Source organism: Nelumbo lutea, chromosome 1, assembly GCF_056320005.1.
Source record: "Nelumbo lutea isolate HS-2025 chromosome 1, American lotus-T2T, whole genome shotgun sequence".
Lineage (NCBI taxonomy): Eukaryota > Viridiplantae > Streptophyta > Magnoliopsida > Proteales > Nelumbonaceae > Nelumbo > Nelumbo lutea.
Genome location: NC_142684.1, coordinates 32,286,616 through 32,430,794, shown reverse-complemented (window position 1 = coordinate 32,430,794; position 144,179 = coordinate 32,286,616). Strand labels below are relative to the sequence as shown.

Here is a 144,179-nt window from a genome sequence, read left to right as displayed (position 1 = left end):
AAAGAGTTTTGATCAAATAAATCTCAAATTTTAATAAATAACTCCACATTTACGATTAAGATTGATTAATCAGAAGTTTTTCAGATATGGTATCTTTCCCATATCATAGCCGAACCCTTTTTTGAGTCTTTGATGCTATTTTAAAGTGTGATGGGTGGTGGGTTGGGGGGTTCTTTGGACTTTTGGCGTTTGTATTTTTGATTCTCATAAATCTTTTTTATTGGTTGCAGGAGTCAAAAGAATCTTTGTAAAATTGGAGGCCTATTTTGACATTGTCAGATGTCTATTATGAATTTTTTGGAAACTGGTTCTTCTTCCCTTTCTTGGAAAAGCTTTTGTGTTATTGACTGTACTAAATCTCTTCTTCCTATCTCCTTTTTCTAAAGGTTTGGATTCAGAGTTTGTTTGCTAGACCAGCTGCCCTCTTTTTCTGAGTTCTTGTACCGTGAATCACAGCAAGTATACATGTGTAGGATATGCTCGTCAACATGTTACCACGCCTTTTGGTTGCAGCAGATACCTGTCTCCAAAATTCCGCCCCAAAACCCTGACTGAATCTGAGAAGGGTGCAGGGGTTGGTTTGGACCAGAGGAAAGAAAGTTGATTCATATAAAAACCTTTCAAAAGGAAAAAGAAGACGAAGAAAGTGGATAAGTAAAAAGACATCTCTCTCTCTCTCTCAACCGAGAAGGTTATAAATTGATTAAATTCTATTAATCAAACAATCAGTACAATCTATCAAGCAACACATCTTTGTTTAATAGCTCCAGATTTTGCCAATCGAGGATCAGAAAAAGTTAACAGTCCCGAAATCAGCAGCCTACACAAGATGATTGCATCACCGCCAAGAGGAAAAGGACAGTGAATTTGGAGCTACCTTGAAAGTTCTAGCTCCTGCAAATTCATATACACGAGGGGCCCTCTCTCATATATACCTACTTCCATGTAGGTGAAATTTTAACTTTCAGGAGTAAAAGCAATAATGGAGAGACGGTCATGTGCTAAATTAGTGAATAACAATAACAAAGAGTTCTAAACCACACAAGTGCTCAGCATATAAATTCCTCTCCAGTCTCCACCCCTCTTCAATTATGGAGGCCTTATCTCAAGCACTCATTGAATGAAACCAATGGATCATTTCCATCTTCTTAATTAGTTCTGAGTCAGTTTATGTTGCAACCCCATCAGACCTTTCAGCCTTTTTTACACCTCAGTACTGACAAGTCTGGACAATTTGGTGGGTTTTGTTTCCAACTTCCAAGTTGATGGAAGGAAGATTCACTGCTGCTCCATACAACCATAGCTTCAGTTCTGAGATGAAGGTGAGCTTCAACAGGAACCACCAGAACCATGGCAACTCTGAAACCCCACACGATGAAGACGACGATGCACCTCTTGATCTTCGCTACCTCTCAAAGATCATTCTTCCTCCATTGGGTGATTCAAGTTCTAATCCAAATCATATCAAGTCCAAAGGATGGATCATCTCACCCATGGATTCAAGATACAGGTCAGTTCAACTTAATTATCACCATTCTTATATAGTTTCTTCTTCAAATATTCCAGCTTTATCTGTTCCAGTATGTAAACAAATTCAGATCTGTATTGATGTCTTCCAAAGTCGCCCAAAGTGCAGACCACAAAACCAGTGGCTCATCTGTTCTTCAGCCAGGTCTCCATTAAGGATGATCAGGTTTTAATCCATCCAACACCCATGTCTGGCCTTGTATATGAATTCCCTCTTTCAAGAGTCAAGTTGTATCACTAGTGACCTCAAATCAATCAGAACAAGCTCACTGAATTATAAATTGTATGTGGGAGGTGAGTTTGGCAAATAATCTCCTGATAAACCAGGCAAGCATAGCCTTAATTGTTAATGAAAGTTTTGTTTTAAAAGATTAAGGGGGTGTTCCACAACATGAATGCCTTTGTTTTCATTTGTTTCTGAATTCTCTATATCAGAAAAGAAGAAAAAGAAAAACATGTTCTTGAACTCTGTTTTGGGAATCAAACTTTGAAACCATCAAAATAATGTTTTTAAAGCAAAAACTGTAGAAATTGTATGATTTATCCAGATGAAAACATGTTTTTGCTTTCATTTTTAGAAACAAAAAAAAAAAACACATACACAACCGGGAATATTTCTTCTGTATTTTTGTTTTGAGAAACAACCAGTTTTCAATCCAGATAGGTTTTGATTAGTTTTTGGAACCAGCAATAAGAAAAACTATTCACCCTGCAGAACACCTCCTAAGATACCCTATGTATTGGCCTTCAAAAATAGGGATTTCTTGTAAATCTCAGCAGGAATGTGCCCCCAGATCATAAAAAACGAAAATTTTCCAAACCAGTCAAGCTTGCGTTGGCTGCAACCATCTTTGTATAAATTCTTGCAACCACCCAGATGACTTCGTTTTTCGTTAGTTGCTAGTTGCTACGCTGTCTACGCTGTCTACATATTTTTCTAGGGCCATAATTAAAGTAGATTTGGACTCAAATCAGTCCCCTCAACAATATGGAGGGTGAATTGGACACATCCCACCTTTGGTACTCAGAATAGGGTAGAGCAAACTCATTTAAATTTTTTTCGGTAGGAAAAAAGAGAGGAACATCCCAAGGAAAGGTACTAAATGCTTTTTATCTTGCAAAAGTTATGATATGGTAAAAGCATATTTAATATGCATTCAATTTGTGTTATTATCATTGTAAATAAGGGATATGGTACCGAAAAGGTTTGGTACTCACAAATTAATTAATACTTCTCGGCACCATGAAAAGTACAATTTTTTTTTTTTTTTACTTTTCACAAGAGATGTGCCCCTTTTGCTAAAACTTGGGTGCCCAAATCAGACAATCAAAATGACCGATAACTAAGTATTCTGGTATAATTACATAACAAACAAGCCAGCAGTCAACACAGTGCTTAGGTTGGCGGTTTCTTTCAAATTTTGACTTGGTCAAATTTATTATATTAACTTCAAAAGTAATTTAGAACCTTCTTTTTTATTTATATATTTTTTATTAGAATGAGTAGAACAAACATGGTCGTTGTCTCACCATTTGACGCATGACTCCAATGTTGGTTTTGCCTCCATGTCAACAGCCCATCCTGTAATGTCATTATTACAAAATTTCGAAAAATTAGAAGAATACAGAAAGCCGATAACCTGTTGATCAATGGGTCAGATGGGTCAATGATTCGAACTTTATGACTCATTGGGTTATAGACTGAATCAATGGTTTTTCGTAATAAAACAGGTTAGAGGTTTACTTCTAGTAATGAGCTTTCTGTCATTCTGTGTAGTCTTCTACATATAATTATGTCATGAGCTAGGTTTGAGCACTCTTGTGAAATGTTGGTTTGTTACAGCTAGTTGGCAAGGTGAAGAAGGAAACCAGTGACTGGTTTTCTGAGTTATACACCATTCAGAAATTTGTGTTCTCTGTTTATACAAATTGATGCATGTTTTCTCTGACTCTTTCAGGTGTTGGGAGACTTTTATGGTGCTTTTGGTGGCTTATTCAGCATGGGTTTACCCATTTGAGGTTGCATTCTTGAAAGCCACTCCCACACGAGGACTCTACATAGCGGACACCATTGTTGACCTGTTCTTCGCCATTGACATTGTTCTAACATTCTTCCTGGCTTACATCGACCCGCGAACTCAGCTTCTAGTTCGGGATTCCAGAAAAATTGCCGTAAGGTTTGCTGCTTCCTCCACACTATTAGATAATTGCATACCATCTTCATCATAACATGACAAGTTCTGATTATAAGTAGTAGTTCATAACTATTAATTGATGGAAGTACAGAAAGATCAATCTTACAATTCACCTCAGAGTTTAAATGTTGCCAATACTCATTCATTGTTTCTGTGATTACTTTCAGCATAAACTGTGTATGAAGTTTAAATTGAGTGGCATTCCCAAAATGAGTAGGGTCAGTAACTCAGACCAGAAAATCTCTGCCAATTCTTGTCTAGGACATAGATGCTAGGCCCAGTACCAAGCCAACCACACCTAGGTCAACACTCTTTTATGGCCAAAGGAAGGAGTCTGTTCATGATTATGCACATTGATGATCAGTTTCCTAAATCATTAGAAAACTGTGAAGTTATATCCAGTCCTGACACACTTGGTCCATTGGTGCAATCCCTGAAGGCCCTTCAGGAGACCCCCAACCTGTTAAATCCCTCAATTCATTAAAAGTCTTGAATATGCATCCATTACAAGAATCCCCCATTTGAGTAGATGGGTATCATGTGAATGTTCATATAATATGTATAAACAACATTCAGCAATTCATAGAAAGCAAATGATATTAATCTGTCTTGCATTGTTTGTCAGGTACCTCTCAACATGGTTTATCATGGATGTGGCTTCCACTATCCCCTTTGAGGCTCTGGCATTCTTGTTTACAGGAAAATCCAAGGTGGGTCTTAGTTACTGCATTTTGGGCTTGCTCCGGTTTTGGAGGTTAAGAAGAGTCAAGCAATTCTTCACAAGGTAATTTAATTTCACCCTCTGCAAGCAAGTGAGGATTAGAGGATTACAGAGTTTATGCCCCCTAAAGCTTCTCTAACTCAAAACCTTTTCTCCTCTTTCACTTTAATGGCTTGCAGGCTTGAGAAGGATATCAGATTCAGCTATTTCTTGATAAGGTGTACTACACTTCTATCTGTAAGTAAAACTTGATTTGCATTTTGCTTCAAATGAATGTGCAGAACCATGACAGAAAACTGTAGTGCAGATCACATTGTTTCTGATTCATTGTGCTGGATGTCTCTATTACTTTATGGCGGACCATTACCCTCATCAAGGGAGGACATGGATTGGTTCAGTGATGCCAAATTTTAGTGACGCAAATGTTTGGACCAGATACATCACTGCCATTTACTGGTCCACCACCACCATGACCACTGTTGGCTATGGTGACCTACATGCTGTGAACTCTACAGAGATGATCTTCAACACATTCTACATGCTTTTCAACCTTGGCCTTACTGCTTACTTGATTGGAAACATGACCAATTTGGTCGTTGAAGGAACTCGTAGGACAATGGAATTTGTAAGTCTACTTCTATCATCAAATTTTGAATAGTTCTTGCATGATTTATAATTGCTTTTTTTTTTTTCTGCGCGCTAGGGTCAAACAGATTCCATCACTACTAAAGCAATCAAACCCTGTTACATAGGGTCTGGATCTGTATTTTGAGTCCCAATTATAATAGATAGGGTTGGGGTTGAATTTATGACCTTAAGACTATGTTTGGTTTGATAGAAAATAACAGAGAAACAGAAAGTTGATTAATTAAGAGAATGTTCTTTAGGCTCAGTTTTGAAGGAGTACAAATACAAATATGTACAGTGGAATTAATGAGTACAAAATAATATAAAATGCAAGGTTTTTCAGTGTACATATTTTGTATTTCTACTCTCTTCAAACTGAACCTGAGGATTTTTACAAAATTCTTTAGAACTTTATTTCTACTCTGCTGCAACCATGGTCACTGGTGTGTTTGTATTTCATTGGGGTGACATGCGAGCACAGTTTCAGCAGATATTTTCTCAAATTCTACCCAATAATTTTGAATCTGATTAATATTAATGAGGTAAGTTCTGGGTCTATAATTTAGAGAGAGACTCTATAGGGTCTGGGTTGAGATAGTGTCTTGGAGTTCTCGGACCGGGATCTACATGATCAGCCCCAGGTCTAACCCATTAACAACCCTAGTCATAGGCTGGTACCATATAGAATTCAGGACATTTCAACTGAATTTCATATTGAGATTTTACTGAATCATTGAGCCCATATTGTAGAGAAACAGCATACAAGCAGCTTCTAGCTTCGTGAGCCGGAATCATTTACCTCGAAGATTGAAGCATCATATATTGGCCTACATGTGCTTAAGGTTTAGAGCTGAGTGCTTGAACCAGCAACAACTAATAGAACAACTTCCGAAATCAATCTGTACAGGTATCTGCCAGCATCTATTCCTACCAACAGTGGAGAAAGTTTATCTCTTCAAAGGTGTATCAAGGGAAATCTTGTTGCTTTTGGTGAGTAGTGAGTACTGGTTTGAATTCTAGACCAATGTTGTCACACTCACATCAGACCAGACGGTCAGACAGGACCAGGAACCAGAAGCCAAAAGGCCCAAAACAGTCCTTTGCGTTTCCAATTCCTTAAAATGTTGACTTAGTCAAATATGAACCCAGATTTCCTAATTCACTTTCTCTACCTGCACCCTACCATGGTACACTGTAGTCATGTATCCCAGTACAAGGTTGGGATGTGCTGTGGGTCATTGTGGGACACCCCCTTTTGGGGCTCAGATGTAACTCCAATACAAGATGGCTACAATTCAAGTAAAGTGTAGGGTAATGAGAGGTGGGCAGAGAACCCAGTTTGGTCGCATGAGGTGAAAATTGGCTACGCTAATCACGTTCTTTGATGTATTCAGTGGCCCCACTTAAGGTGACTTCATCAATTCAAAATGGGGCCACAGCAATACATTAAAGGTCGTGATTTACGATTTTAGCCCAAGGCTATGGTCACAGTGAACTTTTTTTTTTTTTTTTTTTCAGTTTTTGGCGCTGCACTTGTGCACTACAATGAGACACTTGTTACGGATTGAATGAAAGTGCAGCGCAAAGACTGCAGCAAATCTTGTATATCCCAAGACAAATTTTGACTAAAAAGTGGACAAATTTGGTCAGGTTGCAAACATGAAGGCGGAGTACATCCCTCCTAGAGAGGATGTCATAATGCAAAATGAAGCGCCGGATGATGTTTATATAATCGTCTCCGGTGAAGTAGAGATCATCGACAGTGAAGCGGAGAAAGAACGAGTTATGGGCGTTTTGAAAACCGGCGACATATTTGGGGAAGTCGGTGCACTTTGCCTCAGACCTCAGAGCTTTACATTTCGAACGAAGACATTATCTCAGCTCCTGAGGTTGAAGAAAAGCGCTCTAATTGAAGCTATGCATGCCAAGACACATGACAATAAACTCATCCTCAGGAACTTCCTTGAGGTAAGTGGAAGACAACAAAGATTTCATTGGGTGGGCCTAAACCCACCTCACCCAAACCAACCCAAACTTTTGCACAGGTTGGGCTAGAGTTTGGGCTTCAGGTTGAGACCCATGTCAAAAAACTCTGGTTTCACTTAAATTCACGTTTGACTTTGGGTTTAGGGCATGAGGCCTCAGGTAGTCCAAATACGCCCTGATATTTTATGACATATACAAGTATATAATGTATAAATCAGATTCTCACAGCACTTTTCAGTCCTGCATTAAAAATATCTCCCATGAATAAACAGATACAAATATGAAGATGTTCTTAATGCACGACGAAAAATAGCAGTGAGAATGGTGCGAGGACAATTTTGTGTGGTCTGAATCCGCCCACATAATCATAATTTATATATTGTGCCATTTTATCTTGTGTACATGTATACATATTACATATTTATACTATCCCTAGAGTATATCATATGTAGATTTATATACAAAATACATATATACATTTATTAATAGTATTTATGTATACGGTTGATCTATTCTACTACTACATTAATAGTAGATGTGCAAAACATATTCTATAAACCTTCTAGCCTGCCTGATCAACCTGTCTGGGCCAAGATGATTTGTGTTGGATGTAAGTTCGGGATGGGCTTGAGTTGGTACACTCGGGCTGGGCCAAGCCCAATCCTGAGGCCTTAGCCCTTGGGTTGACCCTAAGTCCAACCCATCTGCCCAAGTTGTACCCTTTATTAGTGTGCATGGGGCCAGACCCAAGTCTAAGTCAGGCTACATGGGGCTAAATGGACCGATTATAACTAGATCCTAATTTGATTTACTTACATTTGGATTTGAATTGAATATTGTTCAATGGATTTAGATCAGATTTGAATTTAATTTTGATATTGGATATCATTAACAGATTAAACTAAAATATAAAAATATTATACATAATCAACAAAATAAATCAAAAATTGTATTGATAGTTGGGATAAGACATGATGATGATGATGAATAGAATGACTTAAAAATAATTTATATATTATAAAAAATAATAAGACATGATGTTTACACAGTTCCAATCTGATGCATTTCAGCACTTCAAGGAGCTTAGGGATCTCAGCATCCACGATATACTAACTGAGAATGGAGGTGATGGAGACCCCAACATGGCTGCCGATCTACTGACTGTAGCAAGTGGAGGTAACGCTGCTTTGCTAGATGAGCTTCTCAAGGCAAAATTGGATCCTGATATTGAGGACTCCAAAGGAAGAACCCCACTCGTAAGCTCCCAAACCTAACAACTAATCATATAAGTTGATCAAACAGCAAATGGGACCTACATCTCTATATTTGCGTAGCGGGTCGGGTTCGGGGTTGTACCAAACCCACCCGTTTACATCCCTAATATGGAAATGGAGAAAAAGCAGAGTTAGAGATGTGACTTGTGAGTGGATTGGGTCATGTGGTAAACCTGCACTCCATTGGGTTAGGGTCGGTTCAGTTTTAATTGGGTTTTGGATTGAGGCTTGCTTGAGTATATAGATGGGCCGGATTCAGTGGTCCCTGGGCAGCTTTGGATCGAGCCAAACCCGTAAATCCAACCCGTTTAGGTTTACCTATAACTAGGGCTCTAACCGGATCAGATGCAGCAAAATCTGCACCCAATCCGATTGCTGATAGCATACATCCAAATCCGATCGGATTTAAAGATTTGGATTCGAATCTTAATTCTAACCAATTTGGATTGAATTCGGATTTAATCCAACTCTATTTTATTATAATAGGAATCAAATTTTAATCGAATTGGATGGATTAAAATAATCCGATCAGATTATTAATCGGATATAGATTATAACATCCGAATCGATTACATATATACATCATCCGAATCCGAATAATGAGATCGGATGTCGGATCAGAACTCGGGTTTTCGGTATCATTGACAGTCCTCCCTGTAACCCATCAACTAAATAACTGTATATAGAGAAACAGAAATCTACTTCTGGGAGTATATTAATATTTACACTTCGCTATCTGATTCACTGATTATGGCATCACCAGCACATGGCCGCATCCAGAGGCCACGAAGAGTGTGTATTGGTCCTACTTAAGCATGGTTGCAAGATCAACACACAAGGTAAGCTCTATTTCTTCTTTCCAAAATCCCAATCATATCCCTGGGTTGAGGCTATCTATCATCTCCATCCATCAACTTGATCATGAACCATTGGTTGCAGATGTGGATGGAAATACTCCATTGTGGGATGCTGTTGCAGCAAATCACCATTCCATCTTCAGGATCTTGTACCACTTCTCCTCCATTTCTGATCCCTACACAGACGGGGATCTTCTCTGCACAGCAGCGAGAAGAAACGATCTTCAGACGATGAATAAACTCCTGAAACATGGATTGAACGTCAACTCGAAAAATCGCGACGGAGTCACTGCTCTGCAAATCGCCGTGGATGGGGACTACGTTGATATGGTGAACCTACTGCTGACGAACGGTGCCAAGGCTTATCAGGCCAATCAGAACGGACATTCAGATGAGATGATGCAGAAGCCGGAGGGGGGCTACCGTATTACGGCGAGTGAAGCAATACTGCCACATGATGCCTTAGTAGGACGGTTCAGGAAGATGCAAGAGGGAAAGGAGAGTCGGGAGAGAAGATCGAACGGTGGGAATTGTCTGAGGGTGAACATATACAAAGGTCATCCTACGGTGAGGAGGTATTCATTTGGAAGGGATGCTGGGAGGCTCATAAAGTTGCCGAACTCCATGGAAGAGCTCAAACGCATTGCAGGTGTGTTTCTTCATATCTTATCCCCATAGCAGTAGAGCTGTAACAGGGCGGTCCAACCTAAACTCGACCCGGTCGAATTCATATTCTCGGGTTGGCCTGACCTAGGCCAGAAATTTTGGGTGATGGGTATGGGTGCAACCAAAAAAAATCATATTCTCAATGTGCCTCTAGATCCCGTGGGTAAAACTTTTGCTTACAGGAAATCCCATCTCTGAGGCTTCAGATAGTGAGCCTGACCTAACTGAAGTCGGGCTGATATTACTAATGGCTTTCATACAGCGGCTTCTGGCATTTTGATTGAGGCCCACTTAATAAGCCTATAGTCCATCCATGTTTGATATAAACCTGGGAGAGCCTAAAGTGACTTTATCAAAAGTCAAAAGCATGGCTGAAGCTTCTTTTAGTTGCAGCTTTGTGAATGCAGCTAAGCCCACGCTTTAGCTATGTATATTTAGTTGCTTCTACCTCCTGGGTCATCTAGGTATCCATGACTTACAGTTTTCACTTGTTAACAGGTGAGAAATTTGGATTTGACCCAAAGGATGCAATTGTAACAAATGAAGAAGGTTCAATAATTGAGTCCATTGAAGTGATAAGAGATAATGAAAAGCTTTTCATAGCTGAAAATACCAACTGTACTAATTAACTTCTACATTCTGAGTCAACTGAAATCCCCAAATGAATATATATATATATATATGTCAGTAGCCTTCGACTTTTTTAACAAGGAAGGATGCTACATTTATCAGTTCACTTTGTTCTTAAAATCATGAGTATCAATTGTAATTATACTTTATTATAAATTCAATAAGAGCTAGATTTATACAGATTCCAAATTATGGCTGTGATTTTCTTGGACCGCATGAAGCACACATGAGCACCAAAGCACAAAAGAATATAAAGGAAAAACACTTTCAAGTGTCAGGCATTATTTTTTGGTCTTTAGGCTATGTTTGGTGAATAAGATGTTTAGAAAAGAAGTACTTGTTATACAATTATTACTTTTGTGTTTTTAATAGGGCCTGAAGGTTGTTTGGTGACTTACTTGCCAATCACTTGTGTTTTTTAAGCACTTATTGGGGCGGGATGTTTGGTGGCCTACTTTCCCCACATGCAAGTGCTTATATTGGTTTAAATGATACTTTTAGCCTTCACTCCACACATACTTATGAACAATTCTTTCCATACCTTTATAATATAAATTTCAATGAAAAATTGCCAGATCATTATATCATGACACGTGAATCCACGTGAGCCCATACATAGTGTCACATGGATAATAATAATAATAATAAATACTTCCAAAAAGCATTTTCAATAATCAATTTTCACCAAAGTACTTTTAGAAAGTACTTTCAAGGCACAATTTTCACAAAATACTTTCAGAAAGTGTTTTTATGGCATAGTCTTGACAAATTATTACAAAAAGCACTTTTAAGGATCAGTTTTCACAAAATACTTCTGGAAAGCGCTTTTAGAGAGAAACTTTCACAAATTACTTCTAGAAAGTGCTTTTAATGACCAGTTTTCATAAAATACTTCTAGAAAGTGCTTTTATGGAGCAGTTTTCACAACTACTTTCAGAAAGCACTTTCACAACTGAGTTTTCACAAATAGACTTCTAAAAAGCACTTTCAAGGTGCAGTTTTCGCAAAATATTTCTAGAAAGTGTTTTAAAATGTACTTTTCACAAAATACTTCCATGTCCATATTCATTTAATGTGCCCTAAAGTAACACCCTCATTTGGTGCTCTTAAAAAGTACTTTTCACAAAATACTTCCATGTCCACTTTCATTTAGTGCACCCTCATTTAGTGCCTAACTATCATAACTGTGAGCAACCATGCCACCAAATATGATGTCCAAATCTACTACATGGGGAAGATCCTTGTATCTAAACCATGCCGCATCAAGGTATGTCTATCACAGAAAGACATAATTATGTAAAATTCTACCTAACAAATTAATTAACCTACAAGTTTATTGTATTAACCTACATACCTTTAGATAGTCATCCCCAATAGTGAATGTTTCATTCACTGGATCCCAACCTGAACTATATAAGTTGATCATTTATGGAATATCTTCCATTCATTCTTCACCTAATCCTAGTGATTCTTCATTTGTTTTGGGGTGTAGTTTTTCCTCGTTATCCTATTGAACTCCTGAATCAAATTTGCCCACCCTTGTCTATCCAATGTAGTATTGGTTCGGTGACCAGCAATTACTTGTTGCAAGCATAGGTCCACCCAAATTTTGTGTAGTTCGGCAGTCCACGTAGCCTAGGAGCGCCCCCCCCCCCCCATTTTTCCCTTGACTACTAGCCATAACCTACAAGTTAGAAATAATAAATCAACAAATGAAAATTTTGATTATTCAAAAAAACATAGAAAAGATAACCAATACAAATGTGAAATTAAAAAAAAAATAAAGTAGGAAAAAATTTATTATACATATTAATATTTGGATTATTCAAAAAAATAAAATAGGATAATTTTAACTATACATATAAATCAATAATTGGAAATTCATATTATTCAAGAAAATAAAAAAAAAACACCACCAATTCATTATACATATTAATCTTTGAATTATTCAAAAAATAAATAAATCTACAAAAAAATAAAAATAGGATAATTTTAACTATACATATAAATCAATAATTGAAATTTTCAGATTATTCAACAAAACAAAAAAAAAAACACCATCACTATCAAATTTGCCCACCCTTGTCTATCCAATGTAGTATTGGTTCGGTGACCAGCAATTACTTGTTGCAAGCATAGGTCCACCCAAATTTTGTGTAGTTCGGCAGTCCACGTAGCCTAGGAGCCCCCCCCCCCCATTTTTCCCTTGACTACTAGCCATAACCTACAAGTTAGAAATAATAAATCAACAAATGAAAATTTTGATTATTCAAAAAAACATAGAAAAGATAACCAATACAAATGTGAAATTAAAAAAAAATAAAGTAGGAAAAAATTTATTATACATATTAATATTTGGATTATTCAAAAAAATAAAATAGGATAATTTTAACTATACATATAAATCAATAATTGGATATTCATATTATTCAAGAAAATAAAAAAAAAACACCACCAATTCATTATACATATTAATCTTTGAATTATTCAAAAAATAAATAAATCTACAAAAAAATAAAAATAGGATAATTTTAACTATACATATAAATCAATAATTGAAATTTTCAGATTATTCAACAAAACAAAAAAAAAACACCATCACTATCAAACTAAAAAAGTAAAATAGGATGACTAAATTCAAACTATTCAAAAAAAAAAGAAAATTTAGGTTATCAAAAAATATTAAAACATAATCAACAAAAATTCATGAAAAAAATCACAAATATTCACACTTCAAGAATATATTCATACAAATATTCATTCAACTTCAGCAAATATTCATCAAACTTCAGCAATTTTTTTGCATGATTTCTAACAAAAAATGCCTAAAATAATTTCAGATTTCTCATATGAATACAAAAAATATTGAATTAGAGAAATAATCATCCAAAAAACCAAAAAAAAAATTCAAACATGGAGGGGAGGAGTTTGGGCAAACTCACCTTCTAACCGACAACCGTTGGCGGCTGGACGGTGGGATATCGCTATTGAAGTCGCCCAAACACAAATCTGCGACCAAAGAGAAAGGGAGAGTTTTAGACATCAGAAAAACACAAAAAAATAGCCTCAAATTGGTGGAATACTACAGAAAAACAAGGATAAGAGCAAAACGATGGGTTCGCTGGCCAATTTTTGTTCACCATCGAATGTCGCTGGTGGACCTGCAACTGACGCCATCACTGCTTAGTATGTTGTAGGGTTTCGAATGGAAGAGGAGGATGACAACCTCGCGCATGGGTATTTTTTCATTAAAAAATAGGGATAGGTTCATCCCATTCGATTGAAGAAGCACTTCTTCAAAAAGTGTTGAAAAAAAAAAGCCACATTTAGGTCACTTTTTTAAGAAATGTTTCTTTCAGCAAGTCTTTCTTCTCCACTCTTTTACCAAACACCTATAAGTACTTAAAAACCACTTAATGTGTGGTCTCACGTCTTAAAAGAAGTACTTGTTAAAAGAATTACTTTATAAAAGTGAAATCAAACAGGGCCTTAAAAGCACAAACCCTGAACTTGAAACGTATCCAAATGTAAATGTCCCTATTTGGATAAGCTTTTAACTATGGGAAATAAAAATAAGTCAGAAAGTGTTTTGACCATTTGGCTATGGTTGCTTTTAAAAGGATAGCAATTTGAAGTCGAAAATCTTTTAAACTCCAACCATAATAAATCCCCTTTTTTTGGCAAATAGAAAGCTTAAAATTGGGACTTTGTGGTTTTGGGCTTTAAAGCACAAAACTTAAAGCTTATCCAAGCCACCTAGTAACTGGCATTTGTGAATGGGAGATCTATTACCTACTCCAGAATTAGGCTTTTAGGAAATCCTAGCTTCACTATGGAAGATCCCCATTTTAAAAACAAGCCATTAGATTTACGCTAGCGGAGTTGGAATAGAAACTGCAGTTAGTGGCTTGGTTTATCTTCTAGAAGATGTAATTAGGGGTGCAACTTGGATAGCCAATTTAAAATAGGGGTGCAACTTGGATGGCCAATTTAAAAAAGTATATACAACATTAGGCCCAAACCCAAGCAGGGCTTAATACCTATGCTTAGGGCTTTAATTTGGGCACAAGCCCAGGCCACCTGACACACACAAATAGATAGATAGATAGATAGAGAGAGAGAGAGAGAGAGAGAGAGAGAGAGAGAGAGAGAGATTTAAATGCATGTGATTTGAATATAAAAATGTAGATCTCTTAAAGTACCCTTAAGTTTTAGGAAATTGAGTTACTCTATCCTTATTGTTTAGAAATTGTCTTAAAGTACCCTCAAATGACACCATTTGAATCCGTTCACATGGTGTCACATGGTCACCTGACACACACATGACACCATGTGACAGGTGTCTATTTATGTTTATTGGTGAGGATATATGACACCATGTGACATATAGAATTTTTATGTTTATTACATATGACACCTGACATTACATATGTTTATTACATATGACACCTGACATTACATATGACAAAAACATGACAATATGTAATATGTTTATTACATATTACATATTTATGTTTATTGGTGAGGACATATGACACCTGACACACACACACACAGTGTCTATTTATGTTTATTACAATCCGTTCACATATGACACCGTGTGACATATGGAATTTTTAACAATACCTCTATTGATGTTTAACGTGCTCCCACCATCAAAAGTTGTAATTGCAAACTATGCTAAACCAAAACCAAACCACTACCTACAATGAACTCGTTATAGTGCCATAAGAAACAAGGGAAATTGATGGTGAAAATGCTTGACCTGATCCATTAACATGGTTCTATATCTTTCTGGGCTTGCAATTAACAATGTGTAGCTTTGGGTCACTGCTACCAAAATTGACGTTTTTTGTTTCGACCATGGTAGAATCTTGGTGAGGACAAAAGCAACGTCATTGGCAATGGGGAGTTCACACGGTTAGCCCTTCTATTACCATATTTGTATGGAGAGAAACACAATTGTAGCTAGTTTCAAAGTTTGGAGAGGTTAGAGAGACACAAAAAATAGAATTATCTTTTATTCAAATGTTTCATTTTGAAATTTTAAAGAATGATGTGTAAATAGTCTTTTCCATCTTTACATTCACATCTAACATTCCACCATCCATGAAATAAAATAAAATAATGAAAAACTAGGGTTTGATTTAATTTGGTCTAGAGAGAGTTTCCAACATTAACCTACATAATAAACTACAAATTGCTACAGTTGTGGCTATTTTGCTGAGATCATCATATGCATCATATATACATGATGATTTCAACTTTTTAGGATAGTGCAAAACTACTATGATAATTAGATTTAATCCATGAAAGTCTCTTATACCAATTGAAAGTGAAATTTCAATTAATAGAATGAATCGATAGTTAGCCCAAGATCTCCATAGGAATCTAAATGTTTTAATTTTTCCTTTCATACATACCCATATGTAATTGATCCTCACATTTTGGACTGAAGAAAAGTCTGAGTTTATCCTTTGGTTATAGTGATCCAATCAGCCTATAGGTTTTACAACTCTCACATTTAGATCTATTGACACCAATAGCAGTAATTCAATCTCCACTCTCTAGGGTTTTTTTTTCACTCTAGGGTTTTGACTAACAACTATTCTAGAGCTCTCTATATCTAATATAGAGAGGTAGGCATATTGGGGGTGTAAGATCCTCTAGGGTTTATAAAACTTAAAGAGTAAAAGGAAGAACAAGAAAAAGAAACTCCTCTTCCTCTCCACCTTGAGATAGGAATATTTATTCCTTATCTAATATGTATGGTTAAGATTAAAAAATCTTTTTAATATTACAGTCAAATCCAACAATTCCTCTACAATTTCTCTTAAGTCCCTGGTTATTGTCACATAGGCCCTCTCATGCAAAGATGATTTCAGTTTTCCCCCCTCCACGCAACAATGTCCTATTTTGGTTAGGGAAAACTACACATGTGATTGTCTGGACCAACCACCATTAATATGGGATTTATCCAAGAGTTCTACTAGACTAAGAAACCTCCTAAAGGTGTCAAACTTGCTTAGAATCACTTTTGAAGCAACTAATGACATATGATAACCAAAGTATATTAGGGATTCCCTAATCAATCAAAGCATTATAGGATCAGCCCTAGATTCTTTCTTGTGAGTTCTAATGCTAATAGGACACTTCCTATATTCATCCCAGGGTGATCTGAGACTAGAATATTAGTCTTATTGCAATTGGGATTTCTCCCCAAGAGTCCCATTTCAAGTAAAATTCCTTACAAAGTCATCTCAATGTTGCTTATAAACTTATACATAAATGAGTCCTACTCTCACTAGGATTTTACTATTAGAGTCCTATTTGAATTAGGACTTCTAGTCAGAGTCCTGATGCAAACCAACTTGTTGGTTGTAACACTCTCCCCTCTTTTGAGTGTGTATATTCCTTATTGACAATCCCTAGAAGTCTAGAACTACAATATCACTTTCAACCTCTTAAAATACAATATATATCCATCACAAACCAATAGTGACCTCACCCATAATATAATAAAGAGACTAATCACGATACCATAACCTTGATGATCCATTAAAGGGCAAAAATGTTTTTATACTTCAGTGATACTATTCACTAACAATGACTAATACATCCTATGATGGATAAAACTCAATTGGTTTAGTACCATTGTGTATAAGAAACACACCCACATGGCAACCTAAATCCTCATCTTAATAGTTAAGATATCATTATTCACTATTCATGTGCCAACCATAAAGTAAACTACCCAAGTCTATCTTTAGTTGGAATATCCTAAATTTACAAGGAACTGAGTCATTCAGATCTCCTATAAATGAATCCCATTCATCATTTGAATGCTCTTAAATATAGCCTTTCGACTAAATAATAAAGAATGCATACAAGCAATATCAACGATGTCTAAAAAAAGTTTCACTTTACGGATTAAAAAAACTGTCAAAATACAAATTGACTTTAAATGAGCACATGTAAATAATATTTCAAACAACAATATGCCTTTTCAAGTCAAAGAAATCCCCATTTTAATCTTAGATTCCCAAAAGTTGTTTTTGTTGTTTTTTTTTTTATACCTTTTCCTTTGACTACCTAAACCCATAGGTTGTTTGGTCATCTATTACCACTCAATCAATGGAGTCCAAGATGTTATCTAAATTTTCACTTATTGTTTGATAGTATATGCCCTTAGCTCCAATCAGATTAATGTACACAAACATTTATGAATAATATAATTACATTATTGTTTTATGATCACATTTGATATGTTTTTGTAAGTTATTCCTTAAACTAAACACTTATGAGATTCGTGCTACTTTAGAATGTTCTTAACCATTGAATAGACTTGGGAGTTCATCCTGGCAATGCTAACACTAATGTATTGTAGAATTAGTGAAGAAACTTGTCTTAGTTGCTAGGGTTAGACCCCAAGCACAACTAGTAAGTGTTTGGAAAAAGCACTAAAATCGGACTAATTTTCAATTGTGCCCTAGACCTTGGAGATTACCTGAGTTTGTGATCATAGTGATAAGATCAACACTTTTCTTAAACAAATTGAATATCAGGGTTTACACTCTTTGATGGAAACTTAAAATTGTTGGAAATAGACTTCAACTATATTTGAAATTTGATTTGCAAAATATATTTATATAATATATTACTACTTTATAAAAAATGTTTGTAAAATGTTTTAATCCTAGGATACATCTAAGTAGAGAATGTGACAATGCACTTTGAATCAGGTAAGAAGTTCTTCCCTCTGAGTAATGTTTTGATGATTATGGACCAAGATGTTAGGTGTAAGAGACCATTATAGGGCTGATTACCTAATGGGCTTCGTCTTACATTTGTTCATTGCCCTCGTGTCTTCATAGGGTGGCTAAACCTAAGGATCATTTACATATAAATGTTGGGCCCAATTGAGCCCAAGTTGATTGAGTGGGGGGTTTACTACTCTTGGGTAGTGAATTTAGCTTAACCTCTTCCAGAGGTGGGGATGGTCCCATGCCATACACTATTCAAGCGTGCATGGCCTTGTAACACATAGGAAAGTGAGTCATTAAACAAAATGGGCCTAAGGCCCATTACTAATATGATTAGTTAAGTAGGCAAATGACAACGTAACCCTAGTATGGGTTTATGGATATGGGTATGTAACACCAATCCTTCTAATAAGATAAAATTTATCCATAAGGATAAATCCTAATCTAAATCTGATATGAATTAAGCTTCTAATAGGATTAGGAGAGTGCTCCATATGAGCTCAGCTTCTGTCAGTGCAAGGGCCATTCGAACACTATTCGAATAGCCTTTACAGCCTTGCATCGAGAATATCTCCACACTTCTATGCTTTATTTCATGGGGAGATATTCCCAATGCAAGGGGGTGTTCAAATGGGCTTTGCACTGACTGAATCCGGTTTTGCTCTATATAGGGAAAGAGAAGGATGGGTAAACCATTCAATCCTAAGCTCTCTCCAGCTCTCTCTTTCTCTCACCTCCCTTGCTCTCATAAAACCCTAGTTCATTCCAGCCATTGTAGGGGATGCTTTTCCTTCAGTTCCTAACAGTCTTATTAGAGAAAAGCATCATTCTCAAGAAAGCTCACACTATTGCATCAATCCCAAGAAGACTGGAGGTCCAAAGTGCAATAACTTCACCACTGAGTCAACTTCACTTCACTACTACATCATCTTTAGTGGGAGGCCATTTCATGTCTAACATTGGGTGTGGACTACCACCTTGGGAGTTATATTTGTTGACTCCATATCAGGTATAATTAGAGATTAATTTGAGTTTCAAAATCATTGGGAAACCAATTCCTAGGTTGGATTAAAAAATTTTAAAAATTTATCCAGCCACTAGATCTAATTCGACCATGTCTAATCTGATTTCTAACTCATCCAACAATGGTATCTGAGCTAGGTTCAATTATTGGATTGAACCAAATCAGATTTGAAAGAAACATCAAGTCGACATGGACTAGTCTAACCAATTCAACCTAGTAAGCATATGAACCAACAATTCAGTTTCAATTTAGGGCCAATCATTTTAAATTTATTCTTTATATTTTCTTATATTATTTGGGATAATTATATGGTGAATTCTTGAATTTTTGGGCTGAAAGTGTGATGGATGTCGAATTCTGTATTGGTGGCCAATTTAATGCATAATATGTGATTTTGATATTCATGGTTTGTAATCATTTTTTTTTCTATACAAAATGTATAGCATGCTTTATATTTAAGCACTAGAAATTAGGGTTTTGTAAGATGGTTTACTCTAGAGAACAAGTTAGAGATCATAGAGGTTGGTGGAATACAAGTTCGATGAGAAGAATGGAGATTAATGCAATTTGTCCATACCATATTTGGACCATCACACTCTCAGCCTTTGTTGCTTTATTTTGTTGTTGATTATGTCTGATATACTGATTGATGATCATAGTTTAAAGTACTCCGATCATATATTTTGAATTGATGCATGTTTTGGGCACCCAACCCTAGGTTAATTTGACCTAGTTTTGGTCCACCATACATGGGCCAAACCTAGGGATCTTTAGGGACTATCAATAACTCCCTAGATCACTGATTAAGTGATCATTCTCTAACTAAGGCCAAGGGTTTGATGGGCCATTACATAAATCAAATCAGCCCACACTTATGGAATCTAGTTGGGTTTAGATTAAAGCAAGATAAGCCCATTTCAGCATAGAGCATTATATGGATCAAACTGCCTTTTGTAGTTGGACTCATATACCAAATTGAATTTTATTATATAAATGGATCCAATAATAGTATGATAATGTGTTAATCTAAATGGATCTGGGTTTTAAAGCTTTAAGTTGATTTCTGATCAATTATATGTGATGTGATGTGTCAATGTAATTCGTATATGGGCCATAAGTATTTGGCCCATGTGAAGATTTTATATGGCTTTCTATGGTCCCTTCTCTTATTTCCCCTCCAAAGAGGGAACCTCTCATGAACCCAAGCCCATTTAGGTCCATTTAAATTAAACTTTATGAAAGTCTGTAGTAGCCATTGTGGTAAGACCTAAATTGACCTAAGGACTGAAATAATTGTTCCTTCATCAATAATATAAGTGTTAGATGATAATCATAGAATGATTTCTCTAAAGTCCTTCCGTCATTATCATGAAAACGGCCTGAAGTAGTGGGTAGTGATGCACCATAAAATTAGGTTACTTGTTTCACTAAAATTGCCAGTTTAATTACTTCATGAGATGATAGGAGTGTCATAGACTAATGGAGTGTCTTATCCTAAAATTGAAGACTTCCGTAGTACCTTGGGGCAATCAACGGTACATATCATAAAAAAATAATTAGGTCAAGGACTAATTACTCATTCAATTTATTATAAATGGCACACAGACCGTTCACTAAGCTACTAAATAATAACAAAATCAAAGGACCCAACTATGCAGATTTGATTCACAACCTTAACCTAATGCTCACGTTAGAGAAATTGGACAAAATTTTCAATCAAAAGGCAATGGAACGTCCCAATGAAAGAGCTTCTGAGGCTAGAAGCAAGGAATATCAAGAATGGGAGGAGAAAAACTCTCTTGCCCATTGTTACATCATTGCTTCACTGGACAATTCTATCCAGAGACAATTTGACAAGATAACATCTTGCAAATAAATCTTAGATAGTCTTAAAGTTACACTTGAGACATATAAAGCTTGACTTATGGAGAAATTTTACATTCAAAAAGAATGAATCAATTATGAGGAAACCTTCTTATTTGTGGTCATGCTAAAATCCATTATACTATTGGCCATAGTTGCATATTACGCTTAGGAATGACAATGGGGTGGGAATCATATTCCCCATCCCCGCCCTCGAATTTTAAATTAACCCCCATCTATGTCCCTAATCCCCAACGGGGATAAAATTTTTCCTCCATCCCCAATCCCCGATGGGGATGGATTCCCTACGAGGACCTGAATCCCCAAATTTTTTTAGATAATAGTATTTTTTTGAAAATAAATTTACTTAAAATAAATAAAAATTATAAATTATAAATAATATTTTAAATATGATATATAATCGGGGTCGGGGTGGGGCGGGGTGGAGCAGGGACCCCAATCCCCATCCCCGACCTTGACCCCGATCGGGGATTCGTATTAATCCCTATCCCTGTCCCTACCTCATCAAAACAATCCCCATCCCCGATCCCTAACTACGATTATGAAATCTAGCAAATGGATGTCAAAACTATGTTCTTGAATGATGATCTTATTAAGAATATCTATATGCAACAACCAAAAGGCTTTATTACCATGGGTCAAGAACACTTGGTGTGTAAATTCAATAGATCCATATACAGATTAAAGAAAGATTCTAGAAGTTGGAATATATAGTTCGAATCAACTTTCAAACAATTTGATTTTGAGCAAAATCCGGATGACCCATATGTTTATAAAAAGACAATGAGAGATAGTTTTCTATTTTTAGTTTTATATGTAGATGGCATTATGCTCATTAGGAATGATGCAAGAATGTTAACAACAATGAAAGAATGGCTTTCACAATAGTTCTCCCTAAAAGATCTTAGAGAAGCTCCTTACATCTTAGGACTTCGACTTTATAGAGATATATCAATGTGGTTAATTGGATTATCCAAATCTACTTATATTGACAAAATAGTTAAAAGATTTAATGTAGGATTCCAATAAGGAATTTCTTCCTTTCAGGCATGGAATCAAAGGACCCCTGAATCTCTTTAAAGGAATGTCACTTAAGACCCCTGAATAGATAAAGGACATAAAAAAAAAACATTTATGCCTCTGTCATAAGGATCATCATGTATGCTATCTTATGCACTTGAGCTGACATTTCTCATACCGTTAGTGTTATGAGCCAATACCAATCCAACCCAAGATAAGAGCACTAGACAATAGTGAAAAATATATTGAAATACGTACAAGGAACTAAAGACTATTGTTTTGTCTCTGATGGTAGTTCACTATAAGTCATTAGTTACAATGATGTCAATTTCCAATTTGACCTAAATGATAGAAAGTCTACATCTAAACACATCTTCATGTTAGGATCTTGTGTTGTCAATTGGAGAAGTAGCAAACAAGGGTCCATAATAGACTCCACGATCGAGGCCGAGTACATTGTTACAAGTGAGGCTGCCAAGGAAGTAGTGTGATGAAGAAATTTGTCTAGGAATTAAAAGTTATACAATCTAACACATCACCCAATTATAAATCATGCCTGCAATAATTTGAATTAAAAGAAAAGAAAAATGGAGATTGAAGAAAAAGAAGTGATGGAAGAAGAAAATGAAGAAAAAGAAGAAAGAATAGTTCAGAAACCTCTCTTCAGCCCCCAATGATCTCTTTTATTCTTTTGTTGTAAAAAATAATGATAATTACATGAGTGCCCTTAGTAGGATGTCCATCATTAAAGACAATATTGAAAACAATAAAAAAAAAAGTGAAAACAATCCCATAACTAAGGCTCAATACCTACTAACACAAGTCATAAACATAACTTAATGAAAAGCAAAGAAACTAAGGCCTATTTGACCCATTATCTCTACACTACTCCTCAAGATGAACATAGATATCAATCATTCCTAGCTTACTTATATAGCATTGTAACTTTGTCTTGGATACACCCTTGGTTAGAACATTGCTAATTGTTGCTCTAAGTTAATAAAAGGAAGGCAAACTCTTATAAAAATGTCAATCAACTTTAATATGTTTTGTCATGTCATGTTGGGTTGATTTGTAAGCTATGTTGATCATAGCCTTGTTATCATAGTAAAGCATTATGGGCTTATCATGTATAATACCCATCTCCTCTAGAAGTGACTTGCTCCATAACAATTCTAAAATTCCATGTGTTATTACCCTATACTCTGCCATAGCCTCCACCTGGCTACTACTAACAGTTTCTTACTCCTTTAGGAGACAATGTTCCCTATAATCAAGGCACAATAACCTGATGTAGATCTTTGATCATCAATACTACCAACCCAATGGGCACCTATATAAGCTTTTAGTTTTATGTGTCCATAACTAAAGAAGAGGTTACCCTCTCTTGGATTTCCCTTCGAGTAAAACAAAACTTGTGTCTCTAGGGGCATGCAAAAACTGATTGATCACACTAACAACATATGAGATATCTGGTCATGTAATGCAAAGGTATAGCAACTTCCCCAAAAGTCTTTGGCACCAAGTTTCCCAGTCTTCGTGAGAGGATCTATCACATACTTCTATTGGGATATGAAGATGTCATCTTTAGATCTAGCAACTTCAATCCCTAGGAAATATCCCAATTCCTCTAAATCTTTAATTTCAAATTCTGAGTTAAGGAATGTCTTGAGTGCCTAAACTTCCTTTGTGTCACTCCTTGTAACAACTATATAATCAACATAAATAATAAGGAATGTAACCTCCTCTTTACAAACAAGGTATGGTTAGACTGTGTCTATGTATAGCCAAACTCAACAAGTGCAATTTTGAATCTATCAAACCAAGCTTGTGGGGATTGCTTGAGGCCATAAATTTCTTCAACTTGCATACGTTGCCCTACATTTCCTTACCATACATATCCAGTGGAAATGACATATAAACCACTTCAGTCAAGTTTCCATTTAAGAAAGCATTCTTCATATCAAATTGATCTAAGGGTTAGTCATAACTTACTACCAAGATAACATAACTCTCATTGTGGCCATTTTTGCAATTTGTCATAAAGTCTCCATATAATAAATTCTATATACCTGAATATAACCCTTGGCTACTAGCTGAACCTTATACCTCTCAAGGGTTCCATCAACATGATACTTGATGGTGAAGACCCACTTACATCCTACTAGTTCCTTCCCATGAGGCAAATCTACAATATCCCATGTATGATTTTTATGAAATGCTTCTATTTCAGTTCTCATAGCCTCCCTCCATTCTGGCTTAAACAATGCTTCTATAACTAATTTGGATATAGGTTGAGATGAAATGAAGACTAAAAAGAAAAATAAGATGGGAATAACATGTTCTAAAATAGGTGTTTGGAAATATAATATGTTGTACATTTCCTCTTACCTTTTCTCACAGCAATAGGTAGGTCCAAGTTTGGGAAGGGACGTTCTAGAGTAGGCAGAAAAAGACATGGTCCTCTCTTCAGGGGTTGAGAGTGTTTGAGGCTCAATGATAGATGCGGGAACACCTTGATCATATTGTAACCTTTGTCTCTAGTACCACCTCTGAACAATATGATGAATAATGAAAACTGGAGGACTAGTAGGAGGAAGAGGAGCAGTAAGAATGGTAGAATTGGGAGACAAAGGCTCTCTCGTTGGAATAGAAAGAACCATAGGTGACTCAACCTCAAGATCCAAAGGAGAAGGTAGAGGAAGTGGCGAAGAAAACAGTTTAATGGAATGCTCCCCCTTAGAAGAATTACCATTGATGCGGCATGATCCGGGCACTCCTAACTGGTTGCTTCGAAGCTTAAGTCAGAATGTTGGGGAAGGAGAAAAAAGATAGTGCGGAATCTAAGAGTGTAGGTCGCGCTTTATCACTATGCTCAAGAGGTTAGCTCGCGAGCAAGTAAAGACTCTGGTGGAAGATATGAGAGTGTGGAAGTATACAAATGTCTGAGAGAGCTCTTCTCCTTTGCCTCAGGGGCTTTTATAGGGGAGCTACTATCAAATCGGGTGTAACCTCTATTGGGCCCTTTCCGCAACCGTTACCTGCCAGGGTTGCGCAGGTGATCGTTGTAACATCCCTCTTGCTTGGATGAGTGACACGTCTTAAAAGGAGTAGGCACGCCTCCGCCTGCTGAAAGACGTGGGTTCAGACTGTCAAAAAGACAGGGACTACGCCGTCAGTCAAGAGACATGGCACAGATTGATCGGTATGGTTTGTCAGGTAGAAGCTTCCTAAGAAACATCTGCGCCGCTCACTCATGAGCTACTTTGTCGCGAGCTTTGGGAATACTTCGAGGTTATCCTTACTAAGGTTGTTCTCTGGGGTGACTTATCTGCTCGGGAGCTGGAGCGAACTGGTTTCCCTAGCACGCGAGCTGAAGCAGCCTTGGAGTATTCCCTTCTAGGTAGCTCGGGGGACCCAGAGTTCGTGTTGTAGCGAACTCCTCCTACAGCGAACTATGATATAGCGAGCTGCTTTATGGACTCATTACTTAGTTAGGATCAGGCTATGATGCTGAGCTGTTACCCGTGCTGAGTCAGGTCCACGTGTCATCATTTCATAGGTCGGGTCAAATCATCCTCCATTAATTTCCCCCCACTCCTTGAGCTAAGAGTGTTGCCTTAGCGCAAGGAGTTCATGAAGTATGATGGACTGATTTGACCAAAATTCAAACTTGATTGATTGCTCACATTAAATGCATTTGCGGGAATCGGGAGATTTTCTGATCTTTCGTATTCCAAAAAACGTGTGGAGGTGGCTCTTAACTCTGGATGTCGTGCAGTCGTCGTTACCTCAATCATGAGAAACATGCAGCCAATTGCTTTTTGGTTTCAGAATGTGTGCGGAGGCGCGGAGTCTATAAATAGGAGGGCCCTCTAGGTCTCACTTTCTCTCATGCCATCTTGTTGTCTTCAGATTCTGAGGTCGCGTATCTGTCAAGTCTACTCGAGTTCCTCACTTTACTTCGTCCCATCCTTTTCGGTGAGTCTCAATCACTATCAGTCATGTCTGGATACCCATACCATAGTCACCACCGGGGCGGCGGTCAGGATGATGATGCTCCCTCGAGTTCGGGGGAGCTTGGGAACAGGCCCCGGGGGCCCGAGAGACCTACGACGATGGAGCCTCCACTTCTCGAGGAAGGGAGCCCGATACTTTTGGCCCTTCCTCTATGACAAAGGGGAGACTTAGGTCTTTAATCATCTATTTCCATCTCCCTAGGGACCTTGTTTACTGCCTTCCCACCGGTAACTTTTCGTGGGAGCATGGTCCCAACGAGATAGTTATCTATCAGGAGCAACTCAAGGCTGGCCTGTGTCTCCCCCTGCACCCATTGATAGTGGAAGTGCTAAACCACTTTAACGTCACTATCGATCAGCTTAATCCCAATGCCATTCGGAACATGGTTGGGACTATATCCTTGTGCTGTGAATACTGTCTTCCTTTGAACCTCGACATTTTTTCTGCTATCCTCTGTTTAAAAAATGCCACTCCCAGGGCTCCACCGGAGAGGCGTCTCTACTACTTCTCTCCCCGTCGTGGCTACAAGCTCTTATACGAGCTTCAGAATAAAATTCCCACCTGGAAGCGGGATTATTTTTTGGTCCGCTACCCTGAAGGGTGGCCTTTCCCTACTTCTTGGAGGGGTGCGATCCAGAACTCCGAGGTCGAGCTGGACCCTGATACTCAAAAAATGATGTTGTCCTAGGCATCAATTGGCTTCCTCTGTTCAGATTACTTGACCGAGGAGAAGCTCGTGCAGGCCGGCCTGAGCCCAGGTAGGTTGCCTCTTTAGGTCGCGTAGTACCTAGTCACAATGTTGTGTATATACATATACTTTGTACTTATTGAACTAATACCTTATGGTTTCTTCTTGGCAGCATCATGTCTGGTGTTGATTTGTGCCATCTTCTTTCAAGCAACCAAAGGTGCAAAGTGAAGAGGCCATGCCTCAACCAGACTTCCCCCTCTAGGGGCACTGAGTTCGGGTCTATTGAGTTGGGCTTCACCTCTCCGCTGCCCGAAGTTCCGCCACCCCCATTCGAAGGAGGTGCCGGCGGGGTCAGCCTCAAGGAGGGCGAGCTCCCACAGCAAGAGGTATTCCTCCCGGGTCCTTCTCGGTCATTTCCCTATCCGTGGCTCCCAGTGGGGAACTGGGAGGGCGTAAACGACTTCGTTGTGGCTCGTCAGAGGAGTCGGAGGGCGATCTGCAATGAGGAGGTTGCTAAGTGGGGAGCGATGGAGCCTGGGGATTTTTCCACGCTTTCCGCCTCTCACTATATGGTTGTAAGTGGTCTTTCTTTCCTCCCTCGTCCTTCCTTCCTTTTTTGTTGTCCTTTGACTCCAGTCTCTTGTTGGTAGGTAAACACCGCCATACACGTCATGGCCCTCCAGACACATGTCCACTCCTGCGACGCTCATAACCAGAAGGTCAACATTCAGAAGCTTCAGGGTGAGCTCGACCAGACTCGGGGCGAGCTCCTTCACACTCGCAAGGGGAGCGAGTCCCAGGAGCTGCTTGTCCGAGACCAGGAGGCACAGATTTCCAGGATTACTGAAGAGAGTGCGCGCTATAGGGAGGAGTCGTCAAGGGTGGTAGCGGAGAGGGAGCTCATTCGCCAACAGGTTCGGGACTTGGAGTCCACTCTTCTAGACCAAACTCGGAACTTTGACAACATGGTGAAGGCCGAGCGAGAGAAGGCGGTCTGGGACGTCAAAGATTCCTAGGAATATCATGACCTCCAGGTAGAGTATGGCTCAAGTTCGTACTGCTTTGGGTTCAAGCTTTGCCGGTGGTTGGTCCGGAAGAAATTCTTTGGGCTCACCCTCGATGGCATCACTATGAAGGGCTTGTCTCCCGAGATGGTGGACCAGGCGGAAGAAGAAGAGCCTGACTCTCCAGAGGATGAGAACGAGGAGACGGATCCCTGAGGCTTCGGCAGCGTTTGATCATCTGCGCTTTTACTTCTAGTGGCTCTTGGGTGCCATAAACTTGGTCTTGACAGGATCTTTTGCTAAGCGGTTGTGCTCTTTTACTTTCTGCCAGACTTTTTGAGCTTTTTAGCTCGATTGCTGCTTTGTTCCTTTTTTTTTTTTTGAGATAGTAATGAAATTTCCCTTTTCTTCCAAGTAATGTGTGCTCTTTTTATTTTTTCTAAAGCGATCTCATCACTTCGAGCTGTTAGGGCTATATGCCTAAAATAAAACCTTTCGACAATTATGTTTAAGGCATCTTTATAGTATACCACGGAGTGGTCACAATGTATGCCCAAACTACAAGGGGTTTAAACCCGAGCTGACTACGCTTCTGATATTCCACACTTTGCCTTAAAGTGGCTAAGTCTTTCCTGATGCCGAGGTCTTTGTTAGCTTGATGCTTTAGCCCTTAGGCTGAGGGGGTGACAGTCTGTCCCTGAAGTTTGCCCATGCCGTGGAGGCGATTGGGTCTTATTGGGCCGAGGTCATGTTAGCTCGGCATTTTGGCCCTTAGGGTCCGGGAGTGACTCATGGTCTACTCAGTAGTTCACTCGTGCCAAAGAGGCAATTGGGTCTCATCGCGCTGAGGTCGTGTTAGCTCGGCTTTTAAGGCCCTTAGGCTTTGGGAGTGATTCATGGTCTACTCAGTAGTTATAGGTAATATCGCCTTAAGTTGACAATATTCCATGCCCGAGGTACTTGTTTCCCTCGAGGGTCTTAAGCTCGTATGCTCCTTCCATGAGAACTCATTTCACTCGGTAAGGTCCTTCCCAATTCGGTCCGAGCTTGCCAACGCCGGGCTTAGGTACCATAACTTTCTGAAGGACCAGGTCGCTGATGTGGAGGTTCCGCTTCTTGACCCTGGCGTTATAGTACCGGGCTACTCTTTGTTGGTAAGCTGCAGTCCTAATATATGCGAGCTCCCTTACTTTGTCGAGTAGATTGAGGTTAGTACGTAGCTCGTCTTCATTTGCCTTAACGTCGTAGGCTTCTAGTCATAACGAGGGAATCTCAATTTCAACTGGGATGACTGCTTCGGTGCTATAGGTTAGGTTGAAGGGAGTTTCTCCTGTGGTGGTCTTCACTGTGGTTCCGTAGGCCCATAAAACGCTGGGTATCTCATCTGCCCATAGTCCTTTAGCTCGGTCTAGGCATGCTTTCAGTCCACAGAGAATAGCTCTATTCATAACCACTGCAGACCGTTCGCTTGAGGGTGTGCAACTGAAGTGAAGTTTTGTCGTATCCCCATGTCTTGGCACTAGTTTTAGAATTTTATGTCCTCGAACTACTTGTCGTTGTTAGAGATTAGCTCCCGAGGTAAACCAAAGCGGCACACTATATTCTTCCAGAAGAAGTTCTGGACGTTTTGGGCTGTGATTGTTACAAGAGGTTCAACTTCTACCCACTTTGTGAAGTAATCCATTTCTACCACTAGGAACTTCCTCTGGCCTCTCGCTTGTGGGAATAACCTAAGTATGTTGATACCCCATTGTGCAAAAGGCCACGGGCTTGTGAGGTATTTGAGGTCGGCAGTGGGTTGATGATGGATGTTGGCGTGCTTCTGGCACTTGTCGCATTTCCTGATGAGTTCGGTGGCGTCTGCTTTCAATGTTGGCCAGTAGTACCCTTGTCGTAGTGCTTTTTGGGCAAGGGCCCTGCCCCCCAAGTGTTCGCTACACAGACCTTCATGATTGTCGCGGAGTACAAGCTCAGCTTCGAAAGGTCGCAAGCAGCGCAGGTAGGGGAGCGTGTAGGATCTTCGGTACAGTCGTTCGTCTATTATGACGTATTTGGCCGCTTGACGCTCTACCCTTATGGCAGCATTGCAGTCTGTAGGGAGGGTCCCGTGTAGCAGGAAGCGCGCGGGCAGATCGATCCAGCTCGGCTCTGCTTGAACGACAGGAGCAACCTCCTCTGCCCCCCCCCCCCCCCCCGAGAATGCTAGGCCGAGGCAGGTCTTCTATGTATACGGTCCTCATAGTGTTATCACTGGTGCTAGCCAACCGGGACAGTGCGTCGGCCTCAACGTTCTCCGACCTTGGGATTTGCCTGATGAAGTATGAATGGAAGTTGAGCAGGGCCTCCTGTACTTTGGCTAAGTAAGCAATCATGGTCAGTTCGCGAGCTTTGTATTCCCTTGTGACCTGATTGACCACGAGCTAGGAGTCACTGCAGATGATAATGCACTTGTCTTTCATTTCTTTGCCTAGAACTAGCCCGACTATCAACGCTTCGTACTCTGCTTCATTGTTGGATGTCGCGAACTCGAAGCGTAGTGCGTTCTCCAACTTTGTGCCGCTTGGGCTATGCGGGAATATTCTGGCCCCGCTACCCAGCTGGTTCGAGGAGCCATCTATGTGAAGGATCCATGGCTCCTCATCCCAGTTCGCGCTTGGCCTAACCAGGAGAGATGTCACACTGGCTGCAACCTCACGGCGCTCAGACTTGACTAGCCTGGGAGTTTCGGGCTCGCCCGAGCTGGGGGGCTCGGGCTCAACCTGCCTCGGGACTTCCGAGCCGGAAGTGCATTCTGCAACAAAATCCACTAAGGCTTGGGCTTTGATAGCAGTTCACGGCTTATATTAGAGATCATACTCGCTAAGCTAAATGGACCACTTCGTCAGTCGACCGGAGACCTTGGGCTTGAGTAAGACTTGCCTCAGAGGTTTGTTGGTGAGGACGATAACAGTATGAGCTTAGAAGTACGGGCAGAGCTTTTGAGCTGCAATAACCAGTGCGTTGGCCAAATTTTATATCTCTAGATATCTTGTCTCTGTCCCCTGCAACACTTTACTAACGTAGTAGATAGGCCGTTGGACCCGGTCTACTTCCTTTATTAGTACTGAGCTAACCACTTCATCACTGGTCGAGAGGTACAGCTCTAAAACGTTGACCTCTTCGGGCCGGGTTAAAACTGGAATATGGCGAGGTACCTTTTGAGCTCATCAAACGCGAGCTGACAATCTTGGGTCCATTCGAGCCCTTTGCTTTTTATTGCCTTAAAGAAAGGCAAGCAGCGGTCTGCCAATTTGGACATGAAGTGGCTCAGAGCGGCTATCCTTCCGTTCAGCCTCTGAACCTCCTTCACTTTCTGAGGTGGTCTCATATCTAAGATGGCTTTTATCTTGTCCGAGTTGGCCTCGATGCCGTGCCGGTTCACAATATACCCTAAGAATTTACCTGAGGCAACTCCAAAGACACACTTGTTCGGGTTCAACTTCATATTGAGTTTACGCAGAATTTCAAAAATTAAGTTTAAGTCTTGTATTAAATCATAAGAAAGTTGGGTTTTGACAACCATGTCGTCTACATAACATTCCACTTTTTGGCCAATTAATGGCTTGAACAGTTTATTTACAAGTCTTTGTAAGGTCGCCCCGGCATTTTTTAACCCGAAGGGCATGACCTTGTAACAGTACAGGCCGAGCTCGGTTATGAAAGTAGTTTTCTCCTCGTCTGTTGGGTCCATCCTGATTTCATTATAACCCAAGTAGGCGTCTAGAAAGCTCAACAACTCATGCCCCGAGGTCACGTCCACTGGGCAGTCAATCCTGAGGAGTGAGAAGCTATCCTTTGGGCAAGCTCAGTTCAGGTCGGTGTAGTCGACGAACATGCGTCATTTACCGTTAGCCTTCTTTACCTGAACGGGGTTGGCCACCCAGCTCGGTTAATGGACTTCCCTGATAAAATCAGCTGCAAGGAGCTTCCCAACCTCCTCGTCGACTGCCCTCCACTGCTCTGGGGATAGGTTGCATTTCTTTTACTTAACGGGCCTAACTATAGGATCCGTATTGAGCTTATGAGTTATAATGTCGGGGTCTATACCGGGCATTTTTGTCTCAACTACTATGGTTAGATCCCAAGCACAGACAATGGGTGTTCGGAAGAAGCACTAAACCCAAACTAATTTCTAGTTGTTCCCTGAACTTTGGATATAGATGGGAAAAATTGGAAAGTTGTACTTAACCCTATACTTAATTCTGATACTACACTAGGTTTTGGACTAAATTATCTTTAATGTACCAACCAATGAGATCCATTGAGGATAAAATATTTGGGCATGTTGGGGTAGTTTAGGAAATTACTTGAGTGGGTGATCGGCCCATTTTTCAAACAAATTGAATATCGGGGTTTACACTCTCTTCTGATGGAAACCTAAAACTGCCAACAGTGGATTTCAACTATATTTGAACTCTGATTTGAAAATGTATTTATATAATATAATAATATTTTATGAAAAATGTTTGCAAAAGGTTTTAATCCCAAGATCCATCTGAGTAGAAAGTGTGACATTGCATTTTGTAGTCAAGAAAGAGGTTCTTCCCCTTTGAGTAGTGTTTTGATGATTATTGACTAAGAAGTTAGGTGTAAGAGGTCATTATAGGGTTGATTACCTAATGGACTTCATCTTACATAAGTTCATTGCCATTGGGTCTTCATAGATGCCTGAATCCAAGGATTATTTATATGCAAATGTTGGGTCCAACTAAGCCCAAGCTAATTAGGTCGGGGACTTGTATGAGACCTTTGTGAGTTTCATGCCGTACAATATTCAAGCCTACATGCTTTGCAACACATAGGATAGTGAGCCATTAAAGAAAATGGGGCTAAGGCTCATTTCTAATATGATTCATTAAGTAGGCACATGAGGTGAATATGGATCAAGGATATGGGTATGGAGAACCCATTCTTTTAATAAGATAGAATTGTCATGTGACATGAGGTGAATATGGGACATGGATATGGGTATGGAGAACCCATTCTTCTAATAAGGTAGAGTTGTCATGTGAATAAGATAGAGTTTATCTATAATGATAAATCCTAATCCAAATCTGATTTGAATTCAACTCTTAATAGGATTAGGAGAGTACTCTATATAAGGGAATAGAGGAATGGGCAATCCATTCAATCCTAAGCTCTCTCTCTCTCTCTCTCTCTCTCTCTTACTCCCTTAAAACCCTAGTTCATTGTAGCCCTAGTAGGAACATTTTTCCTTCAGTTCCTAATTGCATTTTTGGAGAAAAGCATCATTGCTAAGAAGGTTCACACTACTACATCAATCCCAAGAAGATTGGAGGTCTGAAATCTTGAAACTATATTGTTGAATCAACTTCACTTCACTATTATGTCAACTTGAGTGGGAGGCTGATTTGGGTCTAACATTAGGCGTGAACTACTACTTTTGGAGTTGCATTTGTGGACTCTATATCAGGTATAATTAGAGATTAATTTGAGTTTCAAATCTGGTCCAATTTATTGCAAGATCGATCTCAAAATTTCATATTTCAAAATCACTAGGAAACCAATTCCCAAGTTGGGTTAGAAAATTTTTAAAATTTGGCCAAGCACTAGATCTGTTCAAGCCATGTCTAATTTGATTTCTAACCCATCCAACACTTACACCCCTTGAAATCTTTTATCATATTTTGATACAAAATGATTTTTAATGCCATCCACACTTTGTAACAAGTTACCTTTAGCATCCTTGATTTTGTAACCTTATTTCTATTCCTTTATATCATTGTGACAATGCGAAAAATTCTATCATTCTTGTCACCAATTTTAATCCAATTTATTATTTATTTTTACATCCATTGCATATCTTCTTTTAAGAGGTTGGCATTAAGTTGTTTATGTAGGGCCACCTCTTTTTGTCCCGTCATCCTATCCTCTAAAATTTTCCTTTGAACCTCCCTAATTCGGTCTAATAACTCTTTCTTTTCTTTCCACAATCTTTCCATAAACAAGTTTATAGCATTTTTTTTAATTTAAGAAACCACATTTTTCTTTTTTTAATGAATTGAACCCCTTTGGACCCTTCATCATTTTCAATACATGCATCTTTATAATTTGACTAAGCTCGACATGCTTACTCCACATAATCTCAAACCTGAAAAGTTTGGGACCCAAATTGGTATAAAAAATTTATATCAAGGATTAAGGGGTATGATCTGAGCTTAAAATCAAAGATTTTCTAAAAAGACATTCACGTAAAGGAATCCTTCAATCTTCATTTACAAGGGGCCCTATCAATCTATCTATATCTATACTATTATAAAAGTATGATTGAGGTATTGGTTTTTTGGATTTTTTTTCTTGATTAAAATACCCCCCAATCTTTAATTTGGTTTATCCTCATTGAGAGGGCAAAAATATAATTAAAATTATTTTATTCAGTACATTCAATTAACTTTCATTAAGTCTCATACTTAAGGCATTAAATAAATATATTTCTCTCTTTCTTTATCATTGAATTAAATATTGAAGTAACTTTTGTTTCTCATCATTAAATTCCATTCATACATCCATACACAAAAATATTAATAGAATAAAATTTTCTATTTTTAAAATAAATCTAAAAATGAAACCATATTTTCCATCTAAGTGGTAGGTAAGTAGTTCAAATATTTAGATCAAATGGATAATTACATAATGTCATAAATAAATTATAAAAATTTAGAAGTATAAAAATACAAAAATATATATATATAGAAAATAAAGAATTTTTGTAAAAAATTGGACACATTTCTATTATTATATATTTGTCATGTTAAAAAAGATAAGTATGATAAAATAGGCATAATTTTATTAATGGTGAACTTGAAATATAGAATTTAAAACCAATGAGAAATGAAACCACTTCCCTATCTAGGGGAGCAAGTTAGTGGTTCAACCTTTTAGGTCAAATGGGTCAACCCATGACGCATAATTAAAAAATAAAATTTTTTAAATTGAATAATACAAAAATTATGGAACAATTTTGGGTGTATAATATTATATATTAATCATATAAAAATAAGCATGATAAAACACAGATTATTTTTATTAATAATATAAATGAAATACAAAATTTAAAACCAATATGAAATGACATCTAGATGGCATGTAAATGGTCTAATCTTTTAGGTCAAAGGGATTAATCCATGATGTCATAACTAACTAATAAATATTATATATATATATAGAAACAAAAAGTAAAATGTAACCTTTGTATAAAGTATTTTGATACATTTCTAATGTTATATATTCATCATATTAAATAAAAATAAATATAAAAATAAGAATCATCTTTCTTAATGATTGAAATGAAACAAAAAATTTAAAATCAATCAAAAAAAGCAAAATGGTTTTTTTCCATCCAGGTGGTGGGCTTATGGTTCAACTATCCATGTCTACTAGGTTAAGATATGATGTTATAATTAAATAATTAAATACATAAAGTTCTAGAAAATGTTGAAATTTGTAGAAAACTTTGGGCACATTTATAACACATTATCCCACCAACCATATCAAATGGTTCAATGATTTAATTAAGTAGGTCACCCAAGAAAGTGGTTTGGTGTTAAATTGACCAAGAATCTGGAATTGGGCAATGGATTGATTAATCTAATTAGTTGATTTGACCACAATATTAAAAAGTATTGTTCAAACAATATAATGGAATTGCATTTTCTCCTAGTAAATAAGTAACTTTTATTATGTCATAAATTAAATAATAAAAATAAAAATATAGAAATTTTTATAATTTTTATAGAAATATTTGAGCATGCCATTAATATTATGTATTCTTCCTGTTAAACAAAAATATGCTTGAGAAAATGATAATTATTGTTAGTAAAGATGAAAATGGCTAAAAATCCAAAAAAAAAGAACTAATGTCTTAATCATGGCCCATTGACTTGGTCAAATAGGTTTGTGGTTCAACTAGTAAGATCATTTGGTTGTTGACCAAGCCTATGATTTTTAGCAACAAAGTGGTTTAGATTAAAGCATACTCAAAAAAATTGTCTAAGTGATAAATTAATAAATCCAATCATCTGGTTCAACCGCAAATTGAGAACATTGATAAAAACTATAAGAACATCTGAACTTAGGTCTTTGGGTTAAAAGGCAACAAATTAACCAATATACCATGCTTTGACCATTTTTCTTTGTTACATGAGCTTTAATAAGAACAAAAAAATATTATTATTGTCATCATCATTTGAAACTGCCACATGCAACACGTGTACATATTTTTTAGTATTTTCAAAATTGAATTTGTTTTTCTAAGTAAATTTACTACCCCTTGACTCAAGATCTCTGAAATTACAATAGTCAATCATCTCATTAAACTCTCTAGTTTGACTGTTCATTACTTTACGCTTCAATGTTTATCATTACTATATCTAATTGCATTTAAATCACCCAATACATACCATGGTCCAGAAATAATACCAGCTATATCTTTGCTCCATTATTGTCATACCAGATGTTGTTCATTTCTTTTAGGGGGAGAATAGATGAAGGTGCACGGCCAATATAAGTTCTGCATTAAATCATTCACAAAGACAATGCACAAGTATGCACAAGTAAGGGTGTCAATGGACCAAAATCAATTTGGACCGATTGGACAGACCGAAAAGAGAGTGGATTGGACCAATTAGATCCAAAATATTTATTAGATTGGACTGGACCTGGTCCATCTGTAATAAATTTATATTGGATTTAGTTGAATTAAGCCAATATCCGGTTCATTAATATAAGATAAGAATATAGGTGTCAATAGACCAGATTTGGGTTGAAACCAATCTAAATTAAAATGAATTTGAACAAATTGGACGGTCAGGACATTGAATTGGACCAGCCCAAAATGATCCAATTTATTCATTGGCAAGTCTACATTAAAGTAAAACCATTCCCAAATAAATATGCAAAAGGTACCTCACAGAAGGTGCACTAATTAAAGTCATTGCGAAGTAGACTAGAGGGAGTGTCTCAATAAACATATATTTTCAATTTGAGTGCTTGGTACCTAAAAGGTCTGGTATGACGAGCTTGATAAACATCTATTATAGTTCACCTTTATGAACTAGCAATCCAGTTCCTACACCATCAATTTGAGTGCTTCACTGTGTTAGCTCATATAGGAGAAGTATAATTTTTTATTTACAAAATATTCATAATACTACATACATTTTTGTGCTGAAAAGAGTCAATATTGTCGAGTTTTCTCAACAAGTTTTACAGAGTTAAATGAATAGGATTCTGTACCTTTTAGGAGCTATGATCTAGTCTGCAGATTATTCCCCCACATGAAATGCTTTTTTTTGTCAAAATAAATGAAAAAAAAAAAGTTGATGGATGATGATGATAGAATTAAATAGCAAGTTGGGCTTGGGTCAGGCCCACTTATGACTTGGTGAACATTTCCTTCTTAGTGCTGGGCTATGTTCCCAACTTGCACCCTTTGGTCCTATCCCACATGACCTCCTTGAGCTTCATAAGGCCGATTGTGATGGCTCCTTTCTGTACAATGAAAACCACTGATGGCTCTACATAAAATGACATAGCATTGAAAGTTGAAGGTTGTAAATGGACAAGAGATGGTCTGAAATGAGGTGGATTGGGCTTTTGAGAACATCAAAATGATGTAGGAGTAAGTGTTAAAACTAAGAAAAAGTTCATCATCTTGCTCCAGTAAAATAAGTCTCTTGATTCCACAAGAGAGGAGAGAAATTTTCAAGGAATAACTGAAATCCTTATTGAGAACATCAATGTGGGTCGTTATAAGCATGTTTGCAGAGACTCCAAGCTCTCTCGATTCAACTTTGAATCCAATTTTTCCCGAATAGAAAACTTGCTAATAAGAAATGTAAATTTTAACCGAAATAAGAAAACACCCAAAGCAACTCAAAATGAGTAAAGCAAAATTTCTCGACTCTTAGACTCCATGATTCCATTGGACTCAAAATGACAAATTTTCAGGGCTCACTAGAAGTAGTAAATTTTCCAAAATAGCAACTTTCAAGGTTTGTAGAAACAAAATTCAACTTTTCGAATGATTCTTGATCTGAATTCACCATTGAACATCTTGTTGATTGGAAACCATGCCATTTTCATACATTTTATTTGTTGCTTCAACAAAATTGATGGCTTCTGAAAGTTTCAGGAAGTTTTCTTTACCTTTCAACCCATTTTTCACCATCTGATCCAGTTCACCCACTCCACGAAGTTCTCAGCAATCCATTCTACATCACAAAACAAATACACATGGCATAGATAAAACTTTGACTGATCTTTATTCCATTAACTTAACTTGTTGATTTTTAGACAGCTAGAGTCATGATCTTATTATTCAATCAATTAATGAATTAATGAAGATTACAATTGGCACCACGAGTATTTATATTGCAACTCATCATAGTAAGAGATTTCATCATAGAAGTAAATACTATTCGAAGTCCAACTGACCATGGGTGGTAGCTTTTACTCGTTGTAGCCCAAATTTTACATCAATCAGATGAACCAAGATGTTAAGTGGGCCAGGTCTGGTTTGGGTCACTCCATTTTTGAATTTTAATAAAACGAGAGCATCCATTCTTAGTGAGATAGTGAGAAGACAGGTGATTGATTTATAACGATAAACAAAAGATGCTATATGGGAGGGGGAGGGGGGTCCCTCTTCTCTTTTATAAGACAGTTAGTGGGTACTACTTGTGAAGGGAGGAATGACCCTCCAGCCTCAACCAAGGCTGTTACTCAATTGGCACTTGTTCTCTTGCTTATGACATGTAAAAGAGATGCTCTATCTAATCAAAAGTACGAATCAAATCAGGCCTCCACCAATTGAGAAGAAGTGGTGAGACCCATCTTCTCTAGTGATTCGTCGCTTCATTGTAGGTCTATAGGCTTTTAGCTTCTTTTGGGCATTTTTTTTATTACATCTACATGGTTTCTTAGGCACTTCCTATGCTCGAGAGTCGAGAGCTCTTTCATTACACGTTATATCAAACCGCCCAAGCTTTTCCTTTTTCTTCCATATCTTCTCTCCTTCTCCAGCTTTTCCTTTACAGCTAGCTTTTACAGGATCTGCGTTTATCCATCCCTGGCTCACCATTTTCTGTCAAGTCAATTGGAGGTCGGTCGGCACAAGCTAGCGGAGAATGCTTTAGAAAAGCCAGTACTTCCATGGCCGATCCAAGCCTTGCAACAAGTCTATCTTGATGCAGACACCTAACGAGGGTGAATTGTTAAAGTTGATCCATTGGAAAGCTATTCCTTGTCAGGATCGATCAATAGGTTATTAGCTGTGGAGCTTTCATCAGAGGCATCTCCACACATGCATAATGCAACCAAGGAGAATAATCTGGTCTACACATGGAATGTAACTAGTCATGCACATGCAGAACCAAAGCTTCTCTCAGGCTTTGAAGGGTGTAACTTTCAATCACAATTATAACCATGAAGGACCATCTCTGCAACTGATGAGGCTCACTACACTTTTCCTCTTTCCAGCCTACTACTTGTACCCCATTTACTATTGATGCCCATCTGATAGGCTAGGTTTGATTAACTGTTCATCCATTTAAGTCCCAGCCATCGAGGGAGAAAAGGGTAGCTATATAGGCATGAAAATGTAGTGGGAACCCTAAAGTGGTTTTGGCAGTGAAACCCAAAAAACTAGCAGCCTCAAATTAATGCACATCCCTGATCACCATCAATGTGGTCAAATTAGGGTAATGGGTATAGGCCAAAGAATAGGGTAAGTACTCAAAATTATAATTGAACCTCTCTTCTCAATTCTCATAGTATCATATATCCCATCTTCTTAGTAAAGGCTAGCTAGGCTACTTGGTTGACCTTGTTTCTCTATTCCTTTGCTCCTCCCATATGGTACTTATGTATGGTTGACACTTCCCATCAACAATGGCCACCCCATAAGGTGTTCTTCTTTCCTCCACAGACCGGTTGTGTTCCAGAAATTCTCTTTTGTCCTTTTCTTTCTTTTTATTCTTTTTTTTTTTTTTACTAGGGTTTTCATGAAATCAAAATTTTCACTAGGACAAACTAACAATGAGACATAGCTAACAGTACAAGTAGCATGGGATGACAAAAGGAAGCTAATTGGGAAATGTTTCTACTCCCAGTGGGACACTTGAAAAGTCCTCTTCCACCTTCTCATACCTTTGTGCCCAATAAATTTGAGGTGGCAGTGCATTGGGACGTTGAGTTTGGTGAAACCCAGGTCAGGTTGAATATGACAACCCTAAACCGTCCAATGTTTTAAACATGTTTGAACTGTAAGCCCACACAGAAATATCCTCCTAAAATGGTGTTAAGTCAAGGTGCCTCCTTCATCTCTTGTACAATAACGGTCCTGTCACAAGTAGAATTAGTACTGTAGTGACAAAGGGAAATTTATTTAAGTTCAACATATGCGAAATTATCCCTACATTGTTTGCATAGGGGTATTTTAGTATTTAGGCTCCATTTGATTTGTGGGAATAAGGGTCTGGAATCTGAATCGGAATGGGCTATTCCAATTCTAACTGTATGATTGAATGGAATCGAAATCTTATTCCCATTCTTGCTGGAATGACACTCCCCCATTTGAGGGAATGGCCATTCCCTGCCCCTTTCTTGGGAATGAAATCCTATTTATGATGATTTCAATTTCCCTTTCCATTCCTATCTGAACCAAACATACTATGGGAATAGACTATTCTGATTCCTATTCTAAAATATTCTAATTCCAATTTCAACTACGAACCAAATGAACCCTTAATTTGTTTACATATTCTACTCATATAATGGGCTGTTTGTTAGGGTAAACTTTGATTATATTGAGACCAGTGAATTTTGTAGGGATGTTCCATCGGCATAGACGTAGACAAGGTTCAATGTATTATAATATATCAGTGTGTATCGTATAATACATATATTGGTTTTTGAACCCATTGAAATCAGAACTAATAAATATTGATAGTTAAAGCTTTTTATGGGCTTAAATATTTAAAAAAAAAAAAACATCATTACATACTTGTTGGTAAAGTATCGAACTCAAAAAATGAATTTTCTCAAAAAAAAATAATGAAGTAATTAAAACACGTTGAATACTCAAATTATCGAGCGTAACAACGAGGCATACAAACTTCAGACCACTTCAAATCTTGTTTGTTCTCTATTTGCGTTATTTTCTTTCGAATTTTATTGGTCTCTTTCTGTCACAACATTCTGGCCTAGTTAGGGTTAGTCCCTGCATTGGGTTAGAAATGATGCCAGCACCCAAAACCCAAACGTTAGTTCAAACCAAGTAGGGAATGAAGATCAGTGGCCACAACCCAACAGAACTAAAAAAACTTTAAGAGGATTGGGTGGTTGGAGGGTGAAAAAATAAAAAGAAAATACCAAAAGGTGGACTAGTACTAGTAGTGGCCCATATACAGCCCATCAAGTACTGGTCCATTCAATGAATGGTCCTGAACAATAAATGGATGGATCATCCATTCATCTCGAAGCATCAATTACGGAACTCTTTCATTCAAGTCTAGCATTTGCAAATAAAAAGTAAATACTTAAACTGTTTCTATTTTCACCAGCCATGAATGAACTCAAGAAGGAAACCAGTCAGTGGTCCCCCCTCAAGAAGCCAGTTCAAGTGAATTAATATAATTAACAACTTGGCAAGACTGACCATCTCAATATTACTTTCTGAGTTGATTGAATATGGTTTTCTTTTAATGCTCTTTTCTTTCTATTTCCCAAAGACACTCATTCCTCCAGGCTCTATCTCCCTTTCATTGTTAAGAGACTCTGGACCACCCAGTTGTTTCCATCTAAGCTCATTAAGGTGAAAAGAACCCTGAGGAGAAAATGACTGATACATCCAAAGGCCCCATCCAAACAAATCTGGCTACTCATCTAGATCTCATTAGCATCACCATGCTTCACATTAGAGATGTCAATGGGTCTAGTTTGGTAAGGATTTAGTTCATCCTAAACCCGACCTAAAGTTAAAGGCACTCTAACCCAAACCTTATCTGACCCGTCTAAAGAAAATGAAAACCCAAACCCAATCTGCCACACCTATATATCCCAAGGTTCAAATTTTTTATGTAATATGTTCCGTATTAAGCGTATCGTATTGTATTGGTAGGTCTAAGATATAATTTTGAAGGTTTTAAAAAAAATGTGTTATTTTTAATACTTAAATAACAGTATTAGAAGCCCCATGTGAAAATATGAAATTTAAATAATAAAAGGATTTTTGACTCACTCGAAACACCCAATATGCATGTTCATGTGTATAGGGTGTATCAATACTTTGAACCATGCCCTATACATAATATACTTATACTCAACCAAGGCCATCTATTACTATATATTAAAGCAGAATCATCTGATGTGGCATTTATCTTTTTTCTCATTTTTTTGGGTTTTGATTTTTTTAACTCCACATAATTCTACGTTGCCATTTCTTTAAACAAGGAATAGGAATCAAGGAGATTTCCATGTTTAATGAGTTTTTCAATCAGCCATTTAGTATTAAATGACCCATCCTTTAGAATTCCACAGATACATCTGCTGTTTTAAGTGGATAATTAATTAGGCTTTCTAGACCTTAGTCCGTTGTATTTTTTATTCATGGGGTGTGATAGCGTGATGGGTGAGTATTGCTTTTTAGAAGAGTTCTTAGATTATACCGATTGTATTATAGACATTACTAATAATTAAAGATAATTTATTACTCATATATAATTAAGTATTATTAATAGGTTATATTTATATGATAATTTTTTATTTATAAATAGTACAGAATTAATTATAACTTAATTAATTAAACTCAATAATTTAATTAATTATAACTCAATTGGCCCACACATATTTATATTATTTATACATATTTGTGCTATTTGTGTTGTTTTTTATTTCTATATAAATATTATAAAGTGATACTTAAAATACATATAATGTATGATGTTTTTACTACAAAATGTATAAAATAATTTTTGTAAATGTTGCTGCCAAGGATGGCCAAGGGCAACAAGACACTTTTACTTCCTTAGCCGAGGGCTGGTGTGTCTAAGGGCTGACGAAGCTCAAGGCCTGTAGGTCTGACTTGTGAAGGAGGAAGCATATCAGAGGCCCCAAGTGTTACCCAGGGGTGGAGATTCCGACAGTTAAATTAGTAAGCGCGTAATAAGGGGGTTGGACGAGGCCTGAGGAGAGAGTGCTCAAACGATGTCACCTAGGAGGTAGAGAACTTGAGAGCAGAAAGAGCAAAGATAGTTTACCTAGGGAGTGATGCCACTTATATACTTGAGCTCGCTTGGAGTTGGTTAGCAGCGAACGGCCAGGATTGCATCTGACCGGTACCACATGGCACCATCTTAGGCCTTGCCACATGCGCCTACATCAGTAAACATTAAATTCATAGGCTCGGAATTAGGTTTAGCTGCACTTGGGCTAGCCTATAGCCCTTATTACAATTGCTAAGCCCATCCTAGACCCGTGTACGACTAGGTGCGGATTATGTTCCTGGCCCGAAACATAGGTCAGGCTTGGACCTAGGCCATAGCCCTATATTATGTGTTAACCCAGCCCAAGTCGGCCCATGACCACAACTATTTAGCTTCCATCCATTTTAATTCTAATTAATACAAGTCAATTAATAAAACAAAAAAAACATTATTAAGAGATTGTTAGTTTTGAAATTAATTTTATAATTTAATATCCACTAAAATTACATTTAAAAACCATGATAAAATTTAATAAATATGATAACATAAACTAAAATGCATACTTAATAAGAATAATAAATATATTTAAAAAATTATTGACTTTAAAATCCATTTAAAATATTAACATTAAAAATTCTAATAAAAACAATAAAATTTACTACAAAATTAATAAAACAAAATAGTACTATGAATTTATTAATAAAATTAATAATGTAAGAAAATTATTAGTTATAAATTAACAAAAAGTAATTTTAACACTAACTTATCTAACAATACATAATCAAAAAATAATGTTTGAATTCAACTCGATTTCCCTTAACCCTCTCATTTGGAAATGTCATAAGACCTTTTTCCACAATTACTTTTGACAAAGTCCAAGTATCACATGGGTCCCAACTAGCTTCTACAATTGTTGCAATGTTGCATATCAACTGATCGAGTCCAGCACAGAAGAACCTCAACCAGAATCTGACCCAAAACCCTACTAAGGTTGATCCCACCCAAATCTGATAGGATCGGGTCAATGTAGATTTACCACTTTAACCTGACCCACTGACATCCCTGCTTCATACTAAATAATTGCTAATTTCTATGCTATATAACCCAACAATGGGAACCCTAAAACTTGCCCGAAAATATGGCTCAGTTTGAAAAGAATATAAATACAAATTTGTAGAGTGAAAAACCTTATATTTTATATTATTTTGTATGTATTTATACCGTACATATTTGTATTTGTACTCCTTCCAAAAGTGTGCCTAAAGAGATCTATTCAAAAATGTTTCTTACAACTTTTTGCACTCTTTTTAATAGATTCTAGGGAATCACCTTCACTGGTATAGAGGAGCAAGCTGCAAATCAACAACCAGAATCCTAAATCTACAACTATCCTACTCTCTTTGCATATATGTGGAAAAATAAAGGTCCATTCTCACATAAGAAAATGTAGATTCAAGTCTTAGCAATCCTTAATGACCCCACACACAAGCACACAGAGTTCAAAAAAAAAAAAGTTTTAAAAAGAACCCAAGATCTTGTCATGAGTAATTTGGAGCAAGATAATGATCTATAGATATAATGGTTCCATGAGCCCACTCTGTTGTATGATTAAATCCCATCTGGTCTATTACATAAAAATGTAAACCATTGATGGTTAGGATCATTCTTTAGTTAAAAGAGATTTCCCAAATAGGAGAAGGTGACAGATAAGAATGGTGAGGGTTTGTTGTTCAGTTGTTATGATCTATAATATTAAAGAAATATAAACAAAACAAAACTGATTGGTTATTCACTTTCCAATGAGATCTCAAAGGACCAACATGCTCTCAAGTGTCCCAGTCTTCAAAAACCCACGAGCACTCTCTAAAACAAAGAATAAAATAGAATTAAGAAAAGATTACTAGTCCCACAATCCACTTCCCCAACCTAGAAATTCCGGCACTAGTGTATCTTAACAGAAATAAAATAGGAGATGTTCCCAAGAGTGGAGCATTATGGATAATGATTCTCTATAGCCACAAGATAACAATGGCCATCAGGATCATTGATCAGGACCATCCAATGGATGAATGGTTTCAAAGATAAAGACAAGCCCAAAGTCAGAACTGTGGGCCTCCCCATGCCCATTTACCCTATAATTTCCTTCCTTTCCATTACCAAATAGATGGCAAAATTAGAAGTGGGTAAAAAGGGTTAAACTAGAATCTTCTTATGCAGCCAAATCTTATCTCATCTCTGGATCAGACCCTTGGGTCCTCCCTGTGCCATGACTGAGAGAAATAAAAGAGATGGCCCACGTTTTGAATGGTTTGATCAATAAATCAGTGGGCTTATTAATCTGTAATGGGTGTAGGGAACATCATATGTTCCATCACAAACAAAATATTATTTATCTATAAGAAATAGAATGTCTGGTAGCCTAAAAAGACGAATTTTGCATAGTAGACAGAAATAATTCTCAATACATGGAACCCCATCATTAATTCCCTCCCCTTAAAGAATCAAACCAAAATAAAATATCTAGGAGAAATAAGCTGCAGATTTCAATGGAGAAAAAAATAAGAAATAAAGAAGAAGAAAAAGTCAGTAGCTCGAGGAATGAGAAAAAAAAAAGGAAGAAGACAAAGAGCACTAGGATCAAAAGAGAAGGGAACTCAAACCAATATTGAAGAATAACAGGAAGAACTTCAGTCAAAGCAGTCAAACTTTTCTCAATCAAATAAGCACAAAAAAGGGGAGAAAACTTTTTTAAAAAAATGAAGCAATAGTAGCGGAGAGACACTTCTTACTAGCAAAGACCCATGCTTTGATGATTTCATACAGACATCTTTGAAGGGGTGCAAGAGGAAGGAAACACAGAAAGGGAAGAAATAAATAGAGAAAACCCATCAAGACTTTTATGTTTGTTGGCTTGAATTGTTGGTTTTCTCCCACTCTCCCCCCCCCCCCTTCCTCTCTCTCTCTCTCTCTCTTTGTTTTCCTTTTTTACTCTCTCTTTCCTTTCTCTCCCTTTCTGCCCATTAAACTATGAAAATGGCAGATTCCCAATCATCCTTTCCCCTCTATTGGAAACACCCATCATTGCCCCCATCCATCCTTTTCACCATGGAAACCTGAGCTTTTAAGCCATTCCCTTCTTCCTTCCCTGTTTTCTTCTCCTCGTTCTTCTTCCTATTCTTCCACAACTTGGAAGGTTGTCTGCTTCTTTCAATTTAAATATCACCCTACTGATCACCTTTTCTTCTGCACGCCTTCCTTTCCACTTTCTTACAATGGATCCTTCATCCACCACCTCTGTCAATGGCTTCTATACCTTTCTCACTCGTGGGATCGACGATCTCGAGCGGTCGTTCCTCTCCAACAACTTCATGTCCATTCAATTCCTTCAGAGGGTCCTCTCACTTCTTCGGTCCTTTCATTCCCAGTTAACCATTTTGGTTCAAAAGCTTCATCTACCCGTCGGAGAGAAATGGCTGGACGAGTATATGGACGAGAGTTCAAGACTGTGGGAGGCCTGTCATGTTCTCAAGTCTGGCATCTCCGGCATGGAGAATTACTATCTTGCCGGGGCGGAGATTGCCTCCTCCCTCGACGGCCATCGTAACCTCAGTCCCCAACTCTTGAGACAGGTTTGAATTTGATCAAAAATCAGAGAAAAAAAAAAGAAAAAAAAAACGGAGCAGAATTAGCATAAGTTGCTCTTCATTTTTACTATTTAGAAGCAATTAATTGAATTGATTTCTTCATTCTCATAATTCTTGTTACAGGTCATTCGGGCAATCTCTGGTTGCCGCAGAGAAGTGGTAGGATTGGAAGAGGAAAACAGGGCCTTGATGGAGACCAGAATCCAGCCTCTGTCACTAAGGTTCGACGAGAATGTATCCATTGAATCCAAACTCAATGGATTCAATGGCTTCCGGGGAGTCCTGTATGCAATGAGGAACGTCAGCTCACTTCTTCTGATGATCTTGCTTTGTGGTTTGGTCTACTGCTGGCCCGAGTCGAGCTTTTGCCGAGGAGGATATGAAGGGTGCTTGTTCTTCGGCTCTGCTTTCATGGTTTCCATTGCAAGGTTGCAGCAGAGGGTAGCAGCAGAGATCAACAGAATGGATGGGCGCCCAGGAATTCTGCTCTACGAGTTCCGAAGAGCAAAAATGGCAATGGATGAGCTAAGAGCAGAATTGGAGAGGTCTCAGGGACTTGGGGAGTGTGAATCAGAGGTTGGTATTAGAGAGAGGGTGGAGAACTTAGAGGGTTGTTTTGGGTTGTTGAGATCTGGGATAGAGGGTATTATTGGGCAGCTTGATGACTTCTTTGATGAAATTGTTGAAGGAAGAAAGAAGCTTTCAGACATTTGCAGTCACAGGTAGAGAAGGAAGATTAAAATAGAAGGGGAAGAATCAGTTGTTAGGGCGGTTGATCTGTTACCTTTTTCTTTTTTTTCTTTTCTTTTTTTTTTCTTTTTTTTTTTTTTCTTCCTTGTGTTCTCTTTGTTTTGCAGCTACCATAGTTTATGATTTTGAAGAACTTGGAAAAAGGCAATTTTGAGGGAAAAATAATATGAAATGTGATATGGCTCCCAGGGAAAGGAATCAAGGAAACATCACCATCCCAGAAGAACAAAGGAAGAAGAATATTAGATGGAAGCTTCACTAGAAAGTCATGTTTCTCCCACTCCCGTCCAAACAACAGTTTCTTCTCCCTGTATAAAGAAATATTATTATATTTATTAATCAAAAGGAAAAAAACAAGGAAAATATGCAACTTGTTATTGTCATTATCAAAAACAAGAACCGGCATTACAGACAACTCCCATGTTATATGTATGAAATTATGATATTATTGAGAGGATTTCAAAGTAAACGAGGAAAGAAAGAATTTGGGTTGAAGCTTTCTTTCTTTCTTTCTTTAATAATTGCCTTGTTTTTTTATTGTTTGTTTTCTCACTCTTTTAACCTGTTTATTGTTGGAGAGAGGAGACTTTGAGTTCCTACTTGGTTCTTTTTATTAGTATTTACATTTTTTTAGACTTCAGTTATCTATTCATTTATTAAGTTGGGATGCTTTTTAGGGTTCTTTAGCTGTTCTAGTAAATGACTAATCATTTCATTTGTGAAAGAATGATGAAATGAGGGACACTGGGGACTGGAGATTCCTGGGCCGCTTTAAATTCAAAAGCGCTCTTTTTCCTTGTAGAAGCTTGTCTGATTTGGTTCCTTTGAAAGCAATGGAGTTGATGATGAAAGCTTATCAACATTCTGACATGTCCCCTCTGCTTAGTTCGTCTCTCTCTCTTTCTGGGCATGATCTGATTCGGTTCCCTTCTCTTTTTCATTGCCCATATTTTCCTTTCTCGGGCTCTGCAATCTGTAGTAGGTTGATAGGCTCCCTCGTTAATTGAATATGGCTTCCCCTTTTTCAGCTTTCAATTTCATGCATCCCGTCCCCTCACAGGAAATTGATTCCTTTCACTTGGAAAGGTTTTCTTTCTGTCAATAAAAGAGTTGAGCAAAATGAATGGAGAAAAAGGAAAAAGATGAAAGAAAAAGGATACACAGAATGGAAAAGTTTTTTGTTGGTGGCTGGTGGGACATCAAGAAAGAACCCAGAACCAATAATCAAGGATTCACTGCTCTTGCCTGCAATACAAGTGACCCATGACATAATACTGTTCCTTGTCTCTACCACTACGACGACAGGAACCTGGTCTACATCTGCCTTCAATCCTTCATTGAGGAACCATAATACAAATAATTAACAGCTAAACTGAGCCATGCAATAATAAATTATTCGCTATCAACATCAAAAGCTGGCTACAGATCTTGACCCCGGCCAAGCTCTGATCATCCAATCAGTGCAACTTCTTAAGTTCCAAGTAGTAGCTTTATATAAATACTTTGACTGACAAATGATCACAATTAATAGTCGGCATTAAGCCATCAAAAATCGATGAATAGCCCACAATGGTCGAACAATAAGCCTACCAGGATGGATGGACTAACTCAAACCATAAATAAATTGTTACAGATGGCTATGGCAATCAAACGGACCATGCCACGTAGCTTCCTTCGGTGTTCTTTCCCTTTCCAAACCCCTCACCCAACCCCAAGAAAAATAAGAAAAAAGCCAATAAATAAAATAACCAGGTCTGTCCTCAAATTTGTAATTCACTTTTTTCCTTCTTTATTTTCTGTAAGGCCGAGCTGTGATTGACAGCTAATAGAGAAGCCCACAAACTATGTATACAGATATACTGAAAACATTTTACCACCTGTACAGCAATGACTCCAGAAGATGTGATTTGCACGCACAGTTGTTATAATGTAAAAGGTGTAGAAACACCATCATGACAGTGGTACATATCTTGTGGCTCAAAGTCGTAACAGCAAACATAACCTGCAAAATCTGGCCGAGACATCAAGCGTGGGTTATCTTTGTAACAAACAAAAAGAAATCCAATCCATCCTTTTACCGGGCAATGCCATTTAAGCCAGCGGGTGAGCAGGGACAAAAGTTTCCCGTTCTGCAACCAAATTGTGATCCAAGTTCCAGTTGAACAGAATGAGTACAGACATTCCGAACACCATCATTCCGGGGGACACCAAAACAATTACAATCAAATGAAAAAGAAATAATGACTTCTGTATAATTTACAAATTCATGTAAGGTCAGACAATACAAAAGGGTATATAATACGCCATATAGCAGATGAAGTAGAATACAGTATTGGGTGACCTGAAATTTACAGAGGTAGGGAAAGCAACTTGGAACAGTATTTGAATTTGGATGTATTAACATGCAGACCTTTGTCAATCAAGAAAGCAGAATTATGATGTTTATATCCAAAGGCGTCTCTCAAACATGTTCAAACATCAGATCCAGGCATAGCAAAATGAGATGCAAAAGACTCGACACGGGACCGGAGTTCAAGAACGTCCTTGTTGTTCTGGAGACCCTTGAGAAAATCCTTCTGCAATTTTCCATGTTCTCTCTGCACAGCACTTGCAATCTGAGCTGCCCTAACGAGGAAATCAGCTATTGTTTCAAAATCAGACTCCAGACAACCTCTTGTGGTCATAGCAGGAGTACCTGAAAATACAGGAAAATCATTAGCACCTGATACTCTCATAAACCACAATAATACAAGTTTTAATGAGTAAGCAACCAATAATAAGATCATTACGTACCAATTCTCACACCTCCAGGAGAAATAGCACCATTATCACCGAATATAGCATTTTTGTTGAGAGTAATATGACACATCTCACAGACTTTCTCATAGTTCTTACCTATCAAGGAAAAATGAAAATAAATAAGTAAATAAGGGTGAACATCAATTCTCAAATGCAAAAGCATCATATTACAGTAAAAAACAGTCCAAAATATCAAATTGCACCAAGCAAACCACAATCACAACACGTGCAATTTGTTGATGATACAATTTTGTTCTGTGGGGAAGGAGATAGAAGGTGGATTAGAAACTTGAAATTAGCTGTGCAATTATTTGCGCAAGTAGCAAATCTGAAGGTAAACTTTGATAAGAGTTGTTTAGTGGGAATCAATGTAGAGGAAAGGGAAGTGGCAAAGAGTGCTGACATTCTAGGATGTGGGGTAGCTCAATGGCCTTTGAAATATTTGGATTTACCCTTGAGAGATGATCAAAGAAGAGTAGTTTTTGGGACCTTGTTGTAGAAAGGTTTGAAAAAAGACTTGCATCTTGTAAGAAAAATTACCTTTCATCAGGAGGTAGGATTAAATCAACTAACTTTCATTCATCAAAAAAAAAGGATTAAATCAACTTTGACTAATTTGTTTGTGTATTATATGTATATCTTTAATATGCCAAAGTGAGCGGAGAAGCAGTTGGAAAAGACAAAAAGTTAAATGAGGGATTTCCTTTGGGAGCCAAGTGAGGAGAAGAGGGATCACAGTGTTAAGAGTTAGATGGGAAATAGTAAGTAGAAGTATGGGGGTTTAGGTTTAGAAAATTCGCAGAAGAGAAACGTGGATTTAATGGGCAAATGGCTTTGGAGATTACCTGATGATAGGGATAAACTATTAGGGGTGCTCATGAAAAACCGAGAAACCGAACCGGAAAAAGTAGTTAACCGAACCGACTGATATATGTATACACACACACACACACACACACACATATATATATATATATATATATATGTTTTAACATTTAATAAAATTTATAGATATTTTAAACTTTTAACCATTGAGACTTCCCTCCTAATTCAGATTTCATCCTATTTTTTCATATCTCAACCACTCAGGAGTTGAGTCAAGACAATAAAGTGATAGACGTTACTCATTGACTGAAAAGCTGAAAAAGTCATAATCACATTCACACCCTAGTTAGCCCCTAGGCCCTAGCCGCCTCATAGCTATTTTTCCTCCCATCTCCATGACTCTATCTAACAAAGAACGGTTGAAGTGTGGAACACCAAACGCCGAACGGTATTCATCCCTGAATAGCAAATGCATGCAGATGACTCTATCCCTCCTTCTCCAACTCCAATTCTCCATCACATACCTGGTCGTTGTGTATATGTACAAGAAATGTCTTCTATCTCACTCTCTAACCTCCATCATGGTACCTGATCATTGCCATTATCTCACTGTCACTCTACAACAGCAACTCTTGGTTATTCTTTCTCAGTCTTGGAGGTAACTGGCGACCCAATCCTCCTATCCTTGACTCTATTTACTCTAATCTTGTTTATGCCTTCACTTTTTTTTCCTTTTGAAAATCCAGTGTACTTTGTTTCAATGCTTTCGTTTTTTTTTTCATGCAATGCATTCCTTCTATTTTGTGATTAACAAGATTACACAGTGGTGTTCTCGGGGAAAACTGTTTATTTTTATATTTTAAATGGAAATAGCAACATAATAAAAAACCAAAAAACGGTAAACCGGTTAACCGATTGCTTCAGTTTGGTTTCGGTTTGGATTTTTAATTAACTGAATGGTTCAGTTCAGTTTCAAAAAAATAGCCATGGTTCTGTTATTTCTTTCCTATAGCTGTTATTAAGTACCAAATATAATCTTTTAGATCTCTTTTATAGGTTTCATCATCTTCTAAGCCTTATCCCAATGTCAGCTACATGAATCTTGTTCTGCCATTAAGCTCTGTTTACCTCTTTTATAGGCATAAAAATATGGACTATTTTAATAATTTGTACTTTTCTATAGACGTGTCCACAGATCCTTGATTCTTCATCTTGGTAAGTCAGACTCCTGGATACACATCAGGTTCTGATTCCCATGTCTGTGTTCATGTCCATGTAAAACTGTTAAACATACAACATTCAAACTAACTTTTACCAATACATACAAAATATTTTTATGTAAATACAAGCATATATATTTAAATATTATCATATTAGAGTGGATCCATAGTTGACCCAACTATAAACAGATAGAAATTGGACTGCATTGGATCAGATCTATATTCAATTTCAGACAAATGTAGACCACTTGCAGCCCTAACAACATTAGCAAAGCCAAATTTATGAACAAAAATGTAATAAACAAATAAGTAAACCAGTAATTATAAAGAACAAATGCATTTCATTGTAGTTGAACAAAACCAATTAGAGGTAAGATCATCAAATACAGGGAAAACATTTGATCATATTGTCTAATCCACAAGGCAAGCTGCAAATTATAGTTGTCAAGGCGGCGGCTAGGCATGTAGGTGCTTTTTGGGTCTCACCTCGCCCAAACGCCATATGATATATCTATAACATGTTATAATTTTTGCATATTTAATATTTTTTTATATTTTAAGTCTATAATATAAATATAGACATGATGCATTGAAATTATTTTTATTTCTTTCATATTATAATAAGTTTTTTATTAATTTCATAACTTTTTAAGGTTTATGATAGATAAAATATTCGAAGATGAATTCTGAGAGAGATGATATTCGAAGACGAGTTCAAGAGATATCCTCATCAAGTTCCAAGTTGTATGTCTTTGAAAAAGAAGGGACAAGTTCAAGATAATTTCTTATCTTTTTCTTGATTAGGAACAAAATCAGGGGCTCCGCCCCTTCTTCTTTTTCTTGTTTTGGAAGAAAAACAGGGGCTCCACCCTCCGCCCCTTGTTCTTTCCTCCTCTCCTCTTCTTTTTCTTGTTTTGGAACAAAAATAGGGGTCTATTTCTTTTTCTGGAAGAAATATAGGGGCTCTGCCCTTCTGTATTTCTATTTCAACGGCAAAAATAGGGGGTTCATCCCCTTTTTATTTTATTTTTCTTTTAGACATTAAGCGACGCCTAGGCGACCAGGTGACTAAGCGCTCCCCTGTCGCCTAGGTTCACCTTGGCGCCTTGAAAACTATTTTGCAAATTGACTCATGATATAATAAAACAGAGGATACCTATTTCAGGGAGTCTTAAATACCTGTTAGGCCAAGAGTTCTTAGATCCCAAAGCAACAAATGGTTGTCTGTACCTCCAGTGACCAGTCGACATTTTCTTCTCAGTAAAGTAGATGCTAAAGCTTGGGCATTTCTCTTCACCTGTTGAATATATGCTTTATACTCAGGAGTAGCCACTTGTTTTAAGGCTATTGCAAGAGCAGCAATGTGGTTATTGTGAGGTCCTCCTTGCATTGATGGAAAAACAGCAAAGTTTATCTTTTCTTCAAAATCATAATGGTCATTTTCATCTCCTTGACTTGGAAGCATCCCACGCTTCCTTGGCTTTCTGCCTTTTCTGTAAAAAATTATACCTCCTCTAGGTCCTCGGAGACTTTTGTGGGTAGTGGATGTAACAATATCACAGTAATCAAAGGGGCTTATGCATTCCTGTCAAAAAGGCACCATAACATGATATAAGAAACAGCATGATCACTGTAAAAGAAACAATGAAGAAAAAAGAGTTATATTATTAGACCATTACCATTCTAAATTGCTTCTTGACAATTTAGAATGACTTTCTTTCTAAATTGATGTCTTTCTTTCTATTAATAATACTAAATGTATTGTATCAATATCAATATCAATATTAAGTGCAAATACTGATGCAGAATCAAGGCCAAGAAAGGGAAGCTAAATCCATTCTTCTCCCTAGGTCTGTATAGGCCTTTCAAATGGCTCTCATGATGAACTAGGGGGTAGTGTCTGTTCGGGAGGGCTTTCACGCAGTGGCTTTTGCCTTTGTAAGGTGGGCTTTCATGCAGTGGCTTCAGCTAAAAAATTGGCTTTCTGGTGAAGTTTGCATTAGTAGCTTCTCAAAAGCGGCTCAGTGAAAGCAGTTCAATCAAAGCTTCAGCCCTCCCAAATGGACCCTAGGTATCTCTCGTAAGTTCATGTTAGCCTGACTTAATACTATACCCCCGTAAAGTTGCACCAGCAACCACAAGCCCAAGAAGTTGTTGAGTTGAGCCCAAAGCCTACTAGCAAATCCAGAAAAACAATTTAGGATTTTCCAACTCAAGTGACTGACCTGTCCCTATTACATAGGGTTCAGGACTGCATTCTCAGTCCAAATTGTCAATTAGGGAGTCTGGAAATCTGCATCCAGGGTTGGAATTGGTTTTACCCATTCTAAAATGATTTAAGGCCTGAAATTAGTAATGACTTGCATATATGCATATGCATATACATCTCACTGTAAGAAAAATGTATTGTCCTGAGGGATATCGAGATTCAATCCCAATTCATAGTTTGTTGACCAATCCTTCCTAATTTGCACTTTTTGTTGATTAAGTTTCTTTTGCAATTCTTTACACAAGGACCAAGAAAAGACTGGATTCAAACATACACAGGCAAATTTTTTATAAAACTCCAAAATGGTATTTTCTTCTGACCCAATCCTTTTTTCTCCCCATACACATATATATTAACATATATATTATATATTTTATGTAAAAATGGAAATATCTATCATATTGGAAAGGCATGATACCAGAAGAACTTTGACCAATCAAAACCCCCCATAAATTTTGACAAATACCAGCTTATTTCTTACCACTTTTATGATAGCATCTGATTGGTTATATAGCACATGAAAAAGATACCTCCAATGGTTTATACATATTTGTCATTGCTTACCTGTAATACTTCATTTATGGTTGTGATGTCTTAAACTATCATTTTAGAAGTAATATATAAGATATTATGAGAAGAAAACGCAATAGAATTAGTAGGTTTATGTTATGGGCCCGGGTGTAGGATCTCGTCATGGGTCGGTCCACGGGGAGAACCTCTTGCTTCCCCTTGCGCCTTCCCTTGAGTGCAGACCCTATTGTGGAAAACCGAATGGGTGATTTGTCCAAGAGACTACCCGAACTCTCCTCACTCTTCTCTTGACTGGAAACTGAATACTTTATTCCCAAATCACAGCTCCTTAAATAGGAGATTACAAGAGGAGACTCCTTACTCCATTCGACTAAGCTAGGAAAATCCAACTTTAAATCAAACTCCTACTTCTAACAGACATCTAACAGAACTCAATTCTTATCTCTAATAGATAAGAACAAAACTAGATAAGTAAGAACAGAACTCCTACTTCTAACAGACTTCTAACAGAACTCAGTTCCTATCTCTAATAGATAAGTAAGAACAGGACTAGATAAGTAAGAACAGAACTAGAATAAGTAAACTATTGGTGAGCTGGCAAGAAGAGCTGACGTGGCAAGATAAGCTGCTGTGTGGGCCCCCCTCACTGCTGCTGCCGGCGGCGGTAATTCTTCCCACGAATGCATCCACAACATTACTCCCCTCTTGGACTACGAGCTTGTCCTCAAGCTCGAATTCAGGATGGGTGTCGGGAAACCCTGTCAAAGGAATCCCGGATAGGTGGAATGACTTTGCCCTCCTGGATCGAGTTCCAATGAAGGGGGTTCATCATCATCTTCCTTTTGTTTCGCCAGTAGGCAGAAAAGTCTCTTGCACTTGTGCCCTGCTAAGTAGAGTTCACCGCAATTAAAACATTGCCCCCTCGCCCTGCGTTCTGCCATCTCAGCCCTAGACAAGTGCTTAATAGGGGGTGTACCGACGCTGCTCCCCACACTGGATGCTGATCTGGAATTGGTGCTCGCCTATGGCTTCCGTTCTTGGCTGGCTGCTGGATATGGAGCCATTCCGAGTGGTTCTGGGGATGCCCATGCTGATGGAGGCCGCCCCATACTGAAGGTTTCGTGGCTGAGTTGTAGTTTGCATTCAAAGGCGCGTGCTAGGTTCACAGCTGTGACCAGGTTGGGAGGGTGTTGCATCTCCATGTCCACTCTTAGGGTTCTGCTAGCCCTGCGGTGAACATGTCGACTTGCTGATCTGCACAAACCGAGGTTGCTCTGGCGAGAAGGGTTTGGACCACAGTTCCAGTTTGCTTGAGGTTGATTAACTCTCCCAGCGGGTTGCTTGTCAACGGTGGTCCGAACCTGAGGAGACAATATGATTTAAACTGCCCCCAACTAAGCTCGGGTTCTTCTTGCTCCAGTCGATAGAACCAGAGCTGCGCCTCTTCTGATAGGTGGAAGGCGGCCAGACTGACCTTATCTTTGTCATCAGTGCGTTGATTACGGAAGAACTGTTTGCAGCGATACAGCATCCTAACGAGTCTCCGGTGCCGTTGTAAGATGGGAATTCCAGCCGGCTATACTTGGGAATAACTGCGGCTGTCGAGGCAACGATCTGCTATTCGCTGGACGTCTCTACCCAGTCCGGATGACGACTGTTTGTGGTGGCGGTTCCCTCAGAACTTTTGTACTTGTTGGAGAGGAATGCTTCCAACAGGCGTCGCAGCTCCCAGACATCATCCTTGACTTCACGAACCTCCATGCTGGTTTCTGCGAGCCTATGTTCCAGTTCGTGGACCCTAGAAGACAGCGGCTCCTGTTCCCCCATGACGGTAGGCTCTGATACCAAGTTGTTATGGGCCCGGGCATAGGATCTCGTCATGGGTCAGTCCACGGGGAGAACCTCTTGCTTCCCCTTGCGCCTTCCCTTGCGTGCAGACCCTATTGTGGAAAATCGAATGGGTGATTTGTCCAAGAGACCACCCGAACTCTCCTCACTCTTCTCTTGGCTGGAAACTGAATACTTTATTCCCAAATCACAGCTCCTTAAATAGGAGATTACAAGAGGAGACTCCTTACTCCATTCGACTAAGCTAGGACAATCCAACTTTAAATCAAACTCTTACTTCTAACAGACTTCTAATAGAACTCAGTTCTTATCTCTAATAGATAAGAACAGAACTAGATAAGTAAGAACAAAACTCCTACTTCTAACAGACTTCTAACAGAACTCAGCTCCTATCTCTAATAGATAAGTAAGAACAGGACTAGATAAGTAAGAACAGAACTGGAATAAGCAAACTATTGGTGAGCTGGCAAGAAGAGCTGATGTGGCAAGATAAGCTGCTGTGTGGGCCCCCCTCACTGCTGCTGCCGGCGGCAGTAATTCTTCTCACGAATGCATCCACAACAGTTTACTGTCAAACTACAGGGACAAAGGCTTGTCAGTTATAAATAATCAGGTCTAATCAGGCCAAATCTGACAAACCCAATTAATAATAGGGTCAGATCTGGGTCTAGTAATTGCAGGACACTATAGGATGTCTGTTGGGACTGGATCTGTGTTTCTTATTGCTTTGGGACCTGGCCTACCCTGACCTAGCCCAAAATCCTCCCAATTCAAGTCTATGAACACAACATGTGCTAGTGTCCAGTCCATTCCACTAACAGTGACCAATATCAGCAACAAGCTTGCCTTTATCTTGAACCTTTCCTTCAAAGATATGTCTGTTCCTTTCTCTCCAGACACCCCAACAAACAGAAAAATGGATGATATTCCAGATATTTTATCACTTCACTACTTTCTAATCAAGGCCATCTGTGAATATCTCTCCTTAAGTTGATACATTTCTAATTTAGTGACCTGAAACAAAGCAAAAAAGAACAGCTATATAATATAAACTCCATAGTGCTAAAATGGATAAATAGGTTAGAATGCATCATCTTAATGATTAGGGATAAGCAAAAAAAATGAAAAACCGAACCGACTGAAACCAAACCGAAAAATCGGTTAACCAAACCGGTCGATTCGGTTTCGGTTCGATGTTTTCAAAAAACCGAAAGTTTCGGTTCGGTTTCGGTTAACAGTTCAAAAATACCGCGGTTAACCGAACCGACCGATATATATATATTAATATTACATTTTATTTTTTTTTTAAATCAAATAAAAACATTTGACAACCTGAGAGTGTTCAGATTGCCAAACTGAGAGCTGAGACAGGTTCGCCAGTCTGGCACCCACTGGCTACCAGTCTGAGTCGTTTGATAGACTGACACTCGTTGGCCACTGCACAAACCTTCTTTTTCTTTCCCTCTTTCTCTTGGACTCTCACTCTCTCATACTCCCTCTCTCTCTCGCTTCCCAGTCTCTTTGAACTCTCTCTCTCTCTCACCTCTCAGTCTCTCTCTAAACTCTCTCCCTCACCTCTCAGTCTCTCTCTAAACTCTCCCTCGCCTCTCAGTCTCTCTCTAAACTCTCTCTCTTGCCTCTCAGTCTCTTTGAACTCTCTCTCTCTCTCACCTCTCAGTCTCTCTCTGATCTCTCCCTCTCGCTTCTCACTCTCTGAACTCTTTCTCACCTCTCAGACTCTTTCTGAGCTCTCTCTCGCGTTTGTCTCTCTCTGAACTCTCTCTCTCACCTCTCGAACTCTCTCTTTGGTTCCGGCCTTTGGCGCTCTACCCTCCGACCGATTCACCGACAACCTCCGACACTAGCGATCCGCGACACTGGAGGCTCAACCTACGGGTTAGAGGCTAATGCATCTCGGTGACACTAGCGATCCCAGTTACTATTTTTTCCTTCTTTTTTAATTTTAAGGGCATAAAAAAACCGAAAAACCGATCCGTAGTTAACCAGTCGGTCGACCGATTAACTGATTGTATCGGTTCGGTTTTGGTTTGGTTGAATGTAAAAACCGAACCTATCGGTTCGGTCCAGAAAATTACCCCACGGTTCGGTTAACCGAACCATGAACACCCCTATTAATGATCATTGCAAATTAAGCAAATGCTTGAAAGCTGGAAGCCTCTAACTTTTAATAGATTCAAGGTAAGAAAACTGTCAGTTTTTTTGTCAAAGTTAGAAAACTGTCCATAGAAAGTAACCTGGTCAACCTCGCCCCTTGAAGGAATAGGGTTTTTTTTATAGATATTGAAGGAATAGGGTTTCCCCAAACATCATTTGTATTGCTGACTTTCACCTGCTCTTTTAAAAAGACTTCACTGCAAATTTCCCACCTCTGCGTTCTTTCCACCATTTCTTATCAGGTTGATTGTTTCCATCTTTACTTTTTCCAACTTAGCAAACAAGGCAGCATACTCTTCTAGTTCTCTTTTCCAATAGTGGGCATCTGAAAATTAGGCACCATACAACTTGATTCCCTATCTTTTGAAGGACACTTCTTAAATACCTCTAAGTTCCATCCAGACCCCTTTGATGATTACATGTATGCAAAGTGTCAAAACTACTTGTGGTTCATATCCAGATTGATAATAGACCCTTCTCAACCTATCACTTTCCTTTACATTTCATATTTTGTTCCATTAGACTGATTTGCTCACACCAAACCATTATTGCAATTTTGACTTTAGTACTCTATCTTAAGGTTAACCCTTATTTTTCCCTCTTTTTTGATGAATAATGAAGCAATTTTATTAATAGAACAAAGCATAATGCAAGAGTTCAGTCATTCCAGAGTTTGAGATGACCAAGACCCAAAAAGAACAACCAGTTAGAAGCCAATCCCGAACAACAATTATAAATCAAACCCCAAGCCAGAAATTCAATACATCATGCCTTAAGCTAGTGGACTTGGCACTTGCAGTCTGAATCCAAAAGTCTGAGAAGAATGGCCGTGGAAGCAATGTCAATGGTTGCAAAGAGACAGCAAGGAGGAAGAAGAGGAAAGAGAGAATAAGAGGAGAGAGAGAATATACAGATGTTCTCCCCATAATGGGTTTATTGTGTTTTGCTCTTAATGGGTCCCCATGTAGGCATGGTGCCCCTATTTATGATGCTTTTTTTGGATTCCCCACATTCTAGAATCTTATATTTTTGTCCTTGAACATTTTACCCTTTAATTGATATTCCAGAATGTTCTAGCACTAATTGATGCAAATGGCTCTAATCAAAAATATATAATTAACATAAAGGCATATATAATGTTATTCTAAATAGTTAGCTATATACACAGACAAATAAAATTAATATTTTCCTAGATCTTAATGAGATTGAATCATAGAGGATCCAAATTTGATCTAATATAACCAAATATACAATTTGATTCATTATCCTGCTTAACCAAATCAGATTAAAATTGGAACTGGATCATGAAACTTCAGAAATAAACTTGTTGTCTACTAATTTGACTAGTCATAGTCAATCTAGTCAATACCTAGTCATCTCACAACTACATTGTAGGTATTGATTGATTATTGAATGGTTAAGACAGTAAGCCTCAATTGACTAGTTAGTTCGTTAACTACTTGACATTTAGGCACCACAAATCAAGTGATTTGAAAAGGCTGCCTATTCTTTCCAATAGATGTCAAACTATTAAAGTGTGTCATCTCTAGTTTTCACTGACAATAGGGAAGCATCAAAGAATAAGTTTCTTAACATGGCACAACATCTAAAATCAAATCAACTTTAATTCTAATAAGCATAGTTGTCAAAGCGACACCTAGGCAAAAAAGCGCCCATGGATGATTGCCTCTAGGGGTGCAAGTCAGGCAGGTTGGGCCAGGTTTATGGTCAACCCGAGCCCAGCCTAAAATTTGGACTTAAGGCCTGAGTCCAAACCGAGCCCGAGGTCAAGCTCGATTTTCCCAACCTACACTATAATTTGATGCACTTAGGTTGGGCTCAGGCCTGGGCCTGGGCCGGGTTGGTCAATGAACCCACTATAAAATTATGCATACATACGTACATATATTTATGTACATTATGCATATATGTAAATATGTATGCAAAATAGGTATTTATATAGGTAAATATGCATACAAATGTTAAAATGAATATATATACAAATATGTATGTACTACATATTTACATATATACATATGTATCTATGAATGTGTATAGTTGGGCCGGGTTTGGGCTACCTAAGAGCTAGGCCTAGGCCCAGCCTGAAAAATTAAAAAGCCCGACTTCTTGGGACTGAGCCCGGCCCAAGGACTGAAAATCCAAGCCCAAACCGTGTAAAATTTTGGTCTGGGCCCACCCTGCTTGCCTCACTTAACCCCACCTATTTTTTTCATGCCACTATGAAGCACTTTTACATTCTTTGTTTTTTTTATATTATATCAGTTAAATAGATATTGTTAAACTAAAATATACATTTTGTAGGTTGAGATACTAGATACTTCTTACTATTTTTTTAGTTTTTAGGGTTCAATCAACACACATGTTGATGTCTGCTGTCTTGAACCCTCAAAGACTCAAAAAAATGAACCAATAAGAAGGGAAGAGCTTAAAATTCTGTCCAATCAACACGTTCTTTATCATAATCATCTTCCTTTTCTTCTCCTTCTTCCACCCCACTTTTTTCCTTTTCCTAGACAAAATAGGTGCTCATCCCCTATATTTTCTGAATTTTCTTTTCTTTTTTCTTTCTCTTCTCATAAATATGTTGGTTTTCTATGTTTTATTATAAAGCCTATACTTTTTTATGAAGTTTACAGACAATTATCAGTGAAAGATGGTTGCTGGTTGCTAAGGAACCTACGGATGTAAACAAGGGTTCATGGCTTCTGGTTTCTATGTAAAAAATTCCATCACCTAGGTGACTAGACGACAAGGCGCCCTTCTATTGCCTAGCTTTGCCTTGGCACCTCGAAAATCATGCTAGCAAGGGAATTACATAACCTGTTATTATCATCAACCAGTTACACAATTTTGAGAATGACCATGCACCAACCTCCCCCAATTTGTGAAAAGATGAAAAGAAAACTGATACAGCTAATATACACATACATGGAAGAAATTTGAAGCACAGATAGAATAACAATCAATAAATAAACTATAAATACATTAATAGAATACTGGAAGAAGTCGAACCTTAGCAGCAATTAGACCACTGATATGAGCCATGTCACACATAAGAATAGCTCCACATTTATCCGCAATCTGTCTGAACCTCGCATAATCCCATTCTCGGGGATACGAGCTCCCTCCACAAATGAGTATTCTAGGACGGAAATCAATTGCTCTTTCCTCAAGTTTATCATAATCAATGTATCCTGTGAGTGGGTTCACCTTATAAGGCAGACTTTCAAAAAAGATGGATGCACCAGAAACCTTCTTTCCACTAGGTGTGTAGTAACCATGGCTTAAGTGTCCTCCTGATGGGGAATCCAAACCCATGATCCGATCCTTAGGAAGGAGAAGACCGGTATAAACTGCAAAATTTGCTGATGTACAAGAGTACGGCTGAACATTAACTCCCCAATTCTCGGGGTTGAGACTAAAAGCTGCCAAAGCACGTTCGCAGCAAAGCGTCTCGATCTGATCGATGAACTGATTACCACCATAATATCTTGCACCCGGCATTCCTTCCGAATACTTGTTAGTTAAATGGCTGCCAAGAGCTTCTAGCACTGCACGGCAAACGAAATTCTCAGAAGCTATCAGCTCAATTCCTTTGAACTGCCTCTGTTTCTCATTCTCCATAATCTCAAAAATTTCAGGATCAGCAACACAGAGTGGCTGATTCCCCCAAGCGCGTACTGCAGCTATCCTCGATTCAAGCCCGGGTTCGATCGAGGCCTTCTTCGAAGGATTAGAAGAAGACGAACACGATGAAGATTCCCCGTCCCTTCGCCTCTTCAAACACAACGGATGACCCAAAAGACTGAACTCCTCCTCTTCCCTCTGTTCATCTTCCTCTTTCTCTGCATCTACTACAGCCTCATCTCTTCGCTTCTCTGGCTGCTCAAGCAGTTGCAACGGAATGGATGGCCCCGAATGCGATGGACAACGAAAGCTCGAATCAATCTGTAACGAGATCGAGTCATCGGCAATTGGCGCTCGAGGAACCGGTGAATCGTGCGGATGAAACCCTAAGGAAAGGCCCGATTGTGCCTGTGATAGATCCATAGAAAAACCACGAAGTATGAAGAACAGCAACAAAAAAAAAAAACCCTAGGCAATAAAAATTCGATCTTTTCGTTCTCAAATTTAGAAAAATTCAAAGCCGAGAGCAACAGTAGCAACAACAGAAACAGCGACGGCAGCGTCTGGAGCAAATGCAATAGCAGTATCGGAAGGTCGAATGGGGGGAGACGGAAGACGAAGCAGGAGCAGACGCTTCCATGGAACTTGCAGAAACCCTAACTATAATGGCCGAAGGGACTAAGGGAGAATGAGGGAAGGGTTAGACAAAGAAGGAAGTTCAATGAGAGCGACGAGAGCAGATGGAGACGGAGACGGACACGGACAGATTCGGGCGCTGCAAGCATGCACCTTGTTGAGAATTCGGAGTGTCTACGGTCAAATCTGTAAGGTTACCGGTAATAGCCGGTTGTGGAAATTCGTGTAGGACACGTGTAGCTCGTAAGTTAAACAGGAAATGAATAACCGAACTCCTCCAGTCCTCCTCCCTCAAGGACGGAATAGCGGGTAGGTTCAGAACTTCGGACGGGGCTGGCATGCTTGTCGGGAAGTGGGAGCCAATAATCTAGACTCCGGGTAGACTCGTAGCTGTTCGAATTTGACACAAATATTTCAGATGGGACCCACCTAAAGAAGGTGCGAAGGGCGATTTCTGAGGTAAATTGGGTTTGATACAGTAGAACAGTAGAAGAAAGCTACATAATTGTGAGGTTTTCGCAGCAAAACAAAAGATCCCGATCTAAAGGCGCATGATGTAGGAGAAGGATTTTATTGGGTGTAATGAATTCATAAAACAAAATGGAGATCGTATCTGGGTTTTATTGAGCTGTCACAGGAATAGCAAAATTTTTGGGTGGAAACTATTGGCCCAGGCCCAGCTCAGAAAATTTTGGACTTAATGCATTCTGGTCCAGGCCTGGGTTAGGTCTAAGACGCAAAACCTAGGCGCAAGCCCGGAAATTTCTAGTCCGACAGCCTTTAACTATGCTAACAAATTAAATTCCTAAAAGAGACATGTGTTATCTTGGAGTATATGAAAAGCAAGGAATGGACTTATTTGCACTAATGAAGATCTTGGAGATGCTTAGGTGTTATAGCTAATATATAAAGAATGCATTAAGGTCATATTTGGGAATGCTTAAAAATAAGTGCTTATTTGGGTCCAGATTACACCATTAAACATTTATTGGTGTTTGGAAAATAAGTTTGAGTTAAGTGCTTATTTTAAAATAAGGCTTATGTTTTTAAGTCCAAATTTCCAACTTTTTTTAAGTGTTTGTACAATACGCATTTATTCAATTTTTTTATTCTAAAAGTATCCCTAGTTGAATTTTAAAACAACACTTATAAAACTATCCTTAGTTGAATTTTACTTTTATGAAAATACTTTTATATTTTATAAAAGTATTTTCATAAAAGTGCTTTTATTCATAAAAGTATTTTTGTAAAAGTGATTTTTATAAAATTTGAACGACTATGAAGGACAAAATAATCACAAATGCTTATTTAAGTGCTTATTGGAGAAAAAGACTATCAAACGCCCAATATCAAATAATTGTTTTTTTTAAATAGGGAAAATTTCAATTAACCTTGGGGTAATGTTAAGTTAGTACCCGAACTTCAAAACATGTCACTATAGTATCCAAACTTTTGAAAGTTGTCAATTTATTCATAAAAGTACTTTCAAAACATGTCACATGTGATTTATAACATTCTGAAATTCCAAAATTACCCTTTTAAAGAAGACACTCTCCATTGTCTTCTTCCCTAAAACTAAAACCCAAAGCAAATGAATAATAATGGAATGATCAAGTTCTCTTCCACAAGTTCACCAAGAGACGATAAACTAGAAATGGCTTCCTTCCTCCAACATATATTACTGCATGCCAACCATGGTTGTTGAAATCTCTTGAAGTTTATCTATAACAGACCTGAGTCATGAATATAAACACATCCACTTGGTATTAGTATCTGATCCATCTCGAGCATGATAGTCGAGATATTCCATCTGTAGCAGAGTTTAAAATAAAATAGAAAATGTTAGAAATCTAAAATTTTACATTTCCAAAAAAAGAAATTAGCATCTGAAAAATAAATACAATAATGATGGAGTGTGTGAAAGAATTTGAAAGTGTTTGTGTATCATTTGGACAAGTATTATGTAAAGAATTTGAAAGTCTAAAGTGTATTTTTCTTTTTCTTTTTCTTTTTTTTTTTTTTTTTTTTTGTGCTTTGAAGAGGAATGGACTACTCATCCGGGATGTAAAGAAATAGTACAATTTGTCAAGAAAGGAAGATTGGGAAACTAAAATACAATCTAAGGCTTTGTAACAAACACAAACATGTATTTAGCAATATAAAATAGAATATCAAGAATCTCCAAGTTGAGCTAGAAAAACTAAAATTGGACTATCAATTAAATGAAGATATTTTGCATAGGCAAGAAATTGAGTGCAAGTTAGACCTTAAGCTATCTAAAAAGGAGATCTTATGGCTCAAAAATCTAGAGTTAAGTGTGGTTGGATAAGGGAGATCAAAATTCCAATAACTTCTTTCATAAAGTCACCCTCTTCCGTTGTCAAAAAAAAAAAATAGTATAGCCTGGATAAAAGATGATGAAGGTAATTGAATAAATCATCCTGTTGATATTGCTAGTGTCTTTGTTGATCATTTTTCTAATCCTTTTAAGACAACAAGAGAGAGTGTAATTGATTCTCCTCTTATTTTTGATAAAGTTAGTTATGAGGATAATGTTTATCTTCTCCATCCTCCTTTAGTTGAGGAGGTTTAGAGTGTTATAATGTCAATGGGTTGGTTGAAAGCTACAAGAGTTAATGGGATCCCTACAATGGTGTACCAAAGTTGTAGGAGGTTTTGAGTTTGTTTGTGAGTTCTTCTTTAATGAAAATTTTTTGTTGGTCATATTAATCACACTTTGTTTGTGTAATTAGTCTTTGTACAAAATCATTAATTACAAAAATTCCAACAGATATGATGAAACCTTTACTTTACTGGAATATGTATTTCACCTTTCTAGAGTGCTTTTATCCCAAGAAGACAAATTCATGATCTCAAGAGATCCTTTAATATACTAGGAAGAAAAGAGTAAGAGAGGGTTTTATGATTGCCAAACTTGGTATCCCAAAGGGCTATGATACTCTATAATGGGATTACTTAATATGCATGTGTTTTGAATGAATTAGGTTTTTGCTCGAATTGGTGTGAGCTATTTCGGGCTTGCATTAAAAGTGCTAGTTTTTCTGTTTTAATCAATGGGAAACCCTTTATCTCCCTATTTGTTTGTCTTTGGCTATGGGGAAAGCAAGCTTCAAAGGATCAATATTAGTAGCAAAGCTCCGAGAATATCCCATCTAATGTTTGTGGATTATGTTTTATTTTCTGGGGAGAGCTAATAGGGAGGTGGTTGCAGATTTATTGGAGGTTTTGACTGCATTTTAGTCTATATTGTGTTTGCAGATAAATCTTCAAAAGGTAGGCTTTTGGTTCAGCTGAAAGCCTGAAACACTCCTCCTAATGGGCAAAAAATAATTTGATACATTTCTAATGTCATATATTCATCATATTAAATAAAAATAAACATGAAAAATAAGAATTACTTTTATTAATGATGGAAATGGAATACAAGATTTACAATCAACCAAAAAAGAAAAATAGTTTTTCCCATCCATGTGGTGGGTTAGTAGTTCAACTATCCATCTCAAATGGCTTGACACATGATATTATAATTAAATAACAAAATACATAAGGCTGTGTTTGGTTGCAATGCAAAATTGATGCAAAACCATGACAATGCAAATGATTTGACTGTAAATTTTGACCTACTTTTGTTTCAAATTTTAGCTTATTTTGTTTGATTGTAGTAAAAATGAAGTAAATCAAACCATGAAGCAGAATAAAGCAAAATCCAAAATAAAATTAGACATGAATTTGTATTTTTTACATTTGCACTCCCATGCATTTGTACTAGTGCAAATAAATTGCACTGCAACCAAAGACAGCCTAAAGTTCTAAAAATGTAGAAATTTGTATAGAAATTTAGGCATATTCTATAATATTATATATTCATCATATAAAATAAGTGTGATAAATGAAAATTATTTTGACCAATGATGGAAATGAGATAAAAATTAGGAAAAAAAATAAAGAGCGTTAATGTCTAACAAATGACCCCACTAACCATGTCAAATAGTTTAGTGGTTTAATTATCTAGGTTACCACAAGCAAGTGTTTTAGTGGTAAATGGACCTATAATTCTAAATTGGGTGACTGGTTGATCAATATAGTCAATTGATTTGACCACATTATTCAAACAATATATTGCAGTTGCATTTCCTCCTAGTAAATGAGTAACTTTTATTATGTCATAAATTAAATAATTACAAATAAGAATATAAAAATTCTTTATAAATTTTATAAAAAAAAATAAACATACTATTAAAAATATGTTTGAAAATGAAAATTAATGTTAGCAAAGATGAAAATGACTATAAATAAAAAAAAAAAAAAACAAATTAATGTCTTAACCATGGTCCATTGACCTAGTCAAAGAGGTTAGTGATTCAACCAATAAGGTCATTTGGTTGTTGACTAAGTCAATGATTTTTTTTTTCAAAAAAATGGTTTAGGTTAAAACATATATACTAAAGTATATGTCTAAGTGACAAACTAATAAATCCAACTGTTTGGTTCAATCACAAGTTGAAAACATTGATACAAAGCATAAAAACATTTGAAGTTAGGTCTCTAGGTTGAAAGATAATATATCCACCAGTACACCATGTTTTATTGATCACTTTTCTTTCTTACATGAGTTCTAATGAAAACACTAAAATATTACTATCATCATCATTTGAAAATGCCACGTGCAACGTACGTGCACATTTACTAGTGCTGAAAAAAACTAAATTATACCTTTATCGCTATCATCTCCAAGACCAAGAACCCTAAAAATTTGCTTAATTAGCTTATGTAACACTCTTTTCCAAGTAACTATTAATCTTATCAATTGTATATTTGATTGGCCAATAATAAAGTGCATTTACTATTGGGTGACAAACTTGGGTTTCGGAGATGTAATAAGAAAGATGACAAAATAGTAATAAAAAACACAAAATTAAAGGAACGCTAATGGTAGGAGCAAATCTTACAATCTGAAAATATGAGATAACTCTTTGTTGCAAATGAAGGTTGGGGGACCTAATATTACTAGTGAAGTTTGTTATCATGGTTGAACTCCAAAAATAGAAATAAAAGGTTAAAGCCCAAAAGCATTGAGTTTTCTTCCCTTTTTGCATTTTTTTATATATTTAAACATTTCAATCATTATATTTAAATATTTAATATAATTTTTACATGTTTTCTTCAATTTTTTATATTTTATTATCTTATTTAATAAAAATTTTCTGTATATTATTATTTTAATTGTGATGTCATAAGTTGATCCTATTTTGATTAATTAATTTCTTGGTTGTCAAATAATCAAATCATTGGAGTTAATCCAAGCTGGACTCATTAAAATGAATTTTTGCTATTTATTCCATTTGTTGATGTATTAAATATGTTTGTGACTACAATTTTCAAAGATTGTTGCTAAAGATTCAATGGCATTCCCACTAATTAAGGATAGAATTCGCAACGGTTGATCTCTATTAGTTTCCAATTCATAGTAAGAACAAAAGGTGGTAAGCTTTGTTTCCAATTCATTGCTTTAGCAACAGTTGTAGATAAAATGAACAATAATTAGGTGATTTTTGTCGCAAATTAATTTGATTTAGCAACAACGTTGATCAATTGTTGTTAATGCTTATCTTTTGGCAACAACCATTTGCAACTGTAATGAAGTGCTTATTGTCAAAGGCCAATTTTCTTGTAGTGTAAGTGTTACTACCCCTAGTAGAAGTAGTTTTCTGAATTTTACCCAAAATATGGATTGATTGATTAGGTTTTGTCTAATTAAATGAAACTATATGAGTGATTTAGACTTTCTCAACCTTAACATCCATATCAAATCATTTTGTGAGCTAATCAGATTTGGGTTCTAATTCTAATTTAAATTCACTTTCTAAAAATCACATAGAAAATCCTATCTATAGATGTATAAAAGTCCATTACCCTATATATTGGTTTCACTTATTTGGGGTCTTGGGAGGAATAGGTTGGATATAGACCTTAATATTTGACATTTTCTCCAAGGTTTTTAAAATTGGACTGGACAGGGAACCATTATGGGGACCAGTTCCCGGTTCAAATAGATGGCATGTTCTGACTTAAAAAATAATAAAATAGTAAAATAAAAACAGCCAAAAACCGTTGTCCGAGTCAACGGTTTGACTGCTTGAGTTAGCGAGTCGCTAACCAAATTGATGATATTTGTTTTTTACCAAAAAGCGGTTTTAGGGTGAAATAGAACAGTTAGATAACCAATTCCCAGGTGCCCAGTCCGATTCAGTTTTGAAAACCATGATTTTTCTACCCAAAGTGGTTGGTTGGGCAACTAGCTGCTCCTAGACTCAAACACGAGTTCTCATACTTATTATATGAAGCAACAGCCCCCAAATGCTCAAATATCAACTACTAATTTGGTTGATAAAATTGAGCCTCACCTCAGGCCGAGTTGGGTTGGGTTGAGGTCAACCCAAGCCTAAGTCAAGGAAAAGATACATTAGCTCTAATCTAGTCCAACCTAACCTCTGAAAATATAACCCTAATCCAACTTGAATAAGTTATTTTCATGATTGGGTTGGAGCATGCGAGGTTAATTTGTTTGGGTTAGTTTTCCAAGGCCTAAAAGCTGACCTAACCCATCTAAAATTAGGTTGGGTTGAACAAGAACACAATAATCCAATTGGCCCAAAATAAGTTTTGGTCAAACACATTTTGACTTTACCTGACCAAATTTGTTGCACCTTTATTGTGAGTCCATAACAGATGTTAAAAAGAATGGAGAAGTATGCATACACTCGATGCAGAATTCTGAATTCCAGACCACCCCCCTACTACTAGTCCTCTCCCCCCTATAAACCACTTTCTGTCCATAATTTTAACATCAATTCATGATCAGGATGCATTCCCCCTGTACTATAGGGTTATAAAATTCTGATCCAAGCTGATTGGTTATTCTCCCTAAAAGGAATAATCTACAGGCATTTAAAGGAAATTATTAAGGATGCTTGGAATAGTCGGTAAAGGGTTCTATAGGTGAATAATTTACTCAAAAATGAAGGCTAGTGGCACAAAATTTAAGAAACTGGAATAAAACTTAAATTGGAAATATATTTGAAATAAAAAAGAATTTGGTATAACAATTAAAGCAAATACAAAAGAGAAGGTTGAAAAGTGGACTGAGAAGTAATAAATAAAGAAAAAAGTTATACAAAGAAGATTAAACAAAATCCTAGAAAAAATAGAAGTTGTACTAGGCCCAGAGTGGATCGATTGAAATGTGGAGATAAAAATATTAAGTATTTCCACATTAAAGCAACAATGAGCAAATACAAAAATAGGATTATTAAAATAAAAAATTCCTCAAATGATTGAGTGGTCGAACTAGAGTTGATCGAATAGAAGTTATCAATCCTATTGTGACCTACGAAGAAAATGAAAAAGTAGGTGAAGAGGTCCTGGAGGGTTAAATTGAGAGGCTCTGAATTCAATGGGAAGGAATAAGGCTTCGATCTGGATGAAATAAATTTAAATTTTTAAGAAATACTGGGACTTAATAGGTAAGGATGGCAACGGAGCGGGTTCAGGGAGGGTTTTTTTTTTTTTAATTCTAGATACACCTATTTATGGGCCAGGCTTGGGTCTAGTTTTTGTCAAAACTTTTTAATGGGCCAGACCCGAAGCCCGAGCCCAACATAGTGTCAAGTCAGGCCCGAAGCCCAGTCCGCGAATAGGTCTATTCTAAACCCTACCCATCTCCCTAAACCTCCCAACCCGTATTCACCCCAAAACCCATAGGAGGTTGGATTTTGAGAATCCAAACCCTCCCCGCATTCAAGGGTAAGGGCAGATTGAGTTTAGCACATACTTTTAATTTCTTATTATTTCTTGTCATATATAAGCAATAAATAAATAAATAACACAACTAAAAAAATAAAATGTTTAATTATTTGATTAAGGCATGTAAAAATCACATAAACTATCAATTATCCTTAATATAAAAAATCAAAATATTATTAAATTCAAGACCTAATGTATAAAGTTTATATGCTATCCAACAATATGCGGGTTAGGGAGTATTGAGTTTGGCCTAATATTGTACCCTACTCATACTCATACAGGTTGTAAAATCCCAAAATCCATCCCTATCCTAAAACCCATTCTTCAAGCAAAAAAAACCCCCACCCTATCGGGGAGGGTAGGGGTGAGTACCCACTAGGTAGGGTAGAAACTGCCATCCCTAATAATAGAGGACCAAGTCAAAAAACTAATTGAAGCCTTCTTTTGTTTTGGATAAATGAATCGAAAACTAAATAAGATTTTTATAACTCTGATCCTGAAAATAAAGAATCCTGATAGACTTAAACACTTCAGGCCCATAAGTTTATGTAATGTTATTTACGAGATAATAGCCAAAATATTGGTCAACATATTAAGGCCAATATTAAAGAAATTAATTTCCCCTTTTTTGTCCCTAATAGATAGATCTATAATAATGTTTTAATTGCAAATACCATTCTCTAGTTTGTAAATGACGCTCTTTACTTTCTTGATGCTGATCCTAGCCAGTTAGAGGTGTTATTTGGAATTCTTTGCTGGTATGAAGTGGTCTTAGGACTAACCTTCCCACTTATTTCCTTTCCCTCTTCCCGACCCTAGATAAAATTGCCAAAAAGCTAGAGTGCTTACAGAGAAACTTCCTATTGGAAAGGGTGGAAAGAAGAAAAGAAAATCCATCTCATTAAGTGGGAGAAAGTCTGTCTTCCTATTGAAGAAGGGGATTTGGGAATCAAAAAATTAAAATTGTTTAATGCAACCCTCTTTAGTAGGTGGAGAAGCCTAATTACGTTCAAGTTTGGGGTGAATTGGGTGATTGGTATTCTTAGGACTCCCTTCCAAATTGGGGTTGTTCTATTTGGAAAGGAATCATGAAATGTTTTCCCTGTTTCTCTGACGAGGTGGGGTTTAAGATAGGCAAAGGTGACAAGTTAAGATTTTGGAAAGACCTTGTATGGACAGAACCTTGGCTGAGGCCTACCCTCTCCTCTTTCAATGTGCAGCTAACCAAGATGTCTTAGTGGTTGATTCCTATGTCTATTCTAAACATTCAATAGTCAGGGTCCCTTAATTCAGAAAAAAACTTGTTTGACTGGGAATTTGGTGAAGTATTGGAGTTGCTGAACCTTTTACTGAGTCAGGAAATTGACATCAGCAAAGAGGATGACTAGTGTTGGAAGTGAAAGTGGAATGGTGATGGATGTTTTGATCTTTGGCTTCAAAACTAAGCAGATCTAGTCTTTCAGATTCCCTAGTGAGCAAATTTGGAGTCCTACTTCTCCCTCAAAAGTGAATTTTCTGGTTTGGAATATGACTTTAAATAAATGTCTTACAAGAACAAGTCTGGAGAGAATGGGCCTACAACTCTTGGATCTGTCTTATAGCCTTTGTGACCTAGTGCCTGAAACTACAAATCATCTGAGTAGCCACTACTCTGTTCACTCCCAAGGTGTGGGAACACTTTCTTAATGTTGTTGGAATCAATTGTGTAATGACGAACTCAGTCAAAGACTTGCTATGTTGCTAGAAAGTCCAAGGGCTGAAGAAAAAATGAAAGCTTGTCTGGAAGTCTGTTCTTGCAACTGTTCTTTGGACCTAATATGTTTTTAAAAAAGTGAAGAGTTCAGAGGACCTAATATGTTCCGTTGTTAGTAAACTAATACCTTATGTCTCTACAAAAACATGAATGTGTCTGAGTTGTTAAGATCCCATTTCCTTTGGAGTCTGCAATCTGATCTGCTTTCCTAGCCAATCTCAGTGTGGGTAGGGAACCGTTGTACTATTTGCTTGTTGTTCCTAATAAAATTTATCTTATCTTTCAAAAAAAAAAAAAAAGGAAATACCATGAAAACTAAGAAAAGGGAAAGCTGGGCTAATAGCATATAAAATCTATATGGAAAAGCCTATGATAGGCTAGAATGGGATTTTATTAAAAAAAAATCTCTAGTAAAATGAGACTAAACAAAAATTGGATCAATTGGGTAATGGAATGTATAACCTCGTAAGCTATCAAGTGTTAGTTAATGACACTCTAGGAGAGACTAGAAATCCTACTAGGGAAATAATTAAGGCAAGAGGACCTTCTATCTCCTTACATCTTTGAAAAAGCCATGGGAGAAAAAAAAAAGTAAGATATTAAAGTAAAAATAACAAAAAATGCCCAAAATATCCTGATGCTCCAATTTGTAGATGACTGCCTGGTATATTAAAGTAAAAGTAACAAAAAATGCCCCAAATATCCTGATGCTCCAATAAATGTTCTAATTCCCAAAAAACACAACAAAAGATCTAGAAAGATCAAAAGAATTTTTGTGGACGAAAAAAAGAAAAAAAAAATTGTGGGAACATCTAATGCCAAATACAACCATAACCCAATTGTGAGTTATGCCTATTTATGCTCAAATGAGTATAAGCGAAATCATCTTGCCCATATATATATACATACTTACATACATATATGTATGTATATATTTATGTATTTATTTATGATAGAGGCGTAGAACAAATTTTCAAATAAATGTGTGTTAATTGGTTCATTTGGGCCTACAGAGAACTAAGTTTGGTTGGCACATTCCAGGGTCATTCAAAGTTCAGACTTGGAGACTGAAGGCTTGATTTGGCTTGGTTGTGAATTGTACCTTCTAACTACAGCCAGCTCAAACCCCATTAAACCATACAGATTGCCACCCATATATAGCCGTCTCCTCTATGCATTTTTTTTGTTTTTTTGTTTTATTATTTTTGGTCAGCAAGCACAAGAAAAACTTTATATTATAGATAAAAACATTCTTTAATTTTTGAAGTAGATAGAAACATATTTACATCAAGACCTTCCAGGGGAAGTTGGAATAGACGTTCAGTACCACCTTTACAAACTTAATTGACATGCCAGCCTATGAGCTATAACATTTTCCTTCCTATTTACATATAAAATTCTATTTGCAGTCTGAGGCTTCTATTATCCCTGCCAACCCACACTTGCTACGACAGTGAATCAAAGCCTTTGATTTGTTTCCATAGTCTTACCTTCAATTAAATGAAGTGACTTGTTGGTGGGCTATGATTTTCTGTTTTAACCATGCGCTACGAACTCTTACCCTGCATCCATTTTTTTTTATCAGCACAAAAGAACTGCTCGATTCTAGTGAAGTATATAAGAGCAATGTTTTCAAATTAGGGTTAAATCATCCAGTTGAACTGCTTGATCCTTCATCTGCATCCATGCTTTGGGTTCATTTCACCCGTGAACCGTTTGTAAAAAACAAACACTACTTTGGTCTATTACTTATTATTTATTGGTAATCGACCTAGTTTTTTTTTTTCTTTTTTTGGTAAAAAAACAAACACTACTTTGATCCATTTCACCCGTGAACCGGACCAGTTGAATCGTTGAATCAAGGTTTTTAATATTGGACTGGACAGGGAACTGTTCTAGGGACCAGTTCCCGGGTCGAACAGTCCAATCGTCTGGTTCAAACAGATGGCCCATTCTGACTTAAAAAAATAAAAAACGACAAAAATCGTTGTCCAGGTCGATGGTTCGACCATTTGGGTTAGCGGATCGCTGATCAATTAAATCAACAGTTTGTTGACGAAAAGCGGTTTTAAGGTGAAACGGAACCAATTACCTGACTAATTCCTGGGTTTTCCGGTCTGATTTTGAAAACCATGCGTTGAATCATTTGATCCAATCAGCAGGTCACGTCATGGGTTAGATTTTTTTTTTGTATTTTTTGGATATTTCCTTTATTGATAACGATAGTTCTCATTTATCGCACCACACTTATTTATATATTTAATATGATGAATATTTGATGTTAGAGACAAACCCATTTTTCTGTTCTTTTTTGGTAAAATTTTCTATAATTTATTTATTTTTTACTTTATTATGATGCCACAGGTTGGTCCAATTGACTCAAACGGTTGAAGCACCAACCCACCACCCAGGCCGAAAAGCGGTTTCATTTTCGGATCGACTATTAAAACACTGCTATAAAGTGATTGGCACCCCCAACAAGCCAAGTGGCAAGCAGTTGGTTACCTCCACGTTAGGCAACAGCAAGGCAGAAGTATACCATGTATTCAAACTGCAAATTGGAATATATTCCTATATATATTATAAGTTGTATACGTTAGGGGGAAACGTTTGCATAAAACCCCATAAAGGTTGCTTTAGCTCTCTACCCAGGAAAGCTCAAGCTTTAGATCTTCTGAATTCTGAGTCTCCACATATACTTTCACTAACTGGGTTTCTCTTTTCCTTTTCCTTCAGAAGAGATTGAATCCATTTTCCATGGATGATGAAGAGACTAGACAGGCTTCAAGGAGGGTCCTATCCATCCAGCTCGACCAAGAAGACTCAGATTTGGCTCTTGCTATGTCACTGCAAGAACAGGTCTTCTCATCAACTTTTTTTTTTCTATTTTGTCACTCAAATTCTGTTGTTTCTTTATTTTGGGTTAATCCATTATTGTCATTTGAGTGATGATATAATTTTTTCTGTTGTCAGGATAGGGGATTTTTGATGTTTACACTGAGTGAAACAGATGAAGAGGAGGATTACAATGGAGAGGATGAAGGAGTTGAAGATGGTGGGGACAACATGGATTTATTGGAAGATGGTGATGCCAATGGTAATTTGCATCTGTCTGCTTCTAGGCTTTAGCACAAATTAGTCAAGGTGTTTTTGCCTTTTTGGAGTCCTTTTAATCAAGGTTTTAGAAAAGTTTATTTTTCACCTAAATAGAATATATCAAAATTTCTTATAGAATGAAAGATATATTTCTGGTTTTCTTTTCTACCCGAAATGAATAAATGTTCTCATCTGTTTTAAGTGAAGAAATCTATTGGGCTTCTAGCCATAAATTAGACAGTTATCATCATTTACAAGCAAAGGTGGAAATGAATCACCTGGGACTGGAGTGGGTTCAAATTTACCAGCTAGAGAACCAGCCCAAATTCAATTTTGATTTTAGTTTACATATGGGAATCACTTGCCTATAAATTTATTCTTTTTTAATAAATAAGATGAGTTTGGATTGGAAAATCTCCAGTAACTAATAGTCCTTATGGCTTTCAGAAAAGTTGGTGCACATGATACACTTTGAGATTCAAACTAGAAAAGAAGCATTGTTGTAACTCTTCTAAATGTTTGCATTTACAGACGAAATGGAGTTCCAGGATGAAGAAGATGAGGTACTTATTCAAATCTTTTCTTTTCTTTTTAATTCAATATCATCTTCAAGACCCAATTAGTGCCCAACAGACTGTAAAATGGTTTATAGTCTGAAATTGCCAACCAAATGAATTAACAGTAAGCAAAGAGGGGATCATACATACAAGGGCTACTAGGATTACCATAATGATCAGAAACTGATTGGCTGATTCGCTTTTCAAATGTATTAAATCATCTCAACGAGCCATTACAGCAATTGCAGTACTTTATGAAAGGGCAACATCAAAATTGCACCAAATATTAGATATGTTGAATGATGGAGAAGCTTATATATAAGAAATTTCTCTGTAGGATATGGAGGAAGACGATCTCGATCCAGACGACTTGTCTTATGAGGTTGGTATGATGAGGGTGTCTTGCTACGTTTCTATTACTTACTACTAATTACAGAAAGAAATCATCCGATAGGTTATTTGCAGGAGCTGATTGCTCTGGGGGAGATTGTTGGAAAAGTGAATAGAGGACTATCAGCAGATGCAGTCACCTCACTTCTGCATCCCTGTGAATTCAAGTGCCAGAGTGAGTGCAAAAATGGTTTGGATCGGTAAGTTGAGATCGATACCTAACTCTCACATAACATAGATAACATAACCACGGGCAATCTCTCTGAGTCTTAGAAATGGCAGGTGCGTGATCTGTCAGGTTGAGTATGAAGAAGGAGAATCACTAGTAGCCCTTCCTTGTGAACACCCCTACCATTCAGATTGTATAAGCAAATGGCTTCAAATTAAAAGGGTAATTAGCTACTCAACTATTACAAATATAATTCCTATTCATGGTTGATCCAAGGTTTCATTCTGATAAGCCAGTTTGTATAATTTGCAGGTTTGCCCAATATGCAGCACTGAAGTTTCCCCATCTGAACATTCCTCTTCAGCCCTTGAAAAGAAGACCTAAAGATATATATATATATATATATATATATATATATATATATATATATATATATATATATATATATATATATATATATATATATATATATTTTCAGTTAATATTCTCAATAAAATCTGAAAGTTGTACAGTTATAACCACATCATTTCTCCCTCCACCCACAATATCCATTTCTCGTTCAAGCTAATAAGGTTGATGATTGTCTTGGGGGCAGTCGGCGTTTCCCAACCGAAAACTCAAAATTGTTGGTTCATCTTGCATTTATATTGCAAATCATGTAATTATTTTATCACTTAATATCATGAAAAGAAAGAAAAAATTGGGCATTGCTAAATATGTTTATCAAATGACCAAAGATCATGGAATTCCAGTATTCCACTTTACATCTGAATTTAAGAATTTTACATAAACCTCCCATTCTTTCTGGCTGATACTTAAACCTCCCTAGCTTCATGTTTCAAATAAATATGCAAATGCACCCTTTCATTAATTGTCTTGTAATGGAGTCTCTCTTTAGGTTGCTTTAATATGGTGTTTTTTGCTAATAGGGGAGGTTTAAGTTCAATCCCAACTTGGCCCTTGTTGTTCATTCAGTGAAATAAAAAATAATAATAATAACCCACTTAAATAAATTGAATCACCATTCTGGGGTAATTTGATAAATATTCACCCAATAAAGTTCTTGGGCAAAGATGGGATTTTAAAAACTTTAAGGCTGTGTTTGGTTTGAAAGAAAAACGGTAAGGAAAGGAAGGGAATCCCTACCTTTACTTTCCCCACCGTTTCTTTCAAACCAAACATAGTCTAAGCATTAGTTTAGTGTTTTCCATCAAGACAATTAACAGATAAGGGTGATTGCATATTTATTTGAAAAGGCACCAGATAGAGCAAAAATGAAGAAAAAGGTCCATGCAGCCTACCGTATCTTTTATATATATATGTATATATATATATATATAGGATTGGGGTGTTCTCTCCGTACAAAAAATGGAATCTACTTGTGTGAATAAACTCCCACGTGAGAGCAACCCATTTTCTATTAATTATATAAACATTGTTAGATAAATATATAATAGTTATTATATATAATTACAAATATTGTTTATATAATTATCTAATTATATAAATATATAATAGTTATTATAAATATTATTAATAACTAAATATTGAATCATTTAAATGGTTTTGACCATTTTTTTAATTTTTTTTTCAAAATAGGCCGGAAGTTTGATTCGAACGATCAGACCATTCAACCCAATAATCGGACCCCTAATCAGTTTAGTCTCTGGGTCAGTTTTAAAAACCATGATGTTATGTCATTCGAGCGTGTGACTCATACGTTCCGAAAATGAAACCATTCTAGCAACCGGCTTTTGGGTTGATGGTTCGACCATCCAATCGAATGGACGACCCATTCTGACAATAAAAATTAAAAAAAATAATAAATAATCCAAAAACCATTGAACGGGTTGACGGTTCAACCACTCGGGTCAATGGGTCATTGACCGATTCAACGGTTTTTGGCCAGTGGCTGGGATTGGGGGTAAAACGGAACTGGTTGCCTGGACGGTTTTCAATTAAAAAAATAAAAAAATAGATAACCCGTTCTAACAACAAAAAATTGAGTGTGTGAGGTCCATTAAGCAGTACCATACATGTTATGTTATTCAAGTGTGTGACTCATACGACCTGAAAATGGAATTGTTCTGGCACCAGTTTTTAAGTCGACGGTTCAACTGTTCGATTTGAACAAATGGCTCGTTTTGACAACAAAAATTAAAAAAAAATAAAAATAAAAATAAACGACAAAAAATCATTAAACGAGTCAATGATTTGACTGTTTGGATCAATGGATAATTGATCGATTCAACGATATTTTACCAGATATCGAATAAACGGGTCAATGATTCCATTCCAACCCCTCCGCTAATTATTATTATTATTGGAGTAATGTTGGGTCTTTCCGAAGCAGATCCAAACAATTACAACCTTCCCAAATATGTTAGAAAGGGAAGTCCTCAATCGATGTACGTAAAAGATTATCGCACCCAAGGATAGCCGAGGCGTCCATGTAATGCTTTCTGAAATGGGGAGGCAGAAAGGTTGTAAACTTGTAATCCCGAATCATGTTTACTGTCGTAAAATGTGATAGGCAGGAATAGAACAAATATAAAGAAATTTCTACGAATATTCCATGTTTTATTTCCATAGGATCAACCCTTCTCACTAGAAAGGAAAAAAAAATCTATCCTTTTAAATTGTAGGTACAATCGCTTTTATTTAACAGTGGATGATGAATCCACATCTCCTTTATTATCGTCAAAATTTTTGAATGATTGATGAGGTGGATGTGAAAAGGTGATTACCTACGAGCCAAATGTAATTCCTCACTAGCACAAATACTCTCTCTCTCTCTAATTAGCGCAAAGGCCTAACTAAAATCCTACATAAACGCCCTAAACATACTGAAGGAATAGGAAAGTAGCAAAGGGACAACTTGGTTTGTACCGCTTCAATGGTAATGGGTTTATATTGTCCACAGCCACAGGCGATTATACGAGTATAGGCCGTACTACCAGCAACCACATTCAGAAACCAGCTAAACGTATCGGGGTGTATTGGTGTTTTGGGTTTTTGTAATTCAGGGGGGTAGGCATTGCCAAAACCAGCCCCTTATAAAATTTTGAGGAAAAAAAAAAGAAAAATTATCTAAATTTAATCATGAGTTTTTAATATTTCTCTTAAACTCACCATAACTTTTCAAAATGTCTATAACTCACCATGTGACTAAATTGACATTAGACTAACGGGTATTTATATATTACTATATTAGCCTTCATAGAATAATATAAAACATATACAAAATAAATTAATCAGTGTTAATATATTACCATTTTAATATTTAGACATGAAAAAAAGGAAAAAAGTTCAAAAAATATATTTTCAAATATAAAATGCATAAAAACATAGAAATTAAAAAATATATATAAAAATTTATAAAAATTGCAAACAAAAAAAATTGTTTTCAAATTATAGAAATTAAAAAACAAAATCAGAAAACAAAAATTGTAGAAAAAACACCAAAAATTATAGAAAAACACAGAAATTGTAAATAAATAACAAAAATACAGGAAAATTTATAGATTGTAGAAAATAAAAAAATGTAAAAAAAATAGATTATAAAAACCATTGGAAATTATAACAAAACACTAAAAATGCAAAAAAAAAATAAGAAAATTGAAAACTGAAAAAGACCATTTGTCCTCTAACTCACCATTCAATGGTAATTTGGTCATGAAAATTTTTATTTATACTGACATGGACACCTCTTTTAAGAAGCATTAATGGTGCACTAAGGGAAGATGAGTTTTGGAAAATAAAAACTTACTGACATGGTGAATTTTAGACATTTTGAAAAGTTGTGAGTTTAAGAGAATTGTTGAGAACTCATGGTGAGTTTTAGACAATTTTCCAAAAAAATTGTGGTCTGTGGAGCACATAAGCGAAACTCCATTTGTGCGTGCCAGGTGGTTGGATACTTTGAACCTTGGGACAAGGTATGGGGAGATTGTGGTCTGTGGAGCCATGCAGAGACGAGAGATACAAAGTTAAAATGTTGAATGGTTGACACTCAGATTGTGGTTCTAGGTATCTATACCGGCCCTAGTGCATATACAATTGGGTATCTATCATCCATCTCTTGCGATTGACCTTTCTGGGCTAATTCGTCTAGGATGGATCCTATTTGTTTCATTTAGCTTTAAGAAATGAACTGGACAGGAACAGGGCCCAAATTGGTTTCAATCAACTACCTATTGATTGTATATTTGTATTGTTGTCGGTGAGCTCAAGTTTCAATTTCACATTTCGAAAACTGATCAGCAAGGCATTGCATTTGTACCTAAAAGCATAAATAAATCATCGCGAACACTGAAAGATGAAAATTTGAACTTTGGCTTTTGGCCAACGTCATGTCACATTTCAGATTACTGGTACGAATGAAGCACAGTGTGGTAGCATGAATAGAGGTTGCCGAGTTTGGTGGAGTCCAGCCAGATGAGAGCCATAAGCATAAGGTCGCATTTGACGAGAAGATGATTGTAAAAGGCTAAAGAGATGATGGACGCACCTGCAGAATGCAGCCTTTTTCCTTTTCGTGTGGAACTGAATCCCATCGTGAGAAGAAAAAACCCAAGTGCTTTTGCATTGTAGATCGGGCACACTCACTGTGTAGCACCTGCCGTCTGAAATCTCGACTTAAAAAAGCTTCTCCAGCTCCTAAGTCAATAACAAAATTGGAGTTGTAAAAGAATGTCATCCTACCAGATATATGTAGGTAAATATATTAGTATATACTGAAGTGAAAATACCTTGAACAGTGTATCATCATATCATGAAATCAAGATTCAAGAGTCTGGTAGAAGCTAATCAAGCTGTTCTCCACTTGTTTTCTCATTGCACACGCAGAGGCAATAAGCGCTGATTGGACCTATCTTGAATTCTTGCAAATGTACAATCATAATAAGCTAGAGTTTAAACTACAAAAGAAAATGCCAAATAACCCGCTTCGCAAATCAAAAACATAGAAAGCAATTTGAGTAATGGAAGAAAGATTGATCAACCGATCTTTAAACACAACCTGCTCTAATAAATACCAAACACGTCATGTTGCCAAAGGAAAATCCAACCACATAGAGTAGCATCACATGATAATAGTATTAATGCAAATGGAATGTAGGTCAGTCTCGTAGGCAATAATAGTTCAAACTTGTGAACATACAAAGTTGCTCAATAGAAGAAAGCATCCATCAACTCATACAGAATGACTCGCATACTCAAGCACGACAAATTAAAATGTCAAGTTTCTGTCAATAGTTAATTAATTGGTTTGGACATCAGAAAAACAAAAAGAAACTACGGTGGTTCATACAGCCACATTGTCAGACTAAAATGTTCTAGCTTCAAAACTAAACCAATCCAACACTGTCAAATTATTGCTGCAAGAGTCAGATAACGAGTCAGTTCCTCCCTTTCCTAGAAACACCTGCAAACAATAGGAGTGATCAGAGACATTATACAAACTGGTGATTAAAAAAGAAGACAAGTAAAAAAAATGAAATCTTATACCTATTGGAAAGATGAATGAGCTGTCCTTTCCCATGAACAAAAATGCTACAATTTCAATAATCAAAATATCTAAGGCTTCTTTTTTGATGGATGTGGGTTGTGCTTCCAAATAACACATCATTTTAAATAGATCCATTTCGTTTCAGCCCTGCCAGTAAGATCTTTATATTCCATATTTGCACGTAGAAATGGCTAGAGGTCAGATTTTCCAATATGATAATTGAAATCCAGTTACAATGCCTAGCAACATAGTACCAGCCTATGCCTATACGCTGACTCCCACCTGCTGATGTACCATATACCAACAGTTCAACATGGATATGATGGAAATCAGACGGTTGTTAAAGATAGGGGTGGCATTTATCAACCCAACCATTTAGTCCTGGGTCACCATGGGTTGGGTAACCCAATAAGAAAACATTTAAAGGTTTGGGTGGGCTGGGTCATGGTTTTCCAACGGATAACCCGTTAGGCATTAGCTTTTGATATTTTAACTTCTCCCTTTCTCTGCTTCGTGGTTCACGATTTTCTTCCTTCTCTTTACTTTTGAGTTCTTCACAGAAACGTAAATTAAATTTCAGATGTGGTTGTATGCGAACCAAATAAACATTATTTCAGATTTAGATTGAACTGAAAAAATGCAGACATATGAATTGTAATTAGTGGTTTCCGAGCTTTGGGTATTCGTTGTGTGGTTTGCAAAGAGTGCCAATGTAGTTGGCTAAAATGGAGAAGCCACCGTTAGGGTTCCTTTGAAATTCCAACAGGTTGTAAATCCCTTCTGTGACCAGAGTAAGAGTACTTCAGAATTTCATACTCAGAGAAGATCAGAGAACTTCAAATTTTGGAATCTCTATAGTGATTTTTCCAAAAAAACAAATCCGTCTTTTCTATTTAGGTAAGACCGAGGCAATGAGATAGTTGCAGTGGAATAGAAATTAAAAGCAGTAGAGCATCTGGTTTTTAATTAAAAGGATGGAGCGACACGGAAGATGAAATTTCATGGTCTAATATTTTTCTTCATTTTCTACATTTTTCAATAAATTTTGTTATATTATTGTGTAGCATTTGTTATTTTTCTGCATTTTTATGTTTTTTGTAATTTTTCTGCAATTTCTGTTATTTTTGTTCATTTTATGTTAGTTGTAAAGTTAAGAGATGTTGAAGGAGAAGAAGAAGGAGAAGAAGAAGAAGGAAAAGGAGAAACAAAGTGTCTGTTCACACCAAGAGACTTTTCTATAATTTTTGTTATATTGTTGAGCATTTTTTTTTTTGTAATTTCTAGTTTTTCTTTGTTCTTTGCAATTTTTGTTAGTTTTCTACATTTTCTTTTTTTTATAATTTTGTGCAATTTCTATTGTTTTCTGTATTTTTTATATTTTCAAATAATTTATATTGTTTTCCCAAATTTTCTATGTTTTTTATAATTTATGTATTTTTCTACAAGTTATATAGGTCACGTTTAATGAATAATAGATTTAATGGGTTGAGTAGGTTGGATTGGATCAAAGTGGATTTGGGTTGAACCCAATCCATTTAATTTAATGTTAATAAGTTAGATGGTTTGGGTTGAAGCTCAACCCAAACCTGCCCAATTGCCACCCCTAGTTAAAGGAAGCATGGCAGTTGTATGGTTTTCTCAGGATAAACCACAGACCCAGCAACGGAGGAGTAAACCTGATGCTTTTGTTTCTTCCATTTCAAATGGGAACAGAGTAAAGCATATGAGCAGGATTACATAATTACAGATACATCAACTAGTCCTAAGTGATGCCCATGTTTGTGTGGATAAATCAAGCTATGTACTAATTCCAGCCAAATTAGCTAAGTAAAAAAGCATAAAATTATTAGGCCAACACACACATGTCATAAAGATCAAAATCAAAGTAAGGTATGAGCAAGCAAAGATGAGAGCACACAGTCAAAGTGATTAGCTGTTTCTATTTAACTATCAGATCAAATTATTTGTAATATCATATTGTGGCACTGGTCATTATTCCTTTAGCAATACTATAATGGTATGTGAATAATTCCCTAGGCAGAAATCCCCACCCCACAAAGAAAAAAGAAAATAATAAATCATGCCTAAAAATCTTTGACATGGCAAATTAGTTTGGAGCTCAAAAGAAAGAAGGAATCCGGATCTCCTACCCACACCTACCCACAGGACACTACAACTATACATTGGGAACATCTCCCCATGAAAAAGAAGTCCCGAAATTCCTCTCCCCACCCCATATTCATGGAAAATATTTTGGCCAAATGACCTTGCCATGTTTACTAGATAGAATTTCTTCCATAGGTAAATCTTATATGTAAAATTTGTAACTATGAATGATAGTTGTCAAAATCACCAATACAAGGTGGGGAATATGGTTAATATGCACCATAGGATTGAGAATGTGAAAATCTAGTGTGTCCTCTATCTGATGAATGATTTGGATAAGCAAGAATCCCTCTACATGGCAGAAATAGGTGGGTTCATGTAGGGAAGCTTCCTACTTGTTGGTTGAGTCATTTATGGAGTTTCCTTAAACAAACATGGAACCTCATACATGACATTCATGAAAAGAAATAGCCAAAAGACCTTGCAACATGTAAAATAATCCTGCTTTTATATGTAAGTTATATATTAAATTCTTTTTGTGTGAACAAATATTAATAATTTAAAACTTTGAATGCACAATATTAATTGTGAAAATCAGCAATACAAGATAAAAGCACATGGCTTATGTGAACTTTGGGGTTGAATGTATGACCTATCCACTGGGTTACCTTATGATGGACAGTCTGGATCAGCCAATAGGAACCTTCTACATAGCAGAAATCAAGGAAAGGTCCCTACTTGACCTGAGTGGTAAACCTTTTCCTAGAGAGAGAAAGAGGGAAATCATGAAGGTTGGTCGATGGAATCTGTTTAAGTCGACTGTGTAGGGGTATTTTAGTCTTTATGCTTATGTTTAAGTTGCTGATGTGTAAAGTTATGTTAGTACTTGTGTCCCTCACTTCAGTAGGGGCAAAGGTGTCTTTTTGATTAATAGAAATATACAAATAGATCTGGCCGACCAGAGAGAGATTGATTTTCTCTCTTGTTCGAACCAGACTTTTCTCCCTCTTTATTCTCTTCTTTTCTTCTTCTTCTTCCTCTTCTCCTCTTTCTCTTATTTCTACTGTCACTATTCTAACAGGATTCAAAGGCAGATTGGATTCTAATATGGTATCAGAGCTAGGTTGAGCAAATCGAATCTGCCCAGAATTCTGATCTTCACGCACCCAGTCTAGGGTTTTCTCCTTTTCTCTTCGCCATCGGTTGGGGATAAGGGAAGGGGCTGAAAAGGAGTGGTCGCCCTCTTCCCTTGGAGGTTTCTATGCCTCCAGTCATGCAGTTTGTGGGTGGTTGCTGTGGTTTGTAGGAAGCCCTCCCCTAATAGATGAAGAGAAGAGGGTTGATTCAAGTGATGCAGTGGGTGTCGAGTATAGTCTGATTTTCTGGTGATTAGGTAAGTGGTTTTTATGCAGTTTTTTATTGTGAATCAAATGATGAGTATGTTCCGGATCGTATGGTGGAAATTCAGGTTGTAATGTGTTAGGGTTTATGCAAATTTCAGTGTGATTTGAAGGGGGAGTGAACTTCGAACAGTGTGGTGAGTTTTTAGGTAATCATGTGGTAGGGTTGTGGTGTAGGGAGTGCAGTATTCAGCAATAACAGGTGCTGCGAACAGTGTGGTTCAGTGTGCAATGTGGTTTAGTGTGCAGTGTGCGGAATTCAACAATAACAGAATTCAGCAATAGGAGACAATAGTGACAGTAAAACTAGTGTGATGGTTCCTACTGTCTACCTGAATGTTCAGATTACCTCTATTAAGTTGAATGGAGAAAAGTATGTACCTTGGGCAAAATCTGTATAAGTCTTTCTTAAAGCAAAGAAGAAAGTGAAACACATAGGGGAGGAAAAACCCTCTACTAACTCTCATGAGTATGATGACTGGGAACAAGAAGATGCACAGATTATTACATGGTTATGGAACAGCATGGAACCCAAGATTAGTATGAATATCATGTTTCTTGTTACTGCCAAGGAAGTGTGGGACCATGCTAAGAAGCTGTATTTGGGTCAAGACAATACAACTAGAGTATATCAGCTGTATCAGGAATACTTTAATTTGCAACAGGGTAATCAGAGTCTTGAGGAATACAATGCTAGCATGAGAAACATTCGTAATGAGTTGAATGTGTACCACCCCCTCACCTCTGATGTTAAAATTCAGCAACAGCAGAGAGAACAACTAGTTGTGACCCGATTTTTGGTGGGGCTGAAGTCTGAATATGAACCAGTACGGGCACAAATACTAGGAGGATCAGCTCTCCCTTCCTTAGAAGAGGTGTTTGCTCGACTTAGGAGGATTTCTATTGGATCTATCGAGAACTCTAGTGTTTCCGATAGATCAGCCTTTGCAGTATCAAGGGGCCGTGATATTAGAGGTGTAGCTCGAGGAGCTCAATCTGGTCGTAGTGGTAGCAGTGGATCGGTATATGGCCGTAGTGGTGGTGGTGGACCTATGTATAACCATGGTGGTGGTCGTACTGGAGGTCGAGATTCAGGGGGAGTCTGCGGCATACGACGTAGTTCAGGTCCGAGAAGATATACACACTAGTATGGATGGACATACCATTAATTATTGCTATGATTTGCATGGTCCACCTTCAACTTGGGCCAATCATGCCATGACCAATGATAGCAACTTCAGACAAGAGAGCCATTCAGCTGATCAGATGCCCCCTACATCCACAGATGTTCCCGGGAAGGAGATGATGAGCATTCCCCGTGATGAGTATGAAAGGTTTGTCCAGGCCACATCTCAACAAAACACAACCACTCTTGCACACTCAAGTATGGTTTGTCTGGCATCCACACCCAATCCCTGGATTATTGACTCTGGAGCATTCGATCACATGACTAGAACTCCAGGTGTGTTTTCTTCCCTCTCTTACTACCCAACATCACAATCTGTTACCCTTGCTAATGGTTCCACATCCTCCATTTATGGTGTTGGTAATGTTAGCCTGGACCCTTTACCTTTATTTTCAGTTTTGTATGTCCCCAAATTTCCTTTTAACCTTATGTTTGTTAGTAAGTTGACCAAGTCTCTTAATTGCTCTATCACTTTTTACCCTTCTTCGTGTGTTTTAGGATCTCAAGACAGGGATAAAGATTGGTGGAGGGCATGAAGCTAATGGATTGTATTACCTTGATGGTGGTAAGTCAACAATTCTCCAAACATCCCTTTCTCCTCTCTAGTGACATTATCAATTTGGTCATCCGTCACTAAAAGTTTTGAAGTCTCTTGTTCCTTTGTTGAGTCATCTTTCTGTTTTGGATTGTGAGTCATGTCAGTTGGGGAAACACCATTGTGTTCCCTTTAGTCCTAGGGTTGATAAACGTATGTCGAGTCCTTATAAAGTAATGTCATACAATGGGTATAAATACTTTGTTATTTTTGTTGATGATTATTCAAGGATAGTGTGGCTTTATTTAATGAAAGAAATTAGTGAATTGTTTATCATTTCCCAAAAATTTTATACTGAAATTCGCAACAAATTTGGTGTCCACATTAAAATTTTTCGTTCTAATAATGGTCATGAATATTTTTCTACATCATTTCAAGAATATTTGGAATAACATGGCATTATCCATCAGACTTCATGTACCTACACCCCACGACAAAATAAGGTGGCTGAGAGAAAAAATCGCCATCTTTTGGAAATTGCTCGATCCCTCATGCACCATATGAATGTACCCAAACCTTTTTGGAGTGATGTGCTTACTTCTTGCTTCCCCACGTCTATCGTTGATGGTCATTCTTCCTTCACCACTTTGTTTCTTACCTTGTCTTTGTTTCCCCTTTCTCCTCAGGTTTTTGTGTGTGTCTGTTTTGTTCATAATCTGTGACCGGGAAGGGACAAGTTAGATGCATGATCCATTAAGTGCATTTTCCTTGGCTATTCGCGGACCCAAAAAGGGTATAAGTGTTATAATCCTTGTTCTCAACATTCCTTTGTGTGTGTTGATGTTACTTTCTTTGAGTCCACTCCGTTTTTCTCGAGGTCAGGTGATGTTTCTTCCTCCTCACCACCTCCTCTTCCACTTCCAGTTGCGGATCCCGTTCCACTTGTTCCAGCTGTGACCAAGTATTTGCCTCTAATGCCACCACCTGTTGAACAACCACCTATTCGTCAAGTGTATACGCATTGCCAACATGTACCGACTCCTCCAGCTCCTTCGTCGTCAACAAATCCGGCAATTGTTCCCACACCAGCCCCAACCCTAGTGTTTGAAATTGATCTTCCCATTGCCTTGCGGAAAGGTAAACACAGTTGTACCCTTCATCCTATTTCTAATTATGTTTCTCTCGCTCACCTTTCTACTTCCTATCACCAATTTACCTCCTTGTTATCCTTTGTTGTTGTCCCTATGGATGTCTAGGAAGCTCTTGCCTCTCCAGGGTGGCACTGTGCAATGGAAGAACTCTCAACTCTAACTCATAATCATACATGGGACCTCACCACACTTCTTCCTAGTAAGCAGGTTGTCGGTTGTAAATGGGTATACACTGTTAAGTACTTACCTAATGGTAGTGTAGAGCGGCTGAAAGCTAGACTGGTTGCCAAAGGGTACTCCCAAACATATGGTATTGACTACATGGAGACCTTCTCCCCGATTGCTAAGATTGGTTCAGTTCGTGTTGTGATATCCCTAGCTACTATGTATGATTGGCCTCTCTTTCAGCTTGATATCAAGAATGCTTTCTTACATGGTGATCTACTTGAGGAGGTCTATTTGGAGCAACCATCGGGGTTTGTTGCTCAAGGGGAAGATGGTAAGGTGTGCCAACTAAAGAAGGCCATTTATGGATTTAAATAGTCTCCTCATACATGGTTTGGTAGGTTCAGTGAAGTGGTAAAGAAGTTTAGTATGAAACAATGCCAGGTTGACCACTCAGTCTTTAGTTATGACTCTCAAGCTGGAAAGATCCTATTGGTGGTATATCTAGGTGATATTGTTATTACCGAGAATGATAAAATGGGAATTGATACTTTGGTAAACTATAGTATTTCTTGGGGATAGAAGTAGCAAGGTCTAAGCATGGTATTAACTTGTGTCAAAGGAAATATGTTCTTGATTTGTTGGAAGAAACAGGATTGTTAGGTGTTAAACTAGCTAAAACACCTATGGAAGCAAATACTAAGCTGAGCAGTGATATGGTTGAAAAGTTTGAAGACCCTGGCAGGTATTGGCAGCTAGTAGGTAAACTAAACTACCTAACCATTACTCGGCCAAATATTTCATTTGAGGTTGGTGTGGTAAGTCAATTCATGCAGAAACCTCGGGTTCCACATTGGGATGCAATTCTAAGGATTGTGAGGTATTTAAAGGGGGTCTTGGTCGTGGCTTGATATGTAGAAGTGGAGGAAAACTTGAAATAGAGGGATATACTAATGTTGATTGGGCTGGTTCTATATCTGATAGGAGATCCACTACAGGCTATTATACTTTTCTTGGGGGTAATTTGGTGACATGGAAAAGCAAGAAACAGATAGTTGTTGCAAGAAGCAGTGCAGAGGCAGAATATAGAGCTACGACACATACTACTTGCGAATTAGTGTGGCTAAGGAACCTTCTACAGGATATGGGATACACTATTAACACTCCAATGAAGCTCTACTATGACAATCAAGCTGCAGTCCATATCTCTTCTAATCCAGTGTTTCATGAGATAACTAAGCATATAGAGGTTGACTATCACTTTGTGAGAGAGAAGGTGTTGAGTGGAGTGAAAGATACTGCATATGCTAACACAGGAAACCAATGGGCAGATTTGTTTACCGAAGGGTTAAGTCAGGGAAGAATGGACTACATATGTAACAAGCTGGGACTATATGAAATATACTCACCAGCTTGAGGGGGAGTGTTAATGTCGACTGTGTAGGGGTATTTTAGTCTTTATGCTTATGTTTAAGTTGATGATGTGTAAAGTTATGTTAGTACTTGTGTCCCTCACTTAAGTAGGGGCAAAGGTGCCCTTTTTTGATTAATAGAAATATACAAATAGATCTGGCCGACCACAGAGAGAATGATTTTCTCTCTTGTTCGAACCAGACTTTTTTTTATGAATGTATAAGATTAATTATGTTATTGTTCGAACCAAACTTCTCTCCCTCTTTATTCTCTTCTCTTCTTCTTCTTCTTCCTCTTCTCTCTCTTATTTCTACTGTCACTATTCTAACAGAATTCAAAGGCAGATTGGATTCTAATAGAATCTTACTCGCAAATAGAAAGCAATGCAATCACACATCTTAACAATCTTATATTTGGCACAAGGTATTTTCAAAACCACCCCACAAGAACCATAACTGCTCTTCAAAACTCATAAAAAAACTAAGAAAAAGTTATTTAATTATGCAATTTTCAAACAAATCTAAAGCTTTTTTACCATATATAAGCTAAACAGATTCAATGCGTACCTGTACAGCTTCCATCTGCATGGCACCAATGGAACTACCTTTCCATCACAAGGAACATGCCTCCACAGCTGATACTCTCTGGCATTGAACATCAAGCCCATTATACATCCCTTCATATGGATAAGATGACGAATGAAGTGGTTTGCTCACACCATCTGCCTCTTTGTACTCCTTAATAACTTCATCTTCCATGCATCCACCATCATCAAACCCACTCTTTGCAGTCTGTTTTGTATGGATAGTCTTACCAAACAGCTGGAACGAAGTAACACTAGCTTTTGCTGTCATGTTGCAGTTATGATGGCCAGAAGTTTCTGTGCCAAAGAAATGTACACTGCCTTGGCTATGTGGTGACGAGTTGTCTGAGTGTGATGAACTACCAATACTCAATTCAGTGGACACACAACTTGACTTCGGTGTAGTTTTGTTGCCATAAATATTATCAGAATACATGTTACCCATATTTTTAGATACAAAATTGGATAAACTGGATACACAGATTGGATCATGCCTGGCTCCCTGCATGCCAGCAGGAAAAGTGTTATAATTAAACAATGATGGAGTCAAGTTCAAGTGCCCCATCATTGAATTGGATAATCCTGTCATAGGAAAAAATAGGGGTCCCTCTCCAGTCAGCAAGTCAGGATTCTGAGGAACCTTGAATTTCTTTGTCGGGGGGAAAGGGGTTTGAAGAGGTGGTGTGGCTGCAGCCAATTCAACTTGCCAGGGACTTACTCTATTGACATTCTGCAAAACTTCAGGCTCATCCCAGTTAACCTGAAACAAATAATAACGGGGTTATACAATTATATAGGTCCTTTGCTGTACATCTTAGAAGATAATACAGTTCATAGCTTTCATTTCAACACCTATAGAATTTATGATAGACAAAGTAGATTCAAAATCTATTGGGGCTCTTCCAACTGAATAGAAAAAACGGGTCATTACCCAACATCGGTTCCAGCTATCTGGGGTCTTGGGAACAATGAACCTTACCTTTGGCTTTATTATATTTTTGCACAAAACGGTTGCTCTCAGACTCAAACCTGCATTCTCACACTTGTCAGCCCCAAATTTTACAATTACACCAACCAATAGCCCACACAGTTTTTTTTTTTTTTTATCAGCAACATGAAAATCAGAAATTCATTAAAGATTAAAAAGAACAGAGTACAACAAGTTGTGAGAAACTAGCAAACCCATTACAGGATTAGCCCCCAACTATATTACATTTGTGCCCAACATATATGTTGTATTTGAACCCCTTGCTTAGCTAAACTGTCTGCCAAACTGTTGGCAGATCTTCTAACCCATCTTTTTTTTTAGATCAATAACTGAAAGAGATTCATTAAATTAAAGAAAAAGGTACAGAGGTGCAAAGAAGGGAGAGATAAACTCTCATAGCTCTCCCATAAAAGAAGCAAGGTTACAACAAAGCCCAAAACAATTGATTCCTTCCCACCCCTTGTTTGCCCAATGCATCAGCAAAGGAATTAGACTTTCTTTACCCACTGAAAAGATACCTACATTCCTTGTAATAGCCACCTAATTCTCCTCTTCTCATAAATGTAGCTCCACCACCCAACATCCTCTTCCTTTTGCAGCCAGCTTCTAACCCATCTTATTTGAACATTCATATCTTTTGAAAGCCATTTGAAAAGCCTAAACTCATTTCTAAGCTGCCAAATCACTCCCTCACCTTTTTTCAGCCATCCCACTACTATCTTTGAATCACCTTCAATGATCAAACTACCAACTCCCAATTCTTTGCTTTCTCAACCCCAAAAACTGCTGCTAGGAGTTCTGCTCTTACTGAATCACCTTGCTCAATTGGTCTTGAAAACAAGGCACAGATAGCACAACTCTCATCCCTAATCATCCCCCCAATGCCTGAGGAACCCAGATTACCAATGGCCTACACAGTTAACAATAACAATTTGTGACAGTAACTCCTATGTTAGGAGTAGACTGACTAATTGGTGAGCCCTGACAGAGATCAGACCATTTCGAATATTTAATTCACTATCAAAAGTAGGAACAAGAACAATAACAGCATGCCAATGTCCTAAAACTTGGACCACTTTGAGGATATATATTTCCCTAGCAAAATTAGGAAGAGGATAAATCGCAACACTGTTAATTAATCAGTTACTTGAATCCAAATTTGGATTAATAATAGTATACACTGATTTTTTTGTCATTATCGAAAGAAAATATAGTTATTCATAAAAAAAATCTGGAATTTTTAGTTTAGATTTCTAACTAAAATAGGAAATTAAGCATAAATAACTTTCAAAATTAGCAATAGTGTTCATCTTTAACAATTTTTAACACAACTTGACAAGATAAACCTGATTTATCTAAACAAAGAAGAAACTAATAAAATAAATGAATATGATGAGCTCCACAGGATATCTGTCAGACGACTCAGACCCATTCATTGAATATTATATTATCTTCTCCAAACCCCTATTTGAGAATACAACAATGAGGGGACTGGAAAAACAACAGGCTGTAGTAGGCCAAGGATATTTTTGAAGAGAATTTGACTGAAGAACCCATACCCATGCACACCACTACTGCCCGATATGCCGGTAGGGGCGTATCAAGCATTTCGATACTTGTTTTTTTTACCTTTTTTCATTTTTTTTTTTTCAAAACTGGTTTAGGGGAGCCGGTCTAGGACCCCTCCATCCCCTGAACCGATCAGACCCTCGATACACCCATTGTATGGGCATATCGGAAGGGTCCCGGAATGATACGTATTAGCCGATACGGGCCGATACATAACGATACTTTGAACCTTGGATTCTAGAACTTGGCCAGGCTAATAATAGCTATGTGTTGACTGGAATACCATGTTTGACACAATGCATTCATAAAAATGTATGTAGGGATAAATGCACTCGCACACATATTTGATCATATATTTTGTTTTAAGCATAAGCTTTAGTGGACACAGAAAGTGAGGAATGCCTCGTACAGAAAAATCAGGCTTAAAACCATAAGATTATCATTCCAACCAATTTTATTAGTGAGATTTGAAAAGATATCCTAGCTTAGAGCATGTTAGCTATTCATGGAGTCCTCAAAACACCTTATAATATCAGGAACTATGTTTTTACAAAATATTGAATGGTAATAAATCAGACCATAGAAAGCTATTAAATTACATACTACAACAATAAAGTAATAACTTTCCCTTCTCATCTCTGAAGGCTCCTCCAAAACTGAAAGGCCCTGGGTTACTTTCACTGCTTCCATCAAAGTTCAATTTGATAAATCCAGAAGCTGGTTGTTAAGTCCTTAAGTTTGCTGGACTGGGAGCAGGATGTTAAGATACTCCCAGTCACAGCTTAAAAAATAATAATAAAGAAGAAAAAAGGGCTTTCTTATAAGCCCAATCAGTCTTTTTGGTGGGCTGAAACATTTTATTAAAGAAAGGGACTTGTAGTCTAGTTTAGTGAGCAACAGGCCCCAAGTTATTTGAGCTTATTTGTAATGCAATAAGCATTTAATGGGCCTGCAGTAGAGCCCATTTAATGGAACAGTAGGCCCTAAAAGAATAAACCCATTTTGATTAATTAATTGTGAGGTGTCCCACTTGTTTATGAGGGGATGCCACTTGTCCTATTCTAACAAGATGACCATTTTCCCTCCTTTAACCACTTGAAGTGGGGGGACACATGTCACCCTAGGGGAGAGAGTTATTTTCCCTCCTCTAACCACTTTAAGTGGGGGGACACATGTCACCCTAGGGAGAAGGATTTATTTTCCCTCCTTTAACCACTTGAAGTGGGGGGACACATGTCACCCTAAGAGAAAGAATTATTTTCCCTCCTCTAACCACTTTAAGTGGGGGGACACTTGTCACCTTAGGAAGGAAGAGTTTTCTTTTCCCTCTTAAACCCATTTTAAGTGGGGTGACACTTGGCACTCTAAGAAGAGAGGAGTGGGGAGTTACTTAACCACCTCCCTCCTCTATATAAACCCCTCTCCTACAAGGAGAAGGGGCTAATGCCTTTTTGTTGGCTATTACTAATTTATCTACAGGATTTCCAGCATTAAGAAACAAGTGGAAAGAGAAAAGAGAAGAAGATTGGTGTGGAGAGCATAAAAAAAAGGAAGAAGGTAGGGAATCTTGTTTTCTTTCTACACCTCTTCAATATGATACTCCTTGTGCTTCTCACATGAGATGGAAGCCCATATTCTATCAATTCCTCTCACTCCTTTCTTTCTTCCTTTTATTTTTCTTTTCTTCCTTGTTTCATATTGAAATACATGTAAGGAGACAACCATCTACAGCCTTGTTCATGAAACTTGGCTGATTATGGTTCCTTACAACCTCTTAACTTATGTGTGAGGGGAAAAACCATCTACAGCCTTGTTCATGAAACTTAGCTGATTATGGTTCCTCCCAGCATGATAATGCACACTACCACAATTTAAAGGCCATTTGTAGCCTTATTGATGAAACATGCTTTTTATGATGCCTATTTACTTGTTATGCATACAATGTTTGTTTCTTTATATGTTGGTTTTCTCTCATACAAAGAGGGAATATATACCAGAATTTTCAAAGGAAAATTCTGTAGAAAAATGATACTTAGTTTAGTCTTTATTCATTGGAACTTCTGAATCAGAACCAAAAGGTTTTCTCTGTCCCTAGCAGAGATGTAATTAAGGGAATTTCTACGTGATTTCCCGAATGGGGTTTACCCAAATAACAAAAAACCCAGTTATTAGTCTAATTGGGTGAATTATGTTATGTGAGAAATTATACCAAAAAAATTTCCACTAACACTAGTGGAGACCAAAGGGGACAAATCTTGGTTTTCATAGGGGCTGAATTAACCACTTCCAATTCCTTATCATCATATCTGTAGAGATTCCCCCCAACATTTCTAGAGATTCCACCCAATGCACCACTCTAATAGTAACTGCTTCAATAATGGCATCCCTATTCCTTTCCTTTTCAGTGAAAATCCTTGAACTCTTTTCTTCCCATCCAGTAAATGACAGCTCTTACACATCTCCAAAGAATTCTATCCCTCTTCTTGGCCAGCTAATAAAGGAAGAGGCAAACAAGCTTTGTATATCTGGCGATGGGTCTACCTGAAACCAAACAAAGAAAGGAACCAATCCCAAATAACTGAAAAAATTTAAAAATTAAGGTAGACTTAGGTGGCATTTGATAAATTTGAAATCTGAAAAATTAAAAAGATATTGTGTTTAAAATCTGAAAAACCACATAGATGCTTTTCTACTTTTTAGAGGCTCTGAATAGATAAGGTTGTTTGTGTTGGATCAATGCTTCAGCATCTAAAATTCCCCAATTTTACTATTTTACCCCTAGAACAAACTAATTGGTAATTTTGAGTTCAATTTGTACTATTTCATAAAAAATAATTTATTAAATTCAAAATAATATTAAAAAATATGAATAAATTATAAAAAATAAATAATAATTTATTAAAATAACAATAAAATTGAAAAATACGTATAAATTTATAAATTAAAAATAAATTTTTAATAGTTAAAATAATAATGAAAATAGTAATAAATTCCATGATGCAATGAAAAAAAATTAATAATTAGCAAATTAATATCTTAAAAACTATTGAAAATAATTAATAAACATTATAAAAATAAAAATAATTTATTAAAATAAGAATAAATTTGGAAAATATGTATAAATTTATAAATTAAAAATAAATTATTAAGAATAATAATAATAATAATAATAATAAAGTCCATGAAGCAATGAAAAAATATTTAATAATTAGCAAATTAATATCTTAAAAACTATTAAAATAGTTAATAATTAATAATTAATTTTACATAAGTTGCAGCAGTGCTCTATTTTACATCAATTGCATCAGCAAAGAATGGGGCGAAAATGACGACAGTGGTGGGGAGTGGAGAAGAGATAGAGAGATCAGGAGACAGAGAGGGAAATCGATACAAGGAGATAGTGAAAGGAGAACACAAATAAAAAGAGGACAAGGAACAACAATATGGCAAAGGTTTCTCCAAAGGATAGGTATTCCTTGACTCCAAAACAAAAGAGGCGACTGAGGAACACAAGCAACAAGTATCTGACACAGGGGGACTCATGCATAACTTCATTACAGCAGGGCTTCTTCTGCTAAGTCTTATACAGATATTAGCAAGAAACAAGTTGTTGTATAAGACACCAATGGAACTAAAAGTAATTTGTGTTGGATGATAAGGTTGTTGGTGGAAGCTCTCCAATGTTGTCACCGGAAAGGATTTGTTTCCATTCCATCGAAGGACCAATGGATTCGATCAAATAGCTCAAGTGGCTGAAGACAGGGATGTTAATCACCGCTGCTGAGAATTACAATGGCGATGGTGGGAAGACAGGAGAGAGAGAGAGAGAGAGAGAGAGAGAGAGAGGGAGGGAAGAATGGGATTTGAGAGATGGTTCTCTTTCCGGCGAGTTCTCCATTGTTGGTGACTTTAGGGTTTCTTCTTTTGAGGAAATGAGGGATGTTTTCCGGCGATACACCCGTAAGATATGAGCAAGGATGACGAGGACGGAACCGACAATGCGCTTCTTTGGTCCAAGCTATCGAGATCATTCTTTATGTGAGTTCTCCATCGTCGTCTCTCGTTCAATGACAACAAATCGAATGAGCTTCTATCAGGTTTAAATGGGTGTAATATGTCATTTTGAAAAAGTTGAGGATATTTTAGACTTTCGGTCAGGTATGAAACATGTCTGACCACGTTCAATGCTTGGCCTAGGTCTTACCAGTTTAGATATGAAAAGTTGTTTCAAATCGTATATTCAGATACATCCAAAATGTGTCTGGCGTCTGAAAAGCAAGTTTTTCAAACGTTAGATGTCTGAAAAGTGTTATCAAACACCACCTTAATCAGAGTGATCCTACAACCCAAAGACAAATTATTTTTCTTCCATGATGCTAGCCTCTTAGTGAACCTATACATTGGTAGATTCCAAAAAAAATTGTTATTTCTCAAATTATCCCCTAAAGGCAACCCCAAAGTAATTCCTTCTTCCTCGAATTACCCCAAAATATTTGCCCTCATTGCCACCTCTCTGTCATCGATGTTGACCCCCTCTACACAACTTTGTCAAAGTTAATTATCAAATTTGACATTTTCTCAAAAAAAAAAAAAATGAACCATCAGTTTCAAGTTTTTGATCTAACTAATATCATCACCCTCATAGAACATGATAGTATCATCAGTAAACTATACATGGGTGATTGATTAGTACCTTATTTCTGTCAACCCTCCAACCCCTCACCAAGTTTCTAGAATCTACCCTAGTTATTAGCCTACCCAAAACTTCAGCAATTAAAGTGAAAAGGAAAGGAAAAATGAGGTCCTCTTGTCTAATCCCTCTAATTGCAGGAAAGTGGTGTACCACTACCCATTCACCAAAATAGAGTAATGACAAGGACACCTTGATTCTAGGAAATGATGTAAAGAAGCACAAACCTATTTCTCCTCGAGATCACCTTAGCAATAATTTTATAAAGACTATTTTGTTTTGATAAATATAATTTTATAAAGACTATTAACCAAGTTGATATGTTTGAAGTTGTTTGGGTGATTTAAACCACACATTTTTGGAATAAAAGCAATAAAAGTGGAATTCAGACCCAGATTTATCACACCCCTCTCAAATCATTAAACACCTTTTGCATGTCTTGTTTTAAAATGTCCCAACAATCTTGATAAAATGTCATTATAAACCCATCTAGATCTGGTGCTTTAGATCTATCCATAGAGAAGATTACTTACTTTATTTCCTACAAATCAAAACGACTTTCAAGTCGAGCCTTAACATCCTCAAGTAACTCTGGCCAATCCAACCCTTCCAACCATAGTCTTCCATTTAGTAGTCTCCTATAAATAGATTTGAAGTGTTACATCATTAATCACGAGCTTAGAGATAAAGCTTTTCCTCCTTCCATTTTCCATGGCATGAAAGAATTTTGTATTTCTATCACCCTCCTTCACCCACTGATGTCTAGTTTTTTGCCTCTAGCTAACTTTTTCCTTAAGGTTGCGTTTGGTTGCAATGCAATTTTATTTGCACTAGTACAAATGCATGGGAGTGCAAATGTAAAAAATGCAAATTCTTGTTTAATTTTGTTTTGGATTTTACTTTATTCTGCTTCATGTCTTAATTTACTTCATTTGTACTGCAATCAAACAAAATAAGCTAAAATTTTAAACAAAAATAGGTCAGAATTTACACTCAAATCATTTGCACTGTCATGGTTTTCAATGCAAATAAAATTGCACTGCAACCAAACACAGCCTAAACAACAAATCCTCTAGCTACTTCCTCAATAACCACCTTTCCTCCTTATCCCTTTCCTCAAAAGTCCCTTTACTGTCCTTAGCAAACTCTTTAATTTGGCCAATCATTTCCTGTTTTCTCTCTTCAAGTCTCACAAATTGCTGAATATTCCACTCCTTGATTCTAGATTTTAATTCCAAATTCCTGATGTTAGGCAACCCCTAACATTCCACCTATAGTTTTTCTTTTACTATATTCTTCCCTTTTGTTTCTCTCAAACTGTTTAATTGCTTTTCTCACTACCTGTCAACCAGAGTGTCTATATCCACCCTCCTCTCTTCACAAATCTTCTCTATACCCTTATCAGCTTCTACCCCCCTATCGCCTTTTCTCCATCCCCAAAAAATCTCTTCCCCTTCTTTATTTCTTCCTTTTCCCTTCCTTTTGCCATCGTCCTTTTATTATAGACTTTGTGCTCGTCTTCCGAATTTTTCCTCTTCAAGCAAGCTCCCTTCCCATGTTAATCTCCATAGCCAAATTCCTCTTTGTCTCTCTCTCCAACCGAAACTCCCCCACCCATTGGAGAATGAGAAGTAAGAGAAAACGGGGAAGAAGAAGGGGAAAAGGAAGCTGGGCATACCTCACTATTTAGGTGAGTAATGATCCCTGAATCGTTCCTGCCTTCTGGCAAGCCAGAAATCTCTTGGATGCCGCTCACTTTGTCTCCTATCTATGAAGATTCCTAAAAAACTCCATCGCCCTTCCCATCCCCATTACAAATCTGTTGAGACATTTCCTCTACAGTCTTTTGAAAGGAAGGACCTCCAAATGGATTTGAATATTTGAAAAACCTTCGCGCGTTTGGAATCAAATCCTCTTCCTCCTCACAGTTTTTTGGATTGTTATTGCTTTTTATTCTGGACTGAACCCAATTGTGTCACCTTCTACTGCAGCTCTTTTTGATTGGTGACCTTCCTGCCATTCTCGAACTTAGTCACCACCTAGACCCATTCATTGTCAGTTTGGTTCCTAAGAGTCTTTAATCGCTTAGACCTAAAGGAGCCAAACACCTATATCTCTTCAATTTCCTAATGCGCATATCTACCACTACTAATCTATGTTGTGTTCTTAAATCTACCTCCACTCCAAAATCAAGTTCTCTCACTTTGTTCTCTTCATCACTTACATTAATTTTCTAGATCAGTTTCTCTTTGCCACAATCTTTCTTGCTTTCCGTTCTCTTCTTCTTCCGCCTCTTGAAACTCCGAGTAACTGAATCTTGTGACGAAACATTTGTATTCACCTCTTCCTCTAACCTCTGTAATCTTGCTTTCCAAAACTCTATTCATGATTATCCTTTGAATGACCCTCCCTTCGAGCAGTTGAAACTACTTTACCTCAGTCCTTGATCTTATTTCTCTCATGGGCCAGGCACTTATCTTTGACAATTACTCTGCTTAAAAGAAATACTCCAAAGAAAGTAAGACCACTTACATCATGAGGCATGTTAACAGCCATGATAATTGATAACTTGATAAGAGATCACATTTCAAACACTCTTATTCAAATTCCTAAAAATATATAGCCACGTAAAACCCCTTCAAGAAGAATGTGTCAGACCTAATCATATCTATGAAAACAGAAAGGTTAACCTCGTTGGAGGATCTATTAAAGAGTTAACAGAAGACACAACTGATTTTTCTATTTATTCAATATTGAGTTTTAAATAAGAAGACCCAAAGGTCCCAAACAAAATTGAAAAGCCAATCTACCTCTGGGTATCTATTGAGTTTAGAAATCTAAGCTTTTTAAATTTTTGCTCAGAATGGGATATATCTTTCCAGCTCAATATGTATGAATCTGTAAACTCTGTACACGGGTCTTATACTTAGGACCATGTCATGCTTGTAACTGGGCCAAGATGGCATTTTTTGGTTCATATATAATATAATGCTTCTACAGTACTCGTAAAAAAATAGAATACTGAAAAAACAGAAAAGAAAAGAGAAAATTAAAAAAAAAAAGGTTTAGGTCCATATAAACTTCATATAAGACCAGTTGACCACCCAGTGAAGTAACACTACTATTCCTTAGATAAAAAGAAATCACTGTATATGTCATAAAAGCATATAATGGTAAGGATTCGGATAATTAGTACCCTAAAATTCAATTGACAAATGCAGCATAGACGAGTTGCTATTTATGGAAAAGAGATAATTCTATAATATAATATTAGTAAGAAGGACAAGAATTGAACTTTAGAGCTCAAACAGAAATGCAAAACGCAAGTTCACCTGAAGCATGCGCCAGAAAGAGCCCTTCCACGGCCCATGATCTGGAGTTGCAATAGATGAAACAGTCCCCTGGAACCATGTCATTCTAGAAGAATCCTCTGTCTCCACGGCCATCTTAACCCTCATACCAATCATCCAAAATATATTCAAGGATTCCTCCACCACCTCTGCCTTCACTACAAAATCCGGTGAACCAGTTCTTGGATAGTAAATAACCTCAAAAGGCCTATTTGCACCCGCCAATTCAGCAGCCTCCACTACAGACTCAGCCGGAACTCTGCCCCTGCTACTCCTCGAGAATGCTTCTCCACATCCAAATTCCTCCTCCAATTTCATACTGGAATTAGCCGCAGCTCCAACATGATAATTCCACCGCATACAGTCCACACTACCGTTCGACCTCGCAGTGCGCCTGATCCCGACAGAAAGCTCTCCGCTTTGATTCTTCATGAAAACTACAGAATCTCCAGCAACAAGCTTCTTATGATTCACGAACTTACTCCACCCAGTTGTCAGCAAGTGCCGACGTGGCGTCCCACGGTAAATGTGCCGGAACTCCCAAACCACTCCATGCACATCTTTCACTGAAACCGTCTGCACCGGTGGCTCCGCCTTGTAGTCTAATGCCGGAAAGATCGAATCAGCGCAGAACCTTGGAACCGAAAACCCGCCACCATTATTGGCATCACTCGGCGTCAGGATCTTCGCAAATGATACGACCTTCTCTTCGGTATCATCAATGCCGCCATCCTGCGAAAATCCTACCGCAACTGACGGCTTACGGATAAATCCAGCGAGAGACCGGTCCAGCGGCTCAAGGCGGATCCTAACAAAAACCTCGTCAGTATCAGGATTCGCGAGGAACATGACTGATACGATTCGGCACAAAACCATGTCTTTTGCACAAACTAGAGAACTGAAATTGGGAGCAGAAGAAGCCTGCTCGGCGTGGCCTTGAGGGAAGTAGTAAACCTTAGTGCCGACAACGGGGATCTCCACGGAGCTTCCAGCACACGCCTTCCAGATGTGTGGATCGATGTTCCGAAGCTCGATCACTTTCTGCAACGCCATTGCTAGGGTTTCCGTCCAAGCTCAAAGATCTACCGACGAGAGCTCAATGAGATCGCTTCTTAGGGTTTCCCAATTCGGTTGGTTTCGATTTGATTCGATCCCAGTCTCAGTCTCTCTGTTGTCTCTCCATGTCTTCTGTTTCATACAAGAACTAGACTTGAAGAAGATGAAAAACAATCAATATTAAGAGAGAGAGTGGACAGTGCGGCCGTCTTGGGGTCGGGGAACAGGCACAGAAGCAAAAGTAGAGGGAATTTGCCCTCATATTTGTATCAAATTACGATTTCGTCCATTCACTTCACTGAGTCACTCAATGAGAGTGGAGCTCACTACCTCAATCAAAAAGACTCACCGTTGTTTACATCGAATCTGGATGATGAGGCTCGTTGGGAGTATGATATTACCGTAGCTTAAGAATTTTGAAATACTTTCTCTTCGTTATAGCAACAAAAGATTATATTAACGAAATTACCCTTATCGACCCGAAATTGTTGGGGTCCAGTAACTAGTTTGTTATTACTCGGATTCTTTCCTTCCCTTTTCAAAGGGAATTAATCAGTCAAATCACTCCTGTTTTATCTAAAGGAATTATGGCAGAGAAGGGCAAATTTTGGCCCTAATATCGATAAACGTAGTTCTTTTAATATAATTTTTAAAATAAATTAACTTTTTAAAAAATATATTAAATAAAGGCAAAAAATACTGTTCATCTCCAAACCATTTCCGCCCAAGTGAAACCAACCGCTGATAGATTGAACGGCGACTTGAGACTTGAGTTCATCCTACCAATCTCTATGAGAAAAGATTCCAATCTACGTCATCTGATCTAAATCAATATGTCATCTTGACCATTTGCCCGCCATCTTCTTCTGCTTTATTTCACTGGATTTCGATTTTAACGACTCAGAAGCTCAGACACAGACCATTCATTCAATTCAAGCTATATCAATTGAATCGTCATTCTGTCGTCCAAGATTAAAATTCTTGAAAGACTCTCAAACCCCATTACCACACAGCTCGTTAATGGAAGTTTAATGAATGTTCAGAACAGGACTTCTCCTGCAACTTACAGTAATTTACTTACAAGCTTTTAATTTCTTTCCCGTTAATTCTTTTTCTGTTTTTCCATACCTGCACCATGACCTCAACGTCAAGAGCATATCGGACCAAACCAAATCACCAGAGAACAAGTTAACACAGATGATACGATACACACAAGACCACCCACAAGCACCAACACACAAAGCAAAATAAAGAAAAAAAGAAACAAAACAGTCGGAAGAACGAGGAGGAAAGTCATGTTGTTCTCCGATCGATCATTCGACTCCTTTTAGAACGACCGCTGGAGTTGGATCGTTCCACCAAGGTTTTCAAGGCGTCCCGTAAGAAGCCGATGGATTCGTCGCTGTTGTCTCCCTCTTCGACGACGACTAGAACGTTTCGGACTCTACCTCCCAACGTCGCCATTTCTGCTCGGATGGTCTTCAGGCGGAGGGATTTCAGTGTCTCGATCAGATCGGGCAATAAACCAGATCTGTCTTCGCAGCACAAGGATGCTTTCAAAAACTGTGTTTTACGCCGGAATCTTATTTTATGTTTTGTCGTCGCCATTTCTGGGACGTGAAAAGCATTTCTGGTTATAATTTGACCGGAACCTTACATGATACAAAAGCAGAGGAGAAGACGAGCAACAGTGCCCTTTTTTTTGATATTTTTCGATGAAACTTATCTTATTTTAGTTATTATATAAAAATATTATTTTTTATTAATATTAAGGGCAAAAACAAGAATCCCTTATCTAAACACTCGGCATATCAGTACACCTGTCAGTGAGCTATGCATGATCAGAATCTTAACGCCATCTTCTCTACTGAGAGTCCGGATCTGCTCTCACGATGTGAGGAGATGATTCCAATTCCTCTATGGAAGGCCATTGGATTGGAATTATTTGAGGATGATGATGATTATTAAAGTTAGGGAACGGGAGGATAGGCGTCGAAATGGGAGGAAAAGGCGGAAGAAAATCTGAAAATGGTTGGAGATTTGGAAGAGAGCGGAGAGAAAAAGGGGGAAATGCTGGGAGATGGCGATTGGCGAGTAAAGAGATGACGCAATGCGGATTCGAATCGAAGTTGTCGCGGTTCGGTTCGGTGTAGTGTTTTATCGCGGACAGTAGACCTTCTTTTTCTCTCATTAACTAACTAAAATTTGCATGCAAGTAAGATGGTTTTCACCGATAGATAGTGATCAAGAGGTTAGGATGGTTTTAGGCCCCACTAAAGAAAGATGCTGCTTGGTTTGTGGTTAGCGGTCAGGGGTTTTATACGTTGGTGGGACCAAAAAAGTCAACGGTCAAATCAGACAGACATCATTGATTCTCCAAGGTAAGTGTGGGATAGTCGGGTCGGATTATATATAAGAAGAAAAAAAATGGATAGCGACACATGATCCACTCCGTCTAAGTGGCTCACTCAAGATTTAGGTTTAGGTTTTAATCCATTTAATTTTTAATGGAATTTTGACCGTCGGATTGGCAAGGGAGAGTGAGCTGGCGAACCAGTTGGATCCAGTGGATCCCAATAACGAGACTGGATCTGCTCCTCACAATTTGCGTTTCACCGGCGCCTCACACGCACATGATTCCCAATACATGATGAATGTGCGTGTGAGACGCCCATTTGTGAGGAGCAGATCTCATCACCCCAATAACAGTGAGTAAGTAACATTGTTGGATCCAAGTAGATGGCAGTGGGTGTGAAACATTATTTATTAAATAGATATTAAAAAATCAACTTACCAAAGAGAGAGAAAGAGATTATTAGGTGGAGGGGCCCAAATATATGACGTTCAGAACAGCGAAAAGTGGCAGACAAAAAACAAAGAAACAAAAAAGGACATGGCATTCGTACATGGCTTGTTGCAGGCTTGCAGCAACAGTAAAAAAAGGACATGCACCGGACAACAAGCAAAGACTTTTCCTCGTCTTGGCCAATGGTTAGGGTTAGCAATGGATTGGGTTATTGACTGCTTTGTAAACAAATTTCGACCCTAGCATGGCAAAGGAGGTTTATTGGGCTTCAGGACAGTTTTTGAAGTTGGGGTGTTCGTTCATGTGGTTAAACCATTTGAAGTTGGGGTCATGGGTAGTGGTGGCAATTGGGCGGGTTGGATTGGGTTGGGTTGGGTTTGGGTTGAGTTTTAAATCCAATTCATTTAACTTGTGAATTCATTAATGATCTAGTTATATAAAATTAAATGGGTTGGATTCAACCCAAATTCATTTTAACTTAATCCAACCCGTCTAAACCCATTAATCTTATATTTATGTACTTAAAACAAAAAATTAATTCTCTCTTAACAAATAAGTTGGTCATAGCTTGGTGGCAATAGTAGTTGCTATTTATACAAGCGGTGAAGGTTTAAATCACATTACTTATATGTTTGATTGGTCAAAACTCTTTCCAAACCATATCTTTTCAGTATTATAGATTTTCCTTATTTTTACACAAGCAGCAAAGCCATTTAATTATGTTCGGGTTTCGGATTAGACGAATCACTTAGGTTCAAACCGATTAGACCAACTTGAACTATCTAATTGGGTTGTCTTTGAGCTAATCACATCAAGAGTGGTTGAACCGTTTAGATCCGGATCAGTTTGTTCGAACTAGACTCCAATCGGACCGATTTGGTTCAGTTGGACCAATTCGGACCGGTTCAATCAATGACAAATTGGCTTGGGTCGGCTCATATCAGGTTTGTACACAGGTTTGGGACCGAACTGACTTGCCCGAATCTAGTCAAGAGAGCTAAATCGGACTAGGCCGGATTCAGGTCGGGTTGTACGGATACAAACCAGACCGGACGATCCAAACTGGGCAAAGCAAGAGGGGCGATTTAGGGTCGACCCAGATCGGCTTGTACCAGGTAGGGCGGGGCTATGTGGGTGTTGGTTGTACCGGACAACCCAAACTAGGACAAAGCAAGTGGTGTTGAACCATCTCGTCTGAGGTCTATTTTGGATTCGTATTTACGTTGAGCGAAGTGTGTTGATTCAAGACAAAACTAAATTTAGACAATAATTAATAGAAAATTAATACATTAATTGTAATTATTTAATTCAAATGAAAGAAAATTAAAAAAAAAGGCTAAGGAATTAATACTTATGTCTATAATGGTTAACCCAATGGTTATCCACAACCCAACCCATTTAAATGGGCGGGTTGGGTGATGGGTTGATCACACAACCCACCAAGTAAATGGGCGGGTTAGGTGGGTTAGATACTGGGTGGGTTCAACGGGTTGGGTGAAAAATTGCCACCCCTAGTCATGGGGTGGCAAGAGTTCGGCTTTGGTCAGGGAAACGCCCGTCCAAACAACCTTTATAGCCTTGAATTGGGAATATCTCTGTACTTATGTGCTTTATTTCATAGAGAGATATTCCCAATGCAAGGTTGCAAGAGGTTGTTCGCAAGGTGTGAGCAGGAACTTGCCCTGACCAAAGCCAATCTCTGGTGGCAAAGTCTCTTGGCTGCAAGGGAAGTTATTAAAGTTGGAGCTTGTTGGGTAGTTTAACAAGGGGGACAATATTAATTTATGGGATGACCCTTGGCTCCCTAGAACCCCGAGATTCCAAATTCAGGGACCTAGAGTCTAAAACACAAACCTGCAGACTGTGAAGGACTTAATGCGAGATGATTCAAGAGGTTGGAAGGTTGACATGGTTCAAGGAAATTTTAGTGAGGTCTTTGCAAATGAAATTCTAAGTATCCCCTAGCTAAAGGAGAATGGGAAGACAAGTTGATGTGGACTCCAAACAAAGACTTAGGGCCCGTTTGGCGCATCTTTCCATGTGGTCTTTCGGCTATTTACAAGCCGGAAAGACTGAAAATCGGTCCATTCCTGTTTGGCATGCGGAAGTTTTAGCTGCCAAAAGACATGCAAAGCCCATTTTGGGCTAATTTCGGAAAGACCTGAAATGATGCACGTAAAGATGCACATCTGCCAAACAATCTTCGGGCTGCCTAGATCTTATGTCAAAAGCTCAATGCGTCTATTGACTGTCAGAGCTACAAAAAGATCTTCTCAAAAAGACTTGCCAAATGGGCCCTTAAATTTTTCTATTAAGTAAGCATATTTTATTGCAAAATCTATGCAACAAGAGAAGCTAGGTCAAGATCCCTCCTTGAGAAGAAGAGAAATCTCTATGCAAAAACAACAGTGGAAATGTATTGATGTGGACCCCAAATAAAGACTTAAATTTCTCTATTAAGTTAGCCTATTTTATTGCAAAATCTATGCAACAAGAGAAGCTATGTCAAGATCCCTCCCTAAGAAGAAGAGAAATCTCTATGCAAAAACAACCGTGGAAAGTTTTGTGTAATTTAAATATAGACCCCAAAATTAAAAACTTCATTTGGAAATGTTGTTGGGGGGCTATTGTAGTAAAAGAGAACCTATAGAAAAGGGGTATTATGGACATAGTTGTTTGCCCAATTTGTCAAAAGAAAAATGAATCCATCATGCATGCTCTCTATGAATGTGATTTATGTTAAATCTGTCTAATTTGGTAGTGTTTTAAATGTCAACTCTTTGGTTTTCCTCTCTTTCAACTCTTTTGACAAATGGTTATTGATGTGGCATAATCCGGCTACTCCCTGCTGGTAGACTTGTTCATGGGCCGGGCCGGGCTGGGATCGGGTCGGGCTTTTACTATATATTAACAAATTTTTTTAAGGGTCGAGCCCAAGCCCAGCTGACCATCGAGCCGGGCTTTTACTAAATGTTGAAGCAACTGAATAGAGAGAGAGATTGAAATTATAAAGAAAAGAATAAAATATATATTAAATTATAAATATATATTTTAATAAATAATATATTATTTATATATTTTATATAATATATAAAATACATATTATATATTTTATAAAATATATAATACTGAGTCGGGCCGGGTTGGGCTCAGGCCGGGCTTTTTTGACAAATCCCGAGCCCGGCTTGAAACATAGTCGGGCTTACTGTGTTAAGCCCGAGGTCAGGCCCACGGGCCTAATTATATGACCAAGCCCAATCGGGGTGCGGGCCGGGCTGTCAGGCTACCCGGCCCATGAACAGGTCTACCTGCAAGATATGACTTGGCTTGCAACGACAATGAGAACGGGTTCCTGAAAGAGATGAGTCAGAGATCCCAGGGTAGCTCACCTGGCGTGGATACTCTAGTGGCTAAGTTAGAACACTGCGATAGTAGAGAGCTTGAAGATGATAGCAGTGAGAGAGCTCAGAGAGTGAAGATTACACACACAACAATAATAATCGAACGTACCTTCACCCCTGGTGAGAGCGGGGTTTTTATACACTAGCACAGGTAGGTAGGTGGAACGGTCATAGAACCTCTGTTACGATGGGACCTGTCGCGCGTTAGGTGGTTGAAGCGCCACCAAACGTTAATACTGTCACTTCCCATCAGAACGGGGAGTTGGTGAACTAATGTTACTATTATAAGTACGGTCCTGCGGGGTTCAGGGATGGGGGTGTATTCCCCACGGTTGCCATGCGAAGATATGTACGGTAGGTGAGGTACCTATAGGATACCGGGCTGCTCAGTAGCGAGCTTCTCGAGCTCGCGTTTTGGTTTGCCCTTGACATAAATGCCAAAGTGCCCTCGGGCCGAGGTGATCCTAATGTAATCTTGTGCGGTGTGCTTGTCCCGAAGTGACTTCAGTTTGGGGTACTGAAGTACCCGAGCTTGCATTATACCGAGTTGACTTATGCTGAGTTGTCACTTGTGTCGAGTCACGTCCACGTGCCGATCTGGTTACACCGAGTTGTTGCTTACACGGAGTCAAGTCCACGTGTCTTCCTACCAGGAGGTCAGGGCAAATCTTCCTTCATCAATTGTCCCCTACTCCTCAAGCTAGGGGTCTTGACCTGGTTTGAGGAGTTCACAATGTGCCAAGTGGATTTGGTTCAAAGTTTAGCTGATGTCGGATGGGTCACGTGCAACTTACATGCGGACGTCAAATGATCTATAGGTTCTACGGATGCCGAAAAATGCGCTAAATTGTTTTTGATCTCAAGGGTCGTGCAGCCGATTTTCTCAGGAGCCGTCGGATTGCTTCAATCTTGACTGTTGTTTCTTTAGCGCAGTGGCTATAAATAGTGATACCTGGGACCCATTTTCTTCACCACAAGGTTATCAGTCTTCAATCTGAGGTCGTGCTTGCTTCTTTAGCTCGGGTTTTTCAGTTTGTCACTTCCTCCTAATCAGGTCGTCTTTCTTTGGTGAGTCTTCCTTCACTTCTTATTTCAGTTCCATTTAGTTCCATGTCTTCTTCTAGCTTTGATAGCCTTCTTGATGAGGCCAAGGTGGGTACCTCAGCCTGGGTTGGTAGCCAGGACGGGGCTATCGTGGGTTTAGAGGTAGCTCATGATTTTCCCAAAGCACAGGCACCTCAAGAGGCTTGAGAGGCCTCGGGTAGTCAGACATCCACTTCCCAGCAAGGTCAGGTGCCAGACAACTTCAGTCATTTGATAATGACTTCGGATCGGCTTCAGGCCTAACTTTTCCAATACAATCTTCCGAGAGAGTTCTCTTATAGCCTTCCTTCCAGTAATTTCCCTTGGGAACACGACCATAATGAGATCGTGATTTTCGAAGAGCAGCTCGTGGCTGGTCTTCGCCTTCCTTTGCACCCTTTGATCATTGAGGTTATTAAGTCTTTCAACATTACCATAGAGCAATTACACTCGAACTCTATTCGTAATGTGGTAGGGACCATTTCGCTCTTTTATGAGTATTGTCTTCCCCTTGACCTCGACACCTTTTCTACCATTCTGTCCATCAAGAAAAACTCTTCCTACGTTCTCCCCGAGCATAGGAGAACCTACTACTTGTCCCCTCGCCCGGGGTACAAGCTATTGCACACACTTCCCAACAAGATCCCGGCCTGGAAACAGGGTTACTTCGTAGTTTGTAACCCCGAGGGGTGGCCTTTCCCGACCCATTGGAGGCCGGCAATCCAGGTTCCCGGTGTTAGGCTGGGCCTGAAGACGAGAGAGACACATAAGTCTTGGGCGGAGCTCGGATACCTCTGCTCGGATTACTTTACCGAAGATAAGCTTGTGCAGGCCGGCTTGAGTCCTGGTAGGTCGCCTCGGTCTTTTACCTTCTCAAGATCTTGATTAGTTCGTGGCTAATTTTACTTTTTATTTTTGCAGTTATCATGCCGGTCAATGCCAAAAGCCTTCTGAGGAGCTCTTAGAAGGGGAAGAAGAAGGCTACCAAGAGACCGTGCCAGGAGGCCGGTCACTCACCCGAAGTCTCTATCGTGGAGCCGATCTCCTCTGCACCTCTTCAGGAAGAGGCCCAGCCTGTTGTACCTGGGGGGTTCGACTGGGGTCCAACGTGAGGGAGTTTGTCTGTACCTGTGGATGGACCAGAGGGCTATCTTCTAACTGTGAAATATAGCATCATGGACCATGTTAAAGCCTTGCGCAAGAGTTGGGACACCATCTTCAAAGATGAAGTCTCGAAGTGGGATGAGCTGTCTCCGGGCACTCTCTTGGGACTAGTTGCCTGCCACTGTATGGTGGTGAGCTTTCTGTCTCTCTCTTCCCTTTTCCTTCTCTCTTCCCTTTTCCTTCTCTCCTCCCTTTTTTTTTTTAACTTATCTCAGCCTTCTTGTTGGCAGGCTAACTCTATTGGTCACGCGTTGGCTTGCCAAGCGGCGATCCACACGAAGGAAGCCATTGATGCTAGGACGAAGATGCAGAAGCTCCACCACGACCTAGATCTGGCTCGGGGCGAGGTGCTCAGGGCTAAGAAGGGGACTGAGGCCCAAAAGGAGCTGATCCTGACCCAGGAGGGGCAGATCTCCTCGCTGACCGAGGAGAAGGTGCGTCTTGAGCGGGAGATTGCGAACCTCAAGGCCTCTATCATGGAAGAGAGGGCCAAGGCCGTTGAGAGCTTCAAAGAGTCCCTAGAGTTCGAGGCCCTACAAGTCAAATATGGATCAGACTCTTATCATGTCGGGTTCAAGTTGTGTCAGTACCTGGTTTGCCAGAGGTTCCCCAACCTTGATCTCAATGGGATCATGATGACGGGCTTGGATCCCGAAGTGGCCAAGGCAGTGGATGCAGAGCCTGACTCTTCAGAGGAGGAGGGTGATACTGAGGTCGAGGTGGTTGACCCTTCTGCGTGATGGCTCCTTTCTTTCTTTTTGTCTTTTTTGAACTGTGGATGTATTGTCTCGAGCCTTTGAGCTCGGGTAAAAAATCTTGTATCTGAACTCTCTTCTATTGTTGAGCTACTGATCCGGCAACAAGTAAGGATAACCAAAAGTGAAGTTGTCGCTTCGGGCTACGCAGGTTACCCCGAACTATCGGGTTACCGAGCTGAGCAAGAGCAACAAGGGTGGAATAGACACCGTAGGGTTCATACCCAAGCTATCTTTCCCTTAGGGGTTAGATATAAGTAGATTTTACGTAGCGCCCAAATCCTTGCCAGTTTGGCGTTTTGTGGCCCTTAGGATTTGGGAGGGACTTGTAGTTCGTTCCTGAATTTCTCCCAAACTGAAGTGGCTACTGGGGTCTTCTTGTGGCCCTTAGGCTTAGGGAAGGACCTGTAGTCCGCTCCTGGATTTCACCCAGGCCCAAGTGGCAACTGGGGTCTTCTTGTGGCCCTTAGGCTTAGGGAGGGACACGTAGTCCGCTCCTGGATTTAATTGCTCCTTGGAGACCTGTAAGGAATTAAATGTCAGAGGACCTAGGGTACTAACTCGATGAGGTCGCTTCGATGGATAAGTTAGTACTCTCATAGTAGACCGCGAGCTTAGGAATCATGATCTGAGAGTTAGAGCCTGCTTACATGTTTTTGAGGCTGGTGCCTCTTCAATTCGTAATTAGAGGTAGTATCGCCTTAGGTTGCTGACGTTCCATGCCCCGGGCACTTGCTTTTCTTCTAGGGTTTCAAGCTCATACGTGCCTTCCCCTAGTATTCGCTTTACTCGGTAGGGACCTTCCCAGTTTGGTCTGAGCTTACCTACACCGGGCTCGGGTACCATAACATTCCAGAGGACTAGGTCTCCAACGCGGAAGTGTTGCTTCCTGACTCAGACGTTATAATACCGAGCTACTTTTTGTTGGTAGGTTGCGGTCTGGATGTATGCGAAATCCCGTACTTCTTCTACTAGGTCGAGGTTGGTGCAGAGCTCGTCATCGTTCCCTTCTTTGTCATAGGCTTCTAGACGTAGTGTAGGTACCTCGATTTCGGCTAGGATTATTGCTTCTGTAACATAGGTGAGGTTGAAGGGGGTTTTTCCTGTGGCGGTCTTGATGGTAGTTCGGTAAGCCCATAGTACGTTGGGCAGCTCTTCTATCCAATGCCCCTTAGCTCGAGACAAGCAAGCTTTCAGTCTGCGGAGTATGGCTCTGTTCGTGACGTCTGTCTGCCCATTCGCCTAGGGGTGTGCTACCGAAGTGAAGTTCTGATGTATCCCCGTTTTAGTACACTAGTTCTGGAACTTGATATCTTCGAACTGCTTACCATTGTCAGAAATGAGCACTCGAGGCAGTCCGAAGCAGCATACTATGTTCTTCCAAAAGAAGTTCTGCACGGTTTGAGTTGTGATTGTTGATAGGGGTTCCACTTCTACCCACTTTGTGAAGTAATCCACTACTACTACTAAGAATTTCCTGTCCTATCGCTGGCGGGAATGGTCCAAGGATGTCGATCCCCCACTGTGCAAAGGGCCATAGGCTGGTGAGGTACTTCAGGTCGGCAGCAGGTCGGTGATGGATGTTGGCATACCTCTGACATTTGTCACATTTCTTAATGAGCTCGAGTGCATCCGCCTTCATCGTGGGCCAGTAGTACCCTTGCGGTGGTGCTTTCTGTGCGAAGGCCCTGCCCCCAAGTGTCCGCCGCATTGGCTTTCATGGGTGTCATGGAGGACAAGCTCAGCTTCTGAAGGTTGCAAACAACGCAAGTAGGGGAGCGTATAGGATTTTCGGTACAATCGTCCGTCTATCATGACATACTTGGTTGCCTGTTGTTCTATCCTTCTGGCTAAGTTATGATCTGCAGGTCGGGTTCTTTGAAGTAGGTAGCTCGCGAGTGGGTCGATCCAGCTTGGTTCAGCTTGTGTAACAGGAGTGACCTCTTCTGCCCCCTGAGAATGCTGGGTCGAGGTAGATTCCCTATGTGCACGGTCCTCATGGTGTTGTTGCTCGTGCTGGCTAACTGGGATAGTGCATCGGCCTCAGCGTTCTTAGACCTTGGAATCTGCTTGATAAAATAAGACTGGAAGCTTTGCATAACTTCCCTGACTTTGGTCAAATAAGCGGCCATGGCGGGGTCGCAGGCTTCATAATCTTTGGTGACCTGATTGACCACGAGTTGGGAGTCACTGCTGATGATGACATGCTTTACTCACACTTCTTTCACTAATGTGAGCTCAGCTAGTAGTGATTCGTACTCAGCTTCGTTGTTGGACGCCGCAAACTCAAACCGAAGTTCATACTCTAGTTCACCCCGCTTGGTTTGTGTAGTACGACGCCGGCTCCGCTTCCTCGTTGGTTGGACGAGCCGTCCACATGAAGGATCCAGGGTTCTTCGTCTCAAGTTGGCTTTGCTTTAACTGGGATCGGTGTCGTACTGGTTGAAGCCTTTTCTTTGTGTCCGATCTTTGTCAGCTTGGGGGTTGCGGTGTTGAAGGTACACTCTGCTACAAAGTTGGCCAGGGCTTGGGCCTTAATTTCTGTCTGAGGTTCATATTGGAGGTCGTATTCACTGAGTTTGATGGCCAACTTCATTAGTATGCTAAATACCTCGGGCTTGACTAAGACTTGCCTTAGAGGCTTGTTTGTGAGGACTACGACAATGTGGGTTTGGAAATACGGGCGAAGCTTCCGAGCTGCCGTGACCACTGCGTACGCCAGCTTCTCGATCTCTGGGTACCTGGTTTCCACATCTTGCAAAACTTTACTCACATAGTAGATAGGTAATTGGACCCAATCTACTTCTTTTATTAGTACTGAGCTGACTACCTTGTCACTCACGGAGAGGTACAACTTTAAAACATTGTCCTCCTCAGGTCGGGTAAGAACCGGGACACTAACTAAGTATTCCTTTAGCTTGTTGAAGGCGAGTTGACACTCTTCAGTCCATTCGAAGTCTTTACTTTTCTTGATTGCCTTAAAGAATGGCAGGCAGCGATTTGCCGATTTGGACATGAAGCGGCTTAAGGATGCCATGCAGCCATTCAGCCTTTGGACCTCTTTCAACTTGCGAGGTGGATTCGTTTCTAGGATAGCCTTGATTTTTTCAGGGTTTTCCTCGACTCCACGCTGGTTATCTATGTAACCCAGGAACATACCCGAGGTGACACCGAAGATGCACTTATTGGGGTTCAATTTCATACTATACTTAAGCAGAATTTCAAAAACACATTGCAAGTCACTTATTAAACAGTTTGAGAATCAGGTTTTGATGACCATGTCGTCTACATAACATTCAACCTTATCGTCGATCAACGGCTCAAAAAGTTTGTTGACAAGTCTTTGAAAGGTTGCCCAAGCAGTTTTTAGTCCAAAGGGCATAACTTTGTAATAGTACAGGCCTAGCTCGGTTATAAATGCAGTTTTTTCCTCATCGGCTAGGTCCATCTTGATTTGGTTATAGCCCGAATATGCATCTAGAAAACTCAGCAACTCGTGCCCTGAGGTCGCATCCACTAGATGATCGATCTTGGGGAGAGGGAAACAATCCTTCGGACAAGCTCGATTCAGGTCGGTGTAATTGATGCACATGCACTATTTACCGTTGGCCTTTTTTACCAAAACGGGGTTAGCCACCCAACTCGGGTAGTGGACCTCCCTGATGAAATCGACCGTGAGGAGTTTCCCTACCTCCTTGTTGACTATCTTCCAACGCTCTGAGGCTAGGTTGCGTTTTTTTCTGTCTAACTGCCCTGACTAAAAGATCAGTGTTCAACTTGTGAGTTATAGCCTTAGCATTTATGCTGGGCATTTTTGTCGTGGACCAGGCAAACACATCTAAATTTTCAAGTAGAAAACTTACCAGCCGAGAGCGAAGATGCTCTTCGATTGTGGCTCTAATTTGGAGAGTTCTGGCTGGATCTTCTGCTGAGGTCGAGATGTAGATCGTCCATTCGGTTGGCGTAGCTCGCTCCTCAAAGTACTCCACAGGTCGCTCTAACTCGAGGTCATCCGCTAGTTTGCCTTTCCCTTTGAGAGCGGCAATGTAACACTTCCGGAACTCGAGCTGATCACCCCGAGCTACCCCTACCCCGAAGTCCGTGGGGAACTTCATGGCCAGGTAGTAAGTAGATACCACCGCGCGAAGCACGTGAGTGACGGGCCGTCATACAATGGCATTGTACAGGGAGGGCATTACGACTACTAGGAAGGCATGCTAAAACCTTACAATGTTGGGCCATGTGCCGATCTCCATGGGTAAGGAATCTCGTCCGACGGGTCTCACCTCTTCTCCACTGAAGCTCACTAGAGGAGTACTGGTGGGTTGGAGGTCACTTTCCCAGAGCTGTAGCTTGTCGAAGGTGCTTTTGAACTGGATATTGGCCGAATTCCCCGAATCTACTAGATGCGCCTGACTTCGAAGTTGTTGATCTTCATTCTTTTAACTAGCGCATCATTGTGGGGGTACTGAATCCCGTGTGCATCATTCTTGGTAAAGAATATAGGGTCCTCAGTTCGTGGCCGCTTTGGAGGGTTTTGCCCTTCATGTTCTAGCTCGTGGACTAAAGTCTTTCTTGCTGTTGTGGAACAACCCGCAACAACCGACCTGCCGGTGATCGTATTGATTACCCCGCGAACTGGTCTCTCTTCAGGCGGTTATCTCTATTCACTCATCCTGTTGCTGGACTCGGGAGCGTCTTTCTTTTGCTCCCCTCATTGATCCATCTAGCCTTTATTATTTCTTTGTACAAAGTTTCTCAAGTACCCGTGACGAATGAGCTCTTCAATCTCGTCGTGGAGGTTTTTATAGTTTTTTAGTGCTATGGCCGTGGTCTTTGTGAAAATGACAATATACATTTTTATTTCTATGGATCGGGTTCCTTCTCAACTTAGGTGGCCACTTCACAAAGGAAGCGTCCTTTATGGCCATGAGAATTTCCCCACTCTTCGCGTTGAGGGGTGTAAAGCTTGTTCTTTCAACCGGGGGAGCTCGGGGGTGGAAATATGACATGTTCCCCCTAACAAGGGACCTGCTTTTATTTCTCTTGCCGCCACCATTGTTCGAGTTGTGGTCCTCCCTCTTTCTTTTCTCTATCGGGGCTTCAGTCCGCTGGTTCATCTTTTTCTCAGTCCCGATGAACTTATCAACGAGCTTAAGGAACTCTGTAATGTCCTTGGGTTTGTTCGCCCCCACATGCCATTTAAATTCTTTGTGAGTAATCCCTTTTTTGGCAGCCGCAAGTCTCACGGCTGGGTCTAAGTCTGGGATTAGCAGGCAAGTGTCATTGAAGCATTTGATGTAGCTTCTGATTGACTCCCCTTCCCTCTAGACTATACTGAGAAGGCTCTCTTGTGACCTTGGGCACTTCTTACTGGTGATGAAGTGCGAGGTGAACAACTGTACGAGCTGCGCCTAGATTTTAACAGTCCCAGGTGCAATGTTTCTATACCAAGTGTGGGCTACTCCTTTGAAGGTCATTGAGAAGGCGACGCACATGTAGGCCTCATCAGACCCAGCGAGATGCATCTGGGACTGAAAGGAATTTACATGGTCATTAGGGTCAAGGGACCCATCATACTTGTCCAGGTGGGACCCTGAAGTTTGTTGGCATCGGGGAGCCCAGGAGCCCGGGGGATAGCGGAGAGGGTTCAAAAAGGAGGGGAGCAGTGTTGGTGACTCCCGTTACCTCCGCTTTACCTTTAGGCTACTCAGGTCGGATGGGTGCTTTGGTTTGCCTTCTTCGCCGCTGTTCGACTGGTTCCGCAGCGGTGCTGCTGATCTCCACACCGTTGGATGGTGCTTTGGTCGGGAGTGACTCGGACTATCGGCTACTACGAACTGAAAAGCCCTGCCTGGAGTCCTCAGCTAGGACTTCAAACCAGTTTCCTGCAAGAATGCCTTCGGGTCATGAAGGCCGAGGTGGACTGATTCTGGTGGGCCGAGTATCTCTCCACTTACTTACTTGAAGAGAGGTGGGAGGGACTTGTCTTTCTCTTCTGCTGCGAGATGAGGCCTGGGAGGTCTCCTCCTGGTCAGGACGGCTGCTTTGGCGGCGAGGTTTGCTCTGGGTGATTGGACACTGAGGTGGGGTAGGTTGCTGGTTCTGCTACAACGGTGGGAACTACTGCTGGTACATGTGATGTAGAACTTGTTTTTGGTATTGTTGGAACTGCTGGACCTGCTACATTTGGGGTTGAATAGCCTGTACGCAGTGTACCAGGTCATTTAGTTGGTTTTGTCCTACTCTCGGGGGAACTACAGACAGTTCAATGGAGGTTGTGCCTACTACAAGGGGAAGTGAGGCATTCACAGGCCCAAATGGTTGAGGCATAGCAGGTGCTAGGATCCCACCCGTGGGAAGCGGTATGGTGAACTAGCCTATATAGACAGTTGGGGGCTGAGGTTGCCCCCTAGAGGAGTTTTCTTCTTTATGCTGTCCGGCGTTGCTGGAAGCAGCCATAGGTCTGGTTTTTGAGTTCTTTTGGTTCTCGAAAAGAGGATAGAAAGGCTTTTTTGTAAGTGTTCCCACAGACGACACCAATTGATGTGGTGTAATCTGGCTAATCCCTGTTGGATATGACTTGGCTTCCAGTGACAATGAGAACGGGTTCCTGAAAGAGACGAGTCAGAGATCCCGGGGTAGCTCACACGACGTGGATACTCCGATGGCTAAGTTAGAACACTACGATAGTAGAGAGCTTGAAGATGATAACAGTGAGAGAGCTTAGAGAGTGAAGATTACACACACAACAATAATAATCGAACGTACCTTCGCCCCTGGTGAGAGCGGGGTAACTGGTACCGAGCTTCTTGAGCTCTCATTTTGGTTTGCCCTTGTCGTAAATGCTGAAGTGCCCTCGGGCTGAGGTGATCTTAATGTAATCTTGTGCTATGTGCTCGTCCCAAAGTGACTTCAGTTCGGGGTATTGACATACCCGAACTTGCTTTTTACCAAGCTGACTTATGCTGAGTTGTCACTTGTGTCGAATCATGTTCATGTGCCAATCTGGTTACGTCGAGTAGTTCTTACGTGGAGTCAAGTCCACGTGTCTTCCTATCAGGAGGTCGGGCAAAATCCTCCTCCATCATTTATCATGGTGGATTAAAACTAGTAGTAGTTTCTATGATAAAAAGCAAGAAATTCTGCAGGTCTCGTTCTTGTTAATTTGGACCATGTGGATCCAATAGGAATAAACTTATTTTTGAAAATATTACCCTGGAACCCAACTCTATTGTCATGCATGTGAACAGGATGATTAGGGAGAGGAGTTAGACTTTGCAGCAAGAATGGTAACCTTCTTCTCATGCCCCTAAAGAAAGTAAGAAGCCAGTTTTTTGGAAGGCACCCAAGTCTTAGTTCAATCAAGATCAATACAGATGGAAGTTTTTTGAGAAGAGGAAAGGCTGGTTTTGGTGTTATAGCAAGAGATTCAACTGGTGAGCTAATCTCTGCTGCTTTTGGTCAAATTCATGTTGACTCCCCGGTCCAAGCTAAAGTTGTTGTGTTAAATGGCTTAAAATTGATTTTTTTTATTGAACTCAGAAAACCACATTATTGAAAGCAATTGTGAGAATTTAGTTCAAGCCATGACTAGTGGAAACCTCTCAGTTATTGGGGATGCTTTATTTTTTGTTCAGGATATTTTAAATCAGATGAAAAACAGAAGGGTAAATTTCTATTTTGTGAATAGAATGGGAAACTCAATAGCTTACTCTCTAGCTTAGAGGGGCCTATCCGCCTCCGAGTTATTTGAGGAAAATATCCCTTAGTGGATTAGAACTTTGGTAGAAAAAGACTTGGTTGTGTAATGCTCTATTTCTTTTATGAAATTTCGTTATGTACAAAAAAAAATCATTTGGAGAGGTCAGTGGTCAATTGGTTACAATATTAAAACTCATTTGATTGGCTAAATGGGTTAAAGAGTCAGTCCAATCCGGCTAAATAAATTAGCCCAATAATGGAACACAAGTATTCAATAAATCTATCGATGATGCAGTCAAGTTGGTCATTGGTACCTCCTCTATTTAGGTAATTCAGATTAGATGAATGAGATGCGTAAATTACAAAAGAAATTATTTAATTAATTGGGGTCTAGGAGTAACCTATAATCAGAACCCCATGTCATTAGGATCCTAATAAATCCAATCTTGTACCATTTGGATTTGTAGATTATGAATTATGTTAAATTTTAGATTGTAATGGAACTTTAGGCCGTCAGAAACCAATCCTCTAGTGACATTTTTGGCTAGATTTTGAAACGGTAGGTAGAACTCTTCATTTGGACTTTCTAAGTGAAAACTTATGGCCTTGGGAAGTTGGCATTCATAACATATTGAACCTCGAAATCTGTAAAGAATGATGATTAATCGTGTTGTAATATTTTTGGGTCAAATTCGATTCTATCTTATAGTTGGGTCATGGGGAGTCTATATTTGAAAGATAAATTCATAATTTTGTCCTTAGAAAATGAGCTATAAATTGATTTTCCTTCAGCTTGCATTACACTACATATTGCATTCCTTCAGTTTAGTTGGCTATAAAGGCATTAGTAGCTTTTCCAGCCATAGAGCAATCCTGAACCACTTTCTTAACTTGCTTTTCCTTACCAGGTTCTAGTTAATCCATTTCCTTTCTAAGGCAATTAGGACCTAATAAATCAACAACCATCACACTCATCCTTAATTCTCACATTTCCATCATTATCCTAGGACTCTTGGATTAGATAGCCAATTCATAGAAGACTACCCTTTTCTTAGGTGGCTAGTTCACCCCCAACCTCATGCATATCTCTTTATCTGCACAATTTTCACTATATCTAGTTTTGAACTAGGGGCATACTAGTTTTATCGTTGTTTTCTCGATGTTTTGTTGGCATTGCATGATTTTTACATAAAATTTTGCATTTTGCATCTTCCCATCTTAGTTGCCCTAAAGCAAGCCTCCCACCACATAGCTCTTAGTTGATTTCTCACTCTCCTCAATTGGCCAAATAATTTAATAAAACCAAGGAGCAAATAAAACAAATGTTGCATTAATAAAAAAATTCATGATTAAAAACAAGAGGAAAAAACAAATAATATAAATAAAAATATGGAGTTTTCGATCACCATTCTGAATTAGAGGCATTCTTTTAGGATCATGACATCCAATTCCAAAAGAGTTAAGACGTTGGATTCAAAGAATATGACATTATTGAGATCAGAGAATCTCAGAGAATCGTACGTTAGAACAAAAGATCAACATCATTCTTTAACAAGCACGATGACTCAACTCAAAATAATAACCATCTACGAAGATGTAGCCGAGTTGCAGAAGGATTTAGAAGAGTTGAGGCACATTTAGTTCCATTTTGCATCAGGTTTCAATGAGTTGTGCATATACCTAGGGTTGCAACTACCAAAAGGGATCAATGTTCCAAGCTTTGAGAAGTACAATGGAAAAAATTTCCCAGTGTGCATCTGAGCACATATTGTGGAGAGATGTTTCAATATGGAGTAGATGAGAAGATCCTCGTTCAGTTTTTTTAGCGGAGTTTGGAGGGTGAAGCTCTAACATGGTTTGCATCACTTGATGTAGATAAGAAGACTTGGAATTAAGTGGCCACAACTTTTCTGTAACGGTTTGATTATGGCATAAATTTGGCTCTGAAAAGAGAGATAATAGAAAGCATGTGAAAAGTACCCAAAAAAAGTTTTGCCAAATACACATACCGGTGGAGATCCATTGTTGCTTAGTTGAAGATTTTCGTCCATTTGGAAGAAATGATCGAGTTGTTCCTGAGAACCTTTAAGTCACCATTCTCTACATTCATAAAATATCAGGATTTCAAGAATTTTAAGAGAAGCCACTATCCAACTATAGGCCCTCCACCATAACATGAAGTGAACGAAGTACAATCCATTGTAGGTAATTATCAATGAGTTGGACCTTCAGGTTGTAAGCGTCCTACTTCTCCTTCCTAATCAGATAGAAGGGTTAAGAGAGAGATTACTCCACTCCTGATGCCACTTTTTTAGTTACTTCATTGATTAGCCTAAGAAGGACGTTTGGTTCTGTTTCAACCAAAGCTAATTCCAAATATGCTTCCTCGAGGGTTCAGATTGAGTACATTTTGTGATTATCACAAGATGCCAGGGCATCCTACTGATTAATGTGTTCTTCTTTGGCTTGTGTGAGTTTTGGGAAGCTCATGGCCAGCTTAAAGAGATGGAGTTGCCACCCATTTTTTTTAGAGAAAATGGGCCCTCATTTTTATATTTGAAAATTGATTTACTTGCCCTGATAGTGATTTTGTTTTTTGCTAAGGATTGCACCTAACCAAGAGATTTTGGATTCAAAGGATTGGAAGAGGGAAGGTGCTAGAAACCCCTCTCTCCAAGCTGCTGTAGTAGCTCAAAATGGGAGCAATTCAGGCTCAAATTCTAACAAAACACCAATTAATAAGATTGTTCAAATCTCTTGAAATCTGGCAAAAGCATTCCCAACTTCACCCATAATTGATTTGAGGTTATGTTTTTGGGTCTTATGTACTAATTTCCCTAAGATCCTCACCTCTCTACCTCTTTTTCTCAATCCGAAGGAAGCTAGGAATGCAAGTTTCACGGGATTTTAGGAATTTAAGCAATTTGGAACTAAACAAAAGCAGAGAGATGGTACTGGCACGGAGCTTGAAACAATCTTGTGTGTGACCTTGAAACAAACTTTCCTATAGCTAAAAGAACTTCAAATGAAACTTGAGCGAGGCACGGAGCTGGCCTAAGCGTTTATGGTATTAAGTTTGGAAAACAGGGTATGAAGCTTGAGCTTGGCTTTAGGGATTTCATGATTTCAAGCAAAATGGGTGTATTACAAAAGTTGGGAAACTGCCCCCCTTTTCTGCCAAGCTCGAGCTGGGCCTTTATTTTTGAGGAAAAGGGAGGTAGATGGGTCTGAAACTCGTCCAACTATAGTGTTTGTGATTTAGCAGAGCTCTTTTATTAAAATAGGTAAAGATTTTAAGAAAGAAGGGCCTTTAATTGACCCTTCCTTCTTTATGCAACAAATTTTCTTGAATTTGGAAGGCTACTTATGGGTTTTGTGCATCCAATGAGGCCGGGATTGGGGTGTGCCAAATGTTGCAGCTCCGTATTTGGGGCTGATAGTGGCATAAAACATAATTTTGATGAATTTCTAAATGGGGTTTTGTCCTTAGTTTTAAGTGGGGTCTGTTTGGTGTTTTGAGCTTTTTAAGCCTATTAGGATCAAACTCATTGGTCTAGGTGTTCAAATGATTCAAGAATGGGTCTAACATCAGCCAACACCCTTTTGAGGCTTTAGGTTGGGACAAATGACATGGTAATTTAATCTAGTGCATCAAAATAATGTCTTCCTAGTTTAATGTGCTAGGGTTTTTTTTTGGGTCTTTGAACATGGTGGTGGGGTCTGATTGATTAAATAGGGCTTGGATGATGGAGATTCGTGACAGGTGAGCTTTTGATCAATAAGATTCGTCAAAATGGAATCAAGGTTTGATGTTGAGTCAAAGAAGGGAATTTTGGGATAAAATTTAGTGGGGAGGTATGGATTGGGCTTATGAGTTTTTTGGAAGGGTTTGATCGTGTTAGGTATGTGCAGATCATGGGTTTTAGGTTCAAGGAGCGCCATAGTGTTATATGCATTAAAATGAAATCTCTGATGGATGATTGGTTAAATCTAGGAATTTAGGGTTGAAATTTTGTATGATTGGTTGTTTAACGATTTTGTTTCACATGATGGAGTTTGATAGGGGGCCAAGTATGGTGATGTGCATAATCAAGACCATCAAAAGGGAATCATGTGGATTTAACGATGGATTTATGGGCATTTGGGGTTTCTTAGGATTTTGACATGTTTTAAAGTGATTGGCATGGTCCAGTCGGGCATCCAGAATGTAGGAGATGGGTCAAAGAAGGGACGGAGCAAAAATGGGTGATAACAACTTGTAGTATAAAGTCTTAATGATAGTGGAATCTTTCAGCCTTAGCGGCATACTGCAAGTTTTGATAATTTGGTTTTGTGCTCCTTTTTCTCTTTCTTATAGTTGAAATTATAAATAACCCAAACTACACTCGGTCTGATCCTCATGATGGGTACACAGGTAGTCTAGGAAGTGGCACTTGGGTTCAACCTGGATAATAAAATAAAAGTTAACTTTCATAATGAAGTGAAATGTTATGATCAATCATTTAAGTAATCTTCTTTTCTGGTTTTAAACTCCGTCATACCTCTTGAACAACTTTAGGTTTCCTCCCTGATAGGTTCTCCCCTAGCTTAGCCAACATTCATTCCATTGTTTTCTTGTATTTCATACACATCACCAATGGCACACAAACATGTACATTTTTGTTTTTTCCCTCCTTTTTTTCTCATACATATATTATTCATTTTTTGAGGTTTAATGCTATTTTAAGATGAAAAACAATAGGGGAAAAAGCCAGAGCAAGATGAGGTTAACTTGAAGATTCTAGACATGCTACCAATACTCTATAATTAAAATAGAAGTGACCATTTATTAGATTACTCATTTGTGCTTAAAAAAAAAGAAATCCTTTGTTATGAAGTTGTCTTTTCATCCTCTTTCTTTTTGCATTTTAAATAATAAGTTCAGCTTCTGTGGTCTGGTATTTTATTCAGAAAGATATTTGTTCCTGGTAACAGTCAGTTTGTAACCTGCCAAGTGTTTTACACACCCTCATCGGGCGTATCCATGTCCTTGCCGACCCTCATAACATCCACGCTTGCATCCGCAAACATTAGGCCACCATCTCAAGCAACACCCTTTTCTTACAAACCATTAATTCATGAATGCTCATCTGGTGCACTTGTGATGGCTAACAAACCTCTTGACATTTCAACCACACCCCAGATAACTCCATTTTATGCATCATCTTCTAAACCAACACCACACACATTATCCTCTACTCCATCCCAAATGACTCAAAATGGCCAACCATCCCGGAAGAATGAGAAAAGGGTCCTCACACATTTATCGTTCCCTCATGCTTAACTATTACCCTTTCTTGTTTCGAAGGGATGTCTTCGATTGCTGACCTAGAGACCTCCACTGGAACCGAAGCCAAGGAAGTATAATGTAAGTGCATTCTGTGCTTATCACCAAGGGCTTGGGCATACTATTGATCATTGTTAGCTATTGAAGTTTGCTATTCTAGATCCCACCGGTAGGGGTGTATTTGACCCCACTAGGAAAATTTCAGACATGGCACAACCAATGCCTAAGAAGCCGATTCATTAGATCTCAATAGTTTTGTTTTGCTGCATTAAGACCTTTTTTTTAAGGTATTCCTTTTTGTTTCAATTTTGCCTTCTGTAATTTGGAAATGAACATGATCATTGAAGAACTCATCTTTTGCATTAATGAAAGTTTTACTTATTTGTGTCATTTTATTGTTTTACCTTTTGTGCTTCCGATAAAGCATTAAATTTTAATACGAAGAGGAGTTCCCAAATTTGGAACAAGATAAAGTTACCACTTCCCTTATGTGAGCATGACTGTCTTGAATCCCAAACTTGGAATAAGCCTCAAAGGTGTAACTGCACAAAATAAGGATTGTTGATCAAAAGTCCATGGTTAGAAACACCCTAAGGAGAGGGGGGGGGGGTAACCCAACTAGGCTAGCAATATCCATTTCTAAATGTATCCACAAATCAATCCATTTCAAATTGTAACTGCACTCCTTTGTATCATTTTTTGAGCCAATTTTGAATGAAGGCATCATATTAACCAAGCACTTCGCTGATTAGTCGGGGAAAGGACCGGAGGCTATTATTGGTCGTTTTTACTCCCTAGATGCCCTTGCCATTGTTAATATTGTTATTTAACCATTTGAGCTTATTCATTGGGCTTTCTTCTTTGTTAAACCAATCAAATTCCCAGGATGCTTCTTTCCAAAGGGCTAGAAAAAGTTTTTGAGAAAAAAAAGAAAAGAAGAAAAAAAAGAGAAAATAGAAAAAAAGAAAAGGAAAAATAGAACCACTCTCATTTGGATAACCTCAAAGTTTCCAATTGTTAAATTTGTATTGACATAAATACCCTTGAGTTCTGTTAAAATCAAATTGTGCTTGACATGTAGTTTTTCCCTATGGGTTATGTATTTAGTGAAGAAATGATGGGAGGCCCTATTTTGGCCATTTGCTTTATCCTTCTTACTTCAAACCCTCTTTATCTGCATAATCCACTAGTTAGCCCCTTTGAGCCTTTGTAGTGATCATTCCTTCCAAATAAACCCCCTTAGGAGGTGGATGTCAGATATTAAGCTATTTCTATGAATCTTAATCAATTTTTGAGAAAAAAGAAAGAAAGAAATGAATAGAAAAATGAGGAAATTGTGTAAAATAAAAAAAAGAAGAAGAAAAGGAGGCATCAAGGAAAAAAAATGGTGTAGTCTATTGTTGCAGAAAAAGAAGAGGAGCAAGCAAGAGCAATTGGGGCAGATATGATGATCAAATCGATAAATTGCTCTCTACAAGCAACATCCATCTTCATTTCAACCTTACCTATTTACATTTCATCATACAATAAAGTCCTCCTTGATCACCTAGCTGTGTAGCCCATAGTATTGAAAGACAAGAAGAGATTTTTCATCTATGGTATGAGAGTGTTAAATCGAGAAAAAGAATAAGAGTAGAGTATAGTCTTGAGTGAAGCCCTTTAAATTGATTCAAGCATTTGATACCCATTGCAGTTTAAGTTTCTTGAGCCTTCTATCCTTTATTTCAGAACCCTTGTCCTAGGCATCCGAAAGTCCTCATTGATCAGTGAGAAATTGGTAATTAATACTTGACAAACCTAAGGGTTTTGGCAAGGAAGGATTTGACAAACAAAAAAAGAGAGAGAAAAGGAAAGAAGAAATCAAGCCTAGTGATTATTTAAAAGCAAGGGCAAAGTGGTCTAAAAGAAGAACCTTCTCGTTAAAAGCACTATGCGGTAGTGGATTGCATATCAAAAGAAAGTGAAGTGGTGAATCGTTTGAAGTGTGGCAGAATTACCACTTAACCTAGTTTGAGAACATTCACTTTATCCCTCATTTGACATTTCTGTACATACCCATTTTTGAAGAGATCATCGATTTTGCTTCCTGAAATTGAGCAACCAATCCCTTTGCGTCATCTTTTATTCATCCAAACTCGGGTAGCCCCCCTTCCAATGGGTGCTTCTCAATATGAATATTTGATTGACAATCATTGCATATCTAATGTTGATGTTTTTGAGATTTAAAATATGTTGATCATTACTTTCCAAGAAGGAAATTGTTGCTTTTATTTCTTATTCAAGATTGGTAAAATTCCATAATGGAACTCTATCTTTTTAATATCGATTACTTTGAATCATTTGAATGTGGCATTTTGCATATCATCTTTATTGTATTTAGGTTTTTAATCATACCTCATTTTATTTACAAAAAAAATATACATTGTGTTTTCTTAATCGATTGATCAGTTAAAATTTCTATTTGAAAGCCATCCATCATATGAAGAATTGTGTTAATCATATCTTGTTTTTTGAAATCATCCAACTTCCAAATAATCATATCATTCTCCTGCCCAATGACATAAAAATCATTGTTTAATCAGGATAACCATATTTTGTTTTAAAGTCCATTACGACATTAAAGTCCTTAATAGTAGCAAAGTCCCTCATGGCAAAATATTAGTATTTTGTTTATAATTGCATTATGGCATAACATATTTTTATTGAGTTGCATAATGAAATAACACATCTCAGATATAGAAACCATAAATGATTTAAAGATTACTTAGTACATCACTTTAATCAATATCCCAGTTAAACAAATTAAAAACCATTAATCTCTCATCTAAATTATTTTATTTTAAATTCCGTTATGGCACAAAGTCCCTTGTGGCAATAAAATCCATTATGGCATTAAAGTACTTCATGGCACCAAAGTCCCTCATAGCAAAATATCAATGTTTTGTGGATAATTGTATCATGGCATAGTATGTTTTTTGTTTATTTGTTTCGTGGCATAACACATCCTAGATACATAAATCGTACTGTTCTAGTTAAAGATCGTTAACTCCTCATCATGTTTTAGTTAAAAACCACTCATATGTGTTAAACCTGTTTTAAAATCTCTTGCGACATCAAAGTCCCTTATGGCACTAAAGTCCGCTATGACATAAGTCTTTCACGGCAAAATATCAATATTTTTGTGGATAATTGCATCATGGCATAGCATTTGTTTTGCTTCGCAGCATAATACAACTTAAATATAGAAATCATTACTGCTTCAATTAAAGATCATTACCTCATCAAGCTTAAGAGTTGTTTTAATTAAAAAATCATTAATCTCTCATATGAATTATATATGTTTCAAAGTACCTCGTGGCATCAAAGTACCTTATGGCATTAAAGTCCTTCATGGCATCAAAGTCACTCACAACAAAATATCAATGTTTTGTGGATAATTGCATCATGGCATAGTATGACTTTTATTGATTTGCTTTATGGCATAACACATTGTAGGTGTAGAAATCACCACATTTTAGCTAAAGATCAGTACATCATCATCAAGTTTTAGTTAAAAATCAATCATCTAAATTAGATATATTTCAAAGTCTCTTGTGGCATTAAATTAAGTCTGTTATGACACTAAAGTCCTTTATGGCACCAGAGTCCCTCGTAAAAAAATATCAAAGCTTTGTGAATAATTGCATCATGACATAGCATGGCTTTTGTTCATTTTATGTATTCATCAGTTATGGAAATGGAGGTGATGGGACCTCCGAGAATAACTTAAAAAATATTTTAGTTTATAGTGATTCCAAGACCTAAGGCATTGACTATACCAATCTGGGTAAGACTCGGATGGGAGAGCGAAGGAGTTAGGCACCCCTCTCCCGAGTCAAATAGGTGGGCCCACATGTTGATATCAAAGAAACATAAATCAAGGAAAATAACAATAAAGAAAGAAAAACCAAGAATAAGACAACACAAAAGCAAAAACTAATTTTATTTACCTACTTTTATTTTTATTTTGGTTTTTTTGTTATTATTTTTTTAATTCTTATCTTTTATTATTTTTCCTAATTTTTTATTTTTAAAATATTTTTATTTTATTTATTCTTTTGTCATTTACTTATTTTTCTATTTTCTTATGGAATTCCATTTGTTAATTTATTTATCAATTATTCATTGGATTTATCACCCCTAATCTCTCTCTTTTTTATTTGTTTCTTTTTTATTTTTTATTTTTTTAGAATTCTATTTGACATGCATTTTCCCTTTTTTCTATCTTTCCTTTTTTTTAATTCCTCTTCATACGTTCAATTCAAATCAGAGACCCGCATCCTCCATTTGCTCGAAAGGGTGTTCCCTTTCATACTCACAGATCAATCCCTTTTTGGATGTAAGGGCCGGAGCAAAAGGTTGGAAGATTGCTCCCTTACCCCTCTTCTATCAGAGCCCCAACCTTCAGACTTAGTGGAATGGTCTGACGAGAGAGGAAGTTCACACCTCTCGAATTGTTGGAGACTACGTAGAGAGATGTACAAACTTATTAATATGTTTGGCTCTTCAATTCATGCACACTCATTCTCTCGGTTAAAGCAATCATAAAGGAATAAACCACCACCAACTTAAAGAAAACTGTGAAACCCACATATAGACAGATTCTAAATACAACAAATATCACAAACTAATAAACCGAAGTAAATAAAATAAAAGACAAAAGAATCTGCAATTTGTCATCTTCCTTTTAAATCAGGACTTAAGTTGAATAGAAGTTATTGATCCTCCATCTAAACCTCACATCTTCAAATCTATATACGATAATATCATTGTTGTCTTTAAATAGTTTGATCATCAGGGTTGCATTATCAACTCTAGAAATGGCCAAAACATTACAAGGAATGACTCCATAGAGCTTCACTGGTACCTAGTAACTAACAACCAAATGGAAGAAATATATTTAGAAATTAAGAGAGAAAACTACAAGTGAGAATAGTACTTGTAGACACCCCATTTTTGCACCCCATAGTCTTTCTGCAACACTTTGAGCTTTAAATATGCTTCAACTAACCTCATTATTGACCTAGGGGTATTTTTGGAATTTTATAGGAGTCAAGGCCTCAAGGATCCAAGACCATAGGTACATAGAGCCCTGAAAACCAAACCAACGACACTAATATCACTCAAATCCGACATCGTTTACCCCTTTATCTGAAGACCCAAAGCCAAAACCAATTTTGATCGTCCAATTAAAGTCATTTTGATCCTAATCCTCACTTCAAATCAAATCAGAAACCCAAAACCATAGGTACATAGATCCCGAAAATCCAAACCCAATGACCCCAAGATCACCCAAATCCAACACCGTTTACACCTTCATCTTAAGACCTAAAGCTAGAACTGATTCTGATCAGGATCATTTTGATCCTAAACCTCATTTCACATCAAATCAGAAATATGAGACCATAGGTATATAGAGCCTGAAAATCCAAACTTGACAACACCAAGATCACCCAAATCTACCACCATTTACCCCTTCATCTTAACACTTGAAGTTGGAACTGATTTCGATCGTCCAGTCGGAGTCATTTTGATCATGAACCTCATTTCATATCAAATCAGAAATCCAAAAACATAGGTACGTAGATCCCGAAAATCCAAATCTGACAACACAAAGAGTACCTAAATTAGACAGCATTTACCCATTCCTCTCAAAACCCAAAGTAAAAAAACCCAATGGTACCAATTCCGACAACAATTAAAACCAGATTTGAATGATTTTGTTTCTTTCATCTTCTTTTACTTTTTCTCTTTTTCTCTTTTTTTTGTTATTTTTCTCTTATTCCCTTTTATTTTTATTTCTTTTCCTGATTCTCTCTTTTTTATATTTCGATTTTTTGTTGATTTTTTGAGTTTCTTATTTTTATAATGTTTTTTGTTTATTTTTCATATATTTGTTTATTATTTATTATAGTTTTTTTTTTATTTTTTTATCTTAATTTCTATTTTGACACTTTATTATATTTTTGGATTTTTCATAAATTTGTTTTATATATTTTTTCCTTTTATTTTGCTAATATTTGTATACATTATTAATTTTTTCCTTTTTCTTTCTTCTTTTTTCTTTTTCCTATTTAAAAACTTTTCTTTAATTTTTATTTTTTTTCTTTTTCCTCTTTTTTTGATTTTTTAATTTAATTTTTGGGAATTGTGATTATTTTATGTATATATATTTTTATTTTCTTTTTTATCCTTTTCTTTTCATTCCCCTTTTAATTTTTATATACTTCCTCCATTTAAAAATTTTATCTTTTATCTTTTTTATCCTTTTATATTTTCTGTTATTATTTGATGTAGGCCCTACAAGGGGCATGCAAGTAAGCAGTCATGGCTGAGGTGGCTAGCACATGGAGTGTGATGAGGTTTGAGTGTGACACCTAAATCCATGGCTGAGGTCACCTAGTCCTGATGGCCCAAGTGTACTCGACTCTCTCCTAATAGGACAAAAGGATTGTAAATCTAACGCAAGATGATTCGTGCAGAGTGTAAATAGACAGATTAGCAATAACAAAAATAATGCAATAAACAATTATGGAATAAACATAAGAAAATAAGCAGTTATTCAGATAACTAAAATAAATAACATAAAAGTATGCATATATACAAAATAACAATAAAGCCAAACAAGCCCCATGTGGGCCTCACCTATGGTCCAAGAACTCCCTAGTGGAGTCACTAGTTTGTGAGCATAAAAAAATAGCTCAGTTGGGCTAGACCACCCATCAGTTATGGAAATGGAGGTGATGGGACCTCTGAGAATTGTATAAAAAACATTTTGGTTTGGTAATGACTTCAAGACCCAAGGCACTGACCACACTAGTTTAGGTAAGACTTGGATGGAAGAGGGAAGGAGTTAGCCACCCCTCTCCTAGGTCCAATAGGTGGGGCCCTCATGATGATCTCAAAGAAACATAAATCAAGATAAATCAAGGAAAATAATAATAAAGAAAACAAGCCCAAGAATAAAACAACACAAAAGGAAAAACTATTTTTATTTTCCTACTTTTTATTTTTATTTTGATTTTTTGTTAATTATTTAATTCTTATATTTTATCATTTTTCTTACTTTTTTATTTTTAAAAGATTTTTATTTTATTTATTTTTTCTCATTTACTTATTTTTTATTATTTTCTGATGTAATTCCATTTGTTAATTTCTTTATCAATTATTTTTTGGATTTGTCACTTATCTACCCTATTCTATCTTTTTTTATTTGTTTCTTTTTTTCTTTTTTCTTTTAATTTCTATCCAAATTCTATTTGATATTGCATTTTCTCTTTTTTCTCTCTCTCTCTCTTTTTTTTTTCTAATTCCTCTTCGTACTTTCAATCTGAATCAGAGACCTGCATTCTCCATTAACTTGAAAGGATGTTCCCTACTCACAGACCAATCCCATTTTGGATGTAGGGGCTTGAACAAAAAGGTGGAAGATTGCTCCCTCACCTCTTTTCTATTAGAGCCCCCACCTTCAAACTCAATGGAATAGTTTGATGAGAGAGGAAGTTCACACCTCTCAGATCGTTGGAGAATGCGTAGACTGATGTTCAAATTGCAAGACCATCTTTGTTCTTTAACTTATTAATTTGTCAGGCTCTTCAATTCACGCATAGTCATTCTCCTGGTTAAAGCAATCATAAAGGAACAAACTACCACTTACTTATAAAAAATAGTGAAACTCACATCCTGACAGATTCTAAATACAACTGATATCACAAACTAGTAAGACAAAGTAAATAAACAAAAGACACAAAAGAATATGCAATTTGTCATCTTCCATTTTAAACCAGGACTTAATATTCAAAGAAACATAAAGAGAAAAAATGACAAGACAAACTCACATCTGCATGCATAATTGGCAACATTATCAGCAATATGAAGGAAAAAAAATGAGGACTAAAGATGTATAGAAGTGATTGATCCTCCCTCTAAACCTCACCTCTTCAAATCTATATACGATAATCTCATTGTCGTCTTTAAATAGTTAAATAATCAGGATTGCATTAACAGCTCTAGAGATGGCCATAAGTTTAATGGGAATGGCTCTATAGAGCTTCATTGCCGTCCCTAGCAACTGACAACCAAATGGGAGAAATATGTTCAGAAATTAGGAGAGAAAACTACAATTGAGAATGGTATTTGTAGACACCCCTTTTTTGTGCTCCTTAGTCTGCAACATTTCATGCTTCGAGGATGCTTTAACTATTGTATTCGATTTGGAGGCATTTTTGGAATTTTAAAAAAGTTAGGGGCTCAAGGATCCAATACCGTAGGTACGTAGAGCGTAGAAAACAAAACCCAAAGACACCAAGATCACTCAAATCTGACACTGCTTACCCCTTCATCTTATGACCCAAAGCCAAAACCGATTTCAATAATTCGATCGAAATCATTTTGATCATAAACCGCATTTCACATCAAAACATAAATCCCATAAATCCAAATCCAATGACACCTATATCACTCAAATCCAACAATGTTTATACCTTCATCTTATGACCTGAAGCTGAAACCAATTCCAATCCTTTGATCAAGATCATTTTGATCATAAACCTCATTTCACATCAAATCAGAAATCCGAGACCCGACAATACTAAGATCACCCAAATCTGACACCATTTACCCCTTCATCTCAAAACTTGAAGGTAGAATTGATTCTGATCATTTGATTGAGATCACTTTTGATCCTGAACCATATACCAAATGAAATCTGAATCCAATCTTGTAGATGTATAGAGCTCAAAATTCCGAGTCCAAATGTACCAATTCCGACACCATTAACTCCTTCATCTTGAGACTTGATGCTTCACTCGATCTAGTCACTTTCCAACGTCCCTAGAGTACCCTATATCGGTTGAAGCCTAAGAGCACCCTTGGGTCATGTCTCTATTCAGGAAAAAAAGATGAAAGAACTCTTGAAGCCATGAACGATGCAATAGAAGTTCTCAAACAAATAACATCATTCTTAAATCATTTGGGCTACATACTTCTTATCTTTAGCCTCTTAAAATGTTTTAAATGTCCCTGAGGTATGTTTGTTGTCTTTTTTTAGATTGCATATTTTTCTTTAATTCATCTTTTAAATTCAGAAATGTTTTGAATAGTCAAATAAGCCACCATCCATCTGAAAGGTGAAACATTGTTTTACTTGGTTGCTTAGGTATACAATTAGCATTATTTGTTTTATTTTTTTATTTAGTTTTGCTACTTCTCCTGGCATCACATTTTCAGTTTTCTCTATTCATGCTAACTAAAATTTTGTGATTGACATTAAATGCTTTTGCATAAAAAATCCTCTAGTCTAGGATATAGCCCAATCCATCGCATGATAGTTTATTCTTTCCATTGAATAGGACTTCTAAAGTACATTTCAACTTAGGTTTTGTTGTGTCCAAAATGTATTTTTTGGAAATTCATGCATTTGTTAATACACTTGCATTGAACTGATATGAAGTGTTGCATTTTTATTTTTCACTCTATGCATTCCAATATCAGTCCATTAGTACTAAATCACATCACTAGTTGCTTTCACTCACCGGGTCTAAGCATTTTTTTGTGTTTCATTCAAATCTTTCTTCTCTTAGGGGGTGTTCTTTTTTGGATTTTGGGAGGGGTTAAAGTTGGTCAATGGCAAGAATCCTATGTTCTTTTTACAGATTTATATGGGGATTAGGGAAAATTTATTTTCTTGGGTATAGTGATACACATCTCCAGGTGGGTAAAAAACTTTTCCACTTAGGGGGAAGTTAAACACTTGAATGGGACTAAAATGTCCTTTTTAATAATGGATTTTTATGACTAAAATGGTCATTACCTTATTTACATGAGAAATTAAAGAATATGTGTAAATGCACTTACCCGGGTAAGTAACTTATCAAAAAGTGAACAGGGCCTTAGTTTTTTATTGTTTTTTTTTCTATTTATGCATTAGAATCTTTAGACTCTTGTCGTTCTCCCCTAACTTGGTAAGTGTTTAATGTCATAGATACAGCATGCCTATTTTTAGTATGTAGTCTCCCATAATGCAGCTGATTACCAGAGTAGGACCTACTTAGCTCTAGGATCTAGCAACTTTCACAAATTTTCTTTTCTTAGATCATTAATCATACCTATTGCACTGACCTATTTAGATTTTATAATAGTTGCATTCTTAAGTAGATTAACTCCCCTTTTATTTAGTTAAAAAGTCTCATTCAAATCATCTCCCATCTCACACATCTAAGTTCTTACGTTCAATCATTTCACCCACACATCTAGAAATTACTCATTCAGCATACCATCTACAACTTACTCTTTTAGATTCTTCAATTATGTGTAAGCATCCTTTTTTTAATCAATTCATTTGTAGCTAATTTTTGTTTTGTCTTGCTTCTTTAGTTAATGTCCTTGCCATTTTCTATTGTCATTTCTTCTTTTTCCTTAGTTTATTTTCCAGTGTTGATTGTTAAATTGCAACTTTAATTGTTATTTTATTAACCAAGCATGGATATATAGCCCAAAAATTAAAAAAAAAAAAGTATTCCTTGGAAAATTCGTGAAGTAGAGGCTGGTTTAACCAGGTGCATGTGGGGTGCCTAACACCTTTTCACACCGTACCTTTGTCCTTGGACCCTAAGAATCTCATTCCCATTGGGCAACGAGTCACTAAGAAAACAAACATGTTTTTTTTTTTGAAAAATTCTTGGGTTTTCCTAAATTCCTAATTCCCAAAAATTTAGGTGGTGACTCCATCAACTCTAGGTTTTGTCCCCCTCTAGGTCAGGTAGCCACAGATGGCAACTTCATTGGGGATTGTGTAAGTGGACCTAACTAAAAAAATCAAATTCTAAGGATTATTTAATTAACTTTGGGCTTTCACACATGTTGCACACACATCACTCATATTGCATTATATTTTCTCCCTCTGACTCGATTATAGGCGGTCCTTGGTATGATTACTTGGGGATAACCATCCTAGAAAGAGGAAGACCCTTCTCTCTCACCTCAGGTATATCTAACCACCACTTAAATAAGGTTGGGGGCACTACATAGATGAGGTGAGGTCTCAACAACATAGGCAAGACTTGTCTTGAGACATACGGGCAGCCTGACCTGACCGAGGTTCCCTTACACACCTTAAGAGCCTATAGAAATAAAACCAAGCCTTTGCATGTAGAGCCCTAGCAACTACCCTTAGGAGTCTCAACTAGGCATTTTAGTGCATTGGTACTTGTTTGCATGTCTTGCATCTCTCTTTTTGTTTGCATTTGTATTTGTGTTTTTGTCTTTGTTTAAGCAAGCGGGTAAGAGCAATTACGGGTCCACTACAACTCTTTGTTTTCTTTTAAATAAAAGCCTACACAACTAAAACCCATGGTTAGAACCCAAGGTCAATCCAACTCAAGTATGAACATCACCCAATTGTTTAGAGTAGTAGAAAGAAAATCTGGTGCTGGCCTTGATTACAAAAAAGGAACTGTTTGATTAATTCTACTACTTTGGTGATGTTGAGTATATGGAATATTGTTGAAATTGATGGGGAGTGTTGGTGAGTCAAGGTGAGGTAAGCATATGTGCAATGCTATGAATTTCATGAATCTCTCTAGGGCTGGTCTACAAAGACAAGAATTTGAGTTTCTTCCTTGATAAAAGCTTTTGTTTGTCTTAGCAAGGTCCAAAAGACTTGGATCTCCATGGAACACATAAGGTGTAGGGCCAAGAAGACAAGGTTGTGATAGTACCAATTCTCTATGTATCTAGGTTGAAAATATAACCACTACCCACCTTAATTAGGCCGGCTACTTTTGGATAATAAATAAAGTCGGAAGTGACTTTGGACCAATTTATCTCTATGTGAGATTCATTCATTGTTGGTTGGTCTGACCCCAATCTATATCTATATATTAAAATGGAATGTGCCAAGCAGGCATTTTCATGCTTTGTAGTTTATTCTCAAAGTCATTTATCCCTTTTTTTTTTTTTTGGTTTCTTCTCAAAGACACTTATCTTTTTTTTTGTTTTTTATTGAATTTTCTAATTTTAAAATTGAACAAAATAACTCAAGTGGCCAATCACGTTTAAGACTTTTAACACTCCTCATTAATACACCACTCTCTCTCTCTTTCTCTCTCTCTCTCTCTCCTCTTTCCTATTAATTCTTTTAATAATTTCTTCTCATTAATTATGTCAGTAATTTTCTCCTTCAATAACTCATTCCACTAATTCTTTCTCATCTCTATTACTCCATCAAATTGCATACATTACATTAACTTTATCTACATATCCATTTCAATTATATATATATATATATATATATATATATATATATATATTTGCATTAAATAGTAATTATTAGTAAAGATTAATTATATTGAAATTGAGATATTCAATGATATATTATTGTGCTAAATAATTTACTTCCATTTAAAATTATAATCCATTTACATTCCATTTGGAAATAAAAAAAATCAATTAACCATAATGAAAATAATTATTAATTATTTTTATTGATAAAAATATTTTATTAATATAATTAAAAGATTTTTTTAAATAACAATTTAAAATCAATATAAAACTAATACAAAATTATCAAACAATTATTAGTTTTATAATTAAATTTTATTAATTGAAAACCAACTTCGGTTCCATTAAAAAATAAAAAATTATATAGTTAGTTAAACTTCATAAGGAATTTGAATATAATAAAAATTTAATATATTTAAATAAGTTCAATTTTTACTAATTTCAAAAAATAAATATAAAATACTAATTTTAAATATAGTTTAGTTATTTTAAAATCAAATTAAATTCCATTTAAAAATAAGGAAAAATATAGAAGCCTCCTTGGATTTTCTAACAATTGTATGAAACTCCCTAGTGTTTTGACCTTAACAAAAGTTTCACCAATTGATTTGTAAAAAGGTGCAAATACACCTTCCTTTCATCAACGTTCCAAATAAAAAATATTGATGTAATGCTTTAATTTTACTTCACTTCAACCTTTTTACCTTTGTCCAAGAAGAGTAAGGAGAATTATTCTATGAAAGTTGTCTAGCAAAATGAAGTAGTGGAGGGTAAAGTTGAAACTTTAAATTATATATGATAATGCATTAACAATGATAAGAGTATTTTGGTAAATTCAATGTCTTTGTTATGGAAAATCCAAGGGAAAGGAGGTGTTTGCACTTTTTTCTCTCAAAACTATGGGGGAGGCCTTTGTTAGGGTTGAAATACAAAGGTGGCTTATAGAATTGTTATAAGAGTTTCTTTTTATTATAATATTACTTAAAAATAATAATAAATCAATAAAAATTAATAAAAATTAGCATTAAGATACAAAAAGAAAAATATAAATTTATCTAGAGAATAGGAAATTGGCCACTCTTGCTAAAGCACAACTTAGACTATGATTGAATAAACTAGATATAACCCCAAAAAATTATGAATACCACTTAATTGAAAATCTCATAGAGCTCTATCTTCAACATTTCTTATAAATAAAGTCTGCATGGGGCCTAACTAGTAACTTTTGAATATGGAAAGGTTGTTATTGGATGCCAGAACATGCCCATTTGAATGACCTTGGGGTCCCATATCCAAGGTCTTTATTAGAAAAATAGAAAACCATAACATAGGGTGCAACTCAGGTTTTCAAGTTAGCATTTTACATTGCACAGGGCTGACATTCAGGCCAGGCCATTTTCAAATTTGACAAAACCTCTACTTTATCCTCTCCAAATTGCACCCCTACTGATCCTGTGGGGCTTTATAGTAGAAGAGTCATGGACACTCATGTTAGATGTATTTACTAGTGGGACTCGTGTAATGTGCAGGATTTGTCAAGAGAAAGTGAAACAATAAGACCAATGACTATTATAAGGAATGGATGCATTGTTGTTTAAATTAATTAATATTTAGTTTAGTAATTTGTTAAAAAATAAATTTAGTAATTTAATAATTTATAATTTTTGGTTAATTATATTAATATTTTTTAACAAAAATAATAAATTACTACTAATCATTTAATAAAAATATATTTTTTTGTTTCATATTATCAGTTAGTGTTTTATTTCATTTATTTTACTTTATTAATGATTAATGTTACAATTTTTTTTTTGTAAATATTACTTAAATATTTAAAATGCTAAATATTAGTAAATATATAAAATTAGGCGATAGGTATAATAAAATCAATCTAAGCCCAAACTCAAGGTAGGACTTTGTGTTGATCCTCAACTTGACCCAACCTACCCAAGTTACACCCTTAAGAGAAATGTGACATTTGTAATTGGACTGAACCAAACCACACACAACCTATGCATGCATTATTTTTGGGTTTTTAACTATTTTTAGATAAAAAATATTAATATTGCAGTCGAAAGAGCTATGGAGGATGGACTACCTCCATTTTGTAGCCTAATGAATAATAATAAAAAAAGAGATCTTGGGCTATATTTTAATAATGTATTTATAGTTTTTAAGGTTGCCTAACCCAACCCAGCTCACACCCCAAGCATAATGATATTTGTTTGGGCTTGGAACGAAGATAGACTTACCCATGTTAATTATAAAATTATGATTTTTTACAAATTAAAAATTTTATTTAATTTTAGTCTACTATAAAAATATATAATTTTTTCTATTTATATATTAGTATAACATTTTTTATACACCTTGGTTGGGAATCCCTATTTATTCCCATCCCCATCCTGACAAGACAAAGCAATCTCCATCTCCAACCAGTTGGGTCAGGGAGGTCAAGCACTTGGTGGACATGGGGAAAATTGTCATCCCTACCCATTGTCTTATTTAAATTCTTCATTGGAAGGTTTTTAGTGTTGCAAAAAAGAAGAAGAACTAATGTTTTTGTTCTTAAACAATGGGTGTTTGCCAATAATGTGTATGGTTTTGTTTTTTAAAATGATACAGGGAGCCTTCTACAACATGAATATTTTTGTTTTCATTTGTTTTTGGAATTGCCACATCAGCAAAAAAAAAAAACATGTTATTGAACTCTGTTTTTGTTTTCAAAGAGAAAAACCAGTTAGTTTTATTTCAAAAAACAATCCTTGTTCTTGCAACCAACAAAATATTGGTTTTTAAAACGAAAACAAATTTTCTAGTATAGAAATTATATGATTTATGGAACATGATGTTAAATAATCAGATGAAAACATGTTTTTGAAACCAGATTCAAGAACATGTTTTTGGTTTCAGTTTTGAAAACAAAACATCACATACAACCAAAAACATGTTTTTTTTTGTGCTTTTGTTAAGAAACAATCTATTTTCAAACAAGATGGATTTGATTTGTTTTCAAGAAAAACAATTCACCTTGTAGAACACCCCCATAATTTTAGTGATGTTATTCTTTTAGGTAAAAATTCATCAAATTTAATTAAAAGCATGCCATACACAGCCTTAGTGACTGTTCAAGATCAATTTTTATTCAGTTTTGATAAGTCCAAACAGGTTCTTAATCATCACATCGCATCCCACCGTCTATTGGGAACATCTTGGTGTGACCGTGTATCCAACGGTTTTGATTTGTGCGCTGTTATTAACATAACGCAGGTTTTTGTTTTTTTTTTAAGATCAACATACGGCAGGTTACCACACTAGCGTCCGAAAGCGATTATTAATTAATTGTGATTAAATATTAATAACGACAATTAATCCTTCCTAAATCTTCCAAATCATAATTAGGCTGTTGGTTTGGTCCGTTTGGACTTGACGTTGACCTGTTGACCCTCTGAATCGGTTGACTCTCTGAATTAGGATTAAGGGAAGGTGATAAGTTCCAGTCTCCCAGGTGGCCAGGTTATATTATAAATGTGCCACGTGTCAAGTCATTAAATGGTCCTAGGGAGACTCCTATATTGGCAGTAGGAGAGAGAGAGCGTGACTAACGGGACAAAGGGTCTGAGCTCCGAAGTCTGAAGCGGTCGAAAGGCCCCGAATAATCGTAACTTTGACGGCCTAACTCGCAGAGAAAACCAGCTCTTCGCATTTTTCTTCTCCTCGTCATCGTGTCATCGTTATTCCTGACTCTCTCTCTCTCTCTCTCTCTCTCTCTCTCTTATCTTCTTTCTATTCAAAATCTGGTCTTTCTAATTCAAATCCGCTCTTTTCATTCTTCTTCCTTAGAGAGAGAAAGAGAGAGAGAAGAACGTTTGAAACAAAAGTTATTTTATTTTATTTTTCCTTTTTAGTTTTGATTCTTTATTAAATGAATATGAAGAACCGAAATGAGAAATTTTCAGGGAAGTGGATTGTCATTCTCTGCATATCCAGCTTTGCGTTTGGAATGTTCTTCACAAACAGGTTCTCCTCTCTATGACTCCAAGGGTCATCGTTAGTTTTGGGGTTTGCAACTTCGCAATAGAAAAGCTTTATTTTATTTTTATGTTGATCTCGTATAAATCTGGATTTCTTTGGAATTAGAAATGTTTTGCTTTGATGGGTTTTTGGGGGATTTTTTTCTTGGTGGATTAATTGTAAAAATGGTATTAATGCTAAGGGATCATCAATTGTTGATCGAGAATGCAATGAAATTGTGTTTCTCCAGGGTGTGGTCTACTCCAGAATCATACGGTCAAATGATATCAAGGGAACGATATGAAGAAGATTTGCGAATCATCTCCGATAACTGCATGTTCAGAAGGGTCTGTATGTTATCTAAAATTGGATATCTCATTTAGATATTAGACTTGTTGTTTTCTCTACTAGCTTCATGCCTTAAATATGTTGATTTCTGTTTTCTTTTTATCAGAAGCGTGGAGAAGATAAGGATCTTATGGGGGAGGTTTTTAGAACCCAGGAAGCAATTAAGTTAGTATCGAATTGCATTAGTAATTCTACATGATTTAGATGTTTACTTGTTTATGAATTCAGTTGATCATTTGCTTCCTTAAATGGGTCTTTTGTGGCCGGGTAGATCATTGGACAAGACAATTTCGACGCTTCAAATGGAGCTAGCTGCGGCCAGAAGTGCTCAGGAGCTGGGGAATCCTGATCATTCTCCTTCACAGTTATCATCTTTTCATGATATCCCACCAAGAAAGAAGGTGTTTATGGTTATTGGTATAAACACTGCATTCAGTAGCAGAAAGAGGCGAGATTCTGTCCGACAGACCTGGATGCCTCAAGGTATTATTCTTAAATCCTTTCTATATACTCTTATAAAATCAAACATTGGTTTTGTTAAGTAACATTCGGATTCAGTGATGATTATCTTTATAATTTTTGTAATTTCGTTGTTGTGATTAATTAGGTGCAAAGCTCCGACGACTAGAGAAAGAGAAGGGAATTGTTATCAGATTCATGATTGGGCACAGGTACATCCTTTATTTGAATTGCACCAGGCTTCTATCAAGAACTCAGCTTTAAGAGCCAAAGCACACTGGTGATTTTTATTTCTCTTTCTTACTGGACATAAATTGTTAGTCCATTTTCAACTGACCATTGAGAGCTCATCTATTACATATTTCTTTCAAAGAATGTATGCTGATGTTTGACCATGTGCTAAACTAAAATGATAACATGGTTTTTATAAGTCATTCAACCAAGCATGTAAAGACACTTCACCATGATAGTATCAGAAGGCAGTTTTAATCAATAGTTCACTATTGCTGTAGTGTTGTTCATACCCATGAACGAGGTATATGAATAAAGTTCTATCTATTCATATTTGTCAAAAAAATCAATAAAGTTATATTCATTCATTGCAACATCTATATTGGGAATAGACTGATAGGTTATATGAAAATGAGATCAGAGCTTCAAAAGTAAATAAGGTTTGTAAACCTGGCCAGCTCCTTGTTGGATGTAGTTATGGAGCTAATTTGAATCTAGAGTATTATATATTTGGTTCTGATGGTCTCATGACATTTAAATCAAGGTGTCGTTGGTTCATTAAGATAGAGCAGGGAGTTACAAAATGGCTCATATCTTAATACTTTTTATATGTAACCAAGGTTTAAAATTTCGATACGATACACCCAATATGGGGCATATCGTATCATATCTTTGAAAAACAGATATGGGATATGCATGAAAATCAGATGTTTCGTCTTTTTTCATGTGTATCGGACCCGTATCGGGGGTTATTGGGGTGTATTAGGGGTGTATTGGCGTAAAAGATACAGCCAAAAACTAAAAAGAATATTAAAGGGGGAAAGCAAGCTTCTTTTCCTTGAAATAAGCCTTTTTTCATCCCCAAACGAGTCTAAAACTTCAAACTTCATTCCTAGAGTGCAAGATTTGCAAAAGTTTCCAAGAAACAAGTGCAAATTGTTATTTTTTTAAGATTTTTAAAATTTTGAAAAAATATGGCAAAAATAGGTAATTTTTTTCAATTTTTTTATAATATCTTGTGATTTCTTTTTTTTTCTTGAATATTTAAATTTATGTTGATTTACATTTTAATTTTATAATATCACAATTTCTCTACTTATAAAGACTAAATATGTTTTAGATCTATGTATTTATCTATCATATCCATAGAGTAATTGAAATTTCTTCTTTAATTTTTTTTGATTTTTTATATTTTTAGAATTAAAAAATAAAAAATAAATAATTGTATTTTATCATTTAATTACAACAATTGAATATATTATAATTCTATGGATGATCTATCGTGTCCATAGACCAATTGAAATTTCTTCTTTAATAATTATTTTTTATTTTTATATTTTTAGAATTAAAAAATAAATAAATAATTAGTTATATTTTATCATTTGATCACAATGATTGAATATATTATAATTCTATGGATGACCTATCATATCTACAATGCAGTTGAAATTTCTTCTTTAATAACTATTTTTTGAATATATTATATAATGTTTATTTATTTTTTATAATTTTTGGAAATAAATAATAAATAATATTTTTTGATAAATAATTATTAATTATATTTTCAATATATTATATAATGT

General features: G+C 37.5%; 6 protein-coding genes and 1 pseudogene across 10 annotated transcripts in view; 4 read left to right on the top strand and 3 right to left on the bottom strand.

The window, feature by feature from the left end:
• The first annotated feature begins 789 nt into the window (after positions 1 to 789).
• LOC148874190 (potassium channel AKT2/3-like) lies at positions 790 to 10,672 on the top strand. Its single transcript, XM_088964754.1, has 11 exons — positions 790 to 1,510; positions 3,486 to 3,704; positions 4,348 to 4,506; positions 4,623 to 4,680; positions 4,751 to 5,068; positions 5,821 to 6,060; positions 6,721 to 7,038; positions 8,127 to 8,312; positions 9,094 to 9,169; positions 9,270 to 9,836; positions 10,352 to 10,672. Exons 1-11 carry the CDS (start codon positions 1,266 to 1,268, stop codon positions 10,480 to 10,482), a joined length of 2,517 nt encoding a protein of 838 aa, XP_088820880.1. The 5' UTR covers positions 790 to 1,265; the 3' UTR covers positions 10,483 to 10,672.
• Positions 10,673 to 45,910: 35,238 nt separating this feature from the next.
• On the top strand, positions 45,911 to 48,067 carry LOC148874189 (uncharacterized). The gene is made up of 2 exons (XM_088963913.1): positions 45,911 to 46,781; positions 46,920 to 48,067. Exons 1-2 carry the CDS (start codon positions 46,425 to 46,427, stop codon positions 47,520 to 47,522), a joined length of 960 nt encoding a protein of 319 aa, XP_088820039.1. The 5' UTR covers positions 45,911 to 46,424; the 3' UTR covers positions 47,523 to 48,067.
• Positions 48,068 to 49,773: 1,706 nt separating this feature from the next.
• On the bottom strand, positions 49,774 to 63,873 carry LOC148874188 (serine hydroxymethyltransferase 7-like). Its single transcript, XM_088963912.1, has 4 exons — positions 62,247 to 63,873; positions 53,570 to 53,975; positions 50,340 to 50,441; positions 49,774 to 50,241 (listed from the first exon to the last, which is right to left on the bottom strand). The coding sequence occupies exons 1-4, from the start codon at positions 63,282 to 63,284 to the stop codon at positions 50,018 to 50,020; spliced, it is 1,770 nt and encodes a 589-aa protein (XP_088820038.1). The 5' UTR covers positions 63,285 to 63,873; the 3' UTR covers positions 49,774 to 50,017.
• An 11,833-nt stretch (positions 63,874 to 75,706) lies between these two features.
• On the top strand, positions 75,707 to 77,725 carry LOC148874187 (RING/U-box superfamily protein). The gene is made up of 7 exons (XM_088984163.1): positions 75,707 to 75,933; positions 76,048 to 76,171; positions 76,702 to 76,733; positions 77,065 to 77,109; positions 77,193 to 77,317; positions 77,400 to 77,508; positions 77,599 to 77,725. The coding sequence occupies exons 1-7, from the start codon at positions 75,832 to 75,834 to the stop codon at positions 77,668 to 77,670; spliced, it is 609 nt and encodes a 202-aa protein (XP_088840289.1). The 5' UTR covers positions 75,707 to 75,831; the 3' UTR covers positions 77,671 to 77,725.
• Positions 77,726 to 82,037: 4,312 nt separating this feature from the next.
• On the bottom strand, positions 82,038 to 103,212 carry LOC148874186 (auxin response factor 17-like). 5 transcript variants are annotated; one of them, XR_016105604.1, is made up of 4 exons: positions 101,914 to 103,194; positions 91,318 to 92,094; positions 82,795 to 83,080; positions 82,403 to 82,711 (listed from the first exon to the last, which is right to left on the bottom strand). XR_016105604.1 is itself a non-coding variant. In XM_088966269.1 (3 exons), the coding sequence occupies exons 1-2, from the start codon at positions 102,982 to 102,984 to the stop codon at positions 91,363 to 91,365; spliced, it is 1,803 nt and encodes a 600-aa protein (XP_088822395.1). In that variant the 5' UTR covers positions 102,985 to 103,194; the 3' UTR covers positions 82,038 to 82,168; positions 91,318 to 91,362. The 5 variants fall into 5 exon arrangements, 2 of the variants coding, with proteins under 2 accessions (XP_088822395.1, XP_088822394.1); XR_016105606.1 differs by having other exon boundaries at positions 82,795 to 83,077; XR_016105605.1 differs by having other exon boundaries at positions 82,795 to 82,942.
• Positions 103,213 to 104,280: 1,068 nt separating this feature from the next.
• Positions 104,281 to 104,595, bottom strand: LOC148874185 (transcription factor bHLH106 pseudogene; annotated as a pseudogene).
• Positions 104,596 to 141,127: 36,532 nt separating this feature from the next.
• LOC148874184 (beta-1,3-galactosyltransferase 7-like) overlaps positions 141,128 to 144,179 on the top strand; it is a 7,048-nt gene continuing 3,996 nt past the window's right edge. The window contains exons 1-5 of the mRNA XM_088965337.1: positions 141,128 to 141,564; positions 141,809 to 141,905; positions 142,013 to 142,071; positions 142,178 to 142,389; positions 142,514 to 142,577. Coding sequence (XP_088821463.1) covers positions 141,470 to 141,564; positions 141,809 to 141,905; positions 142,013 to 142,071; positions 142,178 to 142,389; positions 142,514 to 142,577 — 527 coding nt within the window. The 5' untranslated portion in view covers positions 141,128 to 141,469. The remainder of the gene's footprint in view (positions 141,565 to 141,808; positions 141,906 to 142,012; positions 142,072 to 142,177; positions 142,390 to 142,513; positions 142,578 to 144,179) is intronic.

Coding starts and splice junctions, on each gene's coding strand:
- LOC148874187 (XM_088984163.1), top strand. CDS start 75,832: ATGGATGATGAAGAGACTAGACAGGCTTCAAGGAGGGTCCTATCCATC. Junction 76,734..77,064: donor TCCAGGATGAAGAAGATGAG/GTACTTATTCAA, acceptor ATTTCTCTGTAG/GATATGGAGGAAGACGATCT. Junction 77,509..77,598: donor AATGGCTTCAAATTAAAAGG/GTAATTAGCTAC, acceptor TATAATTTGCAG/GTTTGCCCAATATGCAGCAC.
- LOC148874186 (XM_088966268.1), bottom strand. CDS start 102,984: ATGGCGTTGCAGAAAGTGATCGAGCTTCGGAACATCGATCCACACATC. Junction 92,095..101,913: donor CTTTCTGGCGCATGCTTCAG/GTGAACTTGCGT, acceptor TATTTGTTTCAG/GTTAACTGGGATGAGCCTGA.
- LOC148874188 (XM_088963912.1), bottom strand. CDS start 63,284: ATGGATCTATCACAGGCACAATCGGGCCTTTCCTTAGGGTTTCATCCG. Junction 53,976..62,246: donor GTGGTCTAATTGCTGCTAAG/GTTCGACTTCTT, acceptor CCTTTTTGACAG/GAATGCATAAGCCCCTTTGA. Junction 50,442..53,569: donor AAGAACTCTTGGCCTAACAG/GTATTTAAGACT, acceptor TTTCCTTGATAG/GTAAGAACTATGAGAAAGTC.
- LOC148874189 (XM_088963913.1), top strand. CDS start 46,425: ATGGATCCTTCATCCACCACCTCTGTCAATGGCTTCTATACCTTTCTC. Junction 46,782..46,919: donor GTCCCCAACTCTTGAGACAG/GTTTGAATTTGA, acceptor TTCTTGTTACAG/GTCATTCGGGCAATCTCTGG.
- LOC148874190 (XM_088964754.1), top strand. CDS start 1,266: ATGGAAGGAAGATTCACTGCTGCTCCATACAACCATAGCTTCAGTTCT. Junction 6,061..6,720: donor GGGAAATCTTGTTGCTTTTG/GTGAGTAGTGAG, acceptor AAATTTGGTCAG/GTTGCAAACATGAAGGCGGA. Junction 8,313..9,093: donor CCAAAGGAAGAACCCCACTC/GTAAGCTCCCAA, acceptor TGGCATCACCAG/CACATGGCCGCATCCAGAGG.